At 51.4% G+C, this 122892-nt stretch overlaps 1 protein-coding gene across 2 annotated transcripts; it reads right to left on the bottom strand.

Annotated features, from left to right (window-relative positions):
• Window positions 1-2190: 2190 nt before the first annotated feature.
• On the bottom strand, window positions 2191-109111 carry KCNB1 (potassium voltage-gated channel subfamily B member 1). Of its 2 annotated transcripts, none has more exons than XM_077187228.1 (3): window positions 108980-109111; window positions 106644-107306; window positions 2191-12717 (listed from the first exon to the last, which is right to left on the bottom strand). In XM_077187228.1, exons 2-3 carry the CDS (start codon window positions 107208-107210, stop codon window positions 10702-10704), a joined length of 2583 nt encoding a protein of 860 aa, XP_077043343.1. In that variant the 5' UTR covers window positions 107211-107306; window positions 108980-109111; the 3' UTR covers window positions 2191-10701. The 2 variants fall into 2 exon arrangements, with proteins under 2 accessions (XP_077043343.1, XP_054500494.1); XM_054644519.2 differs by lacking the exon at window positions 108980-109111 and adding an exon at window positions 108183-108706.
• Between the last annotated feature and the right edge of the window lie 13781 nt (window positions 109112-122892).

The following is a 122892-nucleotide window of genomic DNA, read 5'->3' as shown; positions in this document are numbered from 1 at the left end:
CAGGGCCAGCAGAGCTCAGGCACTCCCAGGCCTCCAAGGCAGCCTGGAAACTCACAAAGCAGCCCTGGTGGAAAGGACTGCCCATCCTTAAAGCTTTTTGTTCTCTACAAAGTCCTAGAAATGCACTTTGGTGAGTTTATTCTGGAACCTATGAGAGTATCAGTTGCACAAACTTTTCCTGATGTAGGCATATATTGATAAAACTGCAACACGATGGGGTCTTGCTGCCCTGGACATCCTCTTTAAATAAATACCTCAGTGTCTGTAAAATCTTCCTGCAGCTCGGGGTATGGCCCAGCACATCCCATCCCAGCTTCCAGCCATCCACCCTGACACCAGAAGAGCAAAAGTATTTCCTTGGGAAACAGGCACTTACCAGATCCTTCCTTCACTTTCTCCTCATTTCTGTTACGTAAATTCTGTATTTCCTGGAATAGAGGCTCTGAACTGCTGAACTCAGTCTGAAAGCAACCCAGATAACAAGCTCATTTACATTAATAAGAAATCAGCTGTTCCTTTTTGCTGGATTCCCAGGGGAGCAGCTGGTGGTCTCCTTTTCCCATGCAGCCATTCTCCTCCATACTGAAATGCCTCAGAAGCATTTGTTTGTCTGAAAATGTTTCTGGAAACCAGAACAGCTGATGTGAAAAACAAACAGAGAAAGCCATGGATTGTTCTGGTCAATTAGACCTTTGGAAAGTGGAGAAATACTATGTATATTTATTCAATAGCTGTATTCAAGCCTCGTGGCTCTTAATTTACATTTTCTCATGCCTGGATCAATCTTCATCTCACTGTCCCCAAGCACTTGCCTCTCCACTGTTCAGGACAGTGCTGAAAGCTGCATCACTGTGTGGTTCATTTTAAGACTAATCATCATTAAGGCATGAAAACAGCATTTTACATTATGTAATTTTGGGCTTGCACATAGACCTATTCATTTTAGCTTCAATTGTTACTGATCACGTCTGCTTGCATTAGAAAAATGGTACTGGGTGTAGCAAAGTGTAAAACATTATGGTTTTTTTTTTTAAATTTAAATCTATTTTCTAGTGATTTGGATATATCTTTTATATATCTATAGATAGATACCTATAAAACAAATAGATATATAAATAAATGTATGTAGATCTATAGATACAAATAAAAGGATAAAAGTCTAAAAAATTCTGTTAGCAATGTGGATTAATTGTTTAATTATATAAGGATTAAACTCAATGATGCAGTGTTGCACATATTTGCTCTTATTTTTCAGGACTCAGGTTAATGCTTAGTGCTTGTGTTTCCAGCCAGAAACCACAAACTTTCATTGCTGTGACCCATTAGTCTCAGCTTGTGCCTGGATGGTTGAAAATGATACTCTGGGGCAAAGTTACCTCTAAATGCTCTTGCTTGCTGAATAATAATGATGCTGCATCTCTTAGTAGCCCAATTTCCTTACAGAAAGTAGGAGGGAAGGTAAGTAAGTAGAAAGAGGCTGTATGGAAGAATCTAATTCATATTTTATAAATACCGTGTAAATGATTTATATTATTACTTTCTCTTCTGAAATTATCAACATGTACTGAAAAGCTGACCCTTTCTTCATGTTTACCTGTGCTGAAATGCCTAAAGAGCCTCTCTGGGTTTGGCTCCTGGGGATGGTGTTATCTGGAGTGGAGCCTCCCAGAGAGGGCTGTGCTGCACCTCCAGCCCTGCTTGCCAGCTGAAACTCTGGAAAGGCTCTGTGGGGTTTGTTGAAGCAAGAATCAGCAGCATCCCAGCTCAGTGCCCGTTTCTGGGACCGCTCTCCCTGCGGGTGATGGGAGGAGCAGGGCTGGGGGAGCTCCCTGAGCCTGGCGTGCACTCCCTCCCCCAGGGTTTGGTTTATTGCCCTTTGGGATTGCTGGCTCCTGGCCCCGTGTGAGGCAGACATCGCCTTGCTCTGGGTGCTCACATCACAGATATTGTGGGTTTGCAGGTGGGTTAGAGATGGTGCGCAACAAGAAACCCAAAAACCCAAAAAGCTTCCTAGTTCAGCCTAAATATGAACAATCAAAGGAAAATACATTCAGGTGGTAAGGAAGAGCTGGTGAGGTTATTTCTGACAGAGCCAGAGAGAACAGGTGCCTGAGGATGTGGGCTGCAGCAGGAGGAGAGGAGTGAGATTTTTGGCCAGTAGATGTGACCATGAAACAGAGCAATAAAGGCTTTGGGTTTTTCCATTCCTTTTTATTTATTTCTGTAGGCTGTAGTAAGGGACCATTGCTTTAAAACCCTTAGACATTTGGACATATTTTACAAGACAGAACAGTTTCTGAATGTCACACATTGATCACAGTTTCATACTATTACATGCATATAAAGACACAGATTTTTTTAATAATTTGTTTTACAGAAACAACTGGAGAGGTCAATAAACTCCAACAAAGAATGACTAAATCAAAGTTACAAAAAATGTAAGACTCTAAGTACACTAGTATATGGCTAATGTTGCTGTAATCACCCCAAAGTGCCAGGGCATTTAAACATTTCTTAAAAGGGAAGAAAACATCTGCTGGTGCATTGGACCAATAAAATGGAGCGAATTCCAATATAACCCAATGAAGAGATTGTGCAAGACATGCAGGATCTGCTGGGCACGAGCACTGCCCTCCCTTCCAGCTGAGCTGGGCTCCCCACGGATTCCCCACAGGTTAAAAAACAACTCCGGCCACGGCAACGGAGACCCCGGTCCCGGCTGCCCTCTCTGGGGCACAGCCAGCTTCGCTTTCCAGCTATGAAAGCAATTTGATCCAAACGTACCAGCCGAGCCACAGGAAACACGGTTTCCAGTTTTTATTTGTCATTAAGCATCGCCTTCTTTTTCACAAGGACTCCCCAGCTCTCCCGTCCCGCGGCTGCGCCCGGGGCTGTCCCTGGAGGGGCCCGGGCTGTCCCTGGAGGGATCCGGGCTGTCCATGGAGGGACCGGGGCTGTCCATGGAGGGGCCCGGGCTGTCCCTGGAGGGACCCGGGGCTGTCCCTGGAGGGACCCGGGGCTGTCCCTGGAGGGATCCGGGGCTGTCCCTGGAGGGACCCGGGCTGTCCCTGGAGGGACCGGGCTGTGCCAGCCCCGGCCGTGGTGCCAGCCTGGCAGCCCCGTGGTGCCAGCGCAGCCCTGGGCCCGGGGCTGAGCGGAGCAGCTCCTGCCCGGCTGATGAGCCAAGGCTTCCTCCTGCCCCCAAACGCTTCACTGGCCTGAGGAGAGAGCAGGGTTCTGCTGCAGGACGGGCGGGTGTGTTTCTTCAAGGCTGATCTAGCTGGAATGCAGTTTGGCTGGCGGCTGTGGCTGGCCTTTCTGAGTACAGTATCATGGCTTCAAAATGCGAAGTAAAATGCAGATGCTGCTCCCCCACCCTCCCCCCAAACACTCCAGTGGGGAATGGTTCAATGCAAAAGTGATTTTCTACACTGACCACCAAAAAGCCAGAGAATGGGGGAAAAAATGTTCTTCACAAGCCAACAAAACTGACATAAACAAAATAAATCCCAGGGCTTGTGGGAGCCAACGTGTGGCAGATAGTCTGTGGAGGCAGTAAAACATAACAGGAAGAAGAGTCATAAATGGCAGAGCTCCTAAATGAAAAATACAGCCTAGAGAAGAACAGATGCATGTTCTTAAATGCAGCTTACCGACAGGACCAGAGGCTGTGCACAGCTCCAGTGACCCCCGGCTGCAGCAGGGGCTGAGGGCAGGCAGGGCTGCCTGGGGCTGGGGTCCTGCTGCAGGACAGCCCCTGCCAGCTGGGACATCACTTGGGGATCCCCAGGGCCCTGGAGGGGTGCTCAGTCAGTCTGGAACGACTGCCACCCCCTTGCCTGAAGGATTCACCCCTTTCCCAGCCTTTTTCACTGCCTTTTATTTCACTGCCCTGTTTCCCATCCCTCACCCCGCTGGTTTCTAAGGAGGTGCTGTGGGCAGACACCTCCAGCCCTGAGGCCATACAAAGCTATTAATTTTCCATTAGCTTTTAGAGATATGGATCCAAATTCTTTACTGATCTAAAGGGGGCACAGCTCCATTGGCCTCAATGGGCTTTAATTTACAGCACCAAAGAATTTGGCATTTCATATAAATTTGGCTCCCTGGCTTTCATGAGGCTCTAATTTTGAGGGATCTTTGCCTGGAGTTCAGCCTTATTATTAATTGTTGAAGGTAGTGTCACTGCAGTCTTGGAAAGACCCCTTTAAAAATAAAGGTTAATCCTCTTCAGTCCTACAGAGCTTCAACAGTATTACTTCTAGTTAAAAGGAAGAAGGAAGGTTTTGCTTTCTCTTCTAAGCCTCTAAGACTGAAAACTTCCTGTGCAATGAAGCCAGAATCAAGCAAAGCAAAATTTGGAGTAGTATTTACAGATATGAACACTTGTGGCACCCAACCATTGGTGTCAAAGGACACTTATTGTGGCTTAGGTAACACCAGCAAGGAACGGGATTCACATCCTGGATGCAGACTTCCCCTTTTCCTAAGGTTTCCTCTGCCTGGCTGAGACCAAATTTCAGTGCAGGAGCCTAAATGTGGCCAGCATGGGGTGTGAGATGCATGCTGGAAAATAAACATCTCTTCTTCCAGGGGCTGGGCGCTGTTTGGGCCGTTCCTGTCCCAGTGTGGGAGGGCACACTTAGGACTGGTCTGACTGGAAGCTTTCTATGGTTTTGTTGACTGTGCTCTAACAAACTTGCTGACATGGAAGGTGCCTTTTGAAGGGATTTATGTGATGACTGATGATAGACATGGCAGCCTATTGCATTAATTGTTTCCTAAGAAAGAAAAGTCTCACTCAGCTTTAATACCTTCATTTGTGAACAGGCCTTGCTGATAATCACATGCTAAACTGGCTCTTTCATTGGAGGGATACTGTCTGAAACACACACCTTTCCAAATTACATTCAGGTTTATTGGCTATTATAGTGGACATGTAAGAAAATCTCACAAAGAAACCAAAGGAAATGGAACCAAACTCCATCTTTGGCAAAAGCATGGTCACTGACCCAACTGCTGGGCTGAACCAGAAGGAAATGTCTGTGCAGAGCCAGAGTGGTTCTGGAGCTCTCCATTGAGCTGACCTTCAACAGGCCATGAGATGGCTTCGGGATGAACATTCATCTCAGGGACTTTTTACCAAATGTCTCAGAATATAGCTGTGAGTTCAGCTACAAAGGAGCAAAGAAGATTAGTACATAAGCAGGTACATGGACAGATTTTACCATAATTAATCAAAACCTGGTCCCTTTCTGAATGTTTATGTTTCTCATTCCTCCACAATTTTCTCTGGGACCAAAAATAAAAATTCCAAAACCCAGCGAGAAATGAAAGTCTGGACACTTCTGTTTTAATCCAGGAAAAACTTCCCTGAAGGTGCCTGAGCATTGTCAGGTCACCGCCTTGAATAAGAGCCTAGATTTTTATGTTTATCCCAACTCCATCATGTCACCATTAGGACAATTAGATTCAAAACCTGTCTCTCCTTTCTGTTCTTAATCGATGTAAATCTGGAGAAACTGCAGCCAGGGGTGGAGGGTGACCTTCCCCTCTGTCACCAAGGGCAGAGCCTGGCCTGCTCCACTTTTCTCAGCAGGAACATCTCAGTTCCCACAGCCAGTCCCTGGTTACAGTACCACAAACAGGAAAATACGAAAACATGACAACATCAGACAAACCCCATGACCTTTCACAGATGCACTTCCAGGAGAAATGTTGCAGGTGTTCATCAGAAAAAAAAGAAAATAACAACAAAAAGGTTGGGGGATCAGCTGTGTAAATGAACACTGAGAGAGCATCTAATATATTATTCTGTAATACAAAAAGAAGAAATCTGACTTGATTGCCCTATTATAAATTTGCTAAAAATACAGTTATATATTTATATTTATATATATATAGATATATATATAATTTTTTTAAATCTGAACAGAAAAATAGACTACTCTGGAATGCATGAAAGTCACATGACTTTTCCATACATCAGATACTTATAAAGCCAACACAATGGCAAGCAGGAGGTACAGAGGTGACTGGAACATCTGTACTTTATTCAAGAGCCATTTAAAGCCGTATTCTCCCCAGACAGGTGACCCGAATGAACCCAAGGCAGCACCTGCTCTGTGCAGAGGTGCCTGGCCCACAGGGAGGGGCTGCCTGGGGGCCCAGGGAAGCCCTGATGATGGAAACTCAGGGATGCCTGGCGGTGCTGGGCAGGAGGGAGCCCTGGCTGCTTCACTCAGCTTTGCTCTAGGATGAGGTGCTCTGTGGAGCTTACAGCACAGAGAACGTGGCTTTACAAACCTTGTCTTTGTGATGAGTTTGACATAACCTTGGTATTTACTATAAACTGTACCGGTCATAATTCTGTCAAGACATAAATATACAGTAGGTACAAATATTAACAATACATTACAATTTTACAGAAGAGAATACTGTTTTCCTTAGAAATGTGTTTCTTATTAGCTGCAAGGGAAGAAAAGGCTACAGTTTATCACAGCCATAGTTGCCAAATAACCTGACCGCCTCAGCAGCGTTTCTCATGACTCGCCCAGGCAGAAACTCCCGGCATGTTCTGGAAGGGAATGTGCGTTCCATGGATTTCTTTTCCTCTCTCTTGCCTTTTTTTTTTTCCCCCTTTCTTCTACCTTTTTTTTTGACTCTCAAACCTTTCAGAAAATTGTGGATTTCACAGGAGACTCTTTTGTTTTGGGTTGGGGTTTTTTTCCGTAAGTGTGCTTAGGTGAAGTTTTTAAGAAAAGGCACTGAGAAATCTACTGCAAAGTCACTGCTTTTTTCCTCTGTTCAAGGCTAAAACTCAAATAATCTTTAGCCTCCTGGTTAAGAAAACTGCACTCTCTCCTTCCACATATATATATACATATATATATATATATATGTGTGTGTATGTGTGTGTGTTCTATATATATATATTTGTAGGTATGTGTTAAAAGTGATGTTGATGCCGTAAGATACAAGCAAGTGCAGACATCACACGTCCAGAGAGAGTCCTTGCAGGTATGATGTCTTCTGCAGCAGCAGGTGAGGCTCTGTCAGCTTGCTTGACACTTGGTGCACAGTAAATTTGCAGACCTGAATTCCAAATATCAGTGATTAAACCACCCCCTCTAGCTCAGTGCAAGAGATGTTGCCTGTTTTCCCCAACCACTATGAACTTTGGGAAACATGTATCAAACAAACGAAAATTAAATTGTCTTTCTAGGATCTATAGGATTTGGTGAGCATTATGTTTTCCAAGCACTGCCTTTCCTTTGCAATGAGTACAGATTCAGTCTATCATAGCTTCAGGTTAGAGTAGATTTCGCAGTGGTTACATTATATATATGTGTATTATGCACACACACACATATATAGATACATACTTCATATTCAGACTTTATTTCATTAAAATAAATTAAACATACTTCCTTTTAAATTGGGCACAAAATGAGAGCTACATCTTTGTACACAAATAAGAAAGAAATGCTCTTCAAGCATATTATATGCTTAATTTTAAATTATTTGCTTTCTATAAGAAATCTATAGGACTTTGGCTATTCAGACTTAAAAGGAAGATTTTTTTTTAATTATACTTTTGAATTTGACTTTCAAAAGTGACTCAGTAAAATGCTACTTTAAAGGTAGGACTAACTAGATGACATAAGGTGTGTGCCATGAGCGATCACGCAAGGCAGACAGAGGGCCTTTGGTTACAAGGAGAGTTGCACCAGTTGACTATCAGATAAATGATAGAATTGTTGATTTATACATTTTTGTCAGTGCCATCTATAAACCAAATACATCAATTTGGATGAGAGTGTGGTAAATACTACACTATATGGCTATATTTAAATACGTTCACTTTCGTGATATGTAAAATATGACTTTTTTTCCACATGAAAGCATCAGCTCTAAAAATATTTAACTTGGAAATCACTATTACTTTATAAAAAAAAATTCCCTGATTTTTCTTCATTTTACATTTGTGCTGATGGCAGACATGACTGATCACTGAAACACAGAGATTATATTATAACTGTTCTCTTTAAGATTTCTTGTTGCCGCTCTGCAGCCTCAGAAAGCCGCAGAATAAATCAGTATTTAAAGCTTATCTGCTGGAAGGTTACTTTTCACTTTTTCGACTCAATCTCAGCCAGTATCTCAGCAATACGTCGATTCCTCTAAGTACACTTGTATTTGCTATGGCCAAATCCTGCCGTGCCTGCCCCGCAGAACCGTGCGGAGAGCGGCGCTGGGAACGCGGGGGCTCCGCTCGGCACCGCCCGGCCCGGCCCGGCCCCGCTGGAACCCCCGGGCGGCTCCGGGAGGGTCCCTCGGCCGGGACGGGCCGGCTCAGCGGAGCAGAGCGGAGCAGAGTCAGCTCCTGCCAAGGGGCACAGCTCCGGGCACAGCTCCGTGCCGAGGGGCACAGCTCCGGGCACAGCTCCTGCCCAGGGGCAGAGCTCCGGGCACAGCTCCGTCCCCAGGGGCACAGCTCCGGGCACAGCTCCGGGCACAGCTCCGGGCACAGCTCCGTGCCGATGGGCACAGCTCCGGGCACAGCTCCGTGCCAAGGGGCACAGCTCCGGGCACAGCTCCGTGCCAAGGGGCACAGCTCCGGGCACAATCCTGGGCACAGCTCCGGGCACAGCTCCGGCCACAGCTCCTGCCAAGGGGCACAGCTCCGTGCCAAGGGGCACAGCTCCGGGCACAATCCTGGGCACAGCTCCGGGCACAGCTCCGGCCACAGCTCCTGCCAAGGGGCACAGCTCCGGGCACAATTCTGGGCACAGCTCCGTGCCAAGGGGCACAGCTCCGGGCACAGCTCTGGACACAATTCTGGGCACAGCTCCGGGCACAGCTCCGGGCACAATTCTGGGCACAGCTCCAGGCCAAGGAGATGCCGGGCAAAGCCATCCTCACAACCCGCCCTAGCTCCTGAAACAGAAATGTGCTTATTGCTTTTGTCCGTACACGCTGCATTCACTATTACGGGTTACAGACAGTGCTGCACGGCCGGGACGGACACACGGCTACATTCAGGACTAACCAACACTTGTTTTTTACAATAGGAAGGAACAAAATGCAGGGGGCTCGAGTGGCTTCGGGGGGTCCTCCTCCCTCGTGTGCCCCTCTGTGCCCACGGCCCGTGTCTCGGCTCATCCCGCTGCCTGCAGATTGCTACACCCCGGCAGGACCTCAGGCCAGGTCACCAAACGCTCAGCGACGGAGTCATTTACAACTGAGTTTTACAGTAGAAACAGAGCACAACATAAAAGGTTACCATCACAGTTATCACAGGACAAGTTGTGACTTGCTACAGGCTTGTAACAAATCACAGTCACAACAAGAGGCACAAATTAAAGTAGTGCTTGGTTAAAGTGCTTGATTGTTACACTCTGCTATCCTACTCCAGCATTGCAACAACGACAACAAAAAGTCAACATAAAGTGCTTTTTCCCCCCCCACCCCGAGATTAAAAACCAAAGACAAATTATTTCCTACACAATTTGACATAACTTTATTGAAACAAAAATATTTTAAAAACCTAGGCTGGTGGCTGCTAGTTCTGTTCACTTAAAATGGTCAGATCTCTCTTTTTTTTTTTTTTTTTTCCTTTCCTCTTTATTTTCTTGTTTCATTTAAAAATTACTGGATGTCATTAAAACCTCAGGCCTGATTCTCCTGCCTCTCGCGGCTGCTTCGTGCCACGGCCCTGCAGGAGCCTCTGCTGCCCGACCTCGTGGCGAGAGGGAGCACAGCCAGGCCTGGGACGGGTCACTACCGAATCCCTCTTTTTGCATATTTATGTAACACTTGCATATCTTTCCCTGCGCTGCTGGGGCGCAGAAAGCTCCGGACCAGCCTGCTCCTCTCCCGGCCCCTCTGCCTGGCACGGGCAGGGCGGGCACGGCTCCTCCCGGGCAGGGCTCCTGCTTCTGCATGGCTCCTCCGGCCCTCCCGGGCCATGCTGGCCCTGGGGCAGGCACCGGCTCCTAGCCGAGGGCAAGTGCAAGTCTCACTATGTCCTAGGGCATGTTTGGAATTAGATACAAGTGGTGCAACTCACCCTGCTAATATTTCAAAAGAAAACATCAGGTCCTACAGGATATCAGATTGTTAAACACACAAAGAGCATTTTAAGAATTGGTTTCTCTAGACCGTTAATTGTTTCAAATGCTTTTCACTTGGATTTTCCAATAATGCAAGTGTTCCCTGTTACCTTTAAACATAATATCCATCAGAGAAAGCTGTAGATGGGGAACCGCTGCCCTGAAGCAGTGAGCATTGTGTTTTTGAAAGCTTTATACCAACCCCAGCAATTTATTCCAGAGTTCAAATCTGGCTGCCTTGGCATCCTTTATGGAACTAATGCAAATCAGATGTTAATATTTCCAAAAGGAGCTCTAGCGTTCAAGGGGAATGGATGGATATTTGGTCACATTGGCTTCACTGGACAACATGAAAGGAGATCAATGTGTGATCATGATTTGCAATCATTTTTTTGACTGATGTGGGCAATGTCTTTAGAGTTGTTTCAGAGAAGGACATTTTCACAAACCCACACTGGACCTCCCCCAGACTTTTAGAAACAGGTGGCTTGTTTCAGCCAAGTTCATGCCATGCAGAAGCTCTTTTGTTTGTGTTGACTGTGAAGATATTCCTCTAAATTCTCAGTAAGTTCTTTCAGACCCCACCTCAGATGCTTTGATCATGTGTGTTAGCATGTCCTCCGCTGCCTGGTAATACATGGACTTCTGGGGAAATGTGATTTTCTAGTCTGACAGTCTCCTGATTGCCCTGGGTTCTTCCAGTGATACCTTCCATAGAGTAAATGCAGTTCTGCCCTATCAGCTTAGGGGAGGAGGGTAAAGCAGCAGCTTCTAGATGGTTCTTCTCTGTTCTATAAACATGGTCCTTTTGCTTTAGATAGCCGCTGCTTGCAACACTGTACTTGGGACTCACATTTCCAGGCGGACTTGAGTCATACATCAGCTGACCTTCATCATCAGTGTCAGCGTCGATGTACTTGTGTATACCAGCGTCGTGGAAGTTGAAAGCTATGGCTGCCTGGGACTCTGGTGACTTTGGGGGGGTTCTCGCGCTCGCAGTTGTGTAGATGGAGGTTTCTGGGCTCATGAGAGACCTGTCAGAGAGTAAGGAAGTGTCTGTGGCAGCAGCTCCCCGGCTCTTGAGAGGGTCTGGGTACGTTCTCAGTACATTTGATGCTGGTACGAATGTGCTGGTGTCCTCTTCCATGAAGTTGACTTTGAGAGATCTTAGTTTTAAAGGGTTACTGGCCTTAATGGAGCTTTTGGGACTTTCAATGAAGAAAGCAGAGCGGTGGCTGCTTTCGGAGCTGGGGTTCATGTCCACGTACCTGGCAGTGCTGCCCTCGGGCCTGCCCTGCTCCTGGGGGATGCTGATGCCCCCCTTGCAGGGCAGGGCGGTGAGCGGGCTGTGCGGGAAGCGCGCGGGGTCGGGGAACTCGGCGGCGCAGCTGATGAAGCTGTCGATGCTGGACATGCTCCTCATGTCCACGATGCCGTCCGTGCGCGTCGCCAGCAGCGGCACCATGGGGCCTGGAAGGGTTTCCATTTCCAGCTCTTCCTTCTGCTTTCCAGCTTGACTTGACTCTTTAGTGATAAGGTTTGGCTGGGACTGAGTCTTTGCCATTTTGTTGTACATGTCCTCGAGCTGTTGGACGTTCAGGTGTTGGGGACTTGAAGATGACCTGGCTTTTTCTGGGGATCCTTGTTCCTTAGTTTCAAAAGATTTACTAGAACTAGTTTCAGAGAGTGTTCTCTTGGTCCATTTCCATTTGCTTGGAGATAAATGATTGTCCTGAACTTTATCCTTTTTGGCTATGCTTTCTCCATTCTTTTCAACCACAATGTCCATGAGTTCTATGCTACGGGCAAATGCATCCTTCATGTTCATGGAAACAATGCTGCCATTTCTTTTTGCTCTTTCAAGAGCTTCCCTGCGCTTAATGGCTTTCTCCTGCCTCTTCTGCTCTTTGTAAAACTCTGAGAAGTTATTGACAATAATTGGGATGGGAAGAGCTATCACCAGCACACCAGCAATGCAGCACAGTCCTCCTACTATTTTACCCAAAAGAGTTTTGGGGTAAATGTCTCCATAGCCTACTGTTGTCATGGTGATTGTTGCCCACCAGAAAGAAGCTGGGATGCTCTTGAATTTTGTATCATCCTCATCCTTTTCTGCAAAAAACACTAAACTGGAGAAGATCATAATGCCCATAGCCAGAAACAAGATGAGTAATCCAAGTTCATTGTAACTCCTCCTCAGTGTAAACCCCAAGGACTGCAAACCCGTGGAGTGCCGGGCCAGTTTTAGAATCCGGAGTATCCTCATGATCCGAAATATTTGGACCACTCTTCGTACATTTTGGAACTGAAGTACACTTTTATTGGATTCTGTGAGGAAGATAGTAACATAGTAGGGTAAGATAGCCAGCAAATCTATAGCGTTCAGCGGGCCTTTGAAGAACTTCCATTTCTTAGGGGAGGAGAGGAAGCGCAGGAGGTATTCCATGGTAAACCACGCAATGCACACCGCTTCCACATGGGCTAGCTGGGGGTTATCTGTGGTCTGCCCAAATTCATCCACGCCTTGTAGCTCAGGAAGTGTGTTAAGGGACAAGGCAATTGTAGATAGTACAATAAACATGATGGAAATGATTGCCAAAATCTGGAAAGGAAAGAGAAAACAGTGAGTTAATCTCAGAACACACGAGGCTGTTCTCTTGCTGCTGTTAACACATGGCTGCATTTTCACTCACACGTTGCAAGACCCATTTTGCTCAGCACACAGAAGTCAGATAACCAACGCATCCTGATCTGATTTTATTGTGGAAGCTGTTTCAGTTATGGCAGTTGCATAAAGGAGATAAAGCCTCTACTCCGACTCCTGCGCTTTCATCTCTGTGCAGTCAAGGAACACGTAAGGAGCAGCTAGGATGCCAGGAGGGCTGTGAAGCAGCAGAAGCTTTTGATTAACTACTAATTAGGTGCCCAACAAGGCCCATCTGGACAACAAGCTCTGAAATTTAAGCAAGAAGGAATGCAATTGTGAATACATGATTTGATCAGAGCGATGTCCTCCATTTAATGAACGGTTACTGCTGTAATTTGGGGTGCTGATGGCTAATTACAGAGATGTGTGTGCAATTCTACTACATAAGCATACAAATAATACACTCTTGTTTAATGACTCATCTCTAATTCACTTCTTGATGGTTGTGAAAAACATGAAAACTTCACCAAGCTTTCTAAGCCATTTTGAGTTTTCTGGAGGAGAGCACAAGCATCTGAGCAAACCAAATTGGACAACACTGAGACAGACAAGGCAGGGCAGGTCCAGTCACTGGGGGCCTCACCCATCTCAAACTCAAGAGAATAAAATGTAAATCAAGTGTCTCATGGTGAAGTGTGGGGATATTTAGACGTTAATTACTTCTTTGTGGTGGCTTGTTTCAAAAACCATCTCCTGGAGACCAGGCACTGCCCCTGAGAAGCAGAGAGCCTGATTTGCTTTCCTAGAAGGCTCTTTTGGTGGTTTTGCTGTCACTTTGTTTACAACCCACCATTTCTGAAGGTGTTTGGGATATTTGCAATGGTAATTTCAATTAGTTTTGCTTGGCTTTATCTCTGCCCACTATACACAGAAGGGCTTATTTGTCAGCTTAGATGTGTGTACCTGTTGGGTTTTATCTCCTTCACTTTCAGTGTAAATATTAACACTCCATCTTTATGCAGTGAGTGGCATCCAGCAGCAGTAATTGGTGTCAAACCTTCTGCTTCCTTTGATATACCTTCCTGCTTTGAAGATCAAGGCAATGCCAGATGAATATAAATAAATTAACTGGGAGATCTAAGGGTAAAATTTGATTTTGGTTTAGGAGATTTAGCCACAAAGCTAGGCAATAAAAAGAGACAAACATTTATAATTTCTCCCACAAGCTGCAGCAAGATGTCACTTGTGCTCCCAAGACACAGATTTTCCCCCTTACTCATCTGCTGCAACCACATCTTTGGGAATCTTCTCAGGCTAAGAAAAACTTCTAAATGTGAGTTCATTGTCCTCAGTTATTCAAGGCACTTTTCAATTGGAAAGCACATAAAATTGAGATGGAGTATCTCCAGCAGGGTTTAGAAGATCCTTCTCCTTCTGTAAGAGATACCTTGTCCTGGTAGCATCTACCATCCACTAAAAGCCACCCACGGAGCAGTTGTGCACAGAAAGCTGGATCCAGCTGCTGCTGTCAGGCTTTAGCACTGTTCAGTTGCACAGGGCTCTGTCCCAAAGTATTTACAGTCTGGGATTTCAGATTATAGAAATCACCATCTGTCTCTCTAATAAGGTTTCCCATCTTGGCTGTACTGAACCTCTAGCTTGGCAGCTCTTGTATTTTCCACTGTCAGTAATGAGAGACAGAAAGCTGGAGGGAAGACAATTACACTCCCAGGGAGGCCTCTAGGGATGTTCTGCATCACAGGCAGCCTTTTCATTCCATTGCTGGCCTTTCCTCCTCCCTTTACTCTTCCAGGTTCACTTCTCTTGAACAAGAAAAGCCAAGGGGACCGATTTTGACTTGTGCAGAAACAATCCCTCTGCAGTGTATGAGGCTCCAGCTCTTACAAAACTGGAAATCTTTTTTCCAGTCATGTAAAAAAGCACCGGTGGTCCCTGTTCCAGAGCACTGACCCCAAATCTCGCTGCTTCTCCAGCTGCTCACGGCTGCATGAAATGGAAGGAGGTGTGGGACAGGGCCTCCTCCTGTGGCACTGACCTCCATGGTTCCTTACAGGGCATTAAGCACAGCCTTGGGCTCCTGAGAACTTTGGATGGGCAATCAAAGAGCTGAGGCTGAACAGGCTCAGGCACAGCGAGGTCCCTAGAGCTCAGGCTTGGACTGGCAGGAGGGACAGGGATGGGAAAGTGCAGCATCACAGCCTGTTGGATTTTGTGAGTGCTGCTGAAATGTCCATGTTCCCACTCATGGAGCAAGCTGTCCCTGTCCCAGCGCTGGCTCTGGCCTAGCTGGCACACGTGGGCTGTTTATTGGTATCAGGGAAGGCACCTCCAGCATCCCTGCAGGAGCATCCAGGGCTGCTGACTTGGATGTCCTATAAAATGCAGAACTAAAACTGGAAAAGCTTGCAGCCTAAAATTCAGAGCAGAGGAAAAAATCAGGAGTCACCAATAGCCGAAATGAGCGACACGAGGACACGTTTGTGACACAGGCAGCCCCTGCACCCTGGAGCCACAGCTGTGATGGGTGCTCTCCACTGTGCTCACGCTGGCCCACGAGCTGAGGACAGAGCCCCCACAGCCCAGGCTGGGCAGGCACCCTCAGCAGAGCAGCACAAACCCTCCTGCAGCTGCTCCTGAAGCTGACAGGGTGAGGCTGGGCTTTCCCCACACCGCTTTCAGACCATTCCCACCAACTGCTTGCATGACAGAAGCTCTGCAGTCCCCTTCCTCTTTGCTTCTCTGTATTCACTCTTCATTTCACCTGTAGCAATACACCATAAACTGTGAAAATCCCCTCAGGTACTTTACCAGGTTGCTTGCAGAAGGTATTGGAAGGAGTCCTAATGATGGCCCTGGCTTGTGGTGCAAGGATGGGCAGGATTTCAGGAAAAAAACTTCTCCTCCACTAAATTGGCTGTTTCACAAAGGTTTTGGTGGAGCGAATCTCTGGATTGCTGCTATGGTTCCCTTGTGGAAGCTGAATAACCCAAGAACAGGCAGGGCAGGGTTTTGGATGAATTTAAAGCAGTTGCCTCAAAGTGATTAGCATGATTGTACACACACGCTGGTTATTACACATGCAAATGAGACAAGCAGGCTCATTTTGGGAGCAAGTGTAGCCAGTTTGTGCAACTGCTGTTTCCTGAGGCAAGCTGGATGGGCCATGCTGGCAAGCCTTTAATCCCCACCTCCTCAAAATCGCCCCCAAAGCTGGGCAGGCCACCTGCACCCGGCACCTTTCAGGAATAACCACCTGCCCTGGGGCTGGGCCTGCTTGCAGGCTGAGAGATTGCTCCTGTGTGCGGCAGGGCCTGTGCTCCTCCCTGGGCGCTCAGGAGTTTCCATCTCTGTCTGGGCAGGAGCAGTGGGTGCCCACCCTGCAGAGAGGGGCAGCAGGGACTGACCCAGCATCGAGCTTTGCTGACATGTATGGCTTGGTTGTTTTCTTTGCACCGCTAAAATCCCTAGCAGAGATAAAGGCATAAGACTGGAGACTTTCAAGGCCATTAAAATTTATGAGAACTGGCTGTCCCAATCCCATAGATGGCTCTAAAATCTCAGGGTAAGCAGATCTGAGATCTCTCTGCTCGTGGCAACATGCCCTATACTTTTTCTGTCTTCATACTCGGTAATGAAGCTGATATAGCAAGGAGAAGGGGTGGTGTGTGGGAGAGAGTAGGAGGGTGTTTGAATATAGATTCGATATTCTTGGAAATACGATGAGGAAATTGTTATGTAATGAAGAAGTTCAATAATGGTTTTGTCTAATGTGCTTTTTTAGCTCCACCAAGGCCTGCAGAATTAACCTGGCATCAGGACCAGGTTTCATTCATATGCTCCATTTACCAAGGGATTTTTCCTGCAGCCCCTCAGCTTTCCCAAGCTGCAATACACTTTGAGTCAGACTGTCCAGCTCCATCCTGCCACGCCCGTGCCAGCCTCTGTCTCCCCAGGCTCTGAGAAACAGAGCACGGTGTATTTTCAGCAATATCCCACGTGCTGCACAGTGCAGAAACAGATGGAGAGTTCCTTAGTCTCCTCCCTACTTGATTCTGCACAGGAATAACATCTCCTGCTCACAGCAGCTATACATGTCTGTGGTATTTATTGACAGGGACTTGTTTTAGGAAACTTGTCTTCACTAGAAAATGCCTAACTATTCATAAACTGAAAGAGTTTGCAGAACACAGTCACTTCTGATCTTCTGATGTCAAGATTCTGACCACTGGGCTTGCAGGATGTCTTTTCTAGAAAATGCTGAAGCTATAATGAAAGGTCACACTTGCTTCTTGCATCATGGCAAGTTGAGGCCAAAGTGGGGGATATGGCTGCAAGGGAAGTACAGAGAACCTTTAATCCGATTTTTTCACGTGGAAGGATGTTCAGATGTAAGACCTTGAATCGCCAAACCCCTTAAGTCCTGCTGGTTCCTGCTCAGGAGTTTTCCCTGACCTGGCACTTTCCATGTCCCTTTGAGGCACTGCCCCCACAGGGTCCCTGGGAGCTCCTGAGTGCCCCTGCACACCCAGCCCAGCTCCTGAGTGCCCCTGCACACCCAGCCCAGCTCCTGAGTGCCCCTGCACACACACTGAGCTCCTGAGTGCCCCTGCACACCCAGCCCAGCTCCTGAGTGCCCCTGCACACCCAGCCCAGCTCCTGAGTGCCCCTGCACACCCAGCCCAGCTCCTGAGTGCCCCTGCACACCCAGCCCAGCTCCTGAGTGCCCCAGGATACCCAGCCCAGCTCCCTGAGTGCCCCAGGATACCCAGCCCAGCTCCCTGAGTGCCCCAGGATACCCAGCCCAGCTCCCTGAGTGCCCCTGCACACACACTGAGCTCCCTGAGGACACACAACCTGTAGGAAGGCAAACCCCTGCACTCCCCTGCAGGTACTCCTGCACAGCATAACCTCCATAAAACCAGAATCAAGGTAAAGCCACTTGTGTTTTGCCTTGGAAATATATGAGATCTTAATTTTGACATTTGCCTGGAAAAGCCAAGATTGAATAATGTTTAATTATTTGCTTTCAATTACAGCTGTAATAAGTTTATCTGTTGAGAGAGCAAGTCTCTTTAGTTAAAAGAGGATATTTCTGCTGATCCTATGTCAATGCCAGGGAGCTGCAGCTACAGCTGCTGACTCAGGGGTGGTGGGCAGAGAGTCACCCTCAGGCAGAGCTGGCTGTAAACTCTTTAATACTCTTAAGAACATGTTTAGTTGTCAGAGAGCTATCAAACCCCATCAAATGATAAATGGTGTCAGTCTTCTTTCAGAGCAAAGCCCAGATGTAAATGGTGTGCTGGAGAACAAAATTACAGATGAATGAATATACTGAAAAGGCAAACTTGAAAAACACACACTGCCTTTAGACATCAGCGCAGTGACAGTTCTCAGGAGAGGATGAGAGGGAAGCATCTGTCCTATTTCTGCTGCTGCAAGCATGGGGGAAGTCAAAAAAGAAAACAAATGAATGGCACACGGAGGCTGAAGTTTCCCGTTTTCCTCCTGGCCTTGCCTTGTGCCCAGGATGATGCAACCCCAGCCAGCAGCACCACTGGGAGAGACCCCAGTCCCCCCAGCCCTGGTCAGACCCAAAGCGAGCCCAGCCCAGCCCAGCCCTGCTGCATCCTCCGGCAGAGCCGGGGCCAGCTCCAGATCGGCCCCTTCCAGCCTCTGCTGATCTCCTGCCGCGCCCTGCTCGCACCCTGCTCACACGCTGCTCACACGCTGCTCACACCCTGCTCACACCCTGCTCACACCCTGCTCACACCCTCTGCCGTGCGCAAGGCTGCTCTTGGGGAGGCTGGGCTGGCAGCGCGGCCCTGCACAGCCTGGCCCTTCCCTGGAGGAGAGCGGCACACACGGAGCCGGGCGGAGAACGCCCGCAGGCCCAGGGCATCCCGCCTGCTCTGCACCGCTGTGATCCTGCACCCCTGCAGCTCCTGCACCCCTGCACCGCTGTGATCCTGCACCCCTGCAGCTCCTGCACCCCTGCACCGCTGTGATCCTGCAGCCCCTGTGCTCCTGCAGCTCCTGCACCCCTGTGCTCCTGCAGCCCCTGCAGCTCCTGCACCCCTGTGCTCCTGTACCCCTGCAGCTCCTGCAGCTCCTGCAGCCCCTGCAGCTCCTGCACCCCTGTGCTCCTGCACCCCTGCAGCTCCTGCAGCTCCTGCAGCTCTGCACCCCCTGCACCCCTGTGCTCCTGCACCCCTGCAGCCCCTGCAGCTCCTGCACCCCTGTGCTCCTGCAGCCCCTGCACCCCCTGCACCCCTGTGCTCCTGCAGCTCCACTGGGGCCAGGCTCCCCACCCCTCCACAGACAAAACCTCCCCCTGCCGTGGGCTCCCCTCTCAGGTGCATCTCCCTTTCCCACCACCTGCCTTGCATTCAAGCAGACAGAGGTTTGGACTCAGAAAAAGAAAAAAAAAAAGCAAAGATATAAAGCAACAAAAAGCCTGCCTTCCACCTCAGCACTGGTGAGTGCTTGAGAGCAGCTCTTGAAGATTCTTTGGGATTCTACCCTGCACCAGGGAGAGACAATGCTCGTGATGCACTCCCACCATGAGAGCAGTCTGCTCAGCCTCAGACACTATTTACAGGGGATGCTGAGCTCCAAGTGTTGGTGTTTGCAGGAGTAGTTGTGGGAGGGTTTTTTTTTAATGGTTAAATTCAATCAGGAATGTGCCAAGATAGCATGAAATCAACTAAATGTAATTAAGCAAAAAACTATTAGCTTGATTGCTAAACCAGTCTTCCTCTCATGAATATGCATGAGAATAATTGATATTAATTCTTTTCAAATCTGAAGCACATTAGTCCTGCATATTATAGTGTAGAGTTTTTTTTAAGACTGAACCAGTTCCACTGCTGCTTTCTCACCAAAAGGCATAATTAGTCTTGCTGCAGGGAGATTTACCGAGTCATTGATACCATCCTGAGTTGCCACATAGAGAGGAAATTAGAACAGAGCTCAAGTGATGTTTTGCCTGCAAAAAACAATGACCTGTTTAACATTTCCTCCAGAAATGTGTTAGGAAAAGTGGCAAATCCATTTACCAGCATCAGCCACACTAATGGCATTGTGAAGAGACAGGGAAGCCTGCAGGAGCAGTAAATCCCTGTGGAGAGAAGGGCAGGAGCAAAACCCTCTCCTGTTGAATGAGCCTGATACCAGCAAGGCCCTGTCAGCTGCGTGTCCAGGTGTCAGGTGTCCATGTGTCCAGGTATCCAGGTATTCAGGTGTCCAGGTGTCCATGTGTCCAGTGTCCAGGTGTCAGGTGTCCAGGTATCCATGTGTCCAGGTATCCAGGTGTCCAGGTATCCAGGTGTCCATGTGTCCATGTGTCCAGGTGTCCAAGTGTCCATGTGTCCAGGTATCCATGTGTCCAGGTATCCAGGTGTCCAAGTGTCCAGGTATCCAGGTGCCCAGGTGTCCATGTGTCCAGGTGTCAGGTATCCAGGTATCCATGTGTCCAGGTGTCCATGTGTCCAGGTGTCAGGTATCCAGGTGCCCAGGTGTCCATGTGTCCAGGTGTCCACATGTCCAGGTGTCAGGTATCCAGGTGTCCATGTGTCCAGGTATCCAGGTATCCAGGTGTCCACATGTCCAGGTGTCAGGTGTCCAGGTGTCCAGGTATCCAGGTGTCAGGTGTCCATGTGTCCATGTGTCCAGGTATCCATGTGTCCATGTGTCCAGGTGTCCATGTGTCCAGGTGTTCATGTGCCCATGTGTCCAGGTATCCAGGTGTCAGGTATCCAGGTGTCCAGGTGTCAGGTATCCAGGTATCCAGGTGTCAGGTGTCCATGTGTCCAGGTGTCCATGTGTCCAGGTGTCAGGTATCCAGGTGCCCAGGTGTCCATGTGTCCATGTGTCCATGTGTCCAGGTGTCAGGTATCCAGGTGTCAGGTGTCCATGTGTCCAGGTGTCCATGTGTCCATGTGTCCAGGTGTCCATGTGTCCAGGTGTCAGGTATCCAGGTGTCAGGTGTCCATGTGTCCAGGTGTCAGATGTCAAGTGTCCAGGTGTGCCCAGGCTGTTCCCAAGGGGTGCCTTCAGCTCCCTCAGCTGCTGCTCCTGGGGGCTCCTCCACTGCGTTTCAGAGAGCATTATTATTTTGTTTTTTAACTGATGCCTGGAATAAGGGCATGAAATTCAGGCTGAGGCATTTCTGCTGCCTCACAGGCTGTCCTTGGGGTGCAGCCTCCGAGTAGGGCTTGCCTGGACACTCAGCCTGATCCAAGAGGAGCTTTGGTGGCACCACTTGCACTGATGGGAAAACCTCGGGCTCACACAAGGGATTACAGCTGCTACCCTTGCAGTGCCCTGCAAACAAATTGAATATTGACATTCTTCTTTTTTTTTTCAAAAGAGACTTATGAAGCTTCTGCAGGTGGTAGGAAACAGACTGGCAGGATCACTCCAAGCTCTCAGCACCTTCCCAGCTCTCAGTTCTTTATTCTGCTAAAACCTTTTGCTTTCTTGTCAGCTTCTCAGCTCTCCACCATGCCCACAGCCCTCCTCCTGTCTTGCAGGCACACCTTGTGTCAGACAAAGGGCTTTGATGCAGAGTCCACCTTCCCAAGCCAGGGTTCCCAAGGCTTTTCTCTAGAGCAGAGCATGGAACCCTCGCTGACAGCTTTGGCACAAAGTGATTGAAGTGTTTTAATCTCAAGCACAGATGGTTCTTCCCTTTATAAGCACCAAACACTGGATTAGATGTCACATATTTAATAAATAGCAACAACTGTATACAAACTGTTTACAAAAGCTGCTAAAAACTAATCCTTGGCAACAAATCACTCATATTAGCATGGGGCCATAGCAAGTGGTAAGTAGAGCCAGTGGACAGCAAATCTGTGTGAACATAAAAGGCAGCTCTACATCAGCAGTTCAATAAGAGAGTTTGATCTTGCCTCACTATGAGAGTTTTGATGCATTCTTGCTATAAATACAGAAGATGAAACAGAACAGTGGAGATGTATACTTGGTTCTTTGTTGGGGTGCCTTTTCTTCTTCCTTCTTTTTTTTCTTTTCTTTTTTGTTTGTTTATTGTTGTGTTGCTTTTGAGTTTTTTTTAAATTCAATTTGAGCTCAGAAAATGTTCAAATTCTTTGAAGTGTTCTCTGGCAATCTGGGAATATTCACTCCATGCTTGCCGACTTCTGGACATGGACAACAAAGCCCAGGGGATAAACAACCACCAGCTTGGGCAGCCCTTGGCTCTCCCACCAAAAGCTTTGCCAGCCTTTCCTGCATCCCTGCATCCCAACAGCCCCCACAGCCCAGGCACACAGCACCTGCCTCTCCCAGAGCAGCCCCTGCTGCTCTCATCCCCCTGAAAAATGCATTTACAGAAGGAAAAGAAACATAAAGCCCCACTGGCCATTGTGAGAGGGAGCAGAGCTGGGGTTTGTTTGGTTTCTTGAAGGGGTTGGGCTGTTTGACTTTTAGTGGTTGGCTTACTGATATTTTGCACTTTCCCTAATAAAAGTCACCTGAAACTGTTTGGAAAATGCAGGTGTGCTGCCTTCTGGTGAAGGGTTATTGCAGAGAGGGGAGGGGAGGAGAAGGGTTTCCTCTGAGTGGCAGCTGAACAGTGCCAGGTGGTGTATCTGATTTTAATCCAAGTGGGGAATAGCAAAGAGCAGCAGAAGATTATGGGAAATTGTACACCTCACTGGATTTTAGTGCATTTTTCAGTTACTTCTTTTTTTTTTTTTTTTTTTTTTAATTCAGGGTTTCTGTGTTAATAGAGGATGGTGCCACACTGTACACTGGGTGGCAGAAATTAATATTGTTATGAATGTACTTCTCTGAAAGGCTGAGCCCTCCTGAGCCCTCGATTTGAGCTGATTGGACTGGCTCATTATCATAGCAGCAGATATTGGAACAGCAGAGCTGAACCTCACTTGAACTTGCAGGCAGGACCCAGCATCTCTCACTGGCAGCACTTGTGACAGTCACCTGCTGAGGGACTGGGCTGGAAAGGAGGCACAGGGTGAGCCCAGCACAGGCAGAAACCCACTGCTGGGGGGAAACAAGTCCAGGCCAAACTGGGAGCTGTTTAAAGAAGGCAAAATAATAAGGGAAAAACCACTCAGCATGCCAGGGAAAGAAGTTTATAAGAATTATCAAGGGATCTAGGAATAACCTTTGCAGGGCTGCAGTCTGGCAGGGACATGAATGAGCATCCCTGGCAGCTGAGGGCTCTCTCTCCATGTGTTACATGGAATGAGGAATGAGCTGGCAATTCCCATGGCGTCCTGAGCGGCCAGACTGCTCAGAGCAGCTCATATTGGCCAATTGTTTTCCTTTATTTCCTGGAAAGAAACAGGAGTCCTGAGGGCAGTGGCAGAGGGGCCATGTGTCCCAATTAACCTGCTGCAGGTGGTGTCAGCCTGCTCTCTGCTGCATGCCCCTGCCCCTCGGGGCTCAGAGCGTGGCTGTTCCCATGGCCACTCTCCCCTGGGAAAGAAAGAGGAAGGAGAAAATGTGCTGCTTTCTATTTATTTCTATTTCTATTTATGAATGTCCTGCCTTTCCTGCAGCCAGGCAGAAGGGTCTGACTTCTTTCCACTCTCTCTCTCTTTCCCATTTCTCTGTCAATTGATTGCTCACTGCCAGAGGGCATTATTGGCTTCAAAAGCTTCATTTTCTACTTCCTGAGCTGCTCATCTTCTCCTGGCTCATTGCTGTTACTGGAGGTCAGATCCAAGACCAGGAGTCTTTAGGCTGTTTTGGATTTGACCTTGAGAGCTTCTTTTGCTCGCCCCACCACATGAAACAATCCTTTGATCATTGTAGGCATGTACTTAAAAAAACAAAATCCAGTGGGCAGAGATTATTTAATTATTTCAGTGGTGGGTGGAAATAAGCTGGAACCAAACCACCCCCAGCCAGGGTTACAGAACAGCACTGCCTGGGGCACCCCTGCTCTGGGGTGCTGGGGCCTGTGGCACACACCAAAATCTTGCTTCAGTTCTGTAACTGAGCAGCCACTGTGCTCTGTCCCAGCTTTTCCTGTGCTTACATTCAAGGGTTGCAAGATGCAGTTGTGCAAATTACATGAAAATTACAGCCTGTTCCTGAAGTATTTCCACCCAGAAATTCCTAAACTGTAACTTTCAGCAGTGGCCACTGAAAGCACAAGGCAAAAAAAGATGGGAGTAGTGAATCCTGAACTTCTGTGCCATGCTGGCCAACCTCATCTGGCCTGGCTGGGGAACCACAGAAAAGATGGTGGCAAAAATGCAGTGATAATAATGCCTTACAGAAAACATTTTTCTTAATTAGGTGCTTATATACTGTTCCCTGCAGTACCCTAGAGAATTAGCTTGCTTTGCAAAGTCACATGAGATTCAAATCTTTGACGTGAGGTTTCTTCTATGCTCTGGGCAAAAGCAGCTCTATCAGACTATTGAGTAGGGCTGGCTTTGTGCAGGAAGGGACTCTTAGATCAGCATTCCCAGGAGCAGACCCTGCTCCTGCAGCAGCAGGCCGGGGTGAGTAAGCCAGATATGGAGCTGCTGCTCCAGCAGCTAAGCTGGACTGGCTCTGGGCAAGCTGGATGCCAAACCAGACACACTGGGGCATTCTGGCTGGCATCCTGCTTCTGGAGGTGTGAAGAGGTACTTGGCTGTGCTAGAGCTGCCACGTGTGAGAGGTGATACTGTTGGATAACAAAGAAAAACCCCACACACACTTTGTCAGCAGGGCAGGAGGGGAGGGATGGGTCCTGTTTAGAGATGTCTTAATCCAATCCATCCCCTTCTACACCTCTAGGTTTTGCTCCAAAATCCACTTAAACCACAAACCTACTAAGGATTCCCAGTTACCAAAGAGACGAGTAATGAAGATACAAAGGAAGAAAATTAGTGGCAAAGCTGTGCTCCTGGATTGTTTCAGTTCTTCATAGGAGAGCACTGAGTTCCTGACAATTTACCTTTCAAATCTCTCATATAAAACAACTCTTGAAAATTGCCAAAACACTATTAACACAAACAGCAACAAACAGCAGGGTGGCTTTGTCAGGTGACAGCTGAGGCTGCTCTCCCCAGCTGCCAAGAGCAGCCGAGGCCACGCTGGGTGCGTTTGGCTCCACGTGCAGGGGGCACAGTGTGGGACCCTCCCTGTGCCTCTGCACCCCCAGCAGTGGGAGCCCATCAGTCCCCCTCACACCCAGGGTGTGCTGCTGCTGCAGCCTGAGCAGAACTCACTCAAACAGGACTTTCAAAGCCTGCAGTACAGGGTGTAATGGGTGTCCTCTCAGTGCCAACTTCTGCGAAACCTCCCCCTCTGCAACAAAATTAATTCCCAAAGAAATGAGCTCAAACCTATTGTGGCACCGTGCTCAGTCCCTGTGCAAGGGAGCCTGGGAGAAGGGCCCTGGAGTGCAGCTTGCAGGACTCACCCTTCTCTTCCAAGACTTCTCCCTGCAGGTTTGGAGGCTCAGCAGAATCCCACTTGGATCTTGTATCCCCTTCCAAACTTGCTGTTTGCAGAAAACAATTGCAGCCAATTTCCTTTTATGTGAATATGGTGGGAGATGTAAAAGAAGTGGGAAATTTTGAGGGGATTGGACAGTTTCTCACACAAAAATATAAGTGTTTTTGTTAAAAAAAATTACTTTGAAGAAAAAAGGAACAATCACCAAGTCTCTGTGTTTGCAGCGCAGTGGCTGTGATGCCTAAAGATTTTTTAGCTTTTTATATATTTTTCATATATTTGTAGCCTTGTAGATTTTTAATCTACAGTTGTCTGGTTTCTAGTAATTTTCCTGACTTTTCTCACAATAAACTAACCCTGACTAACACATTCTTTAAGATCTGTTTATTCTTATTCTTAAGAAGATAGTTTCTAACAATCTTGTTTTTCACCAGAACTTAAAAGACATAAAAAGCACTGGGTCAAAGAAACCCCTGGACCAGCTCCAAGGGGCTGACCCAAGGGTGGGTCACTGGGTCAGCTGATCTGCTATTGGATGTACCTGCTAGATAAACTAATAATTAACCTTATAAAAATTGTAGAAATCCTTTCTCACGTGTGCACAGAGCCATATTTGTGCACCTGAGAGCTTTCAATAAAGAGCTGCTTTTTGTATTATCACTCTTAATACTATTTGGAAAGTTTTGTGTTTTTATTCCAGGCAACAGCTGCTGCTTTGAAATCAGGCTCTGGCAGATGTTATTTTGGGGTATTTAAGCCAGGCTCTTGCTGTCACCATCTCAATGTTCTTGGCTTTGTTACTGTTTCTCTGTGTTATTATTCTGAAGAAAATAACTCTGTTTGTGTTCTTTTTCTGGCAGGGAAGGGCCGTGCCAGCCCCAAGTGGACTCCAGGTGGCGGCGGCTCCGTGCTGAGTCCCTTCCTCCTGCCCAGGCAGGTGGTGTCACCGGGACTTCCCTGGCCTGCCACTGGGGTTTGTGCCTCTGCCGCTGCCTCGGGGACCTCCTGAGCTGAGCTGCAGTCCTGTGGCTGAGCCCTGCCCCAAGGGCTGCCCTGCCTGGGCCAGGTGAAAGGGCTGGGGAGTGAGGCTGGGGCAGGAGAAGGGGCTGGGGAGTGAGGCTGGGGCAGGTGAAAGGGCTGGGGAGTGAGGCTGGGGCAGGGGAAAGGGCTGGGGAGTGATGCTGGCATGATGCTGGGTGTGATGCTGGGGCAGGTGAAAGGGCTGGGGAGTGAGGCTGGGGCAGGGGAAAGGGCTGGGGAGTGAGGCTGGGGCAGGAGAAGGGGCTGGGGAGTGATGCTGGGGCAGGTGAAAGGGCTAGGGAGTGATGCTGGCATGATGCTGGGCGTGATGCTGGGGCAGGTGAAAGGGCTGGGGAGTGAGGCTGGGGCAGGTGAAGGGGCTGGGGAGTGAGGCTGGGGCAGGTAAAAGGGCTGGGGAGGGAGGCTGGGGCAGGAGAAGGGGCTGGGGAGTGAGGCTGGGGCAGGTGAAAGGGCTGGGGAGTGAGGCTGGGGCAGGAGAAGGGGCTGGGGAGTGATGCTGGGGCAGGTAAAAGGGCTGGGGAGGGAGGCTGGGGCAGGAGAAGGGGCTGGGGAGTGATGCTGGGGCAGGTGAAAGGGCTGGGGAGTGAGGCTGGGGCAGGTGAAAGGGCTGGGGAGTGAGGCTGGCATGATGCTGGGTGTGATGCTGGGGCAGGTGAAAGGGCTGCACTGAGTGTGCACAGCCCAGCTGGCCGTGCCCTACCCTGTCCCCACCTTCAGCAGGGTCTGTGGCACAAGATCTGGAGTTCACAGAAAAGCCCAGTCCCTGTTACACACCCAAAGCTGAACTCCTGCCCCAGGGTTGCTGTGAGCCCATCCCGGGCACTGCTGCACAGGGCTGGTGCCAGCACACCTGGCTGTCCTGAGCAAGGCCATGGACCCACCTGGCTTCACCAACCTGTGCTGGATCCACCTGGTGGCAGCCTGGCAGGGAGCCAGGCCCATCTCCTGCCCTGCCTGCGAGGGGTTATTGGTCCCCTGCTGCTCCAGTAAAGGCTGGAGCTGTGACAGTCCCTTGCTGTCCTTAACTGTCCCCAGAAAACCTCCCATCCACGAGGTACCCAGGTAAAGGCCAGCCAAGGCTTCAATGCCTATATTTAAAAGGGTGACCCCAGTTTGGGAAGCATTTTTGGGGGCCAATCTGTAATTTGAAGCAGTTTAAACATATTTCAAAGTAAACCTGTAAACATATTTTAAAGTAATCCTGCAAAACACTGTGATGCCAAGCAAGAGCTCTGGGTTAAATGACACCTGCACAAAACTCCCGGCGTGCAGAGGCAGCTGTGGAGCTGTGAGCGCGGCAGCCCCGCCGGGCGGCACCGCAGCGGGGCAATCCAGCCCCGGCACAGCCGCGCCCCGAGCCGCGCCCGCCCTGCCCCGCACGGGCCACCAGCCCGGACTCGTTTTCCCAGGGAACAGCCTCACAGGAGCCAGCTGTGGCTGCTTGCTGCGGGAGGTTTCTGGGCTGCTCCGAAAAATAAACACAGAAACTCTGCACAATGTTTCTTGACACAAAGCCACAGCTCTGCTGTTGCTTGTGACAGTGCCACCATAAAATATATGTTCCTTGTGCTCTCCATTCTGATAGCCCAGCTTGAGGCTTAAAAGTTTACTTATTCCCCCTTTCTCAGCCCTCTACCATCATCCCCTATGGAGCCAGGAGTATAAAAACACTAAGCCTCATTGCTAATGGCCTAAGTAAACGATTTAACCAGTGATGTAAAAGGAGTGATGAGCATGTAGGATGGAAAAAATACCAGATAGACAGTAAGACTAATGAGGTAATGTGTAAATCCAGGCATCTTCTAACAGATGGGAAATGGCAGAGTTGACATGTATATTATTAAAAAGGACATAAAAACATAGACCAAACAATAGTCCGGGTTGGCCATAGCTTGATTTACGCAGTGGAAACATTTTTTCTTCCGAAGGCAAAGGCAAGAGACGTAGAAGGCTTTGCTTGGTAGTGGAGTCAGAGCATTGTGAGTGGAGATGCAATGCCTGTATCCAAACACAGCTGGGAGCTCTGCCAGAGCTGAAGATTTCCTGGGCTCAGCCAGAGAAACCAGCATCACTGTCCCCACGGGAAAGGGGAGCCGGACACCCTGAGACAGCTCGGGGACAGCTTGGGGACAGCTCAGAGGAACAGCTCGGGGACAGCTCAGAGGGACAGCTTGGGGACAGCTCGGGGCCAGCTCGGTGTGGCGCGGGTGCCGGCAGGGCTGGGGAGGAGAGGAGAGCTCAGGGACGGGAGCATGGCTCACTTTGGGATGGCTGATGAGGCGAGTCTGTATTTTTGCCTGCCTGCTTTTACTGGAGAACCCCTTGGAAATTCCTGGTGGTGAAATGCATAAAACCATAAAGCAAAAACCCTGAGTCATCTGTCTCAAACTGTCATAGCAGCTTCCCCTGTCAATCCACATGACCCACTCAATTCTCATCCATTTTCTCCATTTTGGGGGAGTTGTGAAAAATAACTACAACCATTCCAAGTGATTGGTTATAACATATGCTCAAGTGCATATGCAGTGATTTGGCCAAATTCTCCTAAGGCTGTACCACATCTTAGGCTTTATATAATCCAGACAAGAGCACCAGACACAATCAGGGGACCTGGTCTGCCCTCAGTGCTGCGGTGCCCCGGGCAGACAGGCCCCAGCTCAGTGCTCTGCAGCAGCTCAGACAGGGGAAAAAATAATATAAAAAAAGAACGTAGTTACTAATGTCATTTTCCATTGAGATAGTGCATGAAATCAATCTATCATGCTAAATCTACAAGTTCCAAACTGTATACATAAGGTATATTAAAGGATTTGGAAAGATTAAGACTAGCTCCTACCCGTCTGTGTGTGTATAAGCACCGATTGTTTTATCTGTGAATTACCTGCTGCTGCAGAAAAGGAAGGGATAAGGAAGGCAACCTTGTCAGGAGCATGCTCGCTCAGGGCTGAGCTCTGCCCCTGCTCCTGGGGAGACGTGAAACAACCCCTGAGCAGTGCCAGGAGCCAGAGAGGAGCCGAGTGCGGGGCTGGGCTGCCCGAGCCTGGCTCCCTGCCCAGCCACTGGTGTCCCTGCTAACCAAGGTGCTCCCGACATCTGGAACAGCTGCCTCCAAAAACCACTGACCACTAACATGTTAAAAATACAGCATTGATAAAACCCAGCATCCAAATGCCACAGTGGCTGGGGCCAGCTCAGAGCGGGAGGGGATCCCAGCATGGCCTTTGAGGCAGAAATTCCCTATGGAGCACCTGGGACAGGCTGAGCAGGGCTCAGGACTCGCTGCTGCAGGTGCTGGCTGTGGCTGCCAGTGGCAAGCCCCAGTGTGACAGAACATGTGCTGTCCCTCAGGGCTCACCTGGGCTGGCTGGGGCTCAGGACACCCTTTCCAGCACTCACAGCCTGCGTAACTGCAGGTTATAAAAAGCATCCTCTGAAACGATTTTCCTACTGGGTAAAGGCCCATTACCAGGACTTCCTGGCTTAGGCAGCTGCATATAGCAGCAGTAATCCTATTATGCTTATCCTAAACTGTCCTCCACCGAGCAGTGGAGTGAACTTTACAGAACACTAGGAGCCTAATTAAGCCTCCAAGCCCGCTGTGAGCAGCTCAGTTCTGCCTCTGTGCAGCCGCAGGGTCAGTTACGATAGAAAACACAAACACCTGTCCCACACACCCTGGCTGTCCCCTGGCTTCAGTCAGCTGGCTCCAGTAAAGGCACTGAGCTCTCTGCAGGAAGAGCTGTCCTGCTAATTCTTTATGACAGAGCCCAAGCCCATGCCCACATACCTGTGGCAGTAACTCTGCCCTGCATTGGCTGTGCCCAGGCCGAAGGCTGCTCTCACACTCCTGCACTTTTGCTGCATGGCTGTGAGGATAAAGAAACCTGGTGCTGATCAGAGGGGCTGTGAGCCTGGCCCTTCTGGAGAGGCTGTGTAAAGCAGCAGCATTACACCTACAGCCAGTACTGACAGCTGGGGTGCAGCAGCCCTGGAGCCTGAACATGCCCCAGGCTGTGCCACGGTGTCAAGACAGCCTGGAATGGCATAGCTGCTTCATTCCAGCTGCATGAGGCTGGATGACAACTGCCATGTTTCTCCCAAAAGCTTTTCACCCCTGACAGTCTTTGAATTCCTCCAGAAAAAGCTGAATATCACGGAGCTTTCCTGGGCAGAAACCAAAGGGATGATTTCTGGAAATCAAGGAGAGAGCAGCTGCAGCTGGAGAGGGCTAAATGGATGATTACCCTGAAATCCTAACATTGCTAACTAATGTCTTAAACACTGCTTTAAAAACCCCAACACAGCTCTCAACCCTGCGCACAGCACATGTCTCCCTGCAGTGTCACTCTGTGTGATGCAGGCCCAGGCCTGGACAGGACCAGCCCTGACCCGAGGATGTCACAGCACATTTGCAGCACAGCATGAGGTGCTGGCATCACCCTGTGCATGGCCAGCATGGCTTAACTGCTAACCACCACTGAACATGGATTTCTGTGACTTTTTCAGAGCTTCCTTCTTCCTCCCTAATGGAGGGCACATCTGATGTGTAGCTCTAGAAATTAATATCTTCAAATGCTTGCTTTTTTGGTGTAACAGACTGAGACAGGCTAAATATTTGTGCTCTTGTCTTGGCTGGCTGGTAACCCAGATACTATTAGTGCAGCACAACTGGGTCACGAGAATTAATATTAGCATCTGCGTTAGCTGCTTTATTTACAGCACTGTAGCTGTCAGGAGTTGTGGTGGCTTAAAAGGAACATGGTTTATTGACGCTGACACCAGCAGTGGAATAGCTGGGCAAAGGCTGGCTGGCTCCTTGGGACCAGGCTGGGCCCGTGGCAAGCACAGAGCCACGCTGGCAAATGCCCTGTGGGCAGTCTGGGGTGAGGGGACAGCCCGTGCCAGCTCCCAGCAAAAGCCTTGGCTGGCAGCACAGCCCAGCACAGCCCAGCACAGCCACTGCCTCTCTGTACTCCCCACTCCAGAGAGAGTTTCTGGAAGAGCACAGGATGGAAGGACCCTTGGGTTATGGTTAAGTTACAAAAACTCCGATCACTGTTGCAATATAATTAAGGAATTAATTAAGTTCCCAGCTTAGTAATTATGGAAGCTGCAGCCCCATGAAGAGGCAGCACAGGTTCCTGTGGGCTGGGCAGTGGTCAGTGGGTGGGAGCACCCCACAGGACCTGCTTGGAGCAGAGGGAGGGCTCAGAGGGGACTCTGAGTGCAGTCAGGCTGGCAGGGCCCTGGCACACACACAGCCTGGCAGGGCACACACACAGCCTGGCAGGGCCCTGGGCACACACACAGCCTGGCAGGGCCCTGGGCACACACACAGCCTGGCAGGGCACACACACAGCCTGGCAGGGCTCTGGGCACAGAGCCTGGCAGGGCCCTGGGCACACACACACAGCCTGGCAGGGCCCTGGGCACAGAGCCTGGCAGGGCTCTGGGCACACACACAGCCTGGCAGGGCTTTGGGCACACAGCCTGGCAGGGCCCTGGGCACACACACACAGCCTGGCAGGGCACACACACAGCCTGGCAGGGCTCTGGGCACACACACACACCCTGGCAGGGCCCTGGCACACACACAGCCTGGCAGGGCCCTGGCACACACACAGCCTGGCAGGGCTCTGGGCACACACACACAGCCTGGCAGGGCTTTGGGCACAGAGCCTGGCAGGGCCCTGGGCACACACACACAGCCTGGCAGGGCCCTGGGCACACACACACAGCCTGGCAGGGCCCTGGCACACACCCTGGCAGGGCCCTGGCACACACACACAGCCTGGCAGGGCCCTGGCACACACACACAGCCTGGCAGGGCCCTGGGCACACACACAGCCTGGCAGGGCACACACACAGCCTGGCAGGGCTCTGGGCACACACACACAGCCTGGCAGGGCTTTGGGCACAGAGCCTGGCAGGGCCCTGGGCACACACACACAGCCTGGTAGGGCCCTGGCACACACACAGCCTGGCAGGGCCCTGGCACACACACAGCCTGGCAGGGCACACACACAGCCTGGCAGGGCCCTGGCACACACACACAGCCTGGCAGGGCCCTGGGCACACACACACACACAGCCTGGCAGGGCCCTGGGCACACACACACAGCCTGGCAGGGCTTTGGGCACACACACACAGCCTGGCAGGGCCCTGGCACACACAGAGCCTGGCAGGGCCCTGGGCACACACACACACACAGCCTGGCAGGGCCCTGGGCACACACACAGCCTGGCAGGGCCCTGGGCACACACACACAGCCTGGCAGGGCCCTGGCACACACACACAGCCTGGCAGGGCTCTGGGCACACAGCCTAACAGGGCTCTGGGCACACACACAGCCTGGCAGGGCCCTGGCACACACACACAGCCTGGCAGGGCCCTGGGCACACACACACAGCCTGGCAGGGCTCTGGGCACACACACAGCCTGGCAGGGCCCTGGCACACACACACACACACAGCCTGGCAGGGCTCTGGGCACACACACAGCCTGGCAGGGCCCTGGCACACACACACACACACAGCCTGGCAGGGCTCTGGGCACACACACAGCCTGGCAGGGCTCTGGCACACAGCCTGGCAGGGCCCTGGCACACACAGAGCCTGGCAGGGCCCTGGCACACACACAGCCTGGCAGGGCCCTGGGCACACACACACAGCCTGGCAGGGCCCTGGGCACACACACAGCCTGGCAGGGCTCTGGCACACAGCCTGGCAGGGCCCTGGCACACACACAGCCTGGCAGGGCCCTGGGCACACACACACACACAGCCTGGCAGGGCCCTGGCACACACACACAGCCTGGCAGGGCCCTGGGCACACAGCCTGGCAGGGCTCTGGCACACACACACAGCCTGGCAGGGCTCTGGGCACACACACACAGCCTGGCAGGGCCCTGGCACACACACAGCCTGGCAGCACCTGCACCAGGAATGCAGCTGCCTGCCTGCTGGACAGTCCAGGGGTCCCTGCACTAACCAAAGCATCCTCCACGTGTGAAATCCTCACATGCCTCTTATATTCCTGTCTCAGTTGCTGCTTGGATAAATTCTTAAGCCATTATACCACATCAAAGGCATCTATTTTTTAAAATGAGGAATCTGGCGGTCCCAGAGCCAGAGGTATTGTTCTCTGTTGGATTTGGATACATCAGATGCTGAGTTTCTTTTTTCCTTCAAGATGCACAATTAGCCATCTGGAAGCTTCATCAACACACCAAAACAGCAGCTATAATTGTGCTTATTAAATGAGAGTCTAAATCTGTCCCAGAGAAAGCAAAACTCTCCCTAGCACATGAACCCATGGCAAGTGTGACCTCCCACAACCAGCAGTAACTGGTGAGAAGAGAACTGGGCCTGAAGCGTCAAATTCAGGGTGAGAGGGACCAGCCCTCTGCCCTCAGCCTTGCCAGCTGCTGTCTGTGGCACAGACCCACCTCCAGCCTGAGCACAAACATTCCCAAACCGCAAAATCCAGGGACTTCCTCAGTGTATTTTACATGGCAAGGTAATGCAGGTCCTTGGAATTCTATGGGCCTGCTTAGGCTGGGGATGAGCAGAGAGAGGTGGGAGCAATAGGAAATTCCCCCAGCAGGTGACTTTGTCCTCAGGAGCACCACAGGGGCAGCACAGCAGGGTCTGCACCTGGCTTGGCAAACACCCAGTGCCAACCATGCCCTGCCTGTTCCACCACCTCATCCCTGCTCATTCTGCAAACCTAAAAACCCCTCGATCCTAAAGATCCCATTGTGCACATCCAGCGGCAGAAATTCATCCCTGGAGGTTCTGATCATGTGTGGTAGTGGGCAATAGCTATTTGCATATAATCAAGTGTGATTAACCTTGAGAATACATTACTGCCACCTCAACTCTCCAGAAACCCCACCCTAGCCCCCCAAATCCTGCTCACAGCAAACTGAATTTCCTTGACCAAGAAGGGGTTCCAGAGAACAGGGTGATGCTTCACTGCACCCTCTCCCACCAGCACTTGCAAATCCCACCTAAGGATTACACACAATTCCTCCCAGCAGTAAATGCTCCAGGAGTACAATGCAGAAGTATTTGGAATACTTGAAAATACAAACAAATGCTGCTCCTGGATCTGAAGAATGAGTTGCAGCTGTTTTGTTGCTCTCTGCACTGCTGTTGTGGGGCCAAGAGCTTGGTGCAGGGGCTGCTCTCCTCATGCAGAGGTTCATGGGAAGGAAATGCAAGGAGAACAGACAATAGATGAAGAATTGGTAGGGAAAAAAAAGAGTTGCTTTGACTGGTTATTTCTCACAGAGAGCTCTGAGCTTCTGCTGGCTTTAGTTTTGCTAACTGTACTTTTAAATTTTGGCAAGGATGCCTGGAGCCCAGGAAAGGAATGCACTGTATATATAATTATAAATCAAAATATAATATAATATAATACAATAAGTAAAATGAGCACTGAAAAATACCACTCACTAGCTGCATATGACATCTACCTAATTGTTCCAGGCTGTGAGTCACCACTTGAATTAAAGAGGTGCAGCAGTGTGGTGAAGGGCCAGCCCTGCTCAGGAAGTTGGGCTCTGGCTCCCCTGGCATCCACCTCGTGTGGAAGTGAAATCCAAACCCAGCTCAGCGTCCCCCAGGGCCCTGAGCTCAGCCCTGTCCCACCTGCACCTCCTGTGTTTTATAGGCAAAGAGTAAATGCCTGGGGAATGGGATCACAGGCCTGAGACCAGCCCCAAGCAACCCGGGGCTGGGGCAGAGCTAAACATCACCGTAAAAGGCAGGCATGGAACCTCCAGGAGATGGACACCTACACCAGGGCAGGCCTTTCCCGTAGGAAAAAAGGGAGAAAGAGAGGTTGTTGCCATGCCCTGAGGGCTGGAGCACATGTTTGTGACTAGAGGAGCCTGTCCAAACTCTAATCCCTGCCCTGCCAGGCTGGAGCAAACCTTGCAGCGAGAGAGAGGATCTGACAGCGCTGCTGAGCTTCAGTGCTGGGCATGGGAGGCTGTAAAGAGCAGAAGGAGATGGTGAAAATGGTGTTTTTAAGTGTCCACTTAATCATAGAATATTCTGAGCTGGCAGACACCCACCAGGATCATTGAATGCAACTCCTGGCCCTGCACAGGACAGCCCCAGCAATCCCATCATGTGTGATCAAGGATTTAGAGAATGGAAAGGGGAGAGTGAGAGGGACAAGGATGCAAATTCAGCAGGACTCTGCTGCTGACCTTAATGCCCTGAACGAAAGATCAAATGTGCATGGAGACAACAAGCAGGAGGCTTGTGTAAGGATGTAAGAAGAAAACCACCCTGTGAGCAGTGACACAAAGACCTGTGCACACACAGCCCTGCACCCTGGGCTGCCATGCCCACCCAAGCCACCAGCCACAGCAGGACCTTCCCTCAGCCCCTGCTCCTGCTGCTCCTGGACTTCCAAAAAACAGCACTGCAAAATAATTTAGTGCTGCTTCTCTGCAAGTTGTCAGGATCCCATAATAATAAGTCATGATGATTTCACAGCAGCTTTAAGCCACTTTCCATCCTGCTGCCAAAGCCATGTGTCCTTGGCTTTAAACTGCTCTCTTCCCACTGGAATTCAGCCACCTCTGCACTGGGACACACTGGGATTTTAATCCTGTAATTGACAGCATCAATCCTGGCCTCGGGGGCTTTCCTGGGAGCGAGGAAAATGCTGCAGCACCCTTCAGTTCTGTTTTCAGACAATCAAATATTTCCAGCAAGCTGTTAATCTTTGAGAAGGGAGCTGGACTTTGGTCATCATTACTTAAATGGAGTGGATGGCAGAAGGTAGGTTCCTGAAACCCCAATAAAAACCCCAGCCAAAAGGTGTGAATATTTCATTCCTCTTCTAGAGCAGCAGGAATGTCACAGGATGTGACAATGCTGATGGCTTGCTGGCTTGCAGTCTGGCTGGCCAAAGCAAGGCAAAAAAGCCTTCATTACTCCTTTTTCTTTACTGGATTCCAGAAAAGCTCTTGGTCTTTTTGAAACATCAGCAACAACCTGAGAAGACTGGGAGCATTTCCTTTGCAGTGTTTTAGTTCCTAATGTACTTTATGTTTGTGATGCCTGGGATGGGAATGACAATGATTAAAGCCCATAAATCAAGGCTCCCAACACCTTGTGTGTGGTTTCAGTCAAGCAGATTTGTTTACAGCATATTAAGGGCACTGGGAGGTTTGAGCATTTTTACCAGCTGTTCCTTGTGATTTTTTGGCAGCTCTCAGGATGTCATTGTCATTCCCAGCATATCTTGGGATGGCTCTCAGAAGCCAGGGAATGGCAGCCAGGCACTGGAGCACCCCAGAGGTTCCCTGTGCCCTGCACTCTCTGTTGTCTTTGGGAAAGGAAAATCCCCCATCTGCCGTGCCTTGGAGCCTGAGGGATCAGCTCCTCTCATTGAATGCAAGACGCAAAGACAGAAAGGAAGAACACTTTAAAAATATTATTTTAGCCCATTCAGAGCTTCTCACTAGAAGCTTCTGACTTTCTGAGAGAAACAAAAAGGTGTTAACTGTGATGCTGAGAATGGAGCCCCTTGCTCTCAGGCTGAACCCAGACAGGGATTTTCCAGAGGATCTCACAGCACACCCGGTTCAGGTGATTGTCCCCTAGTGCCTCTTTCTGATCTTTTGATCCACATCTGTTTTCCTCTGCAGGAAATTTACTGCTGTGCTTGGTGGCTGCTCCTTCATCAGCTGAGGGATGGATCTTCATGGTAAGACCTTCAGGACATACAAGCCGTAATTTGGGTGTTTCCCTTTCTTGCACATGAAATGAATTTTTAATTTGCTCCTGCTACAGAGCTTTTTTGTGGTTTGTTAATGTATTTTCTTTCTTCATTGATAATGCTTCAAGTGACTGTGATACATTTTCCTGTGAAGTCCAGCAATACAGAGCAGATTTTGTCCTGGGACCAGGCTCACTCACTTCATGCAAGGAATTAACTCAGACACTGCTGATGCCTGTGTTGATGCACTACCTGCTCTTGACACTTTCAAACGTGATTACAGGCAGAAGGGCCCTTTGCAGGGCCCTCAGGATAACCAGAGATTGAAGGGCTTTACTGTGTGCACAGCCCAAGCTTATCTCAGCCACAATTCAGGCTGATGAAACAATCAGTCCCACCACTTCACAGAACAGGCTTTTAAAACCCTGTCATTAGAAAGGTTAAAGAAAGCTGCAGTCTCTCAGCTCTTCCCAATGCAAAACAGAGCACAAATTAGTATAAATCAGCACCTCAGCACAACTGTAATTTGCATTTAGACTGCTAAAGAGTTGAAGACAAACCTACATTGAGACTGAGAACATCAGTGTGCACAGTGACACAGGAACCAAATGGCAAAGGGCCTGGGCAGGCAGGGTGGGAATGAGGGAAAGCCTGGGGGAGAGTCAGTCCCATGGGGAGGAATGAGGGAACTGGGGGAGAGTCAGTCCCAGATGGGAGGAATGAGGGAAAGCCTGGGGGAGAGTCAGTCCCAGAGGGGAATAGCACTCACTGTTAAAGCACACTAACTGCAGTTAGGTAGTCTGGGTCCTTTTGGATTTGTTCTATGACCTTGGGTAAATAATTTATTCTCTTTGTGCACAGTTTCTTCATCTGTAAAAGAAGGTTAATAGCTACAGCTCAGAAAGGTTGGCTTTTCCTGGCTCAAGTGAAGGTATGTGTCAGGGCAGACTTTGGCAGATGTGCTAAGAGACACCACAGAGGTAAAAAGTGCAAATAATTACTATTTCTTTTACCTGAGGTAGGTGTTAATCACAGATGTGTCAGGGGTGCAGCACTGACCAGAAGAGTTGCCTGCCATGGGAGCAGGATGAGTTGCATGGCCAAGAAGAATAACACAATATTGTATTTTCTCTAGGTTTTCTCCAACCTAACTGTAAATTTACAACAGAAAACGGTTGGTTTTCTCCAACATAATGTACAGTAGATGTACTCACTTGGAATCTTGCGAGCTGGCTGAGGGCCATACAAAGATCCCTCACACAGAGCAGTTTGGATGTGATCACGTTTCAAACCCCTTCTAGAGAAGTTGTCATTCCTAGTGCACGACACTCCTCCCTGCAGAACCTTCCTGTCTGCTTTGGGTACCTAAAATGGATTTTTGGGGTCCATAACCAACCATTTTTACTGCACTCTGGAGTAACTGTGAGCATCTTGCAGTGGGATGTGGAATAATCACAAAACATTCAGTGACTTGATCAACACAGCAGCTGACAGAGCTGACAGCATGGTCTGAGCAAAGTGCAGATTTCTGTGACCAGCCAGCATCTGCACCAAGACACCGCAGTAGAGGATTTATCTCCCAATAATCAGAAACTCTTTTAAGTCAAGCTATAATGCTGATGGTGTGTGTAACTTTATATTTACTTGTTCCCAGTATATTGGTAATGCACAGAGTCTCCTTCATGGTAAGTGCCCACAGAACACTACAAAACCCCTGTGCTGCTCTCCCTGCTGTTTGTTAGTGGTGTGGAAATGCAGACACAACTGGTTCTCAGTGTCTCAGTGTCTCAGAGCTGGCCAGGATCCCTGTGAAGTCTCTGACTTCCACCTCAGTGCACAGCAAAGAGAAAATCCAAGAGCAGCAATGCTGTTGTGGCATCAGCCTCTGGCAGGCTGTGTCTCACCAAGGGACACGTGGGGACACTGCACAGGGAGCAGAGGGAGCAGAGCTGGGGCTGGCAGGGCAGGGCCCCTCTGTGCCCCACCAGGCTGCAGGCCAGGCACTGCCAAGGTCAGTAATAAACCAGCCTGGACTGCAGATGGCTTCTCCTGGCCATACAACAGCAAACAGCGTCCATATAATTGTATTGAACTGCTTGGATTTCTATATCTTTTATAAAAAGAAGCCATGTGTGCATATAAGGGAGCTCACATTTTAGGAGTTTCCTATTATAGATGTCATTCCCAATGGTTAACTCATCCAAGTGTGACTCGAGTAGCCCACATCATCAATATTAAATGTGACATTTACTATCAAGAGCAAAGTTTTGGGGCTGCTGCCAGCCCCACTCACAGAGCTGTAAATATTTTGATCACGGAGCAGCAGGAGAAGGAGCTCAGCCCTCGCTCATGGTGACACTGGCAGGAGCTCAGGGTGTTTGCACAGAGCCCCAAGGGCTCAGCTGGGCAGCCTTGGCAGGAGCTGGGCCAAGGCCCTGAGTGACCCTGTGCCCAGGCTGGTCCCTGCTCTGCGGGCGAGGGACGGGCACACGGGGCATGGAGATGGAGGGAGATGGAGGGAGATGGAGGGAGATGGATGGAGATGGAGGGAGATGGAGGGAGATGGATGGAGATGGAGGGAGAGGGATGGAGATGGATGGAGATGGAGGGAGATGGAGGGAGATGGATGGAGATGGAGGGAGATGGATGGAGATGGAGGGAGATGGATGGAGATGGATGGAGATGGATGGAGATTTTTTGTGAATGTGCCCCAAAACTACACATGATGAAGAAGTCTGCAAGGTCTCATTACTAAGGAATGGAGAAGTATAATAAAAACTGCAAATACCAAACAGCTTCATTACTTCCATTATATCATATTTTATCTTTAATTGTATGTATCAATTTTTAATAAAGATACTTCATGTGCCTATGAGTTAGATCTTACTGAGAGACTCTCACTGACTGCAGGAACACAGCCAGGCTAGCTGGGCCATGCAGACAGAGAACAAGGTGGAGCAGGATGGAGCATCTTAGTTGTTGTGGTCTGCACGAGAACAGAAGCACTTGTTAAACCTCACTCGGTGTCAGTTAATGTTATTAGCCCTCCTGCACCAAAGGGATTTTACTGCTCCTCCAAATAATGACAAACGGTGCAGCTGGACAGAGATGAGCTATTCACTCCTGTGATAATTGCTGTGCAATGACACCAAAGAAGCATTCACCAAAAACTTCCCCGGTTAATGATGTTTAATTCATTATTAAATGCAGCTCATTACTGTTGGAAATAAGGTCATTTAGCAGCCATCAGCTTTGCTAATATTGCTGAATATCTTGCAGTGGTCAGACAGAAGGGGGGGAAGGCAAGTTTTAAAAATGTATTTTCACTTCAGAATAAAAATAAGAAAAATTCTGCCAGTGTTTAGTAATGAAATAATGCCTAATATCATCTGAGTCTCTCACTTCTCTGTAAAATCAGAGTAATCAGTTGTTTGCTCCTGGAACTAACATCTCCTTTACATGAGATTATTAAAGGTGAATTTCAGTGCAATAAAATCACAAACAGATGTGCCAAGGGTAGTGCCTCCCTTCTCTCTCCCTCCTCTCTCTTGCTGGGGATGGCTCTCAGCCCTCTCAGCTCCTGGGTGCTGCAGATGCCCAGGCAGACACACCTGGAATGTCAGAAATGCAGATAAAACCAACAAACCAACCACCAGCCACAACACGAGCAGAGTCAAACAGACTTGGATCACATCAAACTGAATCAAATAAGGAAATAGCTCCAGTGGTTTGCAATGTACAGTTCCCAAAGCAGCCACCCAGGAGCACCAGAGCAGCAGGCAGGAGCAGGGTTGCTGTGGAGAAGCCTGGTTTTACCACTGGGATGGGGCACATCAGACTGCTCAGACGAGCTGAGTACTGCAGACTGAGGGAGCTGAGGTGCCAATTTCCTCCAAGAAGATATCTCAGCACTAATTCACATCTTTTGAGCTAAAAAAAATGTACAGGGTAATGTCAGGTTATAAAACAGGCCCTTGACTTGCCCTGGTTTAATTAAGATAATGAGAAGTGTAGGATGATGAGCTATGGTTCCAGACAGCAGGAAAAAAGGATGAAGAGCAATTACATTTGGAACAGAGAAGAATCTATGGAGCTATAAGCTGAGGAACAGGCTGTGACAAAGGGGATGTCTGCAGGAGATTTATTGGTACTGAAAATAGAGCAGGGCAGGACTGGGTGACTGGAGAAGTTTGGTGAAGCAGAGCCTTCTGCACCTGGAAGGCAGAGCCAGCAGTGCCTGATAGGCAGAGGAAAAAAGAGCTGGCAGCTCTCACACGGTCCCTCAGAGACACAGTCAGGGACAGGTCTGTGCAGCAGGGCTGCCCCAGAGCTTCCCCAGCCCCGGACAGCCCAGGACAGCCCCGGACAGCACCGGGACATCCCCGGGACAGCCCTGGCTGCCCCAGAGCTTCCCCAGCCCCGGGACAGCCCTGGCTGCCCCCAGCCCCTCACAGCCCTGGCTGCCCCAGAGCTTCCCCAGCCCCGAGACAGCCCCGGCTGCCAGGCAGGGAAGCCTGGGCACACACGGTGTGTTGAGCACTCCCAGCAGGCTCTGACAAACAGCCTGAGCATGTGTTTAAGTCTCACAGATTTCAGTGGGACTTGTGTGGACCCAAGCTGAAGCATCTGTTCCATCATACTGCTGAATGGAGCTCAGCCACTCCCAGCACCCAGGCATACACAAGAATATTTCTTCCTTGATGCAAAATGCTGGGAAATCCTGAATAAAGCTGGTCTTACTGTGAGACACTGTTGTCTCTGCTAGCCCTGGATCAAGCCCAGAAGAGGTGCAGTACTCTGTGGTTTAAATGCAGCCTGTCCTCCCTAGTGCATTGCCCCATGCCTTATCCTTGTCCCAGCTCAGAGCCCACCATGACAGAGTTTGGGTGAAGGTGTGAGAGAAGCTCTTTGCTGATGCTTTCCTAATTGCAATTACTCTAATGATGTAGTAACACCTCCCCCATCCCCCCAGAGCCAGTGTGACTGAATTTACCATTCTGCAGCAAATACCTTCTCCTGTACCATCATTTCCACTCACTGCCTGCAGAAGGAGACCCCTAAGCCACAGATCTGCCCTGTCTCTGCTTAGCTTGGAAAACAGCTGGGAACTGCACTCCAGGAAATCAGGATCACATGCTGCACTGGGACAGAGGGGAGACTCCAAACGGGTCTTTATGTGTGTGCTGCATAATTCAGCAGCAGCACAATTAATCCAGATCCCATAGTTTTACAAGAAGTGCTTCTGCAGAGTAATTAAGCTTATGAGAGAGCAAACTGGGTTCAACTTCAGTATCAAAAGAGCAGTCAGAGAAACAGCTGGGAACAACAGGTGTGAAGAGGAGACTTAGAGAAGTGACAGTTGATCAATATTGGGGTGACATGAGACTTATTATATACCTCCTTAATAAATACACATTTAATTTCTTATCTACTGCATCAAACCCACTTTTCTGACACTGCATTGTATTACATATCTGTGCTGTTTTTATAGGTTGAGTCCCAAGAACCATAATTTATTGACACTACTTTATAAATCTTTAAAGGGGCAAGAGAGACTGACTTAATCAGAACGAATTGTTTCCCTTCTATTTGGACTAGTTTAAAATCAGTTGCTTGTTACTTGATACAATTTAAATGACTAATTATGACTTGATTTTCTCCCCTCCCTATCCCTTTGAATCATAATCAGTGCTTTCAGCTAATGAATTTACCATTCTCAGAGCACTACTAAAGAAAGACTTGGTCTTCTCCATGAATAGTCTAATTTATGCAAGCTCCCCATCGACTTCAGAGAGCCGAGTGATTAATTCACAAATAATTTATCTGACAAATGTTGCTTCCCCTCTCCCCCTCCCCACCCTTGCAAACTGCCTGTGGGTGAATGCAAAATTTCTCAATTATTCATTATTCAGAATTCTTGCAGGTTTTCCCCCAGTAAATATGTTTTGCTCTAACCATTGAGTATCTGCAATGCACGTGAGCACACTTTGTGCTTCCGAAGCCACATGGCCTCATTTCGTCCCACAGCCAGGATGGTTTCCACACCCAACCAGCACAGAAGTAACGGGGAATGCTACTTCTGTTCTGACACACAAAATTACAGCTAATTCTGTATTATCTTCAATTATTTATCTATAGGCCCACTTTGAAGTATTTTAGGCAAGAGTTACATAAGAGGAAAGTATTGTTATTCCTTCACGTGCCCTCCTTTTCCCGGGATGAGCTCCTGGCTCCGGCGTGGGCACCTCCAGGTGCTGCTCTGGGGGCTCGGGGTGGATCTGTGGGAGAGCCCCCAGCAGGAGGGGGGTCCCTGGGGCTGGGGCACTGCCCCTGCCTGCCCACAGCTGCCCCTGCCTGCCCTCACTGGTGCACAGCTGCCCCTGCCTGCCCACAGCTGCCCCTGCCTGCCCTCACTGGTGCACAGCTGCCCCTGCCTGCCCACAGCCCCTGCCTGTCCTGATCTGACAGTGAATTCTCAGCAGCCACTTACTCCACTCTTTATGGGGAAGGTTTTTCCACTTTTTGGACTTAATATTACACGTAAATGGAATTGATTTATGTGCAGAGAAGAAGTTCCTCAGTGAAGGAAAACAAGCAAGGTTTGCCAGGGAACATGTGATGTCTCTCTCCAGCAAAGGGCTTCGGTAGAAAATCCTTCACTGGAGAAGTGCTCGAGGCTGACAGAGCTTCATCTAATTTAAATGAAATAACTCCCTCACTTGCCCTCTGACCTCTGGTTCCTGTTGGTTGTCATGGAAAATGGACAGATGAAACCAGAAAGAATTTGAAGGAGAACTTAACCAAACCGAAACTGCACCCCTGGAGCCTTGTTTGTCAGCCTGTTTCTGTGGTGGCCCCGCTGTTAAATCACTGAGCAGTGACACTCACTAAGCACACGTTACACATTGAGCTGAGGGAGGGCAGGTGAGCAGAGGCAGCCTGTCCAAGAGCCCCCTGGTCCCTCAGGGCTCTGCCCTGCGTGCAGCCCAGCACGTCCCAGCCTGCAGGGAGGGGAAGCTGGCACTGCTGCCTGCATCTCCACAGAGCCTGCTCTGACCCCTGCTCCTGCCCAGGGACAGCAGACAGAGGGCAGGTACCAGGACTGGACAGGGCAGGGGGCAGGAAGGGGGTCCGTACACGTGTATGGGGCTGGGGGTTTCCTGCTCCATTTTATGGCCCCTCTGACCCTATCTCACTTAGCAACATTGGGGGGAAGAAAAGAAAATCAGGTATCTATGATGCATAAATAACCTCGTTGCCATGACAGCAGCAGTATCTGCAAGCACTATCAGTATTGAGAGCTTTTAGGTAAATGAGACCTGACACCCTGCTCACAAAATGAAACTCCTGGGTTCAGCAGGTGAAGAAGGAGTTAACTCATCTGCCGAAGGGCAAGGGGCTGGGTAGAAGTGGTTTGGTTTTTAAAGAGATTTTTGAGCACAGATATTCCATCACCATGCCTTTGTCAGGAAACCTCACAAGGTGTGTGAGAGCAGGCTGGGCAGTGGCACAGGCAGGATGTCACAGCGGGGATGCAGCAGAGGCAGCACCACCAGGTGACCCCTTGAGGCCCTGATGGCCTGGGCACTGGACACTGGACACTGGGCACTGTGTGTCCATCCTGCCCATGGCTGCTGTGACACTGGGCACCCACCGAGGGGCTGCTGTCTCTGGAGGACTTTACACACTTCCCAAGTGCCCTTTTCATTTTCATAACTGAACAATGAACAGTGACACACTCACTGCAGGGAGAGCCAAACTGTGGGCATGGACATGGGGAGGGCAGGTTTGTTCTGTGCCAACAGAGAAGGGCCCAATGCATCATCCCAGTGCTCTAATTCATCATCATCATCATCATCATCAATCTCCCAGGGCAATCGAAACCAGTGAAGCCTCACAATTTTCCCCTTTTTGTTTGCAGTGAGCTGCCTCTTGCTTTTCAAGACCCCTTGGAAAAGAGAAAGGGAATGCAAGGAGCAGATGGGGTCCCTGACACTTTGTGATGGAGACTGGCCTTTTCAGAATATTCACCTTTGAGAGATAAGGGAAATGCAAGGTGGGTGCTGTGGCTTGGCTTTGTGTGTGTGCTTTATCAAACTCTGGACCTCCAGAAGCCAAGCCAGCCCAGGAGAACAGAAGCAGGGTTCTCTGCTGCACAGCCCGGCTGGATCCCGAGCTCTGGCTGCCCTCTTTGCCTTGAGGATCCTGCCTTTTAAAGTCGAAGGAGTGACAGTCTTGGATGAGGCATTTCCAGCCAGTGGAGGTCCTTTTCCTGCTCAAGTTACCCATCAGTGCCCCAACACCTCTGGGGTCAGGTTTCCCCTGCCTTGCCTGTCTTCCAACACATGCCTAATCAGCTTAGTGTCCCAGGTAATTACTTCAGGAGAGCTGATCTGCAATTCCACACGGGCAGCAATAGGCCTGGCCTCAACCAAAACCAGAGAAAATCTGTCTCATAGATAAAATGCAAGGCAGCAAGGACAGAGCACACCAGCAGCCCCCCCCCCAAACTTTAAGCACTGTTTCAAGGACTTTTTCCTCAGAGCATTTTTGGAATATGATGTGCAAGTATTCGGTACAATTGAGGGGGTTGGTTTTATCCCAAAAATGCATTGCTCAGTCTTAGGTCTGTGCTTCTGGAAAAAGCTGTCTGTATTAGGGGATCACTGCCATGCCTCCCCTGCTCCTGCTCCCCGCTCCCATGGCTGTTTCTACATCCTTGAGTCCAGCCTGATGGTGAACTGGGCCAGTGCCTGCTTCCAAGCTTATTTTTAAAAACTGTTTTGCTCTGCATGATTACTGGTGCCAGTACAAATCTCTGCTGGTCCCAGCTGGAGAAGAGAGGCCAAGAGGTCACTCCTGCTGCACCCCAGCCCCTTCCTGCACTCCCAGAAAAGCCTTTGCAGGGGTACCCATAAGCTGAGCCCTAAAAGTGACACCTCTTATGGGAACTAATGACTCCAAATTTTCCATGCAGAGTACTCTAGGAGAAAATTTCCCTCACTGACTGCAACTGCTCTCCAAGGAACCACTCCAAAAGTGTTCTCTGCATATTCACTTTGGGAATTACTAGAGTAACTAGTCTGTATTTTCCCCAGGGAAAAAAACAGGGTTTTTTTCTGAAACATTTTTTCTTCTTACTGGAAAAAGCTTCACTACTGGAGTTTTAAACATGAGGTGTAAATCTTTCTTTTAGATCATTAACTCTTCCTTGGCTCTTTTAATTTTTTCCACTGTCTCTTAAAGACATGCAGGTGCTGGAGGAGGGGAAGTGTGCAAGGGGAAGCCTCTGGAAGGAGCTTGTGGAGGGAACAGGAATGAGCCTGTTGGTATGAGGCCCTGATGGCCTTTTTGGCCCCTTTTGGAAAGGAAGGGGGGCCCAGATGTAATGTCAACCTGTGATTCACAGCTTGTATCTTCTCATTCAATATTACCAAAAACCAGCACTCCCCACGTGCTCCATGCACAGCCCTTGTCAGCCCCAGGGGCTGGGGGGCTGCAGGACTCTGGGGGGCACAGAGGGAACAGCTTCACCCCGGCTGTACCAGGCACTCAGACTCACTCAGCCCATGGGGTGTCCCACACACTCCTCCTCCTTTTGGAGGACAGGGGCAGACTCATGAGCTACTGAGGAAACCATCTACATTCACCTACCTAAGACAGAAGTAAGTACACGACTTAAACGGGAAATATCCAGCCTGCTTTTCCCAACATGAAAATCTCCTTGCACAGTAACCTTGTTACAGCCAGACAAGTGACCAGTGCTGGCCTTGTTCAGGTTTCTCAGCGAGTATAAGAAGATTACTATATACATCTTATTTCTGTGGGGGTAAGCAGCTTAGACAATATGACTGAGGGTCACTCCACACAATAGGTCTGTGGAATTATGATAATTTTCTGGTGGGCAATGAAGTGAGCTGAAGGTTTCCAGCACGCAGCCTCAGGGCTTTGCATTAACCAAGCAGCTCCGTGATAAGACTGGAGCTGGTCAAGAGGCTGATTTTTTTGTTTCCCATAGGAAGTAAGGACATTTTGACATTTAGTGCATGACAACATCTCTGAAAATATGTTTCAGATAAATAAAAACATTTTGAGAATACTGAAAAAGTTTGTTCCAATCATGATCTTAAGAAACAGTGCGTGATAGAAAATAGGATAAACCTTGGAAAGAAAAGTAATTCTGAAACCAAAGCAAAGTTGGAGCATCTGAACTGCACTGAACAGTACCCCCTTGCTGCTTTCTCCCACAACACACACCTGCCCTGGTATCTCCTCTGCAGGGCAGGCAGGCAGCACCACCCACGCGTGGGCAGGAGCCCAGCCCAGGTTGGGAGCTGCAGGCAGCACACGCCCCATGGGAAGGGGACGGTGTCTTTGAGAGGGAGCAGGAAAGGGGAAAGGAGATCATGTTTGCTCAATGCTCTTATCTGAGGCAAACCCTTAATAAGGATTGGGATGAGCCTGGATAGAATAGAGGGAGGGCTCCCTGTGGTATGGGGGAGAGCTGGAGGCAGTGGGGGCTCCTGTGGGGGCTCAGCTGGCCCAGGAGGTGCTGACAGAACTGTCCCCAGTGCAGAGCAGCACAAGGACACCTGCCCTGCCAGACTGGCACTGCCAGCCACTGCCCCGGCCCTGCAGAGAGGCCTGGAACACTGCCTGGGCTAATAATGACAAATACTGCCTGGGGCAAGGGAAACACGGAGTCCTCATGAGCCCAAACCCCAAAGACAAGGACACAATGTGGTAGGACTCCTCTGGCACCTTCCTGCTCTCCCCACCAGGACCCCCAGTTCTCACCACTGCTGGCCCTCCAGTGTCTGAGTTCTAAAGGTTTTGGGACAATAGGTGAAAATTCAGTCTTTTTTGATGAAAAGAAATCATCTCTCCATTCTCTAAAGAAAGTGAAGCCAGAAGTCTACAAGCTTTATAGTATTTGATGTACTATAAAGAGAGGCCAAGAAATACAGGAGGTGTGGAAAACACCTCCACCAACAAAGTGCCTTCCTTACAACGCCAGCGTGGACAGCAGTGGGCACACGGGAAACGTGCAGGCTGCCCTGCAGAGGAGCAGACTGCAAACACACCCTGAGCTCGGTGCCAGGGCTGCAGGGGCACCCTCTGGCATGGCTCCTGTGCCCAGCCAGGAGCTATTCCTGACCTCAGCAAAGGCAGAGTTGCCTCTTTCCAAGCTCTGTCCTGGGAAAAGCCACAGCATGTCTGACCCAGCTGCTCACTGGCACTGGGGCACAAATGGGAACTGCCCCTGTTCACTTTGCTGCGTGCCAAGAATGAAAATGGGGATTAAAGGATTGAAAACTCACTAGGGATGGGCACTACAAAAATACCTGTGGCATTTGGGGTGTATTGGGGTGTGCTGGGTGTATTGGGGTGTATTGGGGTGTGCTGGGGTGTGCTGGGTGTATTGGGGTGTATTGGGGTGTATTGGGGTGTATTGGGGTGTGCTGGGTGTATTGGGGTGTATTGGGGTGTATTGGGGTGTGCTGGGGTGTGCTGGGTGTATTGGGGTGTATTGGGGGGTGCTGGGGTGTGCTGCTTTGGCAGGGGTGGTGAGGGGCAGTGGCAGAGCACACAGTGGGTCTCCATCCCCAGTGCTCAGGCTCTGACAGTGATTGCAGCCCCTCTGTGTTTCCACCCATCCTGAGGAAGCTGCTATGCTGACTGGAGCCCAAATATAGCAGGAAACATCAGTTGTGACAGAAGTTCCTCTCTGAGGGCTTGGAGAACTCAGAAGTGCCATTATTTCCTGCATTTTAAATGACTGGTAATCAAAAGCCTTGTTTGGGAAGCCCCATTTGTGCCTCACACAACTCTAGGCTCTGATGTATACTAAAATCTCACATTAATTATGCATGAAATGTACAGCTTTGGCTTTTAGGGACAGAGGAAACAGTTTTGTCTTGGGAATAACAGAGAATTATTTTGGCCTGGAGTCAAGAACACACAGCCCAGTTTTTGTTCATTTCATTTGGTTTTGGGTTCCTTTCTAAGTGCAGGCAGCTATTTGGAAAGGGCCTGTTTCCTACAGAAAAGAAAGTTATTGTGTCCTCTGCACATTCTTTCAGTGCACCATTTCAAAACCTGAGCAGGCAGTGCCTGCTGGTTTGCTGGCTCCAGGGCTGGCAGTGACCTCAGGGGACTCCAGGGGACAGGGGACTCCCCCTGTTCTGGGTTGTGTCCCAGCCCTCTACACCTGAACATCCAGCTGGGAATGCCCCAGCACCCTGGGGCACTGAGCAGTTCATGGGCAGGGGGCTGAGGAGCCTGGGCAAGGACTGCAGGGCACAGAGGGGATCCCAGTGGGATGGGCTGGAGCTCCAGGTGTGCCCAGCCAGGCTGCCCTGGCCCTGTGCCCCAGGGGTGGCACCCAGGGACACCCAGGGGCTCCCAGGGGCACTCAGGGAACCCAGGGACACCCAGGGGCACTCAGGGGTACCCAGGGGCTCCCAGGTACGGTCAGGGACACCCAGGGACACCCAGGGACATCCAGGGACACCCAGGGACACTCAGGGACACCCAGGGACATCCAGGGACACTCAGGGACACCCAGGGGCTCCCAGGGACACTCAGGGGCTCCCAGGGACACTCAGGGGCACCCAGGGGCACCCAGGGGTACCCAGGGACACTCAGGGGCTCCCAGGGACACTCAGGGGCACCCAGGGGCACCCAGGGGTACCCAGGGACACTCAGGGGCTCCCAGGGGTACCCAGGGACACTCAGGGGCTCCCAGGGACACTCAGGGACACCCAGGGGCTCCCAGGGACACTCAGGGGCACCCAGGGGCACCCAGGGGCACCCAGGGCTCTCTCAGACACCGGGCTCACACAGGCTGTGCCTCCCCCACTCTCTGGGGAGGGGAGTGTGGAACGTCCCAGCAGCTGGCACGGCCCAGGCTGGACTGATCCCTTCCCCAGCTCCAGGCTCAGCCCTGCCCGGGCTCTGCTGGCCTGGGGCACACAGGGGCATCTCTCCTGCTCAGCAGGAGCACCCAGAGCTGCCCATCTCCAGACTGTGCTTCAAGGAAGAACAAACAATGCAGAGCTGCCATGATATATTTAACGATGAGTCATCCTCTTAAAAATTATCAGCTGTGAAAGGCTTTCACCACTCTGGGAATAATGCAATGATGTATTTCATGTGAATCGGTGCGCAGCGTATCCATGGCAACCTCATCCTTGCAGTTTGCCAACAGTTGGGGTAACCGGCCTGGAAGAGTTGCAGAAAATAAACCCGCATATTATGGGGTTTGAAAGGAGAAATCAGCCTGGTTTTGAATTCCAAGTGCCTTGTCTGTGGCCCAGCTTAGGCTGGCTTGCTTGGCCCATTGTGGGACCCTGGGCGGGCTCCTCCCGGGGGTGACCCCTCCCCAGAGCCCCCGTGGCTCCTGGCACCCCCATGGGCTGGGCAGGGACGTGGAGCTGGGCCAGGAGCTGCTGGGCTCAGCCTCTGCCCTGCCACAGGCACAGGCACAGCCCCAGGGCACCGAGCAGGGGGCAGGCCCAGCTCCAGAGAGGTGCCTTGGGGAAAGCTGCTGCCAGAAATGTCAGGGCAAGGCACAGAAATCCCCTGTGAGAGCAGCCTGTTCTGAGCAGCCTCTTGCATTGCTCAGGAGCTGAATTTTGAAAACCATACACTAAGCATTGTGGAAAGCCTCAAAGAAAAAACAGATTCCAATCTGCTCTTTGCTCTGGCACAGGTGTCAGACTCTCCCTGGTTCAGAAATGTGGATCCTATGTGCAATTTTTCTGTGCGGTAGCAGGATTTTCATGAAGATGTTTGAACACAGCAGCTCCTGGAGGAGTGCCTCGGTTTGTTTGGCACTTGCTGGGTCAGTCTGGGGTCTGTGTCTGCCAGAAGGAAAGAGAAGCAGAGGAGGGCAAGGCCCTTCAGGGAATGGAGGGGCTGGTTGGATGCAGATCACTGGGCAGCACAAGCTGCCCCTGCTGTGCTACCTGCACACTCAGCCCAGGAGTGCTCAGGAAGGGGGAGGCCAGCAGAGCCCATCCCTGCTGAGCCCCAGTCCATCCTGTGCTCTGGAGAGTGCGTGGGCTCTGCTGAGCTCTGCCCAGGTGCCTAATGGGTTTGATGCCTGGAGTGAGGAGCCTGAAAGCCCAGCCCGAGGCAGCATAAAACACAAATTGCCCCTCAGTGTGGGGGGTGAGTGACTCCAGCCCATCTTTATTTTCTCTAAAGCATTATGCAAGACTAAACACTCCAAGAAAACGGCATCCATTCACAGCATGCCAAGGCCACTGGCGTGCTGATAAAAATTCTAATTGCAAGAGGGTAACTATCAATCTCTCTGACTCATGCTACAGAAGATGCTGAAATGGCACTCTTGTTCTCCTCTCTCAAGCATTCTGTCACAACAATTGTCCCTTTATGATAACATCCATAAAGCTCATGCAGTTCTTGATAGGCTTTCTAATTTCACTGAACAAATCCTTTCTATTTCCCTATTAAAAATAAGGAAAAATAAACAGGGAAAGGATGAAAAGTGGAAGAGAAGAAAATAGGGGGAAAATTGGGTAAAGAGGAATTAGGAAGAGATACAGGTTGGCTTCTGCCTACCTAAGATTTTTCACTGCTCTAAAGAATCAGAACCAAATATTTATCCATTTCCCCATGTTCCACCTCTCCAAAAGCTCCCCATGCCTTGTGCCCCCAGGCCAGCCTGGCTGCCATGCCCAGCAGGGACTGGGACCATCTCCTGTCCCAACATGGCACACAGGACACTTGTCTGCAAGCCCTGCTCAGGAGATCAGTCCTTCTGCTGTGGGGAGAGTTTCCAGGATGGCTGGATATATCCCAAAACCCAGCAAACCCAGGGAAGTGAATTTATGGATGGATCCATTAGCATATTAATCCCCTGAGTACCTCCCAGACAGCAGGACTGTGCCTTGGCACAGCCCCAGGGCTCCTGAGCCCATCCCTGCTGTCAGCAGCGCTGCTTGGCCTTGCCAGGAGCAGACAGTACAGCCTCAGGAACAAACGTGAGCAAAATCTCATTTTCTGCTGGATCAGCCTGAACTGTAAATCAGCAGCTGAGTTTCTGACAGCTTTGTAGGGTGTGCTGGCACTGGCCAGGACACGAGTTCTGTGCAAGGCCTGGTCAGGACCTGCTGGGATAGGAGGGAGGGATGGGCACAGGTACCCAGCCTGGGGACACTCCTGCACGGGCAGCTGCCCTGCTGATGAGTGCAGTGGCCAGGACACACAGCCCATGCACAGAGAACTTTGTGCTTTTTGTACCCAGAAAACCATAACGTGTGCCCTTGTTACCTGTGCCTTACTACAGACCCAGCTGGGCCCCCGCTCCTGGCTGTGCAGGGACAGCAGCACGGGACTGAGCTGCTGTGTGTGCCCACATCCCATGGGTACAACTTCATCACTCCCTCTGGCAGCTGACTCGAGAACTCTGACTCCCAAAGAAGTGTCTCACCCTTCTCCATCTCATTTCTGCTTGGGTTCTGTCCATGCCTGCTCTGTGCAGGCCCATTGCAGCCAGGGCTGGACTGTGCCTGCCAGCTGGGCTGATGGCCACCAGAAACACCAAAATCCTTCAAATCACCAGGCTCTGCAAAGCCCTGCTGGCCTCCAGCACCCTGCAGACCTGCAATGCCAGTCATGTCCAAGAGGACACGTTTTCCTTACCCACATCTGCCAGGAACCCTTTCACAGACTTCTCTGAAGTAAAAATAAACCCTGGTGGATTAGGCAGGCCTGGACACAAACTCCTGTGGAGCAATAAAACCTCCCTGTCCTCTTCTGCAGAGGCACTGTCCTCCTGCTGGCAGTACAGATGTGCATGGCAGGAATAAGATCAACAAACTTCTACCATGGCAGAATGAACAGACACTTCTTTGAGAGAGAAAAGGGATGCATGTTTTCTGAGCCTCGGTCTGCCATGAGGTTGGCCAGCACAGTTGATATCAGCAACAAAACAGGACCTGGCTGGTTTTAAGGAGCCCACATGGCACATTGTGGTGCAGGACTGGGACCTGCAATGCTATTTTCAGGGCTGTGTTCTCTTCCTATTCATACATTGCTGGATCTGCAGCAGGCAAGCCACAGAGGGGAGGTTAAAAATACTTTCTCTGAACACAGAGCCCCAAACAAGGGAGACTGAGTTTCAGCCATTGAGATAAGCAAATTGAATATGCCATTCTGATAACATTATTTTCAAAAGGGAAGTTTTCCTCTGGAAGTTGCCACCCTATTAATATCTTATGCCCAGGTCTTACCTTTCCTCCCTTGTATTTTGCATCACCAAGTGGCATCTCTGGTGGAGACAAACTGACCATTGATCACACCATGCTGTCCAGAGGGCAAATACTTTATCTAAATGTTCTATTAATAAAGACTCCATTACTCTTTATTGCCTGCTTCCTTCTAGGTACCGTGAGACCTGGATTTCCACCTTGGCTGAGAGCAGAGTCCTCATGTCCTCAACTCCCAGCTGCCTGAGGAACCCTGAGGAGCCCCAGGCTCCCATCAAAGAACAGTAATGTAATTTTAGAGAAGAGCTCAGCAAGGTGCTTCCACTGTGTTGCCATAGGGCTTCAAAAGACAGTTATGGCTCAATTCCAAATTCTCACTTCTTCATCCCTCTGATTTTGTGTCCTGGACTGTGTATGCAGCAGCATGTACTTGTGGGGTTTTAAGGGTGGTTTTTGCAATCATTCTTTGCAACCAGTTTCTCCTATGGACCAGCTGAGAACAGCTGAGCTGAGGATGCTCTGGAGGAAAACAGCCTGGGCATCCTCTCCCTGGTCCTCACTGTCACCAAAAGTCAAAACTCTCACAACATCTCTAAACCCTCTACTGCTGAAGGTCTGGCAGCTAAAGAACCATCCATTTCCTCAAAAATCAACCTATGAAATGAATCATTTTGATAGGTGTCAGGATAACATTGTCCTATTTTGTAGGAATTCATGTTCTGAAATGAGTTGAGCTACAAAGTAAGTAGAAAAGCAGAAAGATATGTGAACACAAATTTACATAGTTGGTATGACAACAGGGATGTTTTGTTCAGATAAGACTGAAAGGCCTTGAAGGGAGAATGAAAGAACATGTACACTCAAAAAAAATGTAAATCTGGAATGGCTTCCCCAAGATAGACAAGAATTTATAAATAATTTCCTTCAGAGAGAAGATAAGGCTGGCACACAGGAGAATTAACCTGAGACTCATCAGTTCTCCATGAGCTGAGGCCAAGCAGTGAACAAACCTCCAGTTACATCAGAGCTGCAGCTGGGAGGGATGGTTAGTTATTAATTGTTAATTGTAGGAACATTTCCTCTGCCTTTCCTAGCAAAGTTCAGTGGGTTTGAGAGATAAGGAGCTGCAGCCCTTGTGAAGGTTCAGCTTTGAGTGTACATGCCAGGAACCTCCAGGGATCCCCATTTCTGTGGGTGAAGCCCTGCAGGTCTGCTGGCCCTCACAGAGAGGCACAGACTGGGGGAACTCTGCAGCCAAGAGTCGTGGCCACCCTGGTAGAGTAAGGCAAAAGCTGGGCCCTGGCTTTGTCACTTACAGAGGATTTTTGTTTCAGAGCTCTGCAGGAACAAAGCGCCAGGACTGCCTGGAGCAGCTGCTGCTTCCCCACGTGGTACTTGCATGATGGAGAAAACCCTGTTCCCTTCCCAGGGAGCTTGTGCTGGGGGCTGTGGGGATGGTGGGTGGTGGGAAACGCCACCAGAGCAAGTCTGTGCTATTCCCAGCTGCAGCAAAACAGACTTGGAACCAAACGCTGCCTTTCTGCAGAGCTTTCCAGCCGAGTCCTTCCTCTGGCAGCCAGCATGGCTGTAAGGTCGCTGTCCCCCTCCCTTAAAGCCTGCTGGAGCTGCTGAGAGCAGTGCCAGGGCTGTTTCCCCTTTTCCCTGCAGGGATGCAGGGGCATGGAGCAGAGGCTGTCCCTGAGCCCAGGGACCCTGCCCATCCCAGCAGCTGTGCAAGGAGGCAGCAGCCAGGGGAGGTTATTGGACAGATGTGGAGCATGGCAAGTGGAAATAATGGCACAGAGGGGCTCAACTTGAACCATGAGCAGCCAGTGTCAGCACTGGAAATACCTCTCCAAGGTAATGCAGTTTTTCTATGCAGGGTAAAGGACAAAAGCACAGGTAGATTCTGATAAGCCCCACCAGGGCTCCTCCCGAAGGCACTTCTGATGGGGGAAGGTGGACAAGCTGCTATGGAGACTCTGAACAATTCCCACTCTGTTATGCCCTGATTTTATGCACAACAAGGAGCTTTCAATTCTCCAAACTTAACAAGTATGACTGGTTTTATCTCCAATTTAGCAATGTCAATCAGAAAAATCTGGTTTGTGGAAATTTGTGATAGTCTGGAGAGCTGTCATTGTGTTTTCTTTGGAGCAACAGAAAAGAGAGCATGAGATAATGGACTTTGATAATGCTGAATTGTTTCAGTTTGAGGAATTATGATGCTTTGTGCTAAAACTACAAAGTCATAATCCACTATAAAAAATTAAACAGCTAGTGTACCTTGTACTCTTATACATTCCCATTTTAGAGCTGGTATTTTCATCTGCCTCAGAAGCTAAAATGACACAAATTGAAATGATCAAATCAAAGTGAAACATTTTTACCTCAACAAAATGAAACACCTTTGATGTTATTGAAACTAAACAAGAAAGTCAAAATTAATTGACATTTCCCATCCAAACTTGGTACTGACACACTTCTGTGAGACGTTTCTGATGTGAGGATTTGGGAGGCCCCGTGCACCCCCAGCAAAGCCTCCCTTCCCACGTGCTGCCTTCATCTACATCATCTTGCACTTGCTTCAGAAAGAACTCACCAACTCCTGTTTAAGAAAGAATGTTATGCTTTGTAACATCCTATCGAAATTTTTATGAGAGACCTAAGAGAGGAACTGTGTATTCCATGTGATGCATTCAGTATCTGAGAAGTATCTTAATAAAGTTAGAAAACAAGACAACACAGTCCAAAAATATTAAAAGCCTTTCAGTCCAGGCCTTCCCCAAACAGGCCAGTCCAGGTGGAATAAAAAGAGGAATTAGTTGTAAAAGTCATTAGTATGTGATTTATTCCAAAATGCTCAATATTTCTAGGTCTGCCCTTCAATATTCTAGGGAGGAGAAATTTTAAACCCTGATTTTTGTGTTTTGACTTCAGGAAGCTCCTGTTTACAGAGCAGTGTCTTAGTCAGCCAGTTATTTAACTATCACAACAGAGGCATCAGCTGAGGCTCAGTTAAGCTGTCTCTCTACCTTTGCAACCCCAGAGTCTCCCTCTGGCTCCGGGGCTTTTCTCTGTGTGTCTGCAAAAGAAACCTGGCCAAAAATACTGCACTGTGCCCCTTCCAGCCAATTCCTTCGCAGAGGGGTGAGGAAAACTCATTTACACAGATTCTTTCCCACAGGACAAGGATTCTTTGCCTGTCTGGAGGCAGCACAGCAGGGCCAGCCTGGGCATCCCCTGCATCCCCTGGGCATCCCCTGCATCCCCTGGGCATCCCCTGGGCATCCTCTGCATCCCCCCTGCATCCCCTGGGTATCCCCTGGGTATCCCCTGGGCATCCCCTGGGTATCCTCTGCAGCCCCTGGGTATCCCCTGCATCCCCTGGGCATCCCCTGGGTATCCTTTCCTCTCAACCCTTGCATCAAGAGGTGCCTCTCAGCTGTGAGACCCTCGGGTTTGATGTGGTTTGCAGTATTGCAATGGGTTACAGCTCAAATGTGCTGCTCTGAGGAAAGCAGAGCACTTTGTGCCTGACAGATTCATTGGAGCTTTGACTTCAAACACTTCTCAGGATAAACTCACAGCACAGGGTTGAGTTATTCAACTGGAAACACACTCACAGAAAGAGTCTACAAACATGAAATAGCTCTGGAGCTAATCCCTTCCCCAGGGTGTGATCTTGGTCTTTGAGACAGCCCTTGGAAGGGCCTGAGGGGGTCCAGTCCTTCCCCACGTCTGTTTTTGTGTCCCCCTGCTCCAGTTGCCCCTTGGGGTCAGCACACCCTGATGGCTCAGAAAGCTCATCCCCTTTGTGCTGCACAGCTGTGTGACACCCACAGCTTTGCTGTGCCTGGGGCCTCCCCTGCTCGGTGGCTTCTCCCATCTCACCTGCCCCCTGCCAGCCAGCTTGACCAAATACTGGTTTGTTTTATTTCTCCAAACCATATTCCTAATTTGAAGAGATGGTTTTGGACAAATTTGCTACAAAGTCTGGTGATCTATGGGGCAGCTTTCTAAAAGGAACTGTTAAATGCTGGCTCCAAACCGTTCATGGGAGCTGAATCAAATTCATTGCACAGCTTGGGATAAGGTCTGAAGAGATTCTCTTACCCTTTCCATGGGACCAAGAGGGACTGACTGTGCTGCAGCCAACAGAAATGGGGGAGAGCAAATAGATGTAAGAGTGAGGTCAGAGCCAGCCTTTAAATCGTTAAATAGCAAACCATGCTGCCTTCATTATTTCGTTTAATGACACATGAACTATGGAGGTGTGGGAGTAGAAAATTAATATCTGGAAAAGCCAAGACTCGGATGAAAACATTTTATCAGACAAAGATCCTTTTCCTTTCTTTAAAATGCTAAAAAAAGAAGAGGGAAATATCCAGAATAATTAGCCCAAATTAACACCATTAATCCTGAGCAGAAAAAGACACTTGTTCTTCCTGGATCCCTGGAATGGGACGAGAACATTTTATCCTATGCAGTGTTGTGATCTCCCTTGTTTACTTGTTGCACATTGTATGCTCCTCTTCCAACGAGCAGCAGCCATTGCCAGTCCTTCAGCAGAGCCCAGCTCAGTGCTCAGCTCATATTCATCACTGTTTCAGAGCCAAAATGCTGACAATAATCTACCACTCGAACTTACTATTATCTGGACTGTCAAAGCCAGCTGCTCCTGCTGCCTAGCTTCCCCTCTCAAAGGAAACACACTATTTCTCCCAGCCCTGGGTCTCTCTCACACACTGGTGGAAGCAGGACAGTTCTTCTGAAGCCAGTGGAGCTGCAGAGATGGGAGCTTGAGGCATGTGAGAGGCATTTACTGCTGTTGTGTTGTCCCTGTTGCCATAACTCCCCCAGCCCCTCAACCAAGTACGTGCTGCAGTTGTACTGGGAGCTGTACACCGTGCAATCCTGGCAGCACTTGGACACAAAGCAAGCCTGTTGTGTTTCCTCTCTGGTGAGGAGGCTCCTGGGCTGGTGCAGATCAGGAGCAGCTGCAGTGCTGGGGCAGAGCCTGGAGGGTTCAGATCCCTGTGGGGGCCAGCCCAGCATCACCCCCTGCCCTCCTGCCCCTGCTCTGCTCCCTGCACCCCTCAGGTCATGCTCCTTCCACGAGCTGCAGGCCGTGCCAGCCCTCCTGGTGTTTGGGAACAGCCTTGGAGGGGACTGCCAAGGATCCAGCTCCAGATCTGCCCTTCTCATCAGCAACAGCAGCAGGAGGGAACAGCCCTGGCCTGTGCTTCCCTCAGGGCTCTGCAGCATCTTCAGTGCTTTTATTATCCACATTACCCACACTGGAGACAAGCCTAAGCCATGCTGTGGTCCCCATGGAAACAGGTCCAAAGAGCTCTGGTTGACTGTTAATCAAGGTATATAAATGCCCTTTCTCTTCCAAAGGTCCTGAGGAAATGTGTCCTGTTGGCAGCCCCAGGAGCAGAGGGACGAGCAGCAGGACACACACCTGGGACAGCATAGCTGGGGCTGGCATGGGGTTTCACCTGCTTGACCTGTAGGAAAATGGAAAGGAGGAAACCTGTTCCAATCTTTAGCTAAACTAAATGTTTCCACCCTTTTTATCCCACAATTAAATTGCTTAGAGACATGAAGTCACACTTTGTGTCCTTGGTCTCAGTGCTTGAAGGCCAGTGGTGGCATTTTCAGGGATGGTATTTGGGATGACAAAGTGTTTGCAAGCAGGGGTGAATCATTTCCCTAAGGACACCCTCACACTTGTATTTGGGAGAAGAAAATGTTCTGCCTTTGGCCTTGACAGCCTTTTAGCACGTCCCAGGTCCACCCACGTTGGTCACACACCTGTGGTCCCTGCTCAGAGCAAGCACAAAGCTCAGCACCAAACTGCCACGGACCAGGGGCTCTGGGCACGTGTGAGACATCCTGACAGCCCAGGAGGGCCTCGAGAAAGCTCAGAGCCCTTTTCCTTTGGAGCAGAGGACAGCCACTACAGGACTGTGCTGGCAGGAAACGTGTGCCCTCTCCTTCACCCTTGTCTGGTTCACAGACTAAATTTGTGCTGGAGAGTGATGGAAAATTTATGTCTATAGCAGAAAATAAGAAAAAAAATCATATAAGCGGGATAATCTAAATTTCTGATCTCTATAGTTTCAAAATATTGTTGTAATATAAAAAGGTTAATTTTTAGTATTAAATTTTAGCATTAATTAGGTGAAGTTTTCTTGTAAAAGCTGTTTTGAGTCACACATCAGAAAATAATTTCAAAGCTTCTCTTAATCTCCTGCTTTAAATTTGTTTCAAAGAAGGGAGCCCTGCAAACTGTCATTTTCCTGTATCAGCTTCAGCTTCAACAGTCATCTTCCAACAAAAATATTTTGCCAGAAAGTTCCCAAACAGCATTTCTACAGCATCACATTGTTCCTAGATCTTAAAATAGGAGACTTAGGGTTATCAATCCCAAAGTCTTTCTTGGCCATAAACACATTTTTCCTTAAAGGGGAAGCAGAGTGGTGAGCACTTCCAGCAGCAGGCCTGGCTCCCCAGCTGGTCCTGGTGGCCTCTTGGTGCCTGCTCCACAGGAGTGCTCCAGGATGGGAACTGGCAGCACCCGTGGAGACAGAGCTGGGAGCCCCTGGCCATTCCCTCCCCTCCAGCCTGGTGTCTTGGCAGAGCTGAGCATCCTCTGCAGGCTGGCAGCCTGATTCCCTGAGCAGAGCCCCCCTTGAGCCCCATGCTGTGGGACAGGGACCCGTGGCATCCCTCACCTGCTCCTCCAAAAATGAAACCTGTGGCTGGCACTGGGGGCTGCACAAAGAACGGGACTGGGGCTTGATCCAAAACAACTTCTCTCCAAGACTTCCCAGGTACAAGAGTGTCTTCACTGAGTCATTACACATTCTTTAAGTAACAACACTGAAAATAAGACCATGACAAATGAGAATGAAAATCAGCCAGCTGTGAAGAGTTACACGTTCCCTCGCTGAGTTCAGAGCGGCTGCTCAGAGGACACACACAGATCCTGTTCCCATCCTCCAGGCAGACCCAAACAGGAATTGCTTGCCCTCTGACAAGTGACTCTGTTTTGCACAGTTTCCAGGTAAAGTCTGAGTTAGAGGCATCTTTACAAAGAAAGGAAAAGGCCCATCATCTTCTGTGCCACAGATGGAAAGCTGAGTGGTTTTGTGAGCACAAGACCAGGGTCAGAACAGGTCTATCTGCGTTTTCTGTTTCCAGTCACAAGCTTTACAAAACAACTCTGTGCCAGCAACTCCCACAGCCTTCTTTGCATGGAAAGGGCAGTGACCTCCTGGCCAGCCAAAAAAGGAAAATAACCAAGGTCCTTCTGACCTCTTTCCTTTCTTGCAGAAGAAGAAAGGCTGGGAGAGGAGATAGACCCACAGTGACTGGGGACATTTGGGATGCCCTGTTACCCTCCTTCCAAATGACTCCTGGATTCTGCCAGGCTCCAGCTTTTCACAGCAGCTTCAGCACAAAGCAAAATACAGGACCTAATCCTCAGAGGCAGCAGCTGAAATAACTGCCGGTCAGGCAGCCAGATCCTGCTGGGTATGTTTGAGTCTATCTGAGAATTATGAATTATTTCTTTCATAGAAAGAAAAGGTTATGTTTGAGCTCCTATCTTTGCTCAGAATTAAGGTGTCCTGGCCCCTCCTCTGCTCTGCCCTGGAGGGAGCCACAGTTCAGTTCATATGCCAAGAAACAACAAAATATTTAGATACTTAATTCCTAGTTGGACTAATAGATATGGGCTGTTAGGCATTTGCATAGGAATTAGGGCCATTAGAGCCTTTCAAAACTGGACTTAAAGTTTGTTTTATCCTTACTGAACCAGAAAGCCTCTGGCATCATCATGAGAACAAATCCCACAGGGGCTGGCTATTTTCCACATCACTGCCTTATCCCTTGGGCATTAACACTTTTGAAAATTCATGGGAAAACAGGGACATGAGACTGCTTTGGGCAAAAATCCCTGGCCTGACAGAAAATACAGTGGTGAATGATGATCTCAACATAAAATTAATGACCTGAGAATATTTTCTACTTTTCTTGTCATAATGATGAATTTGTGGAACTAATAAAGATAGTGGATAAATGGTTAATGTTCCCTTGCAGATGGTCACAGTTTATTACTATTATTACTATATTATTATCATAATGATTCAGAGACTGGCAGGGAGAACCCGACCAGCAGTGCAAAATGTCTTGGAGGTGAATGTCACTTTTAGCTCCTCCAGAACTGTCCCTTCTTTAGAGCTCTCTAACAGTAACTGCTGCACAAGAGCCTCTCCAAAAATTTATCCCTATCATTTGCCTGTGTTTCCTCAAGGAAACAAAACTGGGAATTTCTGCAGACAGCTTCCTTTGTGAGCAGGCACAGGCGCACAGGCTCCTGCCAGGGCACACGGGCAGGGTGTGGTGGTGCTTTCCAACCCTACACAACTGGAAGGAAGAGCCTTTTGTGACCTATCAGAACTCTAAATGGGAGGCAGAACTAAAATGTTTCATAGCAGCAAAGTTTCCTGGACTTGGCTTCTAGCTGAGGAGCCTTCCAGAGCCCAGCTCAGCTGTCCTTCCCAAAATACAACGTGTACTGAGCACTCTCTGCTGTGTCTGAACAGCCTTACTGCTCCACTTTTTTCTGCAAAACCATGCATATTCTATGGTTGTTGTTCTTTAAATAGTCTGGTCCGGCCTGGCAGGAATGAAAGGCACAGAGGAACAGGCCAGTTCCCTGCTCATCTTTCTGCTGTGCATAATTATGGATGGGGTCCAACCTCCCAGTGAGCAAGTGGGAATCTTTCAGGTTAGGAAAAGCCAGGGCCAGGATGTGTTTCACACCTGAGGGAGCTGCTGCACAGAGCTCCTGAATCAAGGCCTGATCTTGAGTCTCTCAGATCAAGGCCTGGCTGACGGCATCTCCTTCCCTGCTTTGTCCTGTTCCTCCACCAGCTTTGCTTGCTCAACTTTGAGCAAATTGAGACAAGTTCAGCCAAAAGAGTTGCATTGGGAAGGCTCTGTGTATTCCCAACCAGGCAGGCAGGAGTGATTTCCACTGCTGCTGACAGCCAGAGGAGCACAGGGAGCTGAGAGCTGCCAGGAGCTGAGAGCAGCAGGGCCCAGGAGAGCCATGAGTGCCAGAGCTGGGCCGGACCCGGTCTGATCCCAAAGCAACACAGCAGGCACATCACAGACAGGCCCTTTGACACTGCAGCCTCACTCCTCCTGCTCCATTCCTGCCCCAGGGAGCCCAAATGGTTTTACTGGGACCCCTCTCTGCTGGAGAAGGGCTGCCCCAGCCCACAGACCTGCCCTGCCACCCACCCATGACACAGGGAGGGTTGGCTCTACTGTCCCCAGGACACCGTTTGTTACACAAAGCAAGAAATAAAATCCCAAACAAAATAAAACAAAGCTGGTTTTCATTACTCCAGAGATTTTAATTTGGTGGGACTGCCTCCTACTACTGACCATAAAATGTTACATTAAAATCAAATGATATTACAGGAGCATGTTGCAGAGTGAGAGCATGGGATTAAAAGCCAGCTGCAATTTTAGCAGTCTTGTCTGTAACTCCTCGGACTCTGGATGAGGATGATGAGCATGTTTTACAGACATGCTTTTACTGGCTGTAATTTATAGCCTGAAGCACTATTGTCTTTGTATGAAAAGAACAATTCTGTTTTCCAGTGAGCAAACAGCTCTCCAGAAGGCACCCAAGTCCTCCAGAGAGAGGCAAAGGCAACAAAACGTTTAAGGCAGAACACAGAATTTACTGCTGGACCAACAGAGACTATATATAAGCTCTTTTGCCAGTGACCTTCCCTGACCAACACCACCGAGAGCTCCCAGCCTGACATGAGACACAGCAATCTGGCAATCTGCTGCTTGATGTGCAGTGTCTGAGGGACAGCACACTCCCTTTTCCAGAAGGAAGGGACGCGTTCTGTGCCAGCCCAGCTCTGAGCTGCCCTCACGCAGCTGAGAATGCCCCTGGCACAGCTGCAGAGCCGCTGCCCTCCCTTCCTCCCCCTTTGCCCCGGGACACCCTGCAGCCCCACCGAGAGCTTCCTCTCCACCCGCTCCCCACACGAGTCTTGGGGGACAAGGGGGAGGCCAGCCTGTCACACAGGGGTGACCACGGGGTGACAGAGCAGCCCTAAGGGATCCTTCCTGTGGCTCTAATGACAGCACTGAGCAGCAGCACTGGAAGAAAACCGAATTTTGCAGAAGCAAACCCAACCTCTTGTGCTCCCCGGTAAAAATGGATTTGTTGCACATCAGTTATCCAGCAGTGATCAGCCATCTGAGCTCTAACTAATAAAGAGGGGAAAAATGTTCATTTCAAACATGCCTGTTTCCCAAAAATGTACCCAATTTATGCACATTTAATTACTGCAGTTGCAGAATAAAATAGCCTTGCCTGTATGTTCCCAGTAATTGCACATGGTCATTAGCATAGTCTATGCATTAAAGAACATCTTAATATTTAGTGGTAAAAATAGTATCAGCTCTGTAGATGGTATAAATGAATGGCTCTAAAGTTCTCACAGTTTACTTCCAGTAAGGTTTGCTCTGTAATTTTTAACCAATCAACATATTTTTGGTCGACAAATGTGAGCTGATATGGATCATGTTGCCTTGTGAGGCTGAAAATAGATTTTGCAAATATGTTTCAGGCTGCGGAGGTGGCTCAGGCAAGAGAAGCAAAAGACGAGGAGAGAAAAGATGGACACGTTTTGGATCCCGGGGCTGGGTTAGAGTCTGTCTCATCTGTCTGTGCTCATTAATCAGTCCAGGAAGGAAACGCTGATCCTGTCCACAGAGGGGAGTGACAGTGCCTCCCCTGCCCAGAGAGGCCAGGGCAGAAGCACAGCAGGACCCAGCAGCTCGTGTGTCCCACGGTGCCACCCCAGGGCAAAGAGCAGCAGCAGCACTCGGGTTCCACTCTCTAATGGAGCTGCAGGATTCACCAAGTTGCATTGACTTAAAAAAAAAAAATCTAGAGACATGTAGAGTGAAATAGAATTTGACAGAAGTGCTTTTTCCTTTCCACTCCTATTCTGCACATATAAAAAATGCAGAGGAGGGCATTGTTGAGGTTACACACACACACACAAACCAGGCTTAGTCAGACTTTCTGCAGTCTGGGTCAGCAAATCCTTGCCCCCAGTCCAGCCTGGGGCACTGTGGAGAGGCTGGGGTGTCTGAATGCATGAAGAGGGTGCAGAGCCCAAATGCAGCCCCTGCCCAGCACACAGCTCAGCTGGACCCCACAGGCTCAGAAAATCCGGTGTTTAAGGCACCCATATCTCAAACCCTCTGCTCTTAAAATTTAAGATTCACAGCAGCCCTAATACTCATTGAACCCACACAGAAACTGGCAGTTTGATCGGGTTTTAGTTGGAAGACAGTTTTATGATGTAAAACGAAATCTCTATTACTGCTGAATATTTTGTCATACTCCAACTTTTTGTTTCTTCTAAAGAAAAAGAAACACTTCATTGACTTGCTCATTCATTTCAGGAAAAACAATATTTGAGAACTCTGAAAAATGTTCAAGAGCAACTTATATGAAGATCTGTAACAGCTGGAGTAGAACTATCACTTGTTCAAAACTAAAATTTGCTACAACTGTATTATTTTATATCTGGCAAAATATAGTAAAATCATTGCATAATAAATTACTTACAACTGACCTATTTTTATTAAGAGCAAGCAGAGAAAAAAATATCTGCAAATGAGCTGGAGGAGGAGGGGCTCAGAGAGCATCTCCAGGAGCTCCAGGGAGCGAAGCCCATTGAAGAAGAGATGCAAGGAGAAGTCAGTCTGTGTCTCTGGGATGGACACAGCCCTCTCTCTCAGAAGAAGGAGGACAGGAACTCAGGGATCCAGCTGGACAGAATGCATGAAAAGAACCTAACTGAACAGGATTTGCATGGCTCTGTTCCCCACAGCTTTGACTTGGTAAAATTGCAGTGGATGGCTTCCAGCTCCTGGTCCATGGAGCCATAAGGGAAAAGGCAATTTCATGGGGCTGCAAGACTGTGCACAAAGAATCCCAAAAGGGCCACTCCCAATTTGCCACTGAAATGCTGCAGAGGCAAGTGCACTGAAATAGGTTCTGGAGTTGTTTGCTGGTGACATCCATGCATGTTTCTAAGCTTTATGATCTTAACCCACACACACTGTTCTGTGCCTAATGGACATTGACACTGTAAATCACATTCTCAAAGAAAGCAGCAATTCTCTGCCTTTCTCCTGTTGCTCAAACTAATGTAGACACTAAATGAACTTCTGTCAAATACCTCAAAATATCTGTTACATACCAGCGCTCACTGCCGCCATTTAGCTTGGCTCTTCTCAAAAATCAAAGGTGTAATCTTAATTCCATTAAAGCTGAGACAAAATACCCAGATTGAAGACTAGTGTTACATCCTTTGCACTTAGTCTGCCAAAGTGACAGGAATGGATACGATAGGAGAGGAGCAGAAGAAATATCTTGTGATGGGAAATGCTCTTTTTCAAATAATGAAATTCTCCAAGTTAAATTTTATCCAATCACTGTCCATTGAAAAAACCCCATCTGTTTTATGGTTGCAGCTCATTCCTCCCGTGCCCTCAATTCTATTTATGAATGCTTTTTAGAAAACCCTTTTCCCATTAAAGCAGTGTAATGCTGAATTTATTTCTGAGTGACAATGGAAATGCACAACGGGGGAAGGAGGGAAGGAAGGGAAAGGCATTTCCATTTCACAGTGCCCTGTGCTCCGGTGCTCTGGGGGTCACACTGGGGCAGGGCAAGCAGCAAACCTGCACAGAAAAATCGGGGACATGGCATGAGCTGCTGTGCCTGACTGGAGGTGACGCAGGGTGTCACAGGAGTGCTGTGTCCAACAGGCAGGGAAAGGAAATAACAAGAGACACTTCCCAGCTGTTTGGGCTGAGGTTTGCAGGCACAGCCACTCGAGCGTTGCAGGGGCAGAAACTTTTCCTCAGGTCTCGTACAGAGCACGTATCCTTCTATTAATGGCAAAACCGCGCCAGAATTAGACATATTCTTCTCTGGAGCTTCTTTCTGCTCCTGTGTATTTATAGCCTCTTTCAATCCAGATAACGTGGCTGACAAAGCAGGATTGATTTGATTAGCATGTAAATAAAGCCTCATTGCTGCTCCTAGCTTGTCTGTCATGGTTATGTTTTGATGGGATTTCTGTCTGCCTTTTCTATTTACATCGGCTTCTTAGAATCTTAGAACCATTTAGGGTGGAAAAGACCTCTAAGATCATCAAGTCCAATTATTAACCCAGCACGGTCAAGGCCACCACTAACCCATGTCCCCAAGTGTCACATCTACACAGTTTTCAAACCCCTCCACTGCTCGCTCTGCAAACACAGTGGAAAGGGTTCATAAGTTTAACCAGTGTCTCTCTAAAACAAATCCAACAAAGCTGTGCGTTCAGATGGAATATTATTATTCAAAAACTACTCCTTTACAATCCCTGAGGAAGCCCAGGGGAGGCCCCAGCACCTGGGGCACTGCTGGCCCCTCCTGCCAGGCTCCTCAGGTGACCCTGGCACAGCCATGGCTGGGTACCTGACCCCCCTTGCTGGGATGGGATGAGGGCATTTCTGCAGGCAGCCCGGTCCATCTCAGACTGCAGAGACCACCCGAGGGCAGGACCAGGGATGAAGGAGCCAGCCCAGCTCTTCCATGCCTGCATTTGCTTAATAACCTCCCATGTAATGTCGGGAAAAGGGATTTATTATGATCAGCCCAGCGAAGAAACCACCTCACAAGCACTCACTCACTTCTGTGCCCACTCTGGGCTGTGGAAATGAACAGGAGGTTCATTTGTGCCCAGAGGCAGAGCGTTGGCAGTGGGGCTGCTCCCTGTCCAGTGCAGGATGCAGGAGCTGTGCCTTGGCTCCTGCTGGGGGTTACTGCTCCAGCCAGGGCAGGATTCAGCACGGAGGCTCTGCAGCTCACGCCCTTAGAAACTCTGCATGTTGACAAATTTTATTATGAGATAAATCACAATACATCCGATTAATCTCCCTGTTTGTGGCAGCAGGGTTAGACTGCAGGCTGACAGCCTGCATGCTCGGATTATATTATCCAAAGGAAGCACCAGCCAAAGACTGCCTAATGTCATTTTCCCTCATTAGGAGGTTATTAGTGATTGCACTCGCAGTGCTGCATCCCAACGCTCGGCAGTATTTCGGAGCATGGCATTTTCCACTCTCATTTAGAGGGAAAGGGAAGTGATAAAAGTTCACCCTCATGAATGCCTGGGCAGGGAAGTGTTCATCCCTGCCTGGCTCCCTGAATCAGGGCTCCGTGGCCATCGGGTGGCAGGACACGAGCAGGGTTATCCCCAGGGATGTGCCTGAACCACCACGGCCCCACGGCCAGAACAGCCCTGAGAGCGCAGGGGGCTCTCCTGTGGGACCAGGTGTGAGCCCCGCACCTGCACGGCTCACACAGGCTGTGCCCGGCTATGCCAGCTGTGCCCAGCTGTGCCCAGCTATGCCAGCTGTGCCCAGCTGTGCTTGGCTCTGTCCAGCTGTGCCCGGCTATGCCAGCTGTGCCCAGTTATGCCCGGCTGTGCCCAGTTATGCCCGGCTGTGCCTGGCTGTGCTCAGGCTGTGCCCGGCTGTGCCCAGCTCTGTCCAGCTGTGTGTTCGGCTGTGTCCAGCTGTGTCCCCCCTGCTCCACCCGTCACAGCCCTGGCACAGTCCTGGCACAGCCCTGGCACGGCTCTGGCACAGCCCTGGCACAGCCCTGGCATGGCCCTGGCACAGCCCTGGCATGGCCCTGGACCTGGTAGCGGCTGCGGCCGGGCCCAGCAGAGCCGTGTGGGCACAGAGCCACAATTGCCAGCCACAGGAAATCCGGGTTATTACAGGTTTAGATAATAAAATCCTCCTGCCTTGGAGAGAAAAAGCTCCAAACATTGAAATTTCCTACGGAATGAAGTTCAAGGAACAGCTGACTCACCGAAACGCTGTGCTTCAAGCAGATTGGTATGCATGATATGAATATTAACTATAATAAAGAAATTACAGTTAAATACAATATCCGTATTTAACATAAAATTAAACAAAACAAGACCATCAGTTCACTTGGGCTATTCCAGTGGGGAATTCAGACTAAATTAACACAGCCCACAAAGCATCTTAATTTGAAGATGTGACTGAAATGTTGTGGTTCTGTTGGCAGATTTCTTAACAAAACCGAAGTTTCCAGCTAAGTTATGTGGCTTCAACAGTAAACCCCTTTTTCCTGGGGCACAGTTCTACCCTAATAAAACCCTGGACAAGATTCGAGCATCTCCAAGGCCCAGGACTGTTCCCAGTTGCTGGGACCACAGTCCCTGCTTCTATTTTGCTCTCCCACAGCCTCCTGCTTCCATGAAAACATGGAGCAAAACACCATATTTAAGCAGACATTATCCAATGTCTGTTCAGAATAATTTCTTCTCTCTTCTCAGGGGATGGACTCCTCTAACGGGTTGGGTGTTTTGAATCCCTCCTTCCCGAAGGCAGCTCCTCCCCGAGCAGCCATCTGGGGGCTGCTGCAGTCAGACAGCGGGACACGAACAGGGACAGCCATCCTCGGGGCAGGCACGCCTCTGCCTCCCTTATAACATATCACCTATTTTTATCCATTACAGAGAGCTAAAAAAAAGGTTTGGTGGTTTTTTATAAGAAATACTTCAGGGAAAAAGAGACTGCACTGAAACCTTCGGTAATTTCTGAGCAGTTCATCCCCCGCGCACTCTGGGTACCCCCAGCCCCTGCCCTGCCCTGCCGCTCTGAGCGGGGACAAGGCCGGGGGTTCTGTGCCCTCCGGGGCTGCTCCAGCCACCGCCGGCCGTGTGCCCCAGTGCTGCTTGCCATTTTTGGCAGTCGGGCCCAGAAATATGCAGCAGACATAAATAATTCCTTTTTCGCAGCCGGTCAAGAGGACGCAGCGCTGGCTTGGAGCGGCGGGGCTGGGTGGGCAGGGCACAGCGAGCACAGCAGGGCTGGCTGAGCCCCTGCCCAGCCCTTCTCGGGGGGAGGAAAGGGGAGCGACCCACAGCTCTGGCACAGCCTGAGACAGAAGGTGTTTTGAACGGGAATTGCTGCTGATCCAAAGGCAGCGAGCTGCAGAGAGTCCCTGCCCTGCCCAGCTCCTGGCCCAGGATGTGGGGTAGCAGAGCTCCATGGGTGCCCTGTGGGGCAGGACCTTGCTGTAGCTCAGGCAGGAGAGGTTTTTGGGGGACACAGGAGCCACTGCCCCTCTTGCCCATCTCCCACACCCTCCCCAGGCTGCCAATCTCACCACAGCTGCTCACAGGGGTCCTCTGCTGTAAAAGTGCCCTTGGAGAGTGAATTCGTCTTGCCTCAATCCAACATGTGCCATGTACCCGCCATCCTCCTGGGGCTTGGCCTCTCCACAGCTGCTGCCTGCCAGGAGGCTGAACTGGAGATCCCAGGCAGAGAGAGACGCCCTTGCCAGGGCAACAACCACCAGTCCTGTTACCTGTGACAGCTGAGTCCCACTGGGACATCAGGAAGTGTCACTGGCCTCTGCAAGGGGCCCTGTCCTTGTCCAAGGCTGCTGACACGAGGCACGCTGCCTCCCCAGCTGGGAGGACGGGGGTCTGGAAGCTTTGGCTCCCCTCCCACCCCTGGGGCCCCTCAGCCCAGAAAGTGTGATCACCATTACAGGACCCTGCAGTGGCACCAGGCCTGGGCTCACAGTGGGAAATCTCAGCCTGACTCTCTGAGCAGGGTCTCTGACACTGGCCTGTGACCAAGTCCATGTGCAGGAACAAGCTCCCCCCTTGAAGCACCCTGTGACTTCATCAGCTGCCCAAAAGCCTGGCCAGCAGAGTCCTTAGCACTGAGACAGCTGCTTCACACCACTATTTACTTCAGCTCTCCAAATGCAAGCAGAAAAAAAAACAACCCTGAAATATTTTCCTGGTGCCCTGAAAACAAAACAGTCCAGAGTTTGGCACCACACGCTGATCCTCAGTAGGTGGAGATTTGTGTTGACTCCAGCTGAGCTCTGCTGTTTGACATCAGCACCAGAACCGGCCTGCGTCTGCAAATACCCTGCTTATGCAATGCCCCTAAGTGCATTGCCGTGCTGCTGCTCCCCAGCTCATAAATCCAGCCTGCTCTGGCCCCGGAGCTCCAGGGCTGCTCCATGGGACAGGGACGTGCTGGGGAACTGTGCTGGTTCCACTCTGGCCCTCAGCACCAGGGTGTGGGCAGGTGGGAGTCCTGGCAGGCTGCCCCAGGGATAAAGATGTGTCCTTTCTTAGGGGAGGACCTGGGAGGGTTCCCACATCCCCCCTGCAGCCCTGGAGAGCTGCTCCTCTGCCTGCCGAGGACTGAGCTCCCCAGCACCCAGGGCCTTCGAGCTGCAAAGAGGGAAAACTCTCATGCTTATTCACTGTGGGTGAAAAAATGTCTGCTGGAGGGCCAGTGTAATGAATAATGAGGGGATAAAAGGGTTGCAGCAGCCCTAGCAAATGTGTTTCATGCTCAGTGCTTCCCTTTCCCATTGCAATCTGCTGGCGCTGGGTGCCCGTGGCACTGACAGAGGCTCCACTGCCCTGCAGCCCCTGGGGACAGCTGGCAGGGGAGGGATGCTCACAGGATGCTCACAGGATGCTCACAGGGATGCTCAAAAGGATGCTCACAGGATGCTCACAGGTGTGCTCACAGGATGCTCACAGGATGCTCACAGGATGCTCACAGGTGTGTTCACAGGATGCTCACAGGATGCTCACAGGATGCTCACAGGGATGCTCACAGGATGCTCACAGGGATGCTCAGAGGATGCTCACAGGATGCTCACAGGGATGCTCACAGGATGCTCACAGGATGCTCACAGGGATGCTCACAGGATGCTCACAGGGATGCTCACAAGGATGCTCACAGGATGCTCACAGGATGCTCACAGGGATGCTCACAGGGATGCTCACAAGGATGCTCACAGGATGCTCACAGGGATGCTCACAGGATGCTCACAGGGATGCTCAGAGGATGCTCAGAGGATGCTCACAGGATGCTCACAGGGATGCTCACAGGATGCTCACAGGATGCTCACAGGGATGCTCACAGGATGCTCACAGGATGCTCACAGGTGTGTTCACAGGATGCCCACAGGATGCTCACAGGGATGCTCACAGGGATGCTCACAAGGATGCTCACAGGATGCTCACAGGGATGCTCACAGGATGCTCACAGGGATGCTCAGAGGATGCTCAGAGGATGCTCACAGGATGCTCACAGGGATGCTCACAGGATGCTCACAGGATGCTCACAGGGATGCTCACAGGATGCTCACAGGATGCTCACAGGTGTGTTCACAGGATGCCCACAGGATGCTCACAGGGATGCTCACAGGATGCTCACAGGGATGCTCACAGGATGCTCACAGGATGCTCACAGGTGTGTTCACAGGATGCCCACAGGATGCTCACAGGGATGCTCACAGGGATGCTCACAGGATGCTCACAGGGATGCTCACAGGGATGCTCAGAGGATGCTCACAGGATGCTCACAAGGATGCTCACAGGATGCTCAAAGGGATGCTCACAGGATGCTCACAGGGATGCTCACAGGGATGCTCACAGGATGCTCACAGGATGCTCACAGGATGCTCACAGGGATGCTCACAGGATGCTCACAGGGATAATCATAGGGATGCTCACAGGATGTTCACAGGATGCTCACAGGGATGCTCACAAGGATGCTCACAGGATGCTCACAGGGATGCTCACAGGATGCTCACAGGATGCTCACAGGATGCTCACAGGGATAATCATAGGGATGCTCACAGGATGTTCACAGGATGCTCACAGGGATGCTCACAGGATGCTCACAGGGATGCTCACAGGGATGCTCACAGGGATAATCATAGGGATGCTCACAGGGATGCTCACAGGATGCTCACAGGGATGCTCAGAGGATGCTCACAGGATGCTCACAGGATGCTCACAGGGATTCTCACAGGATGCTCACAGGGATGCTCACAGGATGCTCAGAGGATGCTCAGAGGATGCTCACAGGATGCTCACAGCGCCCTCACCTCCCCACACCCTCGGGTGCCCCTCTGTGTCCAGCCCAGCCTCTCCAAAGGGAGAAGGGATTTCTCCATCCCAGCCCTGCCAGGCTCCTCCAAATGCTGGAGCTGACAGATCACCACCAACAAAACAGGGCCCACCAATGGCCCTGCAGGCTTTGCAGGCTCCAGATGAGGGGGGTGTCTGGATTTTCCTCCTCGTGCTTTTAAAGTGTCCCCAGCCACAGCCTGCGGCTCCAGCAGGGGGAAGGAGCTGCCATGGAAACCTCCAAATGCCCTTTGCTGGCAGCGGCTCCAGAGCAGTCCCTCCCCAGGACACAGCACCAGGAAATGACCCCTGCTGTCGCTGCTGGGAGCTTCTGTGTGCCTGCAGTGTTGAGATAAATGGTTTGGAAACCTGTGGAGTAAATTCACTGCAAATGAGACTGGGCACAAAAGCCAGAAATTCAAAGAAATCCAGATATTCACCACTATATTTCAATCTTGTCCTGCACTAACGAGTTTCCTTCAATGACATTTGCTGCCACAAAGGCATTTCCTAGTGCTGTGAGACTTGCAAGGGAAAAAAAGAAATATTTCCATTTCTTGCAGGTAGACCATGATTCAAATCATCTCCCACCCACGTCTCTTCCTGATCAGGCCATGGCAGAGCACTGCCAAGGAGCCATGAGTCCTCAGCTGAATGAGGCTGACAGAGGCATGAGAGTGCGGTGAGAAATGCTGAGCTGCAGCACAGCAGTGGGGCAGGAGCACCCAGAGCCTGGAGCTCCTCTGGTGCTGCTGACAGAGCACCACCACTGCTCACAGAGCCCGGTGAACACCCCAAAACTGAGTGCCACAGAGCCCCACATGCTGCCCAGGCTCACTGAAAATTCAGCTGTTATTGCTGCAGCTTGAAACCTGCATCTATCTAAGAACAATCAGCAGATTGAACTGCCTGAGGTCCTGCACAGAGCCACCAGCAGTGCACATCTCCTGGCACCCAGGAGCCTTTCAGAGTCTGCCCAGGGTCAGGAACCCGGGCTGGCAGGAGGCTGCTGGAGGCTCCTGGCTCCTCAGCTCCTGCTCTGGACACACAACAGCTCCCTGGAGATGTGGCAAAGGGATTCAGAAAGGCAAACACCAAACCTTCCTGAGTCCTGGAACAGCCTCCCAACAAGGGTGTCTGCTGTGAAAGCCATGCTCTCATACCAACCACCCCAACTTTTACACTGAATTTCCCAGCATATTTGTTGTTTTAATAAGCTGTGCAGAGGCCTGAAGCAAGGACAGCTGATAAGATCTGTGTGAGTTTACTGAAGCAGCCATCAAGGGAAATTTTGACAGACTGATAAACAACCAACCATAATTCTTGCCACAAGAGTTACCAGACAGTTTAAAGATTAATGAACAGTAGCAGCCCTGTGAACAAGGCCTGCAGAGCTGCTCTGCTCCTCCAAAGACACCGCGCCTCATCCCAGACATGCCCAGCCTGCAGAAACAGGGACACAGGCGGGGAGGAAGTACCAGCTACAGAAGGACTGCACAAGACATTCATCACTGGGGTTCTTCAGCTTAGGATTCAGGTCATTTGACTTGCCTTGATGAGAGGAGGGAGGAGTTCACGAGCCAGCTAGAAATTATTTCAATTGAACAATGCATGAGTGTTGCCAGAGCACACGGCAGGCAAAGCTGAGAGGGCTGCAAGGGAGAGGAGAGGGCCACTGCTCATTTGTGTGAGCACAGGATGTCAGCCTGGGTTCCAGCACTCAGCCACGTGGCCACTGACCCCTCAGGCTTCCCCATTTCCCTTCAGCCCAAGAGGGGCTGCTCAATCCCCACTCCACTCCTGGCATCAGAGGGAAGGGTCCTGCAGCAGCAATGCACCAGCCTGGGGCACCCCTGCCATCCATTCCTTTGTTCACTTGTTGTGCCTGGCTAATCTGTCTTTAATCACTTTAAATTATCCAGCATTCAAAGGAGATGCCATTTATAGGCTCTAATTGCCAAGCTCCTACCAGTTCCTGTTGCTGCAAAGCTCTTGTGCTGTCAGTCAGAGATGGTCCCTTGCTGCAAGACAACAACATGAAATTTCACTACACAGAAAGAGAGACCTTGTACAAGACTGGCATCTAATTACCAGGAAGAATCTAGAAGTTGCTAATATCTTTATCAAAACAAGTATGTTGGGCATACAGAATAACCAAGGCGTAGGGCCCAGGTTTGTCCCAGTGCTCCCTGGCACTTCATTTAATTATCGTGAGTGTGAACTCCTGGACACCCACTCAGCTACAAGGATTTGTTCCCCTTGCTGTACACGAGGAAAGCAATGAGAGCATCTTCCTTCCTCCCCTGCAGCCAGCACTCAGCCCAACAGCTCCTGGTGGCCTCTCGGGCAGGGCAGGGCAGGGCAGGGCAGGGCAGGGCAGGGCGGGGCAGGGTGGGGCGGGGCAGGGTGGGGCGGGGCAGGGCGGGGCAGGGGGGGTGGGGCGGGGCTGGGCAGGGCGGGGCAGGGCGGGGCGGGGCAGGGCGGGGCGGGGCAGGGCAGGGCAGGGCAGGGCGGGGCAGAGCGGGGCGGGGCAGGGCGGGGCAGGGCGGGGCAGCACAGGTCGCCCCATCCAGCTGCCCGTCCTTCCCCATGCAGGCTGCAGCACACACGGAGTGGAGCAGGGGCCCTGCCCTCCCTCCCTGTCTCCTGAGGGCTGCTCAGGGCCCCTGCCAGGAGAGGGATGTCCCTGCTCCCAGCACATCCCGCACGCTCCTGGCTCACGGGTCAGACCCTGCAAACCTGCTCTGGCCTGACCAAAGGCCAAGTCACTTGGGAAACCCCTGGGGGCACCTGGAAACATCGGGAATGTTTGTCCATCCCTGCAGCACCAGCAGAGCCAGCCCACCATGGCTGGTGGATGGGAATGGTTTCAGTGCTCTGAGCTCCAGCTCAACAAATCCCCTCAGGAATTCTTTTCCCTCAACGTTTGCTTGCATGGAGATAGTCTGACCTCTCCTCAAGCCCTCCGTGGGCTCACATAAATAAAATTGCAACAAATTCCTGGTCTGGAGTTAGCTAGGCTCATTTCAGCCAGGATCTGGTTGCTCTTTGCCTGTTTTCCTTTGCTTTCGTAGGTGCTTTTCCAGCCCCCTCCCTTCCCCTGCAGCTGCCCTTGGTCAGCGAGCTCTGCCACGGCCAAAGATGTTATCTTAGAAATGCCAAAGGACCTGAGATGTTATCTTGGAGCCAAAGGGCCTCTGGGAGCCAAAGGGCCTGTGGGAGATGTTATCTTGGAGCCAAAGTCCCCAGGGAGGGCGGCACAACTGCACCCGTGCTCAGCTGCCCTCAGCACAGACTCAGCTCTGCCTGCAGGACTTCTTGCAGCCTCTCTGGGAATCTTCCAGATGCTCCTTTCACTTTTTTTTTTTCTTTTTTTTTTTTTTTTTTTGAAGCCTACAGCTCTTTATTAGAATTTGCTCTAATCTTATTTTAATTCCTTCTGCAAAGTCTCTTGCTGCCTTAGATCTACTTTAATTCCTTTTGCAAGATCTCCACCTCTTGTTTTATGTCTCCATTTAAAGTCTTTTGGCCTAAGGTCCTGGGCTCTGTGTATGGCTTGGGTATTTGCTCCATCAGATCCAGCAGCAATTCCAGCTCACAGCTTGCTCCTTTGAAAGCAGCTCCTGCTCCTGATAGCCAGACTTATCCCTGTTTGATCTGGATCAAAGTTTGGGGCCCCACAAAGATGATCCAATTAATAGGAAAAACTGACAAAACACTTAGGCATTTCTCTGATGAAATCCTACTTATTTATGCAGATTGAACAGCCCTGGTTCCCTGAAAAAGAAGAGGAGTGAGGTTTCCTTTCCACAGCTCTGGGCATGCATCAGACAAGACTCAGTCTCCCCAACTGCTCCTTTTAAACTTCTCCGGGATAACCCCCAGGATGCCCCTCCTGATTTATTCCCCTCCCTGTCTCTGTTTCTCCATTCTTTATTCTCCTCTTGCCCAGCTTGATAAAAATTCATCAAACAGCTGCTGGAGGTCCTTTCCTCACGCTGTGCCAGTGAGCAGACAGAAGGAAAGGGGCAGAAAACCAAGGGGTCAGCTCCCACTGACCCTGCAGCTCCCACCAGTGCAGGCTGGGTGAGTCACTTCCCTTTGAATTGCACTCTCCCATTTCAGAAATGAGGACACGACAACATTTGAGAAAATGCTGCTCTGGTTTGGACAGCAACTGCAGAGTTTGTAAAGGATGCAGAGTTTGTAAAGGAACCTCCTCAGTGTGTGCAGGCAGCTGTGCCAGACACTGGCCCTGCCCTGCACACAGGAGGCCATCCCCAGAGCCTCGGGGCATCTCTCTAAAACAGGATCTCCAAATAACATCCCAGGCTGCCTTAACCCCCCTGGAAACAACTGCAGGGAGAGTTCAGCCATCCTGCAACTGCCTGGACTTACAGGGGGGAAAGAGGGAAGGGAGAAAGGAGCTTGTTTTTCTGCTTGTCAGCTTTTGGAAGTGAAATAGCAGCATTAAGAATTGCACTGGCAGACAGAAAAACAAGTTTTCACTGGTGGTAAGACCTTAAAAGACAATTGTTTATTTAAACTAACTCAAGGCCACAGAGATGTCCAGTTTGAGGGAACTCATTTTTTTCCCCTTCAAATTCTGCATCTGAAGTTGCTCACAAGATGAAGCAGGATGGTATGTGCATGTGGCTCCTGCTGATGGTGGGAGGGCAAAGGAGGGCTGGGAAAGATGCTGGAGCTGAGGAAAAGCAGAAGCTTTCTGTGAAAGAGTACAGACTGGGCAGCACAGAAAGGTCAGCCCTCCCACCCAGCAGGAGCAAAGCTCAGAGGCAGCCAGAGGATTTCACAAAAAAAGCCAAATTTCTATCCTTTGAGTAGTGAGGGTTTAAGTGCTGGGTTTTCCTAAGTACCACAGTGCATTTCCTTCCAGTGGAAGGAGGCTGGGCATGGCCAGGGTGAGCTGGGAGCACAGCACAGCCCTTGGCAGGGTGGCTGAGCTGCCCTGGACACACCATCCTTGTGAGCCCAGAGCTGTCACACCTGGGCTGTGTCCTGGCAGGGCTCCCCCTCCCTGCACCAGCCAGGGGTCTCTGAGGAGCCATAGCACTGCCCTGAGTGCTGGGGCATGGGCACAGCACTGCCCTGAGTGCTGGGACATGGGCACAGCACTGCCCTGAGTGCTGGGACATGGGCACAGCACTGCCCTGAGTGCTGGGACATGGGCACAGCACTGCCCTGAGCGCTGGGACATGGGCACAGCACTGCCCTGAGTGCTGGGACATGGGCACATCACTGCCCTTGGCAGCTGGGACATGGGCACAGCACTGCCCTGAGTGCTGGGACATGGGCACATCACTGCCCTGAGTGCTGGGACATGGGCACAGCACTGCCCTGAGTGCTGGGGCATGGGCACATCTCTGACCCTGAGTGCTGGGACATGGGCACAGCACTGCCCTTGGCAGCTGGGGCATGGGCACAGCACTGCCCTGAGTGTTGGGACATGGGCACAGCACTGCCCTTGGCAGCTGGGACATGGGCACAGCACTGCCCTGAGTGCTGGGGCATGGGCACAGCACTGCCCTGAGCACTGGGGCATGGGCACAGCACTGCCCTGAGTGCTGGGACATGGACACAGCACTGCCCTGAGCACTGGGGCATGGGCACAGCACTGCCCTGAGTGCTGGGGCATGGACACAGCACTGCCCTGAATGCTGGGGCATGGGCACAGCACTGCCCTGAGTGTTGGGACATGGGCACAGCACTGCCCTGAGTGCTGGGGCATGGGCACAGCACTGCCCTGAGTGCTGGGACATGGGCACAGCACTGCCCTGAGCACTGGGGCATGGACACAGCACTGCCCTGAGTGCTGGGACATGGACACAGCACTGCCCTGAATGCTGGGGCATGGGCACAGCACTGCCCTGAGTGCTGGGACATGGGCACATCACTGCCCTGAGTGCTGGGACATGGGCACATCACTGCCCTGAGTGCTGGGACATGGGCACAGCACTGCCCTGAGTGCTGGGACATGGGCACAGCACTGCCCTGAGTGCTGCACAGCAGGAAACAACAACAGCCAGCCCAAGCTCTTCCTCCTTTGCTAAGGACACACTGGGACAAACTGGTGGTGCCCATTTGCCTCTGGGACACGACTGCCCAGGTGGATTCCTCCTGCCAGTGCTCCACGCCTTTCACAGCTTGATGCTATTTTGGAAGAGGGGAACCATCACCACACCTGCAAACCTGGCATCTCTGTGGCTGAAGGGGGAGATTTGGGGAAGTCATATGGCAGAAAAGAGGTTTGAGCCCTTCTTTGGGGAGAAGCTGCCTGAAGTGTTGGAATTGGAAGGTGTCTGGAGAGAGCTTGGAAAGCAAGATCTTGATTGTAAGCATAACCAAAGTGAAGTCTCATTTTGTAATTGCAAGGACAAAACTGGCAAAGCTCTTTGGATTTATGGCTACTGGGATCCACCTTCCAGCTATTTTCTAAATTGGTTTTCTCCAAAATCAAAAGAAAGCTCTAAAGCTCTGTCTCTGCAGAGATTTTGCTAAAGAAGAAAAGCACAGTTCTCGGGATTTAAATCTGATTTGTTTTCTCAGAGATTGGGTGATTTTTTTTCCAGTACAACAGAAGTTGACAGATGTCAGTATCATGGGAAATGGAAAATGTTTTGTAAGAGTTAACTCACTATTTTCCTAAGCTTTCCTTCATGGATTTATATGCTTAGGACCATGTGCTGAACAGACCCATGACTTAGTCACTTCTCAGAGTCTTTGCAGATAAAATAGCTTTTCAATTTGGCCCTTGCATGACACACGGTGAAAAGCCTTGAGAGCTGTCCTGAAGGCAGCGGTGTGAGCAGCTGGGAGCTCCAGAGCCCTGCCCAGAGACCTCCTGCCTCTGCCTCTGGAGCCTGCAGTTCCCATCTCGCAGCCTCTGCTGTGGATTTGCACTGGGCAGGAGGTGATCAATCCTCCTGGCACTGGGCTGCTGCTCCAAGCACACCAGTCAAAGGCAGAAAAGATCCAGTGACAGATTCCCAGCCATTGGATGGTGATTGGGAGCGATAATTAAAAATTATGGAGCAATGCAATGCCAGAGATATTGCATACGCTTTCAGGATAAAGCTGAACAGCTCTAAACTGGAAATTGTGCTGTTTTCTCTTGCCAGAAAACATTTGCAATTTTGAACCCATCTTTTATCCTGACTGGTCAAATATCCATATCCACATAAATCTGCACTTGCAGCCCCAGACAGCCCCTGAGCTGCGCTGCAGGAACACCAGGCAGACCTGGTGGGTGAACACAGCCCAAAGGTGGGAGATGGTCAGAAGGCTTTTGATGGCTATAAATAAAGGTATTGTATACCTTTATTTTATTTTTCTTATTTATATGCTCAATAAATAAATATATATATATATCTGCAGACTTTCCGTCCTACATAATGAACCACCTCAAAACAATCCCCTGTCCAGTGCAGTCTGGAGACACTAAAGCCTTCTATGTGCCATATCCCAGCCTGGAAACCACAACTGTTTCATTTTCCAGCTCCAACAGTCCTGACCTCTCCCAGCCTTTCCTACACTCCTGAGACTCATACTTTTCTCGGGATCACAGCGAGCTTGTGTTTGTCATTCTCATGTGATTAATAAATTATGCTCTACAGATATCTAAGCAGCTCATGCTTATTTTTCTGTCAATAGAAAGAGAATGTTTATTTGATCTGGGAGCACTATTTTCCATTGTCTGAGTTTAAACTTCAAAACAAAAACTTGAGATATTAGTTGATTTATGAACCTCTGCTAAAAATAGCTCAGCCCATTCTCCTCAGTGAATCTCCCAGTTAAGATCCTTGCTCTTAGCAGTATCCCTGCAAAGCTGGGATGGGGAAGGAGGAATGGAAGTCCCTGGCTCCTGGCAGATGCTCAGACCTTGAACACAGACCTGTGGCCTGCCCCAGCACTGCTCTGACCAGAGCCTGCATGGGTGGGAGCTCCCTGCGCTGAGCAAGGCTCCAGCCCCGAGCCCCAGGGAACATGAACAGGTTTTGTTCAGGTTATAATGACTCACAGCTTTAGCTCTTGGATTCTTATCCTCTCAGCTGTGGCATCAAATGTGTAAATACCTCTTAATTTAATCTCCACCTCTGGACAACAAGTCCTGAACTTCACTTACTGGGTGGCTTCCTCCCTTCATGAACCTGTGAGGTACCCCAAGGAAAGTTTGTTCAGTCCTGGGATCTCAGAGTGAGGAACAGGCATACAAGGCACTGGAGTACAATTCCCACGAATCCCTGCAAAAGCATTTCCAAATAATTTCAGGAGTTTGGGGGGAAAAAAAAAAAAAAAGAAATCCAAATGATCTACAGGGGGGAAAAACCCCAAATGAACCCACTCCTGGCAGAAACCAACCCAAACCCGTTGTTTTGCTGAAATACAGTTTTCAGTTGGAAAGCAGCTTTGCTGGCCATTGTTCCAGCACCTGCAGCTGTAGCAGCCGTGCTCCAGGGCTGGGGCAGCCTGAGAGGACGATGAGACACAGAGGGCTGGGACATGGTCCCTGTGATGTGAGGGGCATGGTCCCTGTGATATGTGGGGCATTGTCCCTGTGATGTGTGGGACACGGTCCCCGTGCCGTGCGGGACACGGGCGGCACCCCAAGGGCACTCCAGAGCCAGAGCCAGAGCTTCTCCTCCTCCTCCTGCCCTGGGAAGGTGCTGGGAGCCATGTGCGAGGCAAGCCCCGGCGCGGGGCGGCTGCGGAGCGTGGTTCCCACCTCTATTTAAAGTGATTTCCTGCCGTGCCGGCGCGGGGGCGGGAGCGGAATGGAATGGAATGGAATGGAATGGAACGGAACGGAATGGAATGGAACGGAATGGAATGGATGTTTTCCGTCAGGGATGACAGCCGGGCGGAGCGGCGCTCCCGGCCGGGATGGGACGGCAGGGAAGGGAGGGCTCGGGCCGGGATGGGAAGGCAGGCACGGGCCGGGATGGGAAGGCAGGGGCCGGGATGGGAAGGGAAGGCAGGCACGGGCCGGGAAGGGAAGGCACGGACCGGGAAGGGAAGGCACGGACCGGGATGGGAAGGCAGGCACGGGCCGGGATGGGAAGGCAGGCACGGGCCGGGATGGGAAGGCAGGGGCCGGGATGGGAAGGCAGGGGCCGGGATGGGAAGGCAGGGGCCGGGATGGGAAGGCAGAGGCCGGGATGGGAAGGCACGGACCGGGAAGGGAAGGCAGGGGCCGGGATGGGAAGGCAGGCACGGGCCGGGATGGGAAGGCAGGCACGGGCCGGGATGGGAAGGCACGGGCCGGGATGGGAAGGCAGGGGCCGGGATGGGAAGGCAGAGGCCGGGATGGGAAGGCAGAGGCCGGGATGGGAAGGCACGGACCGGGAAGGGAAGGCAGAGGCCGGGATGGGAAGGCAGGCACGGACCGGGATGGGAAGGCACGGGCCGGGAAGGGAAGGCACGGGCCGGGATGGGAAGGCAGGCACGGGCCGGGATGGGAAGGCAGGGGCCGGGAAGGGAAGGCACGGACCGGGAAGGGAAGGCAGGCACGGGCCGGGAAGGGAAGGCAGGGGCCGGGATGGGAAGGCAGAGGCCGGGAAGGGAAGGCAGGCACGGACCGGGATGGGAAGGCAGGCACGGGCCGGGATGGGAAGGCAGGGGCCGGGATGGGAAGGCACGGGCCGGGATGGGAAGGCACGGGCCGGGATGGGAAGGCACGGGCCGGGATGGGAAGGGACGGGCCGGGATGGGAAGGCTCTGCCCCTCCCCGCCCTTGGCTGCTCGCTCCTTCCCGAGCCGCTCACCGCCGTGAAACGGCCAAAGCCGGCCCGGGGCAGGGCTGGGCTGTGCCCGGAGCGCCGGCAAACAGCAGCACCCACCAGCACCTCGCGTCCCAGGACACCCCTCCGGACAAAGAGCAAGAGACAACTGCTACCCACAGGGCGAGGAAGGACTCGGAGCCAAAATCCTGGAGAACAAAGCTCATCCATCCTGCACAGCAGGCTCAAATTCAACAGCTGGGTCCCTGAAAATCACTCAGTTTGCTTGGGTGCCCAGCAGGGCAAACAGGCCACTGTTTCCTCCTGCAGGGATGCTCATCCATGGATAACCTGTCTCAGGGGGGCAGTTAATGGCTCCCACACTTCTCCTTCCAAAAATCCACCAACACCAGCCCCATTTTCTGCTCCGTGCCAGCTGTGCTGGTGACAGGGTTTCCTCCCATGGAGATGGGACAGGACCTGTCCCCTGTCCCCAGCCCACCGTGCAGTGGCAGGGCAGATCCAGTGTGGGGAGGGAGTTACAGGTCAGGGCTGTCTGGAGCATCCCCCCCAGCAACACACTGGGGTGGGCAACCCGAGCTCATGGTCTCTTTCAATCCCTAATTTCCAGAATACGTCAGAAAACTATAATTAAGGAGCCCACCCCTTCTGGTGGAAGTCTGCTTGTGTCAACAGAGAGACGGGAGTATTTAGCAGACTTCTTTTTCCATCCTGCTAATTTTAGGCCCTTATATAACATTTCTTTCAATACAACCCAGTTTCTGTAGCCCACTGAAGGAACGGCACTTCTCATTTGTCTTACACCAGTGCCTAAAATACTCCCCAGAGCTGGAGGGTGGCTCTGTGCTCCCCAGCATGCGTGGGGCCAGCTCTGCCCAGCACACCGTGATGTTGAAAGAGCCCAGTACACAGAGGGACACACACACAGAGCCAAAAGAGGGGCTGTGCTGGGCAGCAGCAGCACAGGATGGAATAAAAGCAAATTACCCCTGTCCCACCGCAGCTCCAGGTATCCAGCAGGGAGGAGGCTGAGGAGGTGACACCTGACACTGATGCCTGAGCTGAAGCTCCACACGGTGATGCTCCAGGTTTCAGCCCTCACTGCAGATTCCCTCAGCCCCTTCCTGCGCTGTCATCTTTGATGAGAAGCGGTTCTTACCTTCCTAAGTAAACCTCAAAGTTTGTGATGCTCCAGAGCACATCAAAAATACATCAAAATAACTCAAACTCCCTTTGACGGACCACATAAAGTTTGCAATTTGCATTTCAAAGCCATGGTAAGCATGGAAGGCAAAAGCAAACAAGGCAGCAGCAGACACCCAGACCTGTCAATTATCCCACTGGTTTTCTGCACAAGGCTGGGAGAGCTGCAGAAATAACTGCCTGGGGCCAAGCTCATCCCTGCCCTGGCACTGCTGAACCCAATGCCTCTCCACGTGTGGACAAGATTTGGCTTTTCTGCACACTTTTGGTGTGGAAAGGCTGCTTACCAGCACCCCACTGCGGGGCAGCCCCGGGACACAGGGGTGCAGCACGGCTGACAGGTCATGGGGGACCCAGCCAGGGAGCTGGTCCAGAAGGAAGGAGTTTTCACTACTACTGAGGGGGAAAAAAGGAGTTGGAGTTGCCTGAGAGCACAGGCACGGAGATGGCACAGAAATGGGATGTGTGAACGAGTGTCAGCAGAGCAGCGAGGTGCGGTGGTTCCCTGCGGGAGCAGCTCCTCCCACGCCAGTCCTGCCCTCCCTCCCCAGCTCAGCCGGGGCACCGGGGCCCGGCCCTTCCCTCTGCACCCAGTCCCACCTCCCAGCCCTCCACCCACCAGGGATTTCTGGGGGAGCTTTGAATAAATAACGAGCACCTGATTTCACTTTACAGTAATTAATCTCGGGGACAATGCACTAATTTGCCAATGCTGGGAGCATTTATCTTCTCCTCAGAAAGCAGTTTTTGCTATGAAAGAGTCATGGTAAGCCAATAAAACCTAAACCCCTCTATCCATCTTACACCAGTAGCTGTTTTTAGTGACAGTGTGGAAAGGGAATATTTTCTCTGCAGCACAGTGGTGTGGTACCATCCCCTATCCAGGAAAGCAAAAGCTTTCTCTCCTTCCCAGCGTCTCCTATGAAGATTTGGAAGAAAACAAATGGTATTCCCCAGTCTTTGTGGGTGACTCCTGCCTTTCCCTGCCTTCTCATTCCCCTTAGAAGCAAGAGTTGAGCCTTTGGGCCGGGATGCTGTGCAGCACCTCGCTAACACAGCAGGCTCCTGGCCCAGCACTAGACCTCCCAAGCACTACCCTAATATAAATAAATATGATTCATAAAGTCTAACTTCAAATTTGGCAACTGATCCTCTGAACAAAGCTGGTGAGTCAAGCTCTGAAGAGGTGGAACCAGCCACAGCCTTCATGATCGTGTTAGTCAGCACAAGGGGACCATTGCAACTGCTCTGACGTGTGAGCTCAGCACAGCTGATGGAAGCCTTGGCAGGAAAGTATTTGCATCATAGCCTTGAACTGCTGGACTGTCTCGCTGAAAATCACACCAAAGAATGTGGTTTTTTCCAGCTACCCAAGCACTGGCACGGCTGTGCCAGACCCTGAGCTGGCATCAGTCAGCACAGGCTGCGCACACAGCGGGGCTGGACGCGCTCACAGCTGGGACACTGCACCCCAGGAGAGCAAGGGAAGGGAAAGGGGGTCCCAGGGGACGGCCCTGGCTCCTCCAGGCCAGAACTGGAGCGAGTGACAAAGGGAGTGCCTGGCACAGTCCCTGTGCTGCAGGGGGAACCCCTGTGCTGGCCGAAATAACGGAGAGGCAGCTGGGGGAGGATGGGGCTGAACGGGGATAGAGGCGGGAGCACGGACAGGAGAGAGTCACTGCAGCTCCGAGGGACGCCAGCCACCGCCACCACCACCGGCTGGCACCGCGGTCACCGCCCTGCACCCGCTGGGCTCTGGGATGCTCCAGTCCAGGGAGCCGGACCGGAGCGGCACCGCCACCGGCAGGGAACAGGGACAGCGCCGGGAGGGGACAGGGGACACAGACAGCACCGGGAGGGGGCAGGGACAGCGCCGGGAGGGGACAGGGACAGCGCCGGGAGGGGACAGGGACAGCGCCGGGAGGGGACAGGGGACAGGGACAGCACCGGGAGGGGGCAGGGACAGCGCCGGGAGGGGACAGGGACAGCACCGGGAGGGGACAGGGACAGCACCGGGAGGGGACAGGGGACAGGGACATCACCGGGAGGGGACACGGACAGCCCCGGGAGGGGACACGGACAGCCCCGGGAGGAGACAGGGACAGCGCCGAGAGGGGACAGGGGACACGGACAGCGCCGGGAGGGGACAGGGACAGCGCCGGGAGGGGACAGGGACAGCGCCAGGAGGGGACAGGGACAGCACCGGGAGGGGACAGGGGACAGGGACATCACCGGGAGGGGACACGGACAGCCCCGGGAGGGGACACGGACAGCCCCGGGAGGAGACAGGGACAGCGCCGAGAGGGGACAGGGGACACGGACAGCGCCGGGAGGGGACAGGGACAGCGCCGGGAGGGGACAGGGGACACGGACAGCGCCAGGAGGGGACAGGGACAGCGCCGGGAGGGGACGGGGACAGCGCCGGGAGGGGACAGGGACAGCGCCGAGAGGGGACAGGGACAGCACCGGGAGGGGACAGGGGACACGGACAGCCCCGGGAGGGGACAGGGACAGCGCCGGGAAGGGACAGGGACAGCGCCGGGAGGGGACAGGGCACACGGACAGCGCCGGGCCGGCAGTCTCGGGCCCCAGCGGACTCCGAGGTCCCTGCCGCGGGGATGCGCTCGCTGTTGAGCAGCAGCAGAGCTCCGGGAGCAGGGACGGGACACCCCGACACCCCCGGAGCCGTCCCGGAGCCGCCGGCACAGGAGCCGCCGTGCTTTGTGTCTCAGATGAGGTTCTTATTGTGACAAGTGAATCACCAGGAATGAAGCTAACAAAGATAGCGTGGTAAACTTAACAGAAAAATTATATCCCTCTGAATGTGTGTTGTATTTTGAGAATAAACTGAGGAACAAGGCATTCCTCAGTTTAATCCATCTCCTGGGTTTGTCTGGGGTAAAAATACAAACCCTACAAACAAGCGTTGTTTTTTCATTTCCATTAACCCTTTGTGAAAGTTGAGACTGAGACAGTCCTTGTTAACCTCAGAAATGCTCAGAAGTACAGACTGACTGTGGGCTCTTGGCTCTCTGCCTTTTCAGATTGCTCTGTTGGGAAGGACCAAAGGGCCAGACTGGTGCCAGCAAGCTGGCACTGCCCCGTCAGCCCTCATCTGCTGCTCCCTTACCAAGCAGTGCCCAGTGCACTCGGCCTGCAGATCCTGAATTTTCAGTGAGGATGTTACCAGGAGGACCCCAGCTCTGATGGTGTTGCTGAAGGATGGAGCATTAAGGTCCTCCTCTGTCCAGCTCTGAGGGAAATCTGGGACCCAGCAAGTCTGCTGGCACCTTTCTGATGCTGCTCATACCCGTGTCAACTGCTGTAAGGCAGCATCTGTGCCTTACAGAAAAAGCCTGCTAGAAATCCAAATTGCACATGAGGAAGTCTGAGATGCTGTGGAAACCTACAGACAGCTGTTCTGAAACCAAAACTCCAGACTAGCAAGGACAGTGCTCAACAGGGCTGTCCTATCCATAATTACTCCATTTCTAACCAAAACTTCCAAACACTATGGGACTGAAGTGAACCATTTAGCCAAATAATCTGTTTAAGCTGTTTTCTAACACCTTCACTGGGGACTCGGTCTCCCCTGGCCAGTGCACACAGGGAACCAAACCCACTCTCCACTGAAGTTTAAACTCAGCCTGAGGTGGTGGGAAAGCAAACCTACCTGCCCTCAGTTTGCAGGGAACATTGTTGTGTTCCCTCTTTCCCACTCACGGGGAGCTGTGAAACCCAAGGCTCTGTGTGCTGGGATCCCATGGGCTCCCAAGGGAAAGCAGCACACTGATGGGAAAAAGCTGAAAAAAAGATTGCAGGGGAGCAGAACAGAAAAAGGCCAATTTCATGGGGAATATTTCTGATCTCAGGCCGCGGCTGCGCAGTTCAGGGAGAGTGGATGGGGCGCCTTATGGGACATGCCATATGTCCCCTGCACTGAGGGAGATAAATGCAACCCAGAGCTGCCTTCCAGCCTCACTGCACCTTCATCCTCCCAGTTAATATTTATAGAGCTCAATATTTGTGCAGCGTTGTGCAAGGGGAGGAACATGAACAGAATGTCCATGGGGCATCCAGGAGAGCAGCACCTCCCTGCCACGGGGCACCACTGACACAGGGCAGAGAGAACCATCAGGGGCAGAGTTTTAGCCCTGGGCATTTAGTTCAGGTTCCATGTGCAAGTGTGGCTGTGGAGATAAAGGGCAGCCAGGATAAATCCCAGAGCACGGTGCCTGAACTGCCAAAATAGAGTTAAAATACTGCCACGTCCTCAGAACTGAAATACCTGGAAATCTGGCCAAGAAACCAGACTTTAGGGAAAGATCAAAGGATAAGTACATCTCACCAACATGTTTCCTTTTTTTTCCTTGAACTGTGATCAGATTTGCAGGAGTAGGGGTGGGTTTTAGAGGAGAGCAGGCTGCCCCTCTGGGGGCTCTGCCCTGCCCTGCGGGAGCTGCATTAGCTCTGGCTCCGGAGTAGCCATGACTCATTCTTTCCACTCCCCATAATCCCTCCCAGTAGGGTACAGACTTAAGAGTTTTCCTCTGACTTCTGACTTCTATTTTGTTTTAATTTATGCACCTGCTTTGGAAGAGCCTTTGAAAAATCTGACAGTGGATAAAAAAGGAGCCTGTTCTATCTGTCTGACGGACAGGCTGAAAAAATACCCCGGCACAGTGAAATTCTGCATTACCAGGAAAATAACATCTGCATCTACAGCTTTCTACAGGCTGTTAGTAACAAAAACTGAGCCACTAGAAACCCTTTGTCAGAACAAGGGCAGAGCTTAAGGGAAAGAATAAGCAGTTCAACTGAGTCAGAAGCGTGTGGCTGACACAAGACAGAGCAAAAGTCTTTTTAAAAAAACACACCAATGAATTATGCACAAGCCCATGCTCAGGGGCCCAGATCCCATGGCTGGCTCCCAGTGAAACCAGCAGCAGCCATGCTGGGTCCCACATGCTTCCCCAGCCTCCGGAGCCAGGCACGAGGCAGCGGCTACTTCTGTAAAAGGACTTCTTTTTATGGGTTTTGGAAAGGTCAATAAATAAAATCTAGGTTTTGACATGCCAGCTATTTTAGGAAAAGTGACTTTTTTCCATTGTCCCTGGGTCTGAAACAGGGAGCGCCACTGCTTCAAAGCCACTCTGCAGCTGCAGCTTTATACACAATGCCAGACAGTGTCACCAGTGCAACTCAGAGCCTGCAGGTACCACGGGACCTGCCCCAGGCCCACAGCCCACGTGGCTCTGGCCTCACAGCCCCTCTGCAGCCTGTCCTCAGCACAGCCCAGGTGCCGTGGCTGCCCTCCCTGGCTCCCCAGGGCACAGAGCATCCCTGGGCGCTGTGCTGCATTCCCAGCTCTGCTCTGCTCCTGACTGCCCAAGGAAACACAGCCTGCACCCTGTGGCTCCTCTGTGGCTCCCCTGACAGCAGAGCTCATCTCAAAGGACACGTTTCATTGCTCACATCCACACCTGAGAGCTGCCAGGGGCAGCTGTGCTGTGTCCCCCTGGCTGAGGGACAGCCCCAGGGCACTGCCCGGTGCCCCCTTCAAATAAAATCCTGCCCTATAACCTTTCCTGCCTCTCCCAGAAGATAAAACTGTAATGAGGAAGATTTCCATGAGTTACTGTTTATTTAGCACCATTTTACAGCTCTATTGGCCTAAGGTGTGTATTTTTAGTGTCTCAGATTGCTTCTTCCATCTAGAGAAATAACAGTGAGTGCACAACATGTGCTGGAAAAACAAACAGTTTTACTGCTGGCTTTCTGGAAGCTTTTGGTAAATAGCTGCAACTGGTTCCAAGTGTACTTTGTTCCAAGGTGCTGGCAGTACCTGCCTGATGCCATGCTCCCTGAGGTTGTTAATTAAGAACCTTGTGTTTTATTGGTGCTTGCAGCTGGGGCTCTGTTGTGAATGTATGAATGAATGGCGCCCCTAGAGAATATTATTATTTCTCCTGGAATCCAAATTGAAGAAATATGTGAATAATAGAGACAGACACTCTTAAAACTGCTCAGTTTATCCGATCCATGTCTAGAAAGTCGTATTATCCAGCTGAGAGTACATCAATGACGCAAAATTGCCAAGGTGGTGAGCTATTTCAGGATATTCCAAACCCAAGCAATAACATCTTGGTACTCCTGTGATGGAGTTATCCAGTGCTAATCCTTCTGCACACCCCTGCCCTGCAGTCAATGAGCAGCTCTCCTCTAGGAAGCTCAGGAGCCTTCAGCATCTCTCATCTTGATGACTCCAAACCTCTCTTTAATGGTGCGAGCCCCAGGAATGGTTTGCACCTCATGAGAGGATGAAATTTGAAGAGTTCCTTTCCCAGGAACCTCCCTGAATGTTAATAATTGGAAGGGGACAGCAGGGCAGTGGGGAGAGTTTTAGAGGTCTGCTGGTCTGCACTGAAGATGGATCCCACAGGTAACACCTCCCTTTACCTCTGACCTTCACCATTGTTAGTGCTGCTAATATAAACACCTTACTCCACACAAACCTCCTTGTATCGTTCCACAAATCTAAAGAGAGCAAATTTGACAGTTTAAGCACTTTTACAGCCTTCCCCCAGCAGTGGGGGAAGCATTTGCTCTGAAATCTCATCTACAACCCTGCTCTTATCTCTATATTTAGACTGGTTTGGTCATTTTGAGTGTAGTGTGCATTGCTCACCTCAAGCAGCGAATAACCTGCTGCCATCCCCCCACACCCTGTGCCCCTCTCCAGAGGCTTAGGAGCCTTGCTGCCTGTTGGGACCATGCAGTGACCCCAGGCTGCCCTGGGACCCTGGTGAGGAGCCCTCGTGGCCCCAGGGAAAGGAGAGAACTCGGTGCTTTTCTGCAGCACAGTCAAGCTGAAGGCTCAGTTCAAACACTGCAGAAATGCTGTGGGGAGGCTCTGGGGATGGGGACATGGAGGCACCACCAGTGCAGAGCCTCCTCAGGCCTTTAGCAGACATGGGGTGCTGTTCATGGGCACTCTGGAACGTCCCAGTGCCCACCTGCCCCTGCCACCTCCCCTGAGACCCCACAAACACCAGAGAGCTCTGTGGGGAGCAGGGAAGTACAAACCAGACATTAATGCTGCTACACCATCAACTGCTGAGCCCAAAGAAACTATTTTTATTTCCTTTTCTTTATCCTGAAGGTATCGGGCAGTCCCATGGCAACCAGCCTTTCAGAGTGCCTGTCATTTGGTCAACACAGCTTAAGGCATCCAGCAGAAAACCAGGTCCTTTCACCTCATGTGTTTCTTTACAAAGAAGGAATTTGGCCAGTACAGATGCTGTAAAACTGCCCCTGACTGCGTTATTTTGGGATGATGTGCAGGGAGCACAGAATCCCTTGCTGCATGAGACCTTCACCCAGCCCTGGGGAGTGCCCCAGTCACAGGCACAACACAGCCTGTGCAGCCCAGTCCCCATGGCTTCAAACACGCAGCTGAGCATTAAACTGTCCCCCCCACACACAAACACCACCTGGGGAGGCCCTGAAAGCTGCTGCAGGCAAGGCCAAGCCCTGGCTTCCCCCAGCCCCACGTCTGCCCAGGAAAGCTCAGCAAGAGCCCACAGAGCCCTTCTCCCTGCCGAGGAGGTGCAGCCCCTGCCTGTTGGGAACACAATGTAATTGCAAAAACCCCGAGCACTGGGTCCAAGGAAACCACATCAATTTTGTTTTTAAGGACTGTGTTTCCAGGATTGCTGGCTGACCAGCACTGTGTTTTCCAAACGAGACAGAAAGGGCAGAGAAATCTCATTAATGACAGGACAAACAACCCAGCAATGCAACAGGGCTTGCTTCAAACTCAGATCCTGACAGAGACAGACTTTAATGCGCCAGCATCTTCTGCTCATCACTTGCCAGGTAGTCGTGAATGGCACAGGTCATTGGTCATTAATTAGAGACAAATTTTATATTGTGACCCTGCCAACAGCAGCTGAGGGCTCACAATGCCCAAACTCCCCCACACACGAGCACTGAGGAAAGGGAGGGACCCACTCCAGGGGTGATAATGAGAATGGATTTCATATGGCAATGGGTGCCCAAAATGAAAATCTGTGCTGAGTTCCAGTGCTGGGAATGGCACTGCAATGACCCATAAAATGGGTCCGTTTCTCTACCCTCTCTGCATTTTTCTTTAATTCCTTCATTACTTTTTAATGTTTTTGAAGTACTCAAGAGATGACCTGAGAGCAAAGGCTGAAAAAGGCAATGCTGGGCAGCCTGGAGGGGTGGTAGCTCCTGTGCTCACCTCTGGGTGGGAACACCTGGAGGAGGAGGAGAACAGAGGACACCAATGCTGCTCCAAGAAAAGCCATAAGAGAAGAAAATAAAATGGTGGCTTCACCCAGCACTTCAGGACAGGAGGTAAATACTGAGGGAACATGATCCACCCCCATCTGCTGTCCTGCCAGGCTGGGGCAGGGCCAAATGGGACCCTGCTGGCCCCACTGCTGCCAGGAGGGATTATTTGGGATAAATCCTGTGGCACCTTGGTTTCTCTGGCCATTGCAGACCCCAGGCAGTGTCAGCAGCTCCTCCCTGGCACAGATCCCCTGCAGCAGAGCCCAGCACAGCTTTACTCAGCTTTGGGGGACACACAGACCCCTTGGGAGCACTCACTGAGTGAAGCCTACGTGGACACGTCTGGCTGAATTAATTAGACTGGAATAAATAAGCAGTAGGGAAATTGTGTTGAAGGCTTTGGTGGGGGTATTTGCAGCTGAACACAACCACAGCCCCACACAAACCTGGCACAGAGAGCTGCAGATCACTGTTCAGTGTGCACAGATGTGGTTTCTGCAGCAACTCTCCACCTCAGTGCCAGCAGAAACCACGGCAAGCATTGTCTCTGTGATCATCTCTGCACAGAGGCTCAGTGCCAGCTACCTGGAGGCTCTGCACATGCTGCTCTCCCAAATTTGGCTGTTCACTGTCCCTCAGTTCCACACAGCCTGCAGGGCCATGGCTTCCCAGCACAGCTCCCAGGATTGTCTCTCCCAGCAGACAGCAGACTCTGTGCTTGCAATCTAACACACAAGCATGCACAAGGACACTGTCCAGAAGGAAAACAGAGCCCAGGATGCATATTAATTACTGCTGGCACAAAGCCCAGGCAAGGTTGCTGCTCCACAGTCAGGCTATAAATCTGTCCAAATAGGATTCTGACCACGTCTGCCTTGTTTACATTACTAAATTTTATGGCCATGTGATTCTTCACCTGGAGAGGAAGAGCACCCTCGCACAGCCAGTCAAGGGCTGAGATTTATGGCCTGGCTGCTCCCTGGACCCCCAGCCCTGCCCAAGCTCCTGAGAAGTTTTATGCCTTTGTTTTCCCCAGCAGAAGCTTCAAGCCCCCTCCAGGCTGTGGAGATATCCAAGCTCCTGCAGGGACACCCAGCCTCTGTTCTGGCTGCCATAAACACCTGTCAGAGCATTTCTGCTTTCAGAGGGGCCTTGCCATGCATTTTGGGAGGATATTTCCCAATGAGGTCAAAAAGAAGTTCACCCCCCTCTCCTGCAATGAGATTGGCTCTGCAATGCCAGTAGGAGAGAAAAGCAAATGTTGCTTTCACCAGGGAGGGGGAAAGACTTGAGCTGAATGTGTGGCGGCCGACTGAGAGCTGAATTAGAGAAAAAACCAGGTTTCCTTCCCTGTGTCAGGCCTTTCTCACAGCTCCTGGGCCCAGCACTGTCACAGTTACAGGCACAAAAAGCAGATGACAAGAAAGTGTCCAAACAGACAGAAACATAAAATAAAATTTGGATTGTTAAACATCTGTTCCACAGAAACAATTCTCTGTAGGCTTCTTGGATGTTGCAGATGTCACATTAACCTGAAGCACTCAAAAATTTTAACTGGAGGAGGAAAATGTCCCTATTTTTATAGAAACTTCATCAGCACACACTCCTGGCCTCTTCAGTGAAATGGGTCCTTTAACTGCTCCCTCTTTGCTACATGCTTAATGTTAGAAGCTGCTCAAGGCTTGTTGACTTTGAGGAGACCACTCAAATAATGAGTTCTGTGTGTGCTGAAGTTTCCCACTCTCAGCAAGGGTTTCATTTTGCCCCCAGGCAGGTCCAGAGCCCTGTGTGTGCCCAGGGGCAGACAGGGGGGATCAGCTCTGCCTGACACTCGACTGAAGAGGAAACTTTGAAAAAGGATGGGGAAAGGCATCTTCCATCCCTTGTTATTGCACAAACATATAGCTCCAAAAATCTTCATTCTGTCCTGTGTCCCAAAGGAAAACATTTGAAATAATCCATATTCATTGGAGTTTTTAATCCCTCACAAAGCAGAATTCAGCAGGCAGCTAATGAAGAAGACAATTATGCAGCACTTCACACAAAGAGCAAACCAGAACAGGTGCAAAGGCTGGAGCCTTGCCACAGCTGCTCTGCTCTTTGGCACGGGGATTGGTGCTTCACTTAAAACACACTCACACATCCCAACAGCTTAAGGACTCGGCCTGAGAGGAAAAGAGGTGACATTTAAGATTGGTCATTAGCTGCTGACCACCCAGGGTACTAAATCAGGAAGGAGCCAGCCAAACTCAGCTTTATTTGTGCTCCTTCTGAGGGGCACGGCAGAAATGGGGCAGCGCCAGCAGGGTAGTGAGCACACAGGCTGGGCTTGGTTTGCCCCTTGAATCAGAGCTCTGGTGTACAGGTACAGGGCAAAGGAGTGGTGCCCAAAGGACTCTGTCCAACCAGACAAGCTGGGAGAAGCAGAGACAGATTTTCCATCTCTCAAAAGCAAAGAGAGATTTTTGCAGATGTTGGTCAGAGGCACAAGAGACTAAAAATCCCCTCTTGGTGCAGGAAACTCAGAGCAAAGCCACTGCCCAGAGGTGCCAGGAGCAGCCAAGGCACTGCCCAAGGGCTGCCAGGGGGGGATTCCAGTGCCCTGCTGGGCTGCCAGGGGATCCCAGTGCCCTGCTGGGCTGCCAGGGGCACCGAGCACTGGGACTGCCTGGGGCACTGGGACTGCCAGGGGCACTGGGCCTGCCTGGGGCTGTTCCTGGGGCACTGGACCTGCCTGGGGCTGTTCCTGGGCCCACTGAGAGCAGCAGCCCTGGGGTGGCACCGGGACAGGGGCAGCCAGAGCAGTACAGGCCCCGCTCCCTGCCCGGGTGTCCTGGGCTGATAAGGAAATGAGGATTTTGGGACACCTGTCCCCAGTGCTCCCCAGCCCTGCTGGACCCAGCCCCCAGCCCGGGGCTCTGAGCTGGGCTCAGGCACATCCCTGCCCCAGCATCAGCAATGACCCAGACTGATCCCACACCTTCCTTCCCACAGCAGCTCTGGCTTTCTCTGTAAAACGTATTTATTACTCGTTTTGGGGTAGCATACACGAGCTGTGAGTCAAGACCCTGTGGTACTTAGTGCTACATAAACACAGAACAAAAAGACAGAACTTCCTACAAAGAGTTTATGGATTAAATTAATTACATCTATAACTCCTGGAAGTGGCACTGCCATGCTCAAGTTATCTGGACCATGAAGCAAATTTTCCAGAAGACAGTGCAAACTAAGATGTATTTCACAGCCACTTTACAGAAGCTCTTAAGAGCATCTTTAAAAATAACTATTAAGTCAAGTGGGTTTCATTCCTGGCCATTCATTCATAGCCAGAAACTTCATCAAATATGTTCTTTAGCTTGATGAACACACAAAAATAATGCAATTGCATTATGAACACTGCCCCAGTGTTCAGCAGAGAGAAAAGAGAGGCCAAAGACCCCTCTGCTGAGACCCAATGTGCTTGCCCAGCATGATGGAAATCTGATATTTGAGCAGGCATGTGCTGGAGCTATGGCCACAGCTGCAGATGTTAAATGAGACCCTTCCCTGGGATTGCAGGAAGGCTAAAGTTACACCTATAGGATAACATTGTGTGTAAACACAGACAGACAGAGCACAAACACGACAATTATCAAAATGCATTCTGATACCTGATGTGCTCTAGAATGCAGCACATCTTATGCTGGGGGAAATATCTCAAATATCTCCTGATCAGGACAGCCCAAAGTGCCCTGCCCTGCTGAGCCAGACAGGAACCTGGAGTCAGGAAGGGTGAGAGCACACACCACGAGGTGTTGGGTCTGTTGGCACCTTGGGTGGCATGAACAATGCATGAGGAGTCTGGCCCTCAAAAACTCCCTTTGACAACAGTGCTTTGGCCAAGGCAGGGGACTAGGGCTCTGAGCACTAGGAATTAATCATCATTCCTAGACTACACTTCATCTGCCTCAAATTTACCTTAAGGATCCAATATAGCTGGAGTTACCAAACCCACCTCTTCATCAAAATAAACCAAAAGTAAATGCCAGTCATGTCACTTGACATCTCCTCCACAAGGAGGAATTAGAGTTGATGTATCTGAGAGCTCTCGTGGTGCCCCAGGGTGTTCAGCACTCCTGGGACACTGGGCCCAGCCAGGTCCCCAGCACCAACAGCCCCTTTGTGAGTGCACCCCGAGCCTGGCAGGTCCTTCCCAGGGCAGCCCCAGCCTCACAGAACAGGCAGCACCTTCCCGAGCCAGGCTCCTCTCAGCTGAGCTCTGCAGCACCTGCTGAGGTCAGCCAGACTCTGCTTGACCTGGGGAATATCAGAGGCAAAGAAAAACAACTGTGTGGGACTGCCCCCAGTTTAACTCAGCTGCAGCTGTACACTGAGCGGGCAGAACATGGGTGCTCATTTGCTTTTCATCTCTGTTCTACCCCAACAAAAACTGCTCCTAAGGGATGCCAGGTAACCAGACAGAGGTGCTCAGGCAGCTCAGGCCAAGGACTGAGAGGAAAGAACTGGGGTGAGCTTTGCAGCCCAGCTCTGCAGGACGCCCTGAAGCTCTTCTCTGAGCAGAAGAGAAGGAGCAACATAATGTGGGGACACCATGAAACCTGTGACAGCCCCTGGGCGGTCAGCTGGGGGTTAAGGAGACCCTTTGTGGGACCTGCAGCACCTGCTGGGCCCCTTGAGGGTCCCTCCTGCCCAGGGTGACAAACAGAGGCTCTCCTGGAGCAAGGATCAGTCAATCCCATGCTGAGGCAGCTTCAGAGAGCGCTGACAACGCTGCCACCAGCCCTGCTGCTCTCGACCAGGACACAGGGGCTGCTGCCAGTCACAACCTCCCTCCTGCCAGCAGAGACAATTCTGCACTGGTCAAGAAAAGCTCCTGTCTGCTGTGTGCAGCCTGTGTCCAACAGCCCAGAGCTCCAGAGAAAACAGCACTGAGCCTGCTGGATTCACACAGAGGCCAGCACAAAGCGCTGCTCCAGCCCGCCGTGCCTCCCCGTGCCAGCTGTGCTCCCGCCTGTCTCTGGGAGATTTCCTCATTCACTGTGCCTTCTGCACTGTCACATTTCAGTGCAGATTGATAGCAAGAGTTACTGCACCAGGCAGGCGTGAGGATTACTTAATTAATGTTTGTGAAGCACTTTTAGATCCTCACATGAAAGCAGCTAGGAAACGCAACATATAATTATTATGTATTATTAATAAACTTCTGGCGCATTGACAGGAGGGAAGACAACGCTTCTCTTTTTTTATCCTTTTATTTCCAAAAAAGATTCAACTTTTAGGCTATGAAGGACAGATTTCCCAAAAATTCAAGAGTAAGTAAACAAGGAGCGAAAGCTCCCCGTTCCACCAGGAAGGCAGGCAGCAAACACTGCCTGAGGAAGAGAGTCCCACTCCCCATCAGCCCAGGCACTTGGGAATCCATGGCTTGTGAGAGCAGCCAGCTATGGAGAAGTGCAGGGATGCTGCTAACAGTGGAAGTGGTCAAATGCACCAATTACAAGGAGCAGAGAGTTTGTTTAACGTGTGGTCACTATGGTTGACAAAAGCATGCCCTGCAGAAGCAGTGAAGTGTGCAGAGCAAGAGATGGACATTTTCAAACAAACAGAAGAACCACAGCTGCATGAAGCAAGTTTTTCAGAGCTGAGAATGTGCCAGACACAAGCCTGGTTCCCAGAAATACACAGAAACCCAGTGTCAGATGGATTCCTGGGCAGCTCCACAGAAGGGGTCAGCTCTCACGTACTCCAGCTGCTGCTTGAGCATTTATGGCTGGGATCCAGCAGCACCAGGGAAAAGGGGGCCCAGAGATTGGGGGTGAATTACAGCTCTGCCCCCTCCTCCATCACTGACCCTGAGAAGCCTCTGCAGCCTCTCCAAATAAACCAGGACAACCACACTGCTCCCCCCAGCAGGACAAACAGCCAGGATAGACAGACAGCAACCACGGCAGAGCAGGACAGCAGAAGAGCAGACAGTGACACAGAAGGGTCCTCAGGGAGCCAAGCTGATGCTCCTGGTGTGCCTCTACACCTTTCCATCCCTGTTTATGCTGCCATTGGATGCTGTTGCACCGCCCAAGGAAAAGCACATGGAAAGATTCCTTGCCATGGGAAGGTGCTTACTGTAGTTCCTGCCCCTACAAAAGATTTTAAGTGGTGACACTGCAAGAGACCTCTTTGCTCACACCTTCAATTTATTCTTTTAGCAAAATCAGCATTTTTTTTAAGAAATACCACAAGGAATCTCAAATCTGAACATTTGGTAAGCGTAATCATGCTTTAGAAGCATTTTGCCCATCAGTACCAATGAGAAAGCATTTCTGGTGTTTATGCTGTTTATGTACTGCAAATGAGATTTACAGCTCCATTCTGTTCAAAAATGAACTAGAGCAAATGGACTTAAATAAAATAAAACAAAACTAATCTGTGCTTTTGGCTAGAGACTCTGCACAAATCCTAGTCCAAACAGTATCGAGTAAGTTCAACTCATAATAACAGGAACTGATTATTTACAGCAGAAAAAAAGAACTTTCAAATAAATTGTTCCTTCAATTTGCTTTGGCTGTTCACCAGCTTTTGTTAGGGACACAGGTTTTTAATCAGATTAGACGGATACCTGATGGATGCTATCAATGTTAGTTGAACATCAACAAGTGCTTGGTTCTGGCTTTGCTGTTCATTTATCTTGCCCAAACACACAACCAAGAGCCCGAGTGCTGAGCTCAGGCCACCTTCCCCCACTGCAGTGCCAGCAGCTCAGGGAAGGGTCACAAATCATCCACAGCCCTGGAGCAACAGTCACATCACTGCAACCAGAACAACTGCAAACCTCAGCACGACCCCACAGCAATCACAGCGGGAACAGGGAAAGGGGGAACACACCAGAAACTGCAAATCCATCTCCAAGGCCAGGCTGGAAGGAGCTCCCAGGCTGCCCAAGCCTCTGGGCTCTGTTCCTACCAAGGTGGCAGCTGGGGTGTCTGAGGGGACACTGCTCCTGTTGGGTAACACTGGGGTCACTCACACATTATTGCTTCTGCTGTGCTCAAAGCAGAGCTGCTTGCACAGGTGAGCTCTTAATTGAAAATAAATAACTTCCTCTTAGAGGTTAAGTTTGGTGAGAGGGATCCCCACATGGCTGGGCAGGTTTAATGTATATTTGTGCATCTCAATGCCCAGTGCAGCAGTCATGTATTGTGATTATTTGAGCAGTTCACACTGCAGGTTTTGCTGTGTGCTAGGCTGACATCTGCACTCCCTTGCTGCTCAAAACACTTCAGCAGCATCCCCTCACTGGAAACACCCCAGTACAGACCTGCTGCTTTTAGATCTAGCAGAGGAAAACCTGCTATTCTTCTGTACCCACTCATCCCCAAACCTGACCAAGGCTTCCAGCACTTCCCCTGCAGGCTGGGCTCCTTTCAGTGGGAATGCTTAAACAGCAAGGGGGCTGTTTTCTCTCTCCATGCCCTGGCTACGCTGCCTGAGGGCTGCCAGCCCCCTGCAGGATCTCATGGAGGGCACTGCAGGGGCCAAGGAAGCTCATCTAGACATGAAAATGTCCTGGGGACACTGGAGATGTGCAGGCAGGGTCCCCCCAGCCCTGCCCAGCCTTCCCCACTGACCTTGGGCAATGGTCACCTCCTCACCTTAAGATGGGGATAATACATATATCAAGGTTTGTCCTGGCCTTCACTAATCCATCTTTTCAAAGCACTTTGAGAGCTTTGCTTGATGAGCACAGACACTATAATACTCATCTGTTCCAAATACATTCCCTGGGAGTTTTACCCTCCACAGAAGCAGGGCTGGGGCTGCTGGTGTTACTGGGGACCTAGAAAATAAATCTGCTCAGGAATCTAGTGCTTGGGGAGGGCCATGGCCAGGCACCAAGGCACAGTGCTCACCTCAGCCCTCTTCCAGGCTATCCCTACAGTAAAGGGTGGAATTTCTCATTAGAAATCACAACAAGACCTCACCAAGGCATTCTGGTAAACATGTTCAGCAGGTCCCAGGCTGTGTAGGAGACAGGAGAGGCCAAAAAGAGAAACTAGGACAGTGGGGAGAAAGCAGAGACTAGGCCAGCTCAGGGGGAAGGTCTCTACAGGATTTAGAATGGCTGCACTGAGGAACTGGGAATGGCAGGAGGGAAACACGAGGCTGCTGGCCCAGGGGCTGAGCTCAGGGCAAGGTCAGCCCAAGGATGGAGAGTGCCAGGCCTAAAGCAGCTTGGGCAGGCCAGGAGGCACTGGGGCATGGGCAGGGGGTGTCACCAGCCCCTCAGAGCCTGGCTCAGCAGCGTGGAGCCCCAGAGCTCCCCCAGGACCCCAAACCGACCCAGGAGGGAGCTGAGGCTCCAGCTGATCTAGGAGCCAAAGCACACAGCCCCCATCACACCTGATCCTCACCTGCCTTGGCATCACAACGTGGATGCAGGGAGAAGGCTCACCCTGATGCCTTGCTCACACACAGCAGCCCCACAGCGCTGCTGCTGCTGCTGCCAGGCCTCTCCACAGAGTAAATCACCAGGACTGTGTTTATTGCAAGAACTAAGTGATCAGCTGTGAACTTTCTTTGACATAAATATTTTGCCATTAGCAATGACAAATAGCAACGCTCATGTTGTAAAAGTAACATTGGGTTATTCCTCTCCATGGGGGCACTCACATCACGAGAAATCAGAAGGAAATTGTGATTGGAGAAATGGGCAGAAGGAAGACTGTGACAGCAAGGGTATTTGTCCATTGTGTGGGGAGAGTTGAGAGAGGAGTGGATTTTTCCATGGAGCTCTGGAGTGCCTCTGCAGAGCCAGCTCTGGGCACTGTGGTGGTCAGCACAGGGCAGGGCCTGGCCCTCGTGCAGGAGCTTTACACAGGCACCTGCCAAAGCGACACCTGCACCTTGTGCACATCACACCAGCAGAGCCTGGGGCTGGGCCCAGCACTTTTCTTCTGAATCCCATTATTACTAAACCTGTGCAGTTACTGCTGAACAAAACAGGAATTTTCCATTGTTGCAACATTTTCTGCTTTTTGACTGGTGATGTTGGCACCTCAAACCCTGTCTGCTCTCAGGCTGAACAGGATGGGAGAGCACTGAGCAGCGAGGGGAATTAATTTCTCAGAGATTTTTTCCAAAGGTACAAATGAGAGCTGGTGCTTTAAAAATAGCACCAACTATACTTCTATAGCACACGTCCTCCTAGGAATTCAGCCCAAGCATGAAGCTTCTCCCTTCCCTCCAGAGGCAGGCAGGCTCTCATGGATGTGGGTGCTCAGGCAGGACCCCAATCCCCCTCCAGGCTCCCCTAGCAGGGAGTACAGAGAAGTTAAAAATCCAGCAGTGTGCCAACACACACACGTTCATGGTACTCCATGGGCTGCATGGGGAGAGCATCAAACGAAATGCAAGGCCCAGCAATTAACTTTCCTTTGATAGAATTCTCTAGAGAGCACAGAGCTGCAGGCCTGGATGGGAAACAGCTGAGCCCAAACCATCCTCAGAGAGGAGCCAGGAAGTGCCTGCCTGGATGCAGGGGCTGAACAACAGCTCTGGGAGAGCATCCCCTGGCACAGGTGAGGATCCCACCTGCAGAGCTCAGAACCAGCCTATCCCTGGCAGGGGCATCCCATGCAGGAGGCAAGGCCATGCCACAAGAGCTCCCAGCAAGTCACTTCAGAGCCAGGAAAGAGCCAAGGACACAAGTGCCAGGCTGGCAGTTTTACTAGGGTGTGGCTGGGGGCTTTCTGCCCCAGCTGGGGATTTGTGCAGGCTGTAATGGAGAGGAGTTCTGGGAGCTGGCAGCACAGCAATACACTCTGGGCAGGCCCACCGGGGAGACAGAGGACATTGCAGGGAACTAAACATAGGAATTAGGGCTCCCCAGACAAAAGATTTAAGTCCACTGGAAGGACAAGACCCAGAAAGCAGCTGCAGGATGAAAAGAGATTGATCCAGCACAGAAATCACTTGTGTCCACAGGACAGGGCTGTGCTAGAAGCCCAGAGATAAGCTGCAGACCAAAGTGGCAAATCCCTGAACCCAGGGGACAGGCTTTGGAATGAGGCTCTGCTTTTGAGGATCTCTGAAGATATGAGTTCATTTTGGATGAAGGGAAAAAGTCTCCTATATATAGCAAAAAAGCCAAGGCAGTAGCTGCATCACACGAAAATAAGTTACAGATGGAGGCAAAATATGGGAATCTGTCTTTAATAGTCAAAGTCAGCATGTGCCCTGAGCTGGGACCCTTGGAGACAGACAGGACACAGCCAAGATGTGACCCCTGCCATTCAGGAGAGGGGTTTCCTCTGCCAAATGCTAAATTCAGGCAGGTTTAGAGATGAATGAAAACTGCACACCATAAGGGAGGGCCAGGAATAGAAAGCCCATGTGGGGGAAGAACGCTCTAGATGTAGCAAACGCATCTCCAAGAGGCTTTTATCATTCTTATTTTGTCACTACTATCAACAATAATAAGAAAAGAGCTTACAGAGCATCCTCCCCAGTCCCTAAGCAATGCATCCAGAGATTAGCAGCAGAGAGCAGTGGGCAGCAGAGAAAAGCTGTTCAAGGAATGTCGAGGCATGCATAATGAGATTACCAAATTGGAGTTGCATGTTTTCAAGGATAAATGCGATATTATTGCACTGGCAAAGGCATAGCAGGAGCAGGGGAAAAGATGAGAAATAGCCTGTCAGAAGGGAGGGATCAGTGCAGCTGAGCTCCCAACAGGACAGGGACAAGTGGGAAGTGGAGGCAGCGAGGAGGAAAGGAAGTGCACATCCTACTTGACATGCAGATATGCAGAGAAGCTTTTTGCAAAGTGGGTGATGTCATCGTGTTTTTCTCAGCCTTCAGGACAGCAAGAGAAAAATAGATGAAACCAGCACATGCAGAGGAGTCTGTAAGACGAGCAGACTTCCCCCCCACACCCCATGCAACGCTAATTGCTCAAATATTGATCAGGGAAATCATTTGTAAGGACTAAAGGAGGAAAAGAAATACTTTCCTCTTAAGAAGCAAAAAGGGCAATGTTCCTGCAGAGCTGCTGGAAAGGTCCAGGCAATCGGAGAATTTCCAGAACCATAGATGCTAACCTAAGATGTTGAGCTGGTCTCATTTGTTATTTGTTTATATTGGAGAGCTCCAACAACTGCAGTCTTTTATTTTTCAGGACAGCACAGACATGAAGTCCAGCTGGAATTACAGCTGGGCTGGTTCTCCCAAGGGCCAGGCAGGTGAGTGACCTGTTGATCCTAACTAGCCTTGGTTGGTGGAAAGCAGGAGCTACAGAGGGGACTTGGGCAAGCCAGGACTGGTGGCTGGGCTGAGGGTGACAGGAACCAGCTGCCCAAGCTTAGCCTTGGCAAGAGAAGGAGCAATTAGGATCAAAACCCAAACCAGAACGCTGGAGCTGTCTAACCACTACAGCCCTGGCATGGACACTACGCCCGAGGAAAAGCAGCAGTTCTGCCTGGCTTCTGGAGAGCTGCTTTGCTTTCCTGACAAAAGGAAAGCTGCCATGCAACAAAGTGTGAGAGCTACTCCAGAAAATATCTGCACCTCGTCAGCTTCTAGAGTAAACCATGACAGAAACGAGCACCAGAGTCCTCTGTGGTTAAAAATGGATGTTGTGAGTACACCAAAGCACATGAAGAATACTATTTAAAAAACAAAACCAAGAATCAACCACCAAACTATTAAGATAGACTGGGAGAACGATAAAAATAAGCATGAACATGCAAAAACAGTGATTGCAGGAAGAGGAGAAAGCATCCACAAAGCCTGCAGTGAATGTTTGTCAGGGATATGCAGGCAAATAACCACAGGAAATGGGAGAATCAGATCCCTTAAAATATATGCTAAGGTTAGAGGGAGATGAACACAGTTTTATTTAATAACTGCCTGATACTTTTTCCATTTGACAGAGGCCAGGTCCCTGGAGTGCTGCATTCTGTGCCCAGGGGTTCCCCTCTGGGCAGGTGAGGGCAGGGAGCTCAGAGCATCCCAGCCCAGGGCACGGGGCTGAACTGAAACCCCTTTGGGCACTGGGGGCTGCTCCTGGCCCAGCCTGGCCGAGCTGGAGCCGTGCTGGGGCTCTGGGATCACCCGGAGGGGCCGGGCTGTGCCAGGGACAGCAGCGATGTCCCCTCACTGCTGCCATGGGGTGACAGCAGGGCACAGCCCCAGAGCCTCCTCTGCAAACCCGGGGCCTCTCGGGCAGTGGGAATGGGGGGAATGCAGGAGGGCTCTCTCCAGCCACAGACACGGTGAAGCCTCACACATGGAGAGGACCCTGCTTGCCACGATGGTTGGTTTAAAAGCCAGACAGAGCAGTCAGAAGATACAGGTAAATCTCCAGGGGATAAGAAAGCTACAAAAACTATGGTCTCGAGGATTCTTCTTCTCTTATTTGAATGCTATCTTACAACCTGGGGTATGCCACATATTGTCCCATTTAAATAAATAATTAAAAGAAAATCCATAAAAAACAAAACCAGCAAAAAGCATCCAAGAATAAAAAAAAGGCAACCCCAAATTCCTGAAAACCAAGCAACTTAAAAACAAGTCTGTCTGTTTAACTGGTCCCAGTATAACCCAGGAGTAAGCTGGCATGGAGGGGTGAGATGCTGTGCTGTGCAGAAAATGTTAAAATGCAGCCAATGCTGGCAGCCAAAGACCCTGGTTTGGTTTGGCGGAGAACCTGCACCTGTACCCATTTTCTGGACTTCTTAAAGAGAACATGAAGGTATCTTGTATCTGTTGTATGGAAAACCCTTTGCACTGAGTGGAACAAGTCTGAAGAGAAAAAAATAAACAGGAGTAGTTCAGATTTCCCCAACAGCGGCTTTAGGACCTCGCGTGACATTAAACCTCACAACAGTTTACTTTGTTCCCTTCCATAGGAACAGTCTGAGCTCCCAGAGCTGGCAAAGCAGAGGGAGCTGGCTGCAGGAGAGGTGAGAGGAGCTCCCCTGGCTGTGCACGAGCGCTGCACGGAGCAGGCAGCAGGGGAAGGGGGCCAGGAGCTGCCAGGCAGGGCTCAGCCTGGGCCCGCACACCCTGCCAGGGAGCCCGGCCCAGCTGGGCAGGGAATGGCCCAGGCTGCCAATGCCTTCCCCATGTCCTTCCATCAGAGCCTGAAGGGTGAGTCCAGCTATTCAATATGTGGATTGAACTCTCGGGCAGGTGATCAAAGCTAAGGGCATCCTCTGGCACGAGGGAAAGGCAGCCCAGTAGCAGGGAGCAAATCGGATAAAGAGCAGGCTTAGCAGAGCTGCTGTCCCTGCCTGCTAAGCTAATTGTTCAGCAGGCCTGCTTGCCCTGCTAACACACGAGGTGAGTGGGAACCTGTGTTTGGGAACTGCTGCGATATCTGAGGTCTGAGAACACACAGCATCACTCCCATTGCAGTAATGAAGGCACAGAATGGCAGCTTTAAATGCTAAGGGTAATGATGCATTACCATTCCCTCTCAATTAATCCAGAGCCTGCAATGCCGGGTGCACTTACTCCGAGAATTTTCTCAGAAAATGAAGCTAGAGTATTTCATTTATAAATCACAAAAGACACTTATTTGGCAAGAATGACCCTTGCTCGTATACAATAAATCATGAACATCAACAGTCTCTAATGGATTTTGAGTCAGTGCCACAGAAAGCAAAGCCTGGGGCCTGTGTTTCAAGATTCCAGGACTGTGCCAAAGGAGCCTTATAAATTATTAATGTGTTCATCACGGTGTCATCTGTGCCACTGGAGAGATAGAGGCACTCTGGGGCTCTGTTTGACATTAAAGAAGTGATATTGGGTTCAGCAGGCAGACCATGCCTCCCCTTCCCATGCCAGGCTGAGCCAGTCCATGTCTCACAAAATCCCTTCCCCAAAGTTTCTTGCATGCTTTTGGTTCACGATGTGCAGCATTTTGAGAACAGGGAAAAAAGAGGTAAAGAAGTCTGTTTGCACAAGTAGCCCATCCAAGCCAGACTTCCAAGGGATGGAGCCAAGGTCTGCGTTTGCAGATGTTTGTACAGAGAGCACAGAGGCATTACAGAGGTAGCCAGGGCTTCTTGTGACTTCTCTGCCATACAGCGAGGACGTGGGTACACAGAAAATTCAAGTTTTGGTCCCTACTGCTCAGTCTCTCATGCTTTTCAGTTATTCATCCCACAGTTTTCAACCTCTCCCCCTTCACTTTTGTCCCCATGGTTACTGAATCACTGTGTTCGCAGAGATTTTCCTCACTAAAGAAAATGTGACTAACATGAGGCAGCTAAATTATCAGAGCCAACTCTGACATTGGTTTCTCCCAACATGGATCTTATCTTCAAAATGCCTTCAAGTAGACCTGTCCACTGAAACCAACTTCAGAGTAAGCAGCACTTCAGCTATTGACAGAGCTGCATCACTTGCACAGGGAAGAGTTTAAAAAGGCTGGAATCAGGTAAAGGACAAAAATCAAACACCAGCTTTAGCAGACACGCAGCCTAGGAGTGCGTGATACAAATAACTAGGAGACACATTTCACTACAAAAAAAAAATTCAATTAAGCCCTGGAATGGAAGGCATTATTTCCTCACTCTACCCGGCTCTAGGAGTTCAAGCAGAAGTGGCTTCTTGAAAGCCAATTTGATTAAGCAGCAGAAGACTCACACGTTTTAGGCCCAAAGAAATCTCTATTACAAACTGCACCAACACAGGCCAGCGGGTCACAAGCCTAAAATGTTCAGCCACAGCAGTCTTTGCATGCTGACCCCCTGCTCAGAGGAGCTTCTCCCACACTGAGCAGCCCAGGCTGCCCCAGGGACACTCAAACCTCATCCCTTCCAAACTACCAAAAACCACCCAACAACCATTGAAATTGATCTGTATATGAGAGGCCTTCCTCTCCTTCACTCACAGCATCCATCCAGCCACAAGTGCCCAGACACCAAAGCAAGGGCAGCTCCTCAGGGAGCATCACCAGTCGGGAGCCAGTAGACAACAGAGATGTGGAACGCTTACCTTGGCCGCTACGGAGGAGTTGGGCTTCTCCAGGAGGTCCCAGAGCTTTTTCCTTTTCTCAGCACAGCAAGTGTTATCGAATTCCTCCCCTTCCCTTTCCCTCAGGGTCTCCGCTTCTCTCTTCAGCTCCTCGTTCATCTGCTCCTTCTTCTGGTGGTAGCGGGCCTGGCAGCAGGACTCCAGGTAGATCTCGTCCACCCCCCAGTAGTCCAGCTCCTGGCTGAAGGACAAGGCGCACATCTCCTCCATCATGTGCAGCTTGCCGGTGCGATAGAAGTTCAAGATCGAGGTGAATGCCCCGGGGTGCCTGTCGAAGAAGTACTCGTTCTCCTCCAGGTTGTAGTCGTCGCAGATCTCCATGAGGGAGTCGTGCGTGTTGCAGTCTCTGAGCTTACCCAGCCTGGTCCGCGGCAACCTGTCCAAGGTGCGCCAGAGAACCTCGTGGGCCAGCCCCCCCACGTTGAGCTTGACCCTCCGGGAGCAGGCCTTGCTCCTGACGATCTCGGTGGGGTCCGGAGGCAAAGAGGTAGTAGAGCGAGATCCATGCTTATTCATCCCCAGAGGCATCGCGGGTCCCGCTCGGGCTGGACGCGGCTCGGTGCGGCGCGGGGCAGGGCGCGGGGCCGGCGCTGCTCACCTCTCGCTGCCCTCCATGCCCCGGAGCTGCAAGAGAGGCCGCGCGTGGGTCCCCGCCCGCCGCCCCCGCCGCGCCCGCGGGCGGGGAGCGGGGCCGCCAATGGCGGGGGGGCGGCGGCGCTGTCCGCCCGCCGGTGCTGAACCGCGCCCGGCCCGCTCCGAGCCCGGCCCGCTCCACGTGCGGCCGCCGCTGCCGCCGAGCTCCCCCGGGCGGCGGCCGGGGTCCCCCCGCCCCGGCGGGGCTGCGGAGCCGGGCACGGCCCCGGGAGCCCCCCCGGGTGCCGCGTGGGGCGCGGGGCTGCCCCGAGCACCGCTCGGCGATGCGCCCCGAGAGCCGCCGGGCCCCGGCCGGGGTGCGCTGGCACCGGGCCCCCATCGCGGAGCGCCCGGCCCCGCCGGTCCCCGCACCCAGCCCGAGCGGCCCCCAGGGCTGCCCCCCGCCCTGCCCGGCCGTGCAGGCTGCGGAGGCTTTTAGTAACTCCAGCCTTAGAGATTTCCCGAGGAAAGAGCTGGGGCAGGGAAATGGGAGGATTTACAGCCGCTCTAACGACGCGCTCTGCCTCTCTGGGCTGCCCAGGGACGCCCCCCAAGCCCCCCGCACCGGCCTCTGCATAACCGGGAAAGCAACGAAAACGGGAATAAGGAAAAACCCCGAGCCTGTCTTAGGGAGCCGGGTGGCTCCTGGCAGCGCCGAGCACTGTTGCTTACACAAGATGGCACGAAGAGAAGCCCCGGCGCAGGCAGGAGCGGCTCCCCCGTGCACAGCCGGCACAGCTCGGGGCTCGGCCCCGTCCCCGCCGACCCAGCTCCCCCAGCCCCAAAAGCGGAGCCCCGCCGCTGCCTCCGGCCGCCGCACACGGGGAGAGGCTGGCGTGGCCCGGCCCGAGCCCAGCCCTCACCTACCTCCTCCTGCGGGCTCCCGGCGAGGCGGTGCGGGGCGTGCGGGGCCGAGGGCGGCTACATCCTGCGGCGGGGCGGGCGGCAGGGGCGGCCCCGCTCGCATCCCCCCCGGGCAGCCTCAAGGCGGAGGGATGGCGGCGGCGCTCCCGGCTGTCCGCGGAGCCCAGGGGGAGGGGAAGGGAAGCGAGGTAAAGCGGCTCCTTCGGCAGGAAGCTTTCCAAGGCCTTCCCTCGGCTGCGGCTCCCCGCTCCTACCCGCGGCCAGCGCCGGAGCCGCCTCTGCGCCCGCCCCCGGCCCCGTCCCCGGGCCCACGCGGAGCGGAGCCCCGGCGCTGCCGGCCGCTGCCTCGGCTCGGCGATCAACAAGTGCAGCCCGCGGCTCGGCGCGGCCGTGCGCGGCTGTCCCGCGCGGGGCGGAGGGCTCGGGGCCGGGGCCGGGCAGCTCCACCGTGAGCCGGAGCCTAGCATTGCAGCGGGGCCGCCCCGCTCCGCTCCCCGGGCCCTCCCTGCGCCCGCGGGGCCGGCGGCGAGCGCCCAGGCAAGCGAGGAGCCGAGAGCCCCGGCAGGGCCCCGCCGCCTGCCAGGCGGTGCCGAGCCGGGAGCAGCGGAGCTCAGGGAGGTTGCTCATCACCCCGGCTGTGAGCGCGAACCGGGCCCTCGCCCCCACCCCGCTGCCCCTCGTCGGAGGAACGAGCCCACAACCATGGTCGCAGATATTTGCAGAAACAGATAGAAGGAATAGCAACGGATCTCTGCTGCCGATTAGGACTATAAATGCAACGTAAAGCAGCATTTACTAACCTGAAAAAACAGCAGAAATAGAGAAAACGTTGACTTTCCAGGCAACAGCGCAGCAATCGAAGTATTCCTCTGCCAGGCTGTCCCTCTTGTCTCCTTCCTTCACTCCCACCAGAGAAAATGGCCCTCAGCAACAGCCTGGAGAGCCATTAGCACCAATTAGTATCACTTAATGCAGTTCACCTGTTTGGACTGGTGTACCAGGGGTACAGCTGTGCCCTTCTCTTGCCTTGATTGCTCGTGGCTCCTGGACTCCAGTGACAGTTCCTGAAACTGGAGCCCCGTGTCTGATTTTATGTAATTAATTAGGAAAAATGACCCCCAGTGCTGCTTTCCCCCATTAGCTGTGTTTCTCTCGCCTGTGCCTGGCTCCTGATGCCCAGTGCTCTAATGTCAGTGCTAGACTGTTATATTTGTTGTTTGAATGCCTACATCTTCCTGAGAGGTCGCTTTCTGAAATCCCAAACAGTGCTTTTGTCCAGTACTTCACACAGCTGTGTATCAGCTGTACATTTAGGAATTTCTTACAAGGAGTTGGTCACTACCTTCCTTTTGGAGAAGAGGAAATTAAGATATAGAAAAGCAAGATCACCCAGAAAAGGATGGAAGGAAGAATTGGGAATAAAACCTGTTGACAAGCTTAATCCCAGCTCAGGGCCCCTCCAGTGAAGTAGCTCCTCCTGCCCCATGAATACTTACAATGCAGGACAGACATCAGGGCAATATTGAGAGCACTTCAGCTCTCAGTCGGCTCCTTCAGCTTTGTCATCATTTCTCCTCCACACCCGACTTTACTCCCCTTACAACAGAGACAAAACCCCTGACTAGGAAGCTCAGTCTGTTAATGATTATAAAATGCTTTGAAACTTCCAGCTGGCAGGTGCCACAGGAGAGCAAGGGTTTGTCAGCACTGACCTCCTGGGCACATTGTCTGCCCCCGTGGTGCTGGGAGGGAGAATGACAAGTGGCCTAATGCAGGGAGATGCGTCACATTCGCAGTAAATCACTGGGGGAGAGGCACCTTGGCGTTGTTAGCAGGGCATTGGAACTTCCTGCGTCAGGCAGGCTCCATGCCACTGCCACTGACGTGCTCTGCCCAGGGGCTGCAGAGGCAGCCCAGGCTCCTGCAGAGCCGCCCTTCCACACTGCTCCTCTGGCCACTGCTGAAAACGGCTCTGAGGGAGCTGGGAGAGGGAGCCCTGCCCAGGGCAGCCCCTCCAGCTGGCTCTGCCTGGGGCGATCCACGAGCCTGGGGGGAGGAGAGGATGTTTCCACCCCCAGGACATCTGTTCCCTGCAGCATTTCTTGTCCCACACGAAGAGTTTGTCAGCGAGGGGCAGTGCAGGCCTGGAGATGCAGAAATGTGCATCCCGCTCGCTCTTCTCCAAGGTTATTTCACCCACTCTTGGTTTGGATACACATTTCGATTGATATTTTTGTACTCTGAGCTTTGCAAACTCAATTTATGGTTTGTTATTTCCCCAGCCTGTGGAGCTGGCCAAATGTTTGGATGCAGTTTGTGCAAACCCCGTTTCTCTCGGGTATTACAGCATTTATTGACAAGGAAACACCTCAAACCCCGAGCACCTCACAGGAAATATGCAGAGCACAGCAAAGATGTGTTCTCCTGGGCCTGCATTCAGTGGCATAGACATATCTGGATTTCACTGCCAGGCAGAGCAGCTCTGTAAGGCAGTGCTTGTTGAGCTACAACATGAGAAGGAAATAGGCTGAGCCTAAATGTGGAAATAAACATCCCTCTGCTGATGAGCAGTGACTCCTCTGCCTGCATAAGGAAAGCATCACATCTTCTCAAACACGGGACACGGGACACTCTGGCATCTTCCTGTCCATCCTCTGAAGCAAAGGGAAGGCTGGTTCACTGCATTTCACTGCTGACAGGAAAACCAAGGGCTGTGGGGAAAGGAAGGCTCCTGGTCCCTCTGCAAGGCGGGGCCCAGCCCTGTCACAGCCGTGGCGTGTGGGACACAGGGTCCCCACGGGGAGGGGAGCAGCTGCTTTGGGAGCCCCGAGGTTTGGCTGGTCCCCATTGCTGAGCTTCACACTCTGAAAGGAGCTCTGAGGTAACCATAACCCACACTGTTCTTGCAGCCCAAGGGCCCTTGTCCTTGGGAGTGGGAAAGGCAATCACACACAATAAACTGCCTCTGTTGCAGAGCGTTTCCTATCATGTCCCTTTAAGACTTCCCTCAGTTTCCTGGGATTTTCTTTCCAGACTGGAAACACTTTAGGTACAATGGAGATTTTCTTTTATAGCCCAAAATTCTTTCCCTTAAATGGGAAAAAAATTATCAGGTTCCTTGGCAGAGATCCATAACAAGTGTTGAAAAGTGCAAAAAGAACTGAGATAGATAGTGCTTGTGCTACTGAGAGCCCAGGAGCATGGAAATACTGGAATACCAGGGGGAAATACTGGAAGCAGACAGCAAAATACAATCCAAAAATGAACTTTAAAGAAAGAGAAAGAGTTGAAGTTTTCAGCTTGTCGAAACTTTCTGGATGCATTTTGAAGTCGCGGGGTGCCCCAGACGCCCTCGTTCCAGGCTGGCTTCCCTCCCTGCTGCTGCCCCGAGGAGGGGCTGGCAGAGCTGCAGCCCTGCTCACAGCAGCTCTCTGGAGGAGGGCAGGAAGCACTCCAGGTTATCAGAGAGGCTCCAGGTTCAGGTCCCCACAGAGCCCACTCGGGGCCATCCCCGCGGCGCTCTGCCCCTCTCAGGGTGTGCATTTCCTCCATGCCTCTGTCCAGTGTCTGTCTGTGCTCACTGACCACAGGCACTGCCCTGGCTCCTCTTGCAGGGATGGCTCTGGCACACCCACCTCTCCTCTTTTCATCATGAGGATGACTCTGGGGGCACTGGAAGCTATGGAGGCACCAGACTCTCCCCTAAGGTGTGTGAAACATCCCCTCCTGGCTGTGCCTGCCTTGTTCACAGCAGGTTTGAGACCAAATACAATTGCTTTGGGAAGGAAAAATACAGAGTTCTGAAAAATACAGATTGGGAAGGAAATAACCAAATTTCTGCTGGTTGAGGAATGAAAAGCCTCCAGTGGGTTGATTTTTCCCTGTCACCCATCTGCTTGGGAACTTGCAAAAGGATCTGAGAAATTTTCTCCTACCTATCAACAGTGTAGGCCAAATGCTTGGGAGAGCCAGGGACCAGGACCTGGAGGCAGCAGCACTCCCAGGGATGCATAGGCAGGAGGCCCTGCCTGCCCTCATCTTCACAGCAGGGCAAGAGGAGCCAGGTCCCCTCCCTGAAGGGCCTGAGGAGCATCTGAGCCTGGGAGCAGAACTCCCTGAGTGGCAACGAGGGAGCTGTGACCTGAACGTGCTCCTGCCAGGACTGACCCTGCCCCATGCTCTGCCCAGCTCCTCTTTGGCAAACACAGGCTCAGGGCTCAGCCCTAGAGGCAAAGCAAACACTGAACTCAGCCACAGACTAAATCTGCCTCGTGGTCTAAGGCTGGAAAAATGCCATCAGTTGAATGTCCTGGAGCGCAGAGAGTTTCCTGAGGATAAATGAGAACAAGAATTGCTCTGCTCTTGCATATGTGGATCCTAAAAGTGGAAATGCAGTCAGAGAGCAATCTCACATGGTTCCTGGGAAGAAAGTACCATAATATTCCCTTTCAGCCTGAGAGACGGGCACCATGTGATGGAGGATGAATGAGCAGCTAAATGTACTTTAAATCTGAAGAGATGTCCATTAGTGATTCCTGCCAAGACTGTTTGCCTTGACCCTGTTACCACTGACAGAGGCTGTTGCCACCAGTGGGAGAAGCTTTCATGAGAGCTGCACGTCGAGTGAGAACCAAGCTGATGGGAGTTTCCAACAGGTTAAGCTTTTTATGGGAAACTGCTAGAAAACAGGCAGGTCTTGAAAAAAGTTTCACAAAAGCAGCGCTTTTTTCTTGGCCACTCCCTGATCTGAATTGCCCTAAGCCTTGAATAAACACTGTCCTACTCCCCTCCTTCGTGCCATTCCAACAGCTAAAGCTGGAGCTGCTTTGGGGCTGGGAACCCTTGTACCATTGGCTGTGAAGGGACACGGTGATGAGGGAGTCAAGCTGAATTTCAAGCTACTACTTAATGTTCCTTCAGTGCTGAGGGAGCCCAGCTTCGCTGGGGAAAGGCACGGGGAAAGGCTGGGCATCTCCTGCACCAGAGGGGCTGGCTCCTGTGATCTCAGTGACACCCAGTCACAGCACAGGAACAGCAAAAATTGTCCCTGGGAAGGGCCACTCCCAGCCTTTTTTGGGTTGTTTTGCATCTGTAACTTGTCTTTAATAAACTACATTTTAATTTGGAGGGTTATGAAGATCATTTTAAAGCAGCTTATCTAACACTCTGTTCTCCTCCCCTGTTTTTCCCCAAAGTGTTTGTGGGTGATGCACAAGGCTGCAATGAGCCTTTTTGAAGGCTGTCTGGGATTAAACTCCTTCACATGGGACAACACTACTCCACGAATTTCAATGAGCACTTCCAAAATGCCCTTTTGGCTGGGGGAAGCAGATCCAGCCCCAGCGAACCAGAAAGGACAAAGGGGAGGTGGCAGCACAAACGGAGAGCCCTGCAAACCGCAGGGAAAGCGCAGCTGCAGGGCTGGGGCAGCAGCACAGCCCGGCTGGGGACAGCCAGCAGCAGAGCAAGGAGCACCTGAGGCTGAGCAGCAGGGAAAGCGGGCGATGGAGCCCTCTGAGGATCGCATCTTCTGCTTCTCTGGCCCCTCTTTAAGGCGCCAGTGACATTTTTCTTTCCCCTTGGGATCTGCAGCCTGAGACCCCACCTGAAGGCTGCTCTGTGTGCTGCATCTTCCAGGGCATTTCTTAACGTCCACTTTGCTTTTCAAACACAGCAGCTGGAAAAGGTCGAAAACCAGAAGATTTTATTTTGTTTTTCAGAAATAGCCCCGCAATGAGCACTTGTCCAGAGAGCAGAGACCCCTGCTCAAGTCCCCCAGCTCAGTGCCCTCCCTGTCCTCAGCTGCTTTTGGTTTAGGCACCAAAATTCCCAACAGCCTTGCAACAAAACCTTTACCCCAGCACCTGAGCCAGTATTCCCTGCCCTGCTGAGACTCATTTTCTGGCATGACTAAACATCTAAAAAGGTCAACAGCTAAGAAATTTCTATCCTCTCTGAATTCCAGCATTGGAGTGCTCTAAAAAGCATTTTTCTGTCCAAATTCCTCATTATAACACAGAATTCTGGTGAACATGTTGTTTTCTGCAAAAAGCAGTTGCAGTGCAGCTCTTCAGTAAAGCACATGGGGCTCCTTCTCTGCAAAGGGCAAAGGATGTGGCAGAGCAGCCCTGAAAATGCTGCTCTGCACTCCTGCCAGCTCTGCAGGGTTCAGCAGGTCCCAGACCCATCGGGGAGGACAGAAATTCCTTTAAACAGGTGAAAAATGGGGTCTGGCCATGCTCTGCAGATCCCACCCAGCTGCCCTTCCAATCTCTGCTGGCTGGGGAGGAGAAGGGTCCCGAGGGAAAGGGAGAAAGAGCCCAGGCTCAGGAACCCCCCTGGGGCCCTGCAGGGGATGGGGCACACGGGGCAGGGGCACACGGGGCTGCAGGATGGGGCACACAGACAGGGGCACACAGGCAGGGGCACACAGACAGGGGCACACGGGGCTGCAGGATGGGGCACACAGGGCAGGGGCACACGGGGCAGGGGCACACGGGGCAGGGGCAGCCAGCCCAGCAGGGCTGAGTCCCCAGCCCAGCCCAGAGCACAGAGCGTGGCTCAGGGGCAGGGGGGAGATGTGGCCACAGCCCTCAGGAACTGGGCTCCTCCTGTCCCCATGGCCTCCCTGTCACTCACACTGCAAGGTTCTGACCCTGGCCCTGGCACAGAGAGGTTTCTCAATCTTCTCCCAGCCTTTATGTTCTGTCATGCCAGTAACCAAAGTAACACCAATAAAAATCTCTATTATGACAATTCTGAGGAATCTTTGTATTTTAAGAAAGTTGTCAGGTACCTAACAACAATACAAAGATTCCTCAGGATTGTCATAATAGAGATTTTTATTTTAGAAGAGTTATCAGCTACCTACCTTTGTCTTTTTCCATTCATTAAATATTAACAACATAATTAACAACAGCCAACGTAATGCAAAATTTACAAGGCCCTCAATTCAAGCTGTTAAGCCCCATTAAATCAGGAAATCCCAGCAAACTCCCAAACTTGACAATAACCATCATGTTTGAAAAGCAAGCAGCCATTTCAGTATTTCACAGCTGCTCTCTGAAATACTTTGATGGCCCTTCAGGTTCAAGCTCAGCCTGCATTTTCAGCTGACCTCACCACTCCTGTTGGTCTCAGAACCGGCAGAGCCCCTGCCCGAGGGCTGTGGGAGGCAGCTGGGGGTGCCTCAGCCCTGCTGCCCCCCGGGCATGCCCCAGCCCGAGCACTGACATCCTGGGCCTGCCCCCTGCCCTCGATGCCCCCGCCTGCCCTGTGGCTCAGAGGCCACAGCTGCAAGGAGGGGGTGTCTGCCCCCTCACACACCCTCACACCTGCAGATGTTCTCCCCAGTTTTACTCAGCTCCTTCACCCCATCTCTGTTTCCTGGCAGGTTCACAGAGGTCAGCCGCAGTCTTGCCCAAAACCCAGAGGTGAAGAACCAAACCCACCAGCGCTGCCCTGGCTCTCCTCCTCGTGGCTGCTCTTCAGTCTCTTTTCCCTTGCACACAAAGGCTGAAGGTGGCTCTGCACCGAACTCATCAGAGGAGGTCATTAAATACCTCTGCCCATCAAAGCCTCCTCTCCAGGCCAGCGCTCCCTGCCTGCCTGCCCAGACCCCCTTTGGTCAGGAAGGGCTGTGCAGGGGCAGAGGAGCCCACGCAGCAATCCAGCTCCTCTGAGCAGCCAGGACAGCTGCAGTCCCACGCCAGCACATCTCAGGCTCCATGAAGCAGCCACAATTTCCTCCTGGCCTAAAGCTATTGGTCCTGCAGGGGTGTTTTTCAACTTTCTGCAGTAAAATCCTGATAAAATGTGAATTGGCTTTTGGGGTGCTACACGTGGCTGCACAAACTGTTCCCACTTCCAGAGGGGAGGAGGAAGGGAGGTGGATGGCAGCAGTGAATGAGGGCTGAGTGAATCTCAGGGGCTGAGCTTCAGGGAATGTGCCACCTCTGGGAGTGAATGCCCATGGCCCAGCAGCTGCTTTTCCATCTAAAGCAGATAAGAGCCCCCAGAACTCCTGCAGGCAAGGGAGTTCAATGAATGAGGATGCATTGTAAAAAGTCAGACTCAACAATGTGAACAACAGGTCTCAGTATCTGTTCCTAAAGCACCTGTCTTTCCAGATTTCAATTTAGTAAACAAAAATAAGAACAGTTCCATTTTGTAAAAAAAAAAAAAAAATTGACTAAAACTAGAGTTTCCCTGTGGAAAAAGTTTAATTAGGATAGGAAGAAGCACAAACAAGCAGCATTGTCTGGGGAGCCACCCAGGAACTTCAGCGGTTTGCTTTACAAGTCTTTGCAGTGCAATTTGAAACCAAACCTCCCAATCATTTGCTTAATCAGGAGAAATGTGATGCTCCAGCCCTAATATGGACTAAAGTACATTTAGGGGGTGACTTTGTAGGTACAAACAAATCCTTTGGCCTGCTCACAGTTTCCAGGATTTGAGTTCAGCGTTCCTGGATCCCGGAGGAGCAGGAGGCTGTGTCCGTCTGTCCCAGGAGGCTGTGTCCCTCTGTCCCAGGAGGCTGTGTCTGTCTGTCCCAGGAGGCTGTGTCCCTCTGTCCCAGGAGGCTGTGTCCGTCTGTCCCAGGAAGCTGTGTCCATCTGTCCCAGGAGGCTGTGTCCATCTGTCCCAGGAGGCTGTGTCTGTCTGTCCCAGGAAGCTGTGTCCATCTGTCCCAGGAGGCTGTGTCTGTCTGTCCCAGGAGGCTGTGTCTGTCTGTCCCAGGAAGCTGTGTCCATCTGTCCCAGGAGGCTGTGTCCGTCTGTCCCAGGAGGCTGTGTCCATCTGTCCAGGGAGCAGGAGGCTGTGTCCCTCTGTCCAGGGAGCAGGAGGCTGTGTCCATCTGTCCCAGGAGGCTGTGTCCGTCTGTCCCAGGAGGCTGTGTCCCTCTGTCCCAGGAGGCTGTGTCCGTCTGTCCCAGGAGGCTGTGTCCGTCTGTCCCAGGAGGCTGTGTCCGTCTGTCCCAGGAGGCTGTGTCCCTCTGTCCAGGGAGCAGGAGGCTGTGTCCATCTGTCCCAGGAGGCTGTGTCCCTCTGTCCCAGGAGGCTGTGTCCCTCTGTCCAGGGAGCAGGAGGCTGTGTCCATCTGTCCCAGGAGGCTGTGTCCATCTGTCCCAGGAGGCTGTGTCCGTCTGTCCCAGGAGGCTGTGTCCCTCTGTCCCAGGAGGCTGTGTCCGTCTGTCCCAGGAGGCTGTGTCCCTCTGTCCCAGGACCCTTCCAGGCAGTGCCCTGCAGGATGCACCTGTGCACAGCCACAGCCACAGCCAGGGACCCCAGTGCCTCTGTGGCCCTGGAATGGATCCTTGTGCAAAGTTAATTGCAAGTTGCAGCCTTTGGACTCTGACCGTTGTTTTGCCTTGAAACATCTCCAGGATGAGCTGTCCAGGGCTCGGCTGCTGGGAATGGCAGCAGAGCACACACAGCCCCCCTCAGACCCTCAGGCACAGCCCCAAAGCTGCAGTCCCACAGCTACAAAACTGATGTAAATGAGGGTGGGTTGGACTGCAACTTCTTCTACCAATTCATCACCCCAATGCACTGGTCTATGCATTGGTTGGGTTAAAAAGCAACAATTCTCAAGAGAGAGAGAGGTGGGAGATGACACCAGGTGATGGAAAGCAAGTCCTTGCTGTTTTACTCAATGTTCAATTGATATTGAACCCGGTGCCTTTTTTGGGGCTGTGATATCCCACAGTGGTATCTTTCCTTCTCAAACCCCAGGATTTATGGCCTAATGTCTTTCAAATCTGGTTCAGAAGAGGTCAACAGAAGGAAAATGCCTTTGAGGGGATAAAGGAGTCAGTGCAGAAGAGCTGCCTCCTATTGCTGCACCGGGGGCACCTGCCTGACCTGCCCAGGGTGTTCTGTATTCAGTTACTTGTACCTCTGCCAAAGCTAAAAATGCTCAGGTTGGAATTTTCCACCATTTGCTGGTCTCTAGAAGGAATGAAAGGCCATTTCAGGAAAGTTAGCTATTCTCAATGACTCAACCAGGAGAAAATTACAAAATATTAAGAGGGATAAGATGTTATTGGAGATGGTAAAGAATAAGAGTTTCATCTGACATTTGCAGGTTGCACTTCTGTGTAGATTAACGAGGGACAGGAATTAGGATTTTATGAGAAAACCTTAATTTTAGCATTTCATACCAACCAGCAGCTTCGTCTTGCAATCCAAGTATCCTTCTTACAAACTAACAGAATTAAATTACTTCAACTAAAGCACCATAATGAAACCAACAGAGTAGAGCCAGGATTCTGGGAGATCTCCCACTGTATTGCACCAATAAATAATTCCTGCAGTTTAGGGCTCTTCCTGATCCATGGTATAAACCCCAATTTTTAATTAAATAGATAAACAAGAACTTCTAAAAGCATCTACACAATTTGCTGGGCAATAAACACAAACATAACAGATGGTTTTGCAGTGAAATCATACACTGGAGGTACCAAAGGCACACGGTAAATTTTCCATGAGATGACCTTTCTCTCAGTCTGAGGGACTTCAGCTGGATTTGGGACCATCCCTGGGCCGGGTTTGGGACCATCCCTGGGCTGGGTTTGGGACCATCCCTGGGCTGGATCTGGGACCATCCCTGGGCTGGATCTGGGACCATCCCTGGGCTGGGTTTGGGACCATCCCTGGGCTGGATCTGGGACCATCCCTGGGCTGGGTCTGGGACCATCCCTGTGCCAGGTTTGGGACCATCACTGGGCTGGGTTTGGGACCATCCCTGGGCTGGGTGTGGGGCCATCCCTGGGCCGGGTTTGGGACCATCCCTGGGCCAGGTTTGGGGCCATCCCTGGGCTGGATCTGGGACCATCCCTGGGCCAGGTTTGGGGCCATCCCTGGGCTGGATCTGGGACCATCCCTGGGCCAGGTTTGGGACCATCCCTGGGCTGGATCTGGGACCATCCCTGGGCCGGGTTTGGGACCATCCCTGGGCTGGATCTGGGACCATCCCTGGGCTGGATCTGGGACCATCCCTGGGCCAGGTTTGGGACCATCCCTGGGCTGGATCTGGGACCATCCCTGGGCCGGGTTTGGGACCATCCCTGGGCTGGATCTGGGACCATCCCTGGGCTGGGTTTGGGACCATCCCTGGGCTGGATATGGGACCATCCCTGGGCTGGGTGTGGGACCATCCCTGGGCCGGGTTTGGGACCATCCCTGGGCTGGATATGGGACCATCCCTGGGCTGGGTGTGGGACCATCCCTGGGCTGGATATGGGACCATCCCTGGGCTGGATATGGGACCATCCCTGGGCTGGGTGTGGGACCATCCCTGGGCTGGGTCTGGGGCCATCCCTGGGCCGGGTTTGGGACCATCCCTGGGCCGGGTTTGGGGCCATCCCTGGGCCGGGTTTGGGACCATCCCTGCCAGGAGAGCTGCGCTGTGCCCGGCTGCATTCCGTACCCTCCCACTCCACAGCACAGCTGCTCCAGCAGTTGGATGTTTTCCACTCCTCCAGGGGATCTCTTTTTTCAGTCCAGCCTCCCCGAGGATGTTCACGGGGCCAGAGCAGAACCTGGGCCCCACACAGCAAAGCTGTGGATGGAACAGAGCCCCAGAGTCATGGTCAGTGGTGTCCTGACCCCACAGAGCACACACTGCTCTAGGGGTGCCCCCATTTCTGACCTTGGGGGTTCCACAGGTGGCAAAGGAGGGAGAGCAAAGCCTGCTTGCTCTGTGCTGCAGGAGGAAGGACAGAGCAGGGCTGTGGGGTAAAACCGGCTCTATATTTAAGGGCTGCACTGGGTTGTTATGGCAACAGGAATTCCAGCCACCACCGCGGGCTGCTCCGACGCCTCCCTGCCATCCTCTGCAGAGCCCAACTTTGCATCATGCCGCAGCTCCTGCCTAACGCCTGGGCTGAAGGGGAGGGGGAAAATGTGCAACTCATCTTCTGCCAGAGAGCATTTCCTTAGGAGTGGAAAGCAAATGAGACCGGCTTTAATGACTGCCTGTGGATACAGCACCAAACCCAGCTCCAGCAGCAGGAAGGTTCAGACCAAAACCCAAACCAAACCCAGCTCCAGCAGCAGGAGGGTTCAGACCAAAACCCAAACCAAACCCAGCTCCAGCAGCAGGAAGGTTCAGACCAAAACCCAAACCAAACCCAGCTCCAGCAGCAGGAGGGTTCAGACCAAAACCCAAACCAAACCCAGCTCCAGCAGCAGGAAGGTTCAGACCAAAACCCAAACCAAACCCAGCTCCAGCAGCAGGAGGGTTCAGACCAAAACCCAAACCAAACCCAGCTCCAGCAGCAGGAAGGTTCATACCAAAACCCAAACCAAACCCAGCTCCAGCAGCAGGAAGGTTCAGAGCCTCCCAGCTCTGGGGCCCACGGGGACAGGGAGCCCCAGCAAGGCAAAGCCAGCTGGTGGTGGGTGTCCCCAGGGGACAAACACAGGGCTGCTGCTGTGTCCTGTGGGTGGGGATGGCCCTGCTGCCACAGCTCAGCAGGACAGAGCCGGCTCACAAACACCAGCAGCCGCCCTGGGGCCGCTTCCCCTCGCTCGGTTCCTTCTGTCTGACTGGTGAAAGTCTGCATTTCATCCACACATCCATCCATGCACTTATATGGTCCTCATCTCCACCATGTCCAAATCTCAAGGGCTACCAGGACATTGTTTGCTTTTTTCTTGCAGCTATCATGCTGGAATTCATAAACAGAAAAGCTGTATGTGAGACACATGCCCTGCTACCACAGCCTCGGCTGAGCCCTGCTGAGCCCAAGTTTGGGCACTGCTCATCCAGGGAGTCGGGCCCCCACTGGCCAGAGCCCAGAGGGCAGCAATAGGAGTGACCAGAGATGTGGAAAACAGCCTCTGAGGAGAGGTGGAGGAAAATGGTCAGCTCATGGAAACAGAAGGCAGAGCAGAGGTGGGGTGACAGTTTTCCGTTCATAAAAGGCTTCTGTAGAAGACAGCAATGGTTTGTGTTCCTTGTCTGCTGGGAGTTGGACAAAATACAGCAGGATGGGAGAATTGGGATGACTGTCGGGAAAAAAAGAGTAAAGTCCTGGGGTAGTGTGCCCAAGGAGAATTGGGAGTGGAGACATCATTAGGGCTTTCAAGAAAAAGATCCTTGAGCACCTGTCAGGATGGTCTCGACATATTGATCGGGGCTTGGTGCAGGAGGATGGATTAGGGTGCATCTCCATCTCCCTTCCTGCCACGCTCTGGTTGCTCTGTGAGAACCTCATGTGTACAGAGCAATTACACAGCCCTGGAGCAGTGGAGTCATCTTGGTTGCAGTACCCAGAACTGGGGCTGGTACTTCAGAAGGTACCAAAGGTTCTCAGTGTCCCTGGGCCCACCTCATGTCTCACACTCAGCAGTTCCCAGCCTGGCCACACCAGCCGGGGAGCTCAGTGTCCCAACAGCAGCACTCAAGGGGTCTCTGTTCCACTGCTCAGTGATTCTCCTTTACCCTTAACTGGCAAATCCTGTTATTAATCTATTGACCTCCCTCTTAGAAATGGCAGCAATGCAACAATACCTTCCTGCAGCCCATCAGTTCCTGGTTTCCAAAGCTGCTTCTGCTAAACAGTCTTGTTCTGGAATTAACAGAACATTAAATGTTAGTCAGCCCCAATGGGGTGGCTGCTGAGCAGCAGGGAAGCTTGAATCCCAAGCTGCCCCTGATTTGAATGACAAATATTAAAAAAAAAAAAAAAATCAAAACTGATGACTGAAAAGAAGAGAAAAAGAAGAGTTGCTGGTAACCAAAAGAGACAGAAGAGGAGCACCAGCCCAGAACCGCTGCATCATCCAGCTACACCCAACATCAGCCTTGCAGCCTGTCCTCTGCTTCAGCCACTGCTTCTCACTCACCTTGAACTGCTGCCATGGCTGAAGGAATTTCAGAGAAATAGGAGAAGCCAGAAAAGCACAAGGCCTACATTAGCCTAAAAATAAACACCCAAAAGGACCCGGAGCTGTTCAGAGGCGAGGAGCTGGAGTGAGCAGAGCCCCCACAAAGCAGCACCTGGGTCAGTGACAGCACCACCCTGGTGACAAATGCCCGGGGTGACAGGAGCCCCATCCTGGCTCCCACACGGCTCCAAGGCCCTCAGGTGCTGAGAAAGAGCAGCAAGACCACCACCACTGCAATGTAAGACTGGCAGGAAAAGCAGCCCAGCAGTGGTGCAGCAAAGTATCAGATGGACCAGCTTGGGTATTTTTGTTGTTGGTAATAAATAAATAAATAAAATTGTGATGATTAAGTGGAAGCAAAATAGCCCTGTTATTGATACAAGTGCCTTTGCAGTACATTAAACCCAAGTAATTTAAAGACCAGAGCACTTCATATAAATAATTAATTATTTTTGGGTTAGCACGATGCCACTGTAGCTGCCCAAATTTTCAAAGAGGGGGTTGCTTTTTAATTAGAATATGGTCATTACAAATGCACGTGGGTCTTTAATCATTCATGTTGGAAACAAGCTGACTCGGTCATGCATCAGAGAGAATAAAGCAGCTCTTCTCTCTCTCTAGATCACACCCAGCAAACCTCAGGGCTGCAAATAAGCGAGGAAGTCTGCCCTGTGACAGAGTGTGTTCTCAGCCCTGTGCAGCCCTGGGAGGATGCATTTGCTGAGGCCAGGCTAAGAGAATGAAGTGCTGGAGAGCCAATGCAGTGCAGAATCAGCCTGGCCCAGCAGCAGCCTCAGGCAGGCTCTCCCCAGCAAGCA

This window comes from Agelaius phoeniceus, chromosome 17 (assembly GCF_051311805.1).
Source record: "Agelaius phoeniceus isolate bAgePho1 chromosome 17, bAgePho1.hap1, whole genome shotgun sequence".
NCBI lineage: Eukaryota > Metazoa > Chordata > Aves > Passeriformes > Icteridae > Agelaius > Agelaius phoeniceus.
This window is presented reverse-complemented; position numbering and strand designations above follow the sequence as displayed.

What these genes read in the sequence shown, in the direction of transcription:
- KCNB1 (XM_077187228.1), bottom strand. Translation starts at nt 107,210, where the DNA reads ATGCCTCTGGGGATGAATAAGCATGGATCTCGCTCTACTACCTCTTTG. An exon ending in ACTCCTCCGTAGCGGCCAAG is followed by an intron (nt 12,718 to 106,643) that starts GTAAGCGTTCCA and finishes TTTCCTTTCCAG; the next exon opens with ATTTTGGCAATCATTTCCAT.